General features: G+C 42.2%; 1 protein-coding gene across 12 annotated transcripts; it reads right to left on the bottom strand.

Moving 5' to 3' along the window:
• Nucleotides 1-26,316: 26,316 nt before the first annotated feature.
• Nucleotides 26,317-121,568, bottom strand: SESTD1 (SEC14 and spectrin domain containing 1). Of its 12 annotated transcripts, none has more exons than XM_078393852.1 (20): nt 121,453-121,568; nt 110,451-110,528; nt 107,458-107,575; nt 97,193-97,273; nt 91,874-91,982; nt 86,120-86,210; nt 82,802-82,915; nt 69,778-69,891; nt 66,338-66,435; nt 58,494-58,549; nt 55,913-56,124; nt 47,508-47,630; nt 42,169-42,363; nt 39,237-39,351; nt 37,470-37,629; nt 31,085-31,166; nt 30,828-30,950; nt 29,637-29,828; nt 27,937-28,058; nt 26,317-27,054 (listed from the first exon to the last, which is right to left on the bottom strand). In XM_078393852.1, the coding sequence occupies exons 4-20, from the start codon at nt 97,245-97,247 to the stop codon at nt 26,925-26,927; spliced, it is 2,091 nt and encodes a 696-aa protein (XP_078249978.1). In that variant the 5' UTR covers nt 97,248-97,273; nt 107,458-107,575; nt 110,451-110,528; nt 121,453-121,568; the 3' UTR covers nt 26,317-26,924. The 12 variants fall into 12 exon arrangements, with proteins under 12 accessions (XP_078249978.1, XP_072836905.2, XP_072836913.2 ...); XM_072980804.2 differs by having other exon boundaries at nt 107,469-107,575; XM_072980812.2 differs by lacking the exon at nt 121,453-121,568 and adding an exon at nt 121,213-121,411.
• Between the last annotated feature and the right edge of the window lie 12,527 nt (nt 121,569-134,095).

The following is a 134,095-nucleotide window of genomic DNA, read 5'->3' as shown; positions in this document are numbered from 1 at the left end:
CTAGCGAAGTTAGCTGGCCTTCCACTGCGCACCTTATTGGAACTTAAAGGAGTTCCCAGAACTCTCAACGTTCTGAAGGTTGTTATTCCTGACGTTTCGCCAGTCTCTGCGGCTGGCATCTTCAGAGGACTGGAGTAGGAACTCTGTCCATGCTCTGTGCATGGACAGAGCATGGACAGAGTTCCTACTCCAGTCCTCTGAAGGTGCGGGCCACAGAGACTGGCAAAACGTCAGGAAGAACAACCTTCAGAACACGGCCAAAGAGCCTGAAAAAACCACAACAACCATTAGATCCCGGCCGTGAAAGCCTTCGCGAATACAAATTGTATTTCAGTTTGCTTTATTGGGATTAGAAACGGTGATGGGAAAGGACAAGAGCTAAATATATCCCAGCTTGGGTAAAGGTGATGGAGAGAAGAAAGCTTCCAGAAACCTGGCCGTTCCCCATGCAGGGCACCAAAAGCCAGCTGCCTGGTTCATTTTGCTACTGGGAGATCCAAACCGTTACATATCCTATGTACTTCTGCCTCCTGAGTAAGTGTGTGTATACTCAGACAAGAGCTCCCTTGAAGCCTGTGGGAGATACTCCCAAGTACGTGTGCAGGAGATCACAGCCTTAGCATGTCTCTTCTGGATCCGGTTGCAAGTGGGGTGCATGTGTACAAGTGTGTGTGTATTGGAACTACTCTTGTACAAATATGAACAAATTGTTAAAATAGTTCCATGTATCACCATGGAGCTTACCAAAATATTTTGAACTGATATAGAAAAAGAAACACAGAGTACATAGAAGTTAAAATAATAATAATCATATTTTTTATCCTGTGGAATAATAGATGACTAAGCTGTTAAAAAACCAAAGACACCTGCTTTGAAGTAAGCAGCCTCTGCAGGACTTGCTTAGGCTGCTGGAAAATGTGAGAGCAAAATTATGGAAGGGAGCATGAGCCATTTGGCAGCTTAAAAAATGAAGCCGGGGGGGGGGGGGGGACAGGGAGAGGGAAGGAGACCGAAAGGGGATTTCAGTAGTAACTGCGCCGATGTTGAATCTCACAGTGGACTTTCACTGGCTTTAACAGTTTGCATTTTTGCAATTATTGGTGTGGCTGCTGCCCCATGAAAGGGCTGCACTGACAATGTATGAGCCCCTGAGCCCAGTGCTGGAAAGAACTACTGTCAGTATGTAAACCATGTCAAAAAGGCAATTCAAAGAGGAACCCTGAGCTGCCAAGGAGGGCTGCTAAAGCACCGTTGGATAGTGGAGATCTTGGCCTCTCTGGGATGGACCTAGATCTTTAAAACAGGGGGAGGCAAAAATGGTACCTAGATGGATACTGTATCAGGCTGTTGAGCTCAATAGTACAGCGGAGTCTCGACCTACAAATAGCCCCACTTATGGACTTTTCAACATATGGACAGCTCCAGCCGCAAAATTTTGGATTGACTTGCGGCTGGAGCTTTGACGTACAGACCGAAAAAGGGCGGGAAATTCAAACTGGTTGGTGGCGAAGAGGCTGCTTCTTTAGCTCCTTCACCCCAATGGTTTGGAAAACGGAGGCTCAGCCTCCCAGGCTTCCAGCGCCATCCTGCCGATCTGGTGTGGGACAAAAAGGGGGGGGGACCAGCTTCAAGAAGGGTCTGTTCCCGAAACCATCATTGGGTGCAGCGCTTCGGAAGAAGCCACGCGGTGGGGGAGAAAGGCCGGATTGGCTCCTGCCTTTCTCCCCTGCCGCCGGGCTTCGCAAAGCCTGGCGGCGGGGGAGAAAGGTGGCGCGGGAGGCCAGGCCCAGTGGCAGAGGCCAGGCCCAGCAGTGGCAGCTAGAGCCCTGGCCCGGCAGCGGGGCGTTAGAGTCTGGGAGGCCTCCTGGCAGTGGTGGTTGTGGCGGTGCAGGTAAGGTGCTGCTTTTTGCTTTTTTTAAAAGTTTTTTTTGGTCTTTTGCAGGGTGGAATTGGGCTGGTGGGGTTGTGTTTGTGTTTGTTTGTTTTTTTTTTTGCAGCCCCAGGGGCCTGCAGTGTTCTATTTTTATTTTTATTTGGGCGGGTATTTTTTTTCTTGGGCTGGAACGGATTAATGGGTTTTCAATGCATTCCTATGGGGAATGCATTTTCGACCTATGGACTTTTCGACCTACGGACACTTTTCCAATACGGATTAAGTGCGTAGGTCGAGACTCCATTGTAAAAGTTAATTCTCATGGCCTACATGTAGTCTGTTATTTATTTATTTATTATTTATTTATTTATTCAATTTATATGCCGCCCAAACTACCCAGAGGTCTCTGGGCGGCTTACAATAATTAAAATTCAATACAGCAAAAGATAAAATAATTAAAATACAATTAAAATACAATTAAAATTGCCATCAGACCCACAGCTAATATTATTTCAGTTAAAAGCCTTCTGGAACAGGAAGGTTTTGACCTGGCGCCGAAATGTCATCAGCGTCGGCGCCAGACGAATCTCAGTCGGGAGGGCATTCCATAGTCTGGGGGCAGCTGCCGAAAAGGCCCTTTGTCTACAAGCCGTCCCTCTTACCTCCTTAAGGGACGGCTCTTTCAAAAGGGCCCCCTGGCTAGATCTTAACTGCCGGGTAGGTTCATATGGAAGGAGGCGGTCCTTCAGGTATTCAGGGCCCAAGCCGTTTAGGGCTTTATATGTCAAAACAAGCACTTTGAATTGGGCCCGGGCAGCAACTGGTAGCCAATGTAACTTATACAGAATCGGCTTGATATGTTCCGTGGCAGCTGCACCAATCACCAGCCGCGCAGCTCGATTCTGGACCAGTTGCAATCGCCGGACCGTCTTCAAAGGCAGCCCCACGTAAAGCGCATTGCAGTAATCTATGCGGGATGTTACCAGTGCATGTGTGACTGTCATGAGACTCCGCTCGTCCAGGTAGGGCCGTAGCTGGTATAATTTCCGCAGCTGAAGGAAGGCGCCCCTGGCCACCGAGTCCACCTGGGCTTCCAGTGTTAGACTGGGGTCCAGGAGCACCCCCAAGCTGCGGACCCTGTCCCTTAGGGGGAGTGTAACCCCATTCAGGGCAGGGAAATGGCCCTCCAGCCTGTCCGGCGAAGCACCCACTAACAGCACTTCCGTCTTGTCTGGATTGAGTTTCAATTTATTAACCCTCATCCAGTCCATTATCAGGTCCAGACACGAGTTCAGCACAGAAACTGCCTCACCTGGATTGGTGGAAAACGAGAGGTAGAGCTGAGTATCGTCAGCATATTGCTGACTCCTCAGCCCAAACCTCCTGATGACCTCTCCCAGCGGTTTCATGTAGATGTTGAACAGCATGGGGGACAGTATTGAGCCCTGAGGAACCCCATGACATAAATGCCATGGGGCAGAGCAACTGTCCCCCAGCACCACCCTCTGGACACGGTCAGCCAGGAAGGAGCGGAACCACTGTAAAACAGTGCCCCCAACTCCCAACCCAGCCAGCCTATCCAGAAGGACACCATGGTCGATGGTGTCGAAAGCCGCTGAGAGGTCCAGGAGTATCAACAGGGTCACACTCCCCCTGTCTCTCTCCCGGCAAAGGTCATCGTACAGGGCGACCAAGGCAGTCTCTGTACCAAAACCCGGCCTGAAACCCGATTGAAATGGATCCAGAAAATCCGTTTCATCCAGCAGCGCCTGGAGTTGCCCAGCCACAACCCGCTCCAACACCTTGCCCAAATAAGGGAGGTTCGCCACTGGTCGGTAGTTGACCACCAGCCTTGGGTCCAGGTTAGGCTTTTTAAGGAGTGGTCGAATCACCGCCTCTTTCAAGGCGGTAGGGACCACTCCCTCTCTCAGAGAGGCATTCACGGCCTCCTGGACCCAGGTGCGAACCCCCCTGGCTGATCTTCCAATTAGCCAGGATGGGCAAGGGTCGAGCGGAGTGGTGGTAGAACGGACAGATCCAAGCACCCTGTCCACATCATCAGGTCTCAACAATTGAAACTCATCCATTAATACTGGACCTAAGCACGGCGCACTGGACACATCCTCTGATTCTGCAGTAACTGTGGAGTCCAACCCACTGCGAATCTGAGCGATTTTTCCCTCAAAATGTATGGCAAACTCATCACAGCGAGCTGATGAGCAGTCCGGGACCTCCACCGGATTTCCCGGTTGAAGAAGATCCCGGACCACCCGAAACAGCTCTGCTGGACGACATTCTGAGGAAGCAATACGGCTGGAGAAATATTGCCGTTTCGCCAGCCGTATTGCCACGATTGTTGCTGTTCCTTTAAGCTGATCCTTAGAAGGGTTCAATAATTAAATATGATGAGCCTGAATGAGTTCCAGATGAGGCCAGATGAACTGCATTAAAGAGTATTCAAGGAACTAGTTGAGGAGCTTTCAGAACTGCTGTCTATTATTTTCTTGAAATCATGGGAAATGGGTGAAGTGAGGCCTTTGCAGATGATTTGCTTATAGTATTTGAAAACCCCAAGGAATCAATAGAAGCTCTAACAGTGGAATTTGAACATCAAAAAAACCAAGATCATGGTCACTGGCCCCATCACCTCCTGGCAAATAGAAGGGGAAGATAGGGAGGCAGTGACAGATTTTATTTTCTTGGACTCCATGATTACTGTAGATGGTGACAGCAGCCACGAAATTAAAAGGCGCCTGCTTCTTGGGATGAAAGTGATTACAAACCTAAAGAGCATCTTAAAAAGCAGAGACATCACCTTGCCAACAAAGGTCCACATAGTCAAAGTTATGGCTCTTCCAGTAGCAATGTATGGAAGTGAGAGCTGGACCATAAAAAAGGCTGACAGCCAAAGAATTGCTGCTTTTGAATTGTAGTGCTGGAGGAGACTCTTGAGAGTCCCCTGGACTGCAAGAACAAACTTATCCATTCTGAAGGAAATCAACCCTGGGTGCTCACTGGAAGGACAGATCTTGAAGCTGAGGCTCCAATACTTTGGCCACCTCACGAGAAGAGAAGACTCCCTGGAAAAGACCCTGATGCTGGTAAAGTGTGAAGACAAGAGGAGAAGGGGACGACGGAGGACGAGATGGTTGGACAGTGTCACTGAAGCGACCAACATGAATTTGACCAAACTCCTGGAGGCAGTGGAAGACAGGAGGGCCTGGCATGTTTTGGTCCATGGGATCATGAAGAGTCGGACACAGACTTAATAACTAAACAACCAAAATGGTGGAATTAAAAGAATTTGGTGAAATGGCAGGGTTAAAAATAAACCACAAGAAAACAAAAATTATGACTAAAAACATTCAAAAACAGGAGATTGATGAACTATTACAAATTACAAACTTCCAGGAAGGAAGGAAAGTAAACTACTTGGGCATATTTTTTTACAAATAAAACAAGTACCCTGTTTCCCCAAAAATAAGACAGGGTCTTATATTATTTTTTTGCTCCAAAATGCATTAGGGCTTATTTTCAAGGGATGTTTTATTTTTGTAATGTACAACCATCTACAATAATTCAAATACAATCATGTCATCTTCTGGTTGCTGCACAATGGTGGAGGATGGAGTTTCACTTAACTAGGGCTTATTTTTGGAGTTGTATTATGAACATCCTGAAAAATCATACTAGGGCTTATTTTCAGGTTAGGTCTTATTTTAGGGGAAACAGAGTGCTCTTCTGAAAGATAATTATTTGAAACTGATAGAGGAAATTAAGAAAGACCTTTCTAGCTGGACAAATTTACAATTGTCAATGATGGGCAGAATTGCTACAATCAAAATGAATATTCTACCAAAACTCATATTTCTATTTCAAACAATTCTGATTGTTTTAAAAAGAAAGGTTACTTACCTGTAACGATGGTTCTTCAAGTGGTCATTCTGTGAATTCACACAAAGGGTTAATACCAGCGCCAGCGTTGGGCCTCTCGGAACGTTTTCTAGCTGCAAGAGAAAAGTAACAATGTTTAGGACTACCCCTACTGCGCACGCCCAGCCTAACCGTCCCTCAGTTCCATTTGTCCGCCATAGGCCCTCGAGTCAGAGAGATGCCAGTGACAGACAGACAGAGGGGAGGCCGGGCGGGATTGTGTGAATTCACAGAATGACCACTTGAAGAACCATCGTTACAGGTAAGTAACCTTTCTTTCTTCATCGTGGTCTTCTGTGAATGCACACAAAGGGTGATTAGCACGCTTACTAACCGGATGGTGGGCTGTCACTGAAGAGCCGATGCTAGCACTGCCCTCCCGAATTTGGTCTCCTCTTTTGCCCTCACGTCCAATCTGTAGTGGGTTATGAAGGTAGAGGCATTAGACCACGTAGCGGACCGGCAGATGTCGGGCAGGTCGACGCCACGAAGTAAGGCAGTGGAGGAGGCAACAGCCCGGGTGGAATGGGCTTTAAGTCCCTGTGGAGGATCTCTGTGGTTGAGCTCGTAGGCAAGGGCGATGGTAGACACGAGCCACCGAGAGAGCGTGGACGGCGAGGCCGGGCAACCCTTCTTAGGGCCAAAGTGGCAAAGGAAGAGTCTGTTGGCCAGGCGAAAGTCTTTGGTCCTGGATACGTAAAAAGCTAAGGACCGTCGAACATCGAGCATGTGGAGCATGCGTTCAACATCAGTCGTCGGAGACGGAAACAAAGTCGGCAGAATAAGTGGCTGGTTGACGTGGAAGTCGGAGACCACCTTAGGAAGAAAGGAGACGTCCAGGTAAAGCATAACCTTGTCCTTAAAGAACTGAAGAAAAGGTTGGTCATGGCGGAGAGCTGCCAACTCGCTAGCTCGACGAGCAGAGGTGATAGCCACTAGGAATAGCGTTTTTAAAGAGAGCATTTTGAGGTCACAGGTAGCCATAGGTTCAAATGGGGGTCTGGATAGGGCATGCAGAACCAAATGGAGGGACCACTGAGGGAGTGGAGGACGAACGGGAGGTCGGAGGTTAGAGAGACCCCTCAAAAACATCCTGACGGTAGGATGGGAGAAAAAGCGGGATGAGGGAGAAGCTCTGGGCTGAAAGAAGACAACCGCAGCCAGGTACACCTTGATAGTAGAGATAGACAGGTGGAAATCAAACAGGTAACGGAGATACTGCAGAAGTGTGGAAAGAGACACAGGTGAGGAGGTGAGATCCCTCTGCTGGGTAAATTTCAGAAAGCTGTTCCATTTGTAGGCATACAAGCGAGACGTGGAGGGTTTGATGGCATTGGTCAAGACCTCCTGAATTTCTGGACGATCCTCCACGCCGTCAGATGGAGCGTGTCGAGGTCGGGGTGAAGGACTTTGCCTGCTTCCTGGGTCAGTAGGTCTGGCCACATTGGAAGGGTTACTGAGTCCACAGCCATGCTGACTAGAGTGGGAAACCACACTTGGCGAGGCCAAAAGGGTGCGATGAAGATGGCCGGAGTCATCGAGCGTCGGAGTTTGATCAAGGATCTCTGTATTAACGGGATCGGTGGAAACATGTACAAGAGACCCTGGTTCCATGGAATCATGAATGCGTCGCCGAGCGAGTGGTGACCGAGACCTGCCCGGGAGGCATAGCGGGAGCATTTTGCGTTGTGAGGGGATGCGAACACGTCCAGCACTGGGGTCCCCCACTGGTTGCAAAGGTCCTGGAAGACCAGAGGGTTCAACTCCCATTCGTGAGTCTGATAGTGAAGCCTGCTCAGAGTGTCGGCAAGTGTGTTGTCCTCCGTGGTTACATGGATGGCCACCGGGTAGATATGATGACGGTAACACCATTCCCAAAGGAGGATGGAGAGATACAGGAGTGAATGAGAGCGGGTTCCTCCCTGCTTGTTGACATAGTGCATTGTGGTAGTGTTGTCCGTCACTAGCTGAACTCCGCGGCCGCGGAGGAGAGGGAGGAAGGACTTGAAGGCCTTGATAACCGCCAGCAGTTCCAGGTAATTGATGTGGAACATGGCTTCTTGAGGCGTCCAGAGGGCGTGAATGGTGCGGCGCCCGCAGTGCGCCCCCCAGCCGGACGGACTGGCGTCCGTTGTAACTTGAACGGTGAGACGGAGTGGACGAAAGGGCCGGCCAACCGTGAGATGGGGTGTGTACATCCACCACTGGAGTTGTCTGGTGAGCTCCGGGGTGACACGAAGGCGTTTCCTTTGACTGTCGATCATGGGGTCGAAAAGGGTGAGAAACCAAGATTGGAGCGACCGGAGTTTGAGGCGAGCGTGCGCTAGCGCCGGCGTCGTAGAAGACATCAGGCCGAGGAGGTGCTGGGCATGGTGGGCTGTCACCCGAGCACCGGGGAAAAATTTCCTGATGGCTCGTCGAATCTTGTGTATTCTTTCCGGGGGAAGAAAGACTCGACCCTTTACAGCGTCCAAGCAGACCCCTATGTATTGAACTGTCTTGGAGGGAATGAGCCGGGATTTCTGATTGTTGACAGTGAGACCGAGATTGGAAAGAAGATACAGAATGAATCTTGTGTCTTTCAGGGATTGCCTTCTCGAGGTGGAGACTACGAGCCAATCGTCCAGGTAAGGGTAAACGTGAATGCCCCTGAGACGAAGGTAAGCCGCCACCGGAGCCATAACCTTGGTGAAGGTCCGGGGAGCTGTGGACAGACCGAATGGCAGGGCCTGGAATTCGTAGACCGTGTCCTGAAAGATGAACCGAAGGAACCTGCGGTGGTCGGGGTGAATAGTGACGTGAAAGTATGCGTCCTTTAGATCTATAAGGACGAACCAGTTGCTCTTTTTCAGCAAGTGCATGATGGACTCTAAGGTAAGCATCCGAAACCGTCTGGGTCGCAGGTAAGTATTGAGGAGTCTTAGATCGAGGATGGGTCTTATGCCTCCTCCGCTTTTTGAGACGGCGAAGTAGCGGGAGTAAAACCCGCATTGTACGTCGTGAGGTGGTACTGTAGAGATGGCCTCTTTTTCTAAGAGAGATGATATTTCTTCCTCTAGCGAGGAGTCGAAGGGAGAATGAGTAATGAAACCCAGCGGAGGAGATCTTATAAACTCCAGCTGGTAACCGTGCTGAATAATTTTTAGAGCCCAAGTGTCGTTTGTGATGACAGACCAGTTGTGAAGAAACGGTTGAAGGCGGGTGGTAGGTGGTGAGTGGGTGAAAACGGGGGGCCGAAAGTCAAAGATACTGTTTTTGTTTTCTGCCAGGTGGCTTAAAAGGTTGGCGGCGATGGGGCGGACGAGGGCGGTATCCCTGATAGCCCTGGACAGAAGAAGAGGACTGGCCAGAGCGCTGCTGAGGAAGGTGTTTGTAAGGACGGTATTGTTGGGAAGATTGATACTGTCCATAAGATTTACGCCATTGAGGGCGTCGCTGTCTAGATTGAGTCTGAACAGAATAAGACTTAGCAGTTCTCTTAGCCTTATGAAGGTCCTCCAAATGGGAGTCGGTCTTTTCGTTGAACAGCCCGGTAGCGTCGAAGGCGAGGCTTTCAACTTTTGATTTGACGTCCTCCATTATGTCCGCAGAACGGAGCCAAGCATGGCGCCGGATAGAGATGGCAGACATGAGGACTCTGGCAGAGATTTCTGCTGCATGTCTGATGGAAAGACGTTCATACTTGGATACCGTCTGAGCTTCCTCATATGAGTTAAGAAAAGCTTGCCTGGTGTCTTCAGGTATCATTTTCAACCCAGGCAAAAGTTTGAGCCACAATTGTTTGTGATAAGCTCCCAAAACAGTTTGATAATTTATGACTCGAAGTAGCAAGGTGACAAGGGAGTAGATTTTCCTGCCGATGAGTTCCAGCTTTTTACCCTCCTTGTCGACTGGAGTAACATGAGCTTTGGCCGAAGGCCTTGAACAGCTTGTTTCAACAATGAGTGAGTTTGGAATGGGATGCTTGAGCAGAAAATGAGTATCGGCCCCATGAATCTTGTAGAAGTGTTCTGTGCGACGAGGGACATTAGGTGTAGCCGCAGGCTGAGCCCAGAATTCCTTGATGGCCTCCATAACTACAGGCACAAAGGCTATACTGGGGGGAGCGGTACTGTCTCGTTTTATGTCTCCAAAGAACAAGTCCTCTCCTGGAGGGGAAGGGAGATTCAAGTCCAATTTAAGCGTCTTGGCAAGCCTGGACATCATCTGAGAGTAAGAAGAAAAATCCTCAGATGGAGAAGGAGCGTGAGTATCGCCAGTATCGGAAAGCACCAGATCACCCGGAGGTAAATCATGCGGTGGTAAGGGTGGGGGTGGCTCCTGATCGGAGTCAGAAGACCGCTCCGTGGACACCTCATCTGGATCAGAGGAGAAGACGTCCCTCTTCTTCCTTGGAGGGGGCTTCTCGACGTCGACCTGCGTTGTCGGGGGTCGAACGGGGACCACGGTCGGTGCCGAGGTGGGAGGGGCCGGTTGCGGTGGAGGGGCAACCGGTACCGGAAGAGGGTGGTCTTTGGCTCGAATGGCCCGGCGTCGGCGTCGAGGTCGGGTCGACTCCGAAGAAGAAGAGACATATATGTACCGGATCTTTTTGCGGTACCGGTCTCGAGAGGCGGATGTCGACGACGAAGGAGGAGACCGCGAACGGCCGCGTCGACGTCGATGGTGCTTACGACGCTTAGGGCGGTCGGAATCCGCCGAACGGGAAGAAGAGGACCGACGTCGGTGCTTGGTACGACGTCGATGAGAATGGTGCTTCTTCTTAGAGCGTTTACGCTTAGAGGATTTCGAGTCCGAGCGATCGCTAGAGTCGGACTGAGTGGAAGCTCGATGCCTCTTCTTCGATCGTTTCTGTCGAGGAGACTTCGACCTCGAGCGGCCGGAGGACGGGGACCGACTCGGGGAGCCATGCTTCTCCGTGCGAGAACGTTTGCCTCGAGGAGATTTAGACCTCGAGCGCACAGGTGATCGAGGTATCTTCTCTCGAGGAGATCTCGAGTCCGAGTGTACGGACGAGATCGACACGGGAGGCGACCCCTGGCCCGCAGGAAAAGGGCTATGTGGGGCAGAAGCGAGGCCAGTAGTGACGGCGACTAACTGGCTCGGCGTCGGGGAAGACCTTCCCGAAGGCGGTATCACTTCAGTACGTCGAGCAGGAGGAGGTGCGGGTGCCTCGGCCGAGGCCCCGAAGCGCCTCGACAACTCCTCAAGAACTGGCGATGGGATGGAACCCGAGCTCGGAGAAAGTGGAATAGATGTCATTTTAAGCTGGGCGGCCGCCTTAGCTTTGGACGATTTCGACGGCTTAGCTTTCGGAGCCGGAGGCTCGGGTGAAGCAGGAGCGGCCGATTTCGACGACGCGGATTTCTTCGACATTTTGGAAACTTTGGAGACGACTGAGTGAACAGGAGCTGCTCGAGAAGTGGAAGCCATTTCCCCCTCAGAGGGCGCCGTGGAAGACAACGTTGACTCCCACAGATGAAGTTTAAGGCGCTGTTGGCGAGCCTTGAGAGCGGCCTTAGTGAAGGCTTTGCAGTGTGGGCAAGCTTTGGGATTGTGCGACTCGCCCAAACAATACAGGCAAGTATCGTGGCCGTCTTGATGGGGGATTTTGCGGTCGCACACCACACACCTGCTGAACGGCCCTGAAGGGGACATAGGGTAGTAAGGAAACCGAAACGACAAGTCCAAGGATAAGGCAGAGCAGTCCAAACACAGTCCGAGTAAGCCAGAATATACACCGGGTCGTCAAGTTGAAGGGAAAAAGCGCTAGGGTAGTCCGTGAGCGAAGCAAAGGTCAAAGCCAAAAATCAGATAGATCGCAATAACGCAGCAATAAACGCAGCTAAGACGAGAGGCTCCAAACCGCTAGGCGGAAAAATGGAACTGAGGGACGGTTAGGCTGGGCGTGCGCAGTAGGGGTAGTCCTAAACATTGTTACTTTTCTCTTGCAGCTAGAAAACGTTCCGAGAGGCCCAACGCTGGCGCTGGTATTAACCCTTTGTGTGCATTCACAGAAGACCACGATGAAGAACAAATAATATTCAAGGAGCCTGAAAAATGCATTTCCAAATTCATCCGGCAGGGGAAGAAACCCAGTATTAAAATCGAGCACTTTCAAGACCTAAAAATAAGAGGAGGAATGGGGCTCCCGAATTGGCTTCTCTACTATAGGGCATCTGCATTGGTATGGATTAAGGAGTGGATAACATTGGAAAATACGAGGCTCTTGAAATTAGAAGGATATGATTTGAAATGGAGCTGGCATGCATTCTTAGGGTATAACAGGACTGATTTAAAACAATTTAACAACCATATATTAAGGAAGGCACTTCTGTCAATGTTGAATAAAGTGAAAAACCAAATGTATATCAAAATACCACACTGGGTGATGCCAATTGAAGCATTTGCTCTACCACATCTGAGAGAAAACAAGAAAACAGTAAGATATAGTGAGGTTTTAAATCTTGATGGTTCTATCAAAACTCAACAAGAGTCAGTAGATCAAGGCATCGAAATGGATTGGTAGGCAAATTCTACACTTGGGGAGAAAAACAAATGAAATGTTACAAGATAGGGGATAATTGGTTCAGTTGTACTATGAGCGACAAGGATCTTGGAATAGTTGTAGGTCACAAGCTGAATATGAGCCAACAGAGTGATGTGACTGCAAAAAGGGAAATTGCTATTTTAGGCTGCAGTAACAGAGGTATAGTCTCCAAATCCCATGAAGTACTAGTTGCCCTCTGTTCGCCACTGGTTAGACCTTATCTTCAGTACTGTGTCCATTTCTGGACAGATGAGGACAAACTGGAGCAAGTTCAGAGGACGACAACAAGAATTATCAGAGGACTGAAAACCAAGCTCTATGAGGACATACTGGAAGAACTGGGCCTGCTTAGCCTTGAGAAAAGAAGACTGAGGGGAAATAGAATAGCACTCTTCAAATACTTGAAAAATAGTCATACAGAGGAGGGGCAGGATCTGTCCTCGGTCATCCCAGAGTGCAGGAGACGTAACTATGGGCTCAAGTTACAAGAAGCCATATTTTGGATGAATATCAGGAGAAAGCTTCTTACTTGTAGAAAGCAGTACAACAATGGAACCAAATACCTTGAGAGGTGATGAGCGTTCAATCTCTGGAGACATTCATGATGGAAATTGGACAATCATCTCTCAGATCTGCTGTGATTTGGATCTCTGCATTGAGCAGTGGGTTGGTCTCGGTGGCCTTATAGGCAACTTCCAACTCCATTATCCTGATTTTACAATATTTTTTCACCTTAACCACAAGAATCACTCAGCATGGATGGAAAAAAATAGTACTGTATAAGTGTGTAGTATGGTTCATTTTATTTACCAAAGTAAGTAAGTTAATAATAAAATAAAAAATGAGCAAAGCACATCTCTCATACACATTGATTTTGTTACATTTATTATTGAGGTACTATAAATAATTTCTACAAGCAGTTATTTTTTTTAAATCAAGGAAAAAGCTTTTAAACAATCATTTAATGCACAGACATATGCCATGCCAGCATGGATCACACATTCACACACATGCACACATATACACTCTATGCAAAATATTAATGGCATTAAGTGGGGACAGAGCCACATTCCTTAATGGATGGAAATCTGTTGCTGGACCAGATTGTTAGAATCCTATATTTAGGATAAAGAGAGAGAGACAGACAGGTTCCATGGCTGCCATTTGTAACAGGATGATTCTTTACAGACATTAATTTCACAAATAGTTGGTCTTTTTAGAGAGATGACTGCTTACCATTAATGGCAGCAACCCACAAGTTGTTTTTCAAGCCTTGCTCTCTGAAAAACAGGACTTTCTTTTTCTCTGGAGACGTTTAGGACTAAAAATGGGAACTTCATCCAAGTACCTGGCAGTGGACTGTGAACTTTTCCCTTGGACCGCAAATCCCAACAATTCACTAATTTTAAATACAAAACAATATATTTCTTATATTTAAAGCCTGGCATTCCAAACTAGTTTTAATTCTTAAAATGAAAATCTTAGAAGTGCAAGGATGTATTCAGTTCTCGACTCTGGCTCATGGGCCCATAATTTCTTGGCTTCCAAGCAAACTTCCTTCCTTTCTTCCTGTCAAAGGCACACACGCCTTCCTGGCTTCAAGCCTTGTGTGAGATTTTGAATCAATCTCACTCCCTCCATCTCCTCTTTTTTTCCGCATGACTCTATCACTGCTTCCTTCCCCTGGCCTTTGACTTTTCAGCTACTGCTTCTCCATCCCAGTTCTTGTCATCAAGCTCTCTACCACTGTTGTCTACTTCCTGACCAGCCCTGACTTACCTCAGGACCATCACACACCCTATATTCACTAGGTCTTTGTTTTATCAACCTTCCAGCCCATTTGCCTTGTTTTCCTTCTGCCTCTCTCATCTTCCTACTCTGTCCGTAATTTCCATTTTCCAGATCACTGCCAACTTCATTGTCTTTGCCTTCTAAAACGAATATCCTATATTAAAAGTCATCAAAAGTATATCCGGAAACTCTGGCAAGGGCTTTACCCTTTTTCTCTAGACTGGTATTATTTTGATCACTCTAACAGAGGACACAAAGCATAAATTTGCCACTTTATACTTTTTTATCGATTTGCATTAATAAACCATACAGATTCTAGCTTGCAATACCTTAATTATTTTGCCTACAATAGATTGCTTATAACTATTCAGGTTTATGACACAAGAATTCCTCAAACCAATGCCCATTAGGGTTTGAAACCTGTTGCTGTCTTGTACAAATGAAAGTTGTAGGACTGCGAGGTTATAGAATACAGCTTAAGCAACTCTTGCTCTCTGTCTCAAATATACTACTTCATAAGGACAAGCAAACATTGCGATTTGAAGGACACTCCTCATGATTTTACTTCAGCGTTGAACTGAGCTCAACCAATTCGTTGTTGCAGTCTCGCCCTCAATAAATATATGGCTGCCTGAGAGTCAGGAGGCACCTCATGTTTTTCTGCTAGCTAAGAACTGGTTCCTAAAGGCTCGTGGCATGTAATCCCACCTCCCTGGAGATGCCTGTTTATCAAGCAAAAGGTTCGCATTTCTTTCTTCAGAAGTGGACTCTTCTTATTTTCACTTCTTATGCCTTCTTGTACCATGCATATGGCTCCTCTCCACTGTCGAGGGTTTAGGCCCTTGAAATATTTGCTTCCTTATCTCTCCACTCCAGGCTATATATTAACTTCTGCGTCAAGCCAGAAACTATTTTGTTTTCTTACTAAATTTTTTTAAATCACTGAAGCTTGTTTAAATGCCGGCTGTCTCTTATTTAGGATTCTTCTCATTTGGATTTTCTCTGAGGTAATCAAGAATGGACGTGAACCAATGATATGGAGAGGGAAGAAATAAATTACATTATGATACTTCAAGATGGTGGGCTTTGGAAAAAGGAGATAAACTAATTTACACTTCCTGTCCTTGGCAAACCACATAAAATAGTTTGGGTTCTCATACTCATTGCTAGGTTTCAGAGACTTGATTTGTAAGCCACTCTTCTAGTTGGGACAGTGGTGGGAAACTTGGAGTGTTTCAGATGTGGTTAGACTCCAGTGTCCATCACCCCCACTAATAGTGGTAAGTGGACTGTGATTATGGGATTTGTTGTCTGTAGCAAACAGCCCTGCCCTCACCTGCCCGTCACAGCTGAACAGTGGAGTAGGAGCCAATGAGAAGACGGAAGGTGGGGCCAAGGGGGGAGGGGGCTGGATATAAAGGCTGGTGTATGGAGTATGAAGGGAGATTCTGGTAGTGAGAGACAGTGTGAAACTTAAAAGTGAACTAAGAGTGAGTTAGAGATCTGTAAGAACTCTGAATGGAACAGAGTGTTAGTAGGAGTTTAAAGTCAAAGTAGAACTGATTCAAATACAAGTGATTAGCAACCTGTGATTTATAATACTATTATTAATCTTCCCTGAGCTAATAAATAAGTTAAGTTTTAAAAGCACACTTGTCTTCTTGATTAAATGGTATTGGAGCAGCAATACCTGGTGGCAGCGAAGAAAGAAGAGCGAGAACCTCGTGAAGACCTGAGGGAATAGGGGTTTCAGAGGGGATCGCCACATTGTCCATAACAGGTTCCCTCTTCCTGCTCTATCTAGACATATTTTTTCCAAACTACCTATTAAGAGAAGACTGGCATGGATTACATGGGCCCAGATTACAGTCCTATGCAGGATGATAAATGAAAATGTACTTGCCTCCGAGACCTGCTGCATAGTGCCCATTTTATCTCCAGCATCACTGATATAGCATGTTTAACCAAGAAATATACGCATAATTGATTCAATGAAGGTAGCCATGCCCTTGGGTTTGCAAGAGCTGAACAGGGCTGTTGAGGATAGGACTTTTCAGAAGTCACTCGTTTAAAAGGTTGCCATAAATCAGGAGTGACTTGATGGCACATTATTAACAACAATCATGCCACTCTGAATCTAGAGCTGGGCTTTATGAAAATGGAGGCCAGGGTGTGGGTTTGTTGTTGTTTAGTCGTTTAATCGTGTCTGACTAAGTAATTGCAATTTGTAACAATTGTGTGACTAATTATTAGTAATTGTTCCAAAACCCTGTACCCCGCTTTTGATTCTTCTGCAGGCCACCACTGGAAACAGGAACAATCCCAAGACATGGGGACGGCACTAGATCCATGAGAGGGTGCCGAGGGGCTGCTCTCCTCCACACCCACCAAAACTGATCGATTTCATCATGCTTACAGGGGATTCCTCCCAATCTACCACTGAACCACTCATGGATTCAAAAGAACCCATGGCAACTCTGACATAGTGCCATTGTGTTATGCAAACATGGATCAAGGCAGTCCAACTACAGTGGTGCCTTGCATAGCAAATGCTTCGCTATGCGATGAAACCGCACAACGAGGGGTCCCAGGCCATCGCTGGAGCGTTCGCTCAGCGATGGCCCCTATGGGCTTTTTTCGCTATGCGATGATTGCGCGGACGCGATCAAAGCATAGCGAACAGCTGATCGGCGGTTCCAAAATGGCCGCCGCTAAAACAAAATGGCGGCCGCTGTTTTGCCTCGCTAACGAGGCATCCAAAATGGCCGCCGCAATGGAGGAAACTCGCAGAACGGTGAGTTTTAAGTCCATAGGAACGTATTAAATCAGTTTTAATACGTTCCTATGGGCTTTTTTATTTCACTTAACGATGGATCGGAACGGATTAACCTCGCTAAGCAAGGCACCACTGTATTGTTTTGAACCATTGTTTTGTAACAATAGTTACACTTAGAACAAGACTTTGTGGAAGTAATTCAGATGTGCAGTGTTTTTCCTGACTTTGGGACTTCACTTGTTTTTATTACTGAAACCCCAGACCATTTCACGTTTTATTTGTTTGTGCTAGATTAATTGCATTACATCTGTCGTCTCTGTGTCCACTGCAAGAGGACTGAAAATGAAAGCAAATGGGTGTTCTGTTAAGAGTTCCAAAATCTACAAATGTCGCAGTTTGGCACTCCTTGCCTGTAGCTCCTCCTTTACTTCAGAGGAGGATCTCTTGCATTTTTCACATTTCCTACACATTACCAAGCTAAGCAAGGAAAAAGCTCTCGCAAATCTGCTCATGCTTGTGTGTGTGGATGCATTCATGTAGGCTTCAGATAACAAAGATAATTAATTTGTATTTGAAATGCAACGGTTAATATACTGCCCTATTTTGCCCAGAGAGGAACAAGGCTGGAGCGCAATCCATGCATGCTTGGAGAGTCAGCCCTGATACTGGGAGTATGTTGTCACTGATCCAGTATTTATAACTCTTGCCAAGACACAGAGAATATGAAATCAACAAACTCAAGGTGGTGACAACGTTGCTTCTTGCTAAGAGCAAGAAAGCAGCAGTTGTAAAACTTGAGCTTTAGATTGTTCATTTCTGTCTTTATTAGGTTTTTTTAAAAGATGTTGTAGCTGAAAAAGGAATATGAATAAAGGGCAATATGGCTTTAAAAAAGCATAACACGTCTGTTTTAATTCCCACAGTGACAGAAGGGCTTCTTTTCTAATGCTTTACTCTGACTTGGAATTAAAATGACTCTGGTCTAGATCACAAATGTTGGCCAGATTGCTAAAAAAAAGTCACTCCACGCATGTTTTCGGAGCCAGAACTTAGATTTGCAAATGTTCAAACTTTCTGTTGTCCTTGATTATTAGGGCTGTCTTACACACTTTTTACAGGCTTCTCCATGGCTAATGTAGCTGCACAGGAACATGCTTTCTTGGTGTACAAAACCCGGTGGTATTATAGGCCACGTAAATAGTTTTAAGAGGACAGTTAGCACCCTCTTACTGACGAGTCAGCCTATGGCACTCAGCGGCGTTTGCGTCCTGATCATGAACACAGCAGTAAGTCTCTCATTGGCAAAAGAGGCTGTCCAAAGCAGCAGCTTAGCAACGTGGATTCCAAACCACCAGTATACTCAGGAATAGGGAAGGAGGCTGCAAGGCTTCTTGGTTTATTTTTGTATGTTATTTATTTTTACACACATTTCCAGACACTGTAGCTCTCCACTCCAAGAAGCTAAGTCCACTGACTGATATATATATATTTCAAGCCAAGGTTGTCTGTCTGTAGAGGATAAGATGCATTTCCACTTTGTGTCATGAGATATTGTGGAAAAGTCCTTATATTGTTTGAGAGAGAGAGAGAGAGAGAGAAAGAGATAGTATCATTTGAAAATGTGTATTTATGGAGGGAAAGCATGATCCAGTTCCCTGGGCTGCTGCATGTTTGCCTGTGGCAGGAGTCTTCACATTAGTACTTTGTTATACTGGAAAGAACAATTCTGAATAACATAAGCTGGTGCAAAATGTTTTTCTCTGCCAAATTTCTCATGTGGATATGAAACAGAAGATCGGGACTTCTCAAGTGTATTTTTTTGCTGGCTGACAGAAGTCTATATGACATCTATATAAATGATGTTGTGGATTATGTTTTATGCCTGCTTGAGAATCTTCCTAAGGTGACCGGGTGCTGAATATATTGTAGGTGGGAAAGAAATTCATGGAACATGTTGGTAAACGGATAATTGTGCTTGTCACTTTCTAAATGACAATGAAGTCAAGCTGACACAACTTCCTGTCTAGCTATCCCTTTCATAGCCTTTCTCTCCCTCCAACATCTTCAGGAAGTGTCAACAAGAGACAGATTTAATTAATTTATTACTCTAATGTATCTATTGCTTTTCTGCCCAGCAGGTTTTCTAAAACAATGAACAATGGCGAGGTTGACATTATGTGTATTTTTCAGAACAGGTTAAAATATTTTTCAGTGTTTTAAAATGTTATTTAACAGCCACTTTTCAAATAAGCTTTGAAGACATGTTAGAACAGTACAGTTTTAGCCACATGCTAGAAGGTCATTTGGGATGAGATAAACGGATTAAAAATTAAATATATTAGCCATCCTTCCACATTTGATGAGGAAAATGTGGCCCTTTTGGATATTTGACAGGTTGTATATTAAGACCTTTGAAAATTCAGCCTTCTGAGCACATGTGCTTTCTCATTCTGCAGCAGGGAGCCATCCAGGAATGGATTAATCCCATCATCCTCCAGAAAAGGCAAACATGGAAATGCTTGATCACGTTTGTTCCCCTGTAGCTCTTCCCAGTTTTCTTTCCCCTGACCTGCCCAGGACAGGCTCCTTTGCTCGCTCTCTCATCTTAAACTCTTTTTTTTTATTTTCCATACTTTTCCATATTCTTTTCCTCTACTTACCTCACACATCCATTACATTACATTAGGCATCCTTCAGTCTCGAAAGACTATGATGTCGTGCTCTGTATGGAGGACTTGGAACAGCGTCTAGTGTGGCTGAAGAGGCCAATTCGAGAGTGGCAATCTCTTCCACACTGAAGACAAATCCAATCTGTCCCCTGTCCAGCTCCCTGGTTTTGCTGCTTTTGTGACTTTCTCTTTGCCTCGGCCTGCTGGACAAGGGTCTCTTCAAATTGGGAGAGGCCGTGAAGCACTGCCTGCCTCCAGGCTGAATGGTCAGTGCAGGGAAATCGTCCCAGAGGGAGACCACAGCTGCGATACAAGGATATCTGCAAGCGGGATCTGAAGGCCTTAGGAATAGACCTCAACAGATGGGAAACCCTCACACATCCACATCCACACAAAAACCCACACAAAACCCAGAACAACAACAAAAGAAGGGAGGAAGGAGATAAATGCTAGCAGATACTATCCTTTTATAGAGGTTGTTAATCAAACTGTATAGGTTGTGGCAAATCCTTTGCCTATGTGGGATTTGCTCAGCTTTGCAGCCAGAGCAGTCTCAGTAGCTACAGGAGGAAGGTCTGTGTGGCTAAAGCATTGGAGATCAAATTGGGATGTAGTTCCTTATGATGGAAAATGTCTCTTCAGGGAGGATGCCATTAAGAATGCCTTTCTGGAGACTGAGGGTGAAAAGAAGGCTATGCCTACTGACTATAAGAACGATCAGTGATGACCCCGTTGAGCCTCCCTTTAATTTCATTTCTCCAGAGTATTTTCCAGGCTCAGGGAATTTAATAGCCATCCTCTCTCGTCCAGATCTAGATTCCAGTCCAGCTACCAGCCATGACCTCAGAATCCATTCTGAACCAATCATTCAGTTTCCTCCTGCAAGGGACCAAAATAAAACTACGGACATTTGGCCACCTGCTTCTCTATCACTGGAAGGATATACGTTCTGCCTTCTTCTGTTCCAGGATTGGTTGGCCACAGCTCAGTGGGTGCTCCAAACTGAGAGGGCTATCTCATGGAGTTCACACAGACCTTCAGGAGCAAGTTCCCGTCATCACCAGTCTAGAACCAGGTAGCTGTTTCCCTAGTAATCAAACATCTCAAGACTGGAGCTGTGGAACCTTTCTTGAGTTCATAGGAGTATACATCCTCTTTGTGGTCCAGAAGAAAGACAAATCTCTTTGGCCAATCCTGGATCTCAGGATTGTCAACACATTTGAATAGGAGGTCCAGGGTGGAAACAATTCAGATTATCTTGCTGTCCCTTCACCCTGGAGATTTCCTCATCAGTAAATTGTACAGAAGTACTGTATACCTTGGTGTACCTATTTGGCCTTGCCACAGGCAACTCTCTTGTTTTGCTGTGGGCAACTGCCACTTTTAGTTCAAAGCCATACAGTTTGGACTAGCATCTGCCCCTTTTTCCTCATCTGTTAATCATTGCCAGTAAAAAAGCATGTAATTCTTTAGTCTTCTCCACCCCTTCAATGCTCCCTTTTGCACAGGGGGTCCCTCTAAAGATACCCAGATTATCACTTTGACTACAGATGCCAGTCTCACAGGATGGGGTGCCCACTGCTTAGTCAAAGGACTTGATCAATGGGAGAAGTTGCAGGCAGTATAAATTGGCTGGAGTTGTCGCCTAGCTAACAACCCCAATGTTTGATAGAATACATTCCACCCAGGACTCACAGCTTTGTGGCCAAAAACTTTCCTGATAGACTGTGAAGACCCTGATCAAAACTGCCCTTCACACAATGGTGATGCATCTCTTCCCTTGGATGGAATCACATCTCTTGTCCACTTCAGTGCATCACACACAGGGGACACTGGATGTTGCTGCCAACTACCTAAGTTGCTGCCAACTACAGTAAGAACCAGGAGTATCGAGTCTGGACTCAAGAGAATTCTGTCAAATTCAGAGCTGATTTGGGTTTTCCTAGATACACCTGTTTGCTTTCCACAAAATGCTAAGGTACCCCGGTTCTTCTCCTGCTTCAGAACAGCAAAAGCAGAGGACTAGGATGCCTAGATTGTTCATCCTGCAGGAGAAAGCCCAGGGATTTCCAGTCTTTTTCTTCAAGGCCCATTACATTACCTCAGCCCACAGTGGTTTAGGTTGGCTTCTTGGCAACTGAGGAGCAGAGATTCTTGAGTGTGAGCTATTTGGACAAATTTATATCTATGTTTTTAGCTTTGCCCTATCTGTCTTTGCTACAACTCTGTGAAGTAACCTGGCAGGCTTTCCCCAGATGGTGTCATAGTAAACACATGGATCATTCTAAGGCTGGCATTCAAGAATGCTTGGAGTGCCTTCAGACATCCTTTGATTCAGGCCTATGTTCCAGTACCCTTTGTAGGCAAGCCTCTTTTCTTAGTTCTCACATGTATCCATTCACTCAACATCTATAAAAAATTTCTTAGAGCAGTGTCCACTATCACCCTACCAGTAATTCACAGACTCCCTTCCTGAAAGCACCATGTTGCACTCAGTGTTCCCACCGAAGCCCCCCTTCAGGCCACTTTCATCATTTCTCTTCAGAACCTATCCCTTAAGGTGGTCTTCCTAACAGCCTTCAGCATGTATCGTGTCTGAGCTCTGCCCTTTTTTCTCTCAGCACACACCTTTGTACCTTCACCCCATACTCTTCATTTCTGCATGTCTAGCACTTTAAAGCCAAGATACGGCTTTACCCCCCCTCTCTCTCCCCCAACTCTACTCATCCTTTAGAAAAGAGATGACACAATCTAGATGGGGACTTGAAGATTTTAATTAAACAGATGGCCTTGATCAGGAAATACAAGTCCCTCCTTGTCTCATTTCTACTAGCCTCACTAGGCAAGAACACATCTTTTGTCACACCTGGGGTGAATTAAAGTGGTGTTGGTTTTTTTTTGGGGGGGAGGGGGTAAATGGCATTTCATACATCTCAACCTCTGAACCTGTGTTACATCTATCAGGAGGAGGTAAGCAGCTGCCCTTCTGGAGAAAATCCAAAGGATTGGCAACGTGGACCTTCCACATTTACAAGGTATTATAAAATAGAAAAGGATACCTCAGCTGTCCTTTCTGTTGGTTGGGAGTTCAGCAGTCGATAGTTTTGATTTGATACCCAGTCACTTTCCTCTCCCATTTGATTAGATTCTGGGACTTGGGCTTACTTTCCATTAAGGCCAGTTCTGCTTTGTAGAGGAAACATCTAGACCCTCCCAACCAGTGACCGACACCCTCCTCACTCCTTTGGGCATAGACGCATAACGAATGGCAACCCAACGTCCCATTTTTATTTATTTATTTATTAGATTTTTACCCCGCTGACTTCCCAGATCTCTGAGCTAGCAAGGGGACACTCGGGTTTGTGTTATGTAGCAGCCATGTTCCACACAGTTTCTCTAGTTATGATGTGTAGCCATTTCCTTTGGGTCAGGGAATAGTCTATGGGAAGAATCTGGCCTTGGCAACAGTACAAAAATAAGTTCCGCTTCTGGTACAAAGACAAAAGAAAGATACTTCCTTCCCAGCTCCAGGAGATATTGGATGTACGTGGATACATGCTGTTGACACCAAACGTATGGCATAGCTAGCAATCTGCAGCTGAAGCTAGAGCAGCAAGGATGTAGGGAGCCAAAGTTGCCCTCTGCTGCCCTTCTTCCAGAGATTCTCCTGAAGAGCGTATTGTACTCTCTTCAGCACAACAAATGTAACTACCGTAATCGCTTGTGTGCCTCTTATGGCATGACTGGGGAGGAAGGAGAATTAAAATGTGTAATATTTAATAAAATATACATCCCGGATGAAGCCAATAGCTTAACTAAATGGGAGAGTTCATCATCAGTAATCTCCTCTGTCTTTGAGCCACTGTAATGATCTGTTGATTAACATTGACTAAAAACAAACCCAAAACGTTCAGACAGAAGTCTTCCCTGTACAGGTTGAGTTTCCACTCTGTACAGTACTTTCCACTAAATACCACTGGATTGTTTTCGCTATTTAGCTCTGAAATGTCTCTTTCTCTTATCTCCTGGAGGAAAGAATCAAACGAGAACGCTGTCAGAAGTTTGAGTGCTGGACAAACTACATTGTGGTTGTTTTTGTTGTTGTTGTGTTTCACTCCTATTGCTCTGGGTGTATAGAATCTGGGCTCCTCAACTGGCGTTCCCATGTTGTTGGACAAATGCCCCCAAATTTCCAGCCACCACGACCAATGGATATGGATTCTAAGAACTGAAGTCCAGTATGTTCAAACCCAGATTTAAGGACCGCTGCTGTAGGAAACAGTTCTTCTTTTAATCAGCAGAGATAATTTCCACCCTCTATTTTACTTCATAGAAGTTCACTTTTTTCCTTTCACTCTGGGTACCCAGGCTTTTGGGTGAAACAACTTGACTGGCTGCTTGCAGTTTGTTCTACCTTATGCGCCAGACCACCCACTTATCTTTTTACTGTAGCCCTTATTTGCAATTGCATAAACGTGCTATAAAAAGTAAATGAAATGCAGTGGTTTATTACATTTATTCATGTATTTTGGTATATAGTTTTATTGCCAAATAGTATTGAGATTATGTCTGCTAAGACTTTTATTCAAAATTATTACATATTTATCTTTTATATTAAATGTAAGCAGCTTAATTTGAGTCATTTTTTAAAAAAACATACAAGAAAAATGTTACTGAAAAATATCTTTTCTTATATGTTTATAAACAAAACAACCAGAGAGCAGTAAAATGATATGTTTCCCCATTAATACACACAATTAGAGTAAAATAGTCAAAGCTCCACAGCCATTACTGCATATATTACATGCTGTTTTCTTTGCTTTACTGTTTCAGAGGTATGTTGAAACTGCTTCCACCAATCTCCTCTAAAACAGATCAACCCTTTATGGCTGGGGTCAAAGCAAACACTAATCACGGACCAAGGCAATGCCTATCTTAACGCTCAAGAGATGTAAGGCATCCCAATGTGTCTCATGCGCTGTTCTGGCCCAACATCTTGCACAAAGCAGTACTGGAGGAAAGCAGAAGCAGCACAGCGACTTTCATCTTTGCCAGAGGATCTTTTCTTGCAAAAGACTAAGATGGGACTTACTTGAAGCCCAGTTTCAGGTGAAAGATGGTATGTACAGTACATCAGCAATACTGAGATAGTGCTCCCCTAAGGAGGTTTCCTTCCAGCATTCCTACACACAAAAATATACTCGTGTCTCTTACTCAAGCAGTGGTCTGACAGTTCTAGCATCCCCTTCCAGAAAAGAGGCTCTTGTCTTCGTATCACGAGCATGAAGAGCATTTCTTGCTGAGGACATTCTCCCAGCTCCACCATGTTGAGAGAACATGACAATTTGACTGCTGAGGCCACTGAACGTTTAATGTTCCTGCTTCCAGTGCCACTGCATTCTGTTGCCAAAGTCAGCTACTTCAAGCAAAGGAAGGAGAGAGGGAGCAGTGGCTTCATCGGAGTGAACACGGCTCTAAGCCACCCGCTTGAAGCAGGCTAGAGTCTTTTGCAAAGAACTGTGAGCTACAGCCAATGAAACCTGGACAGAATAACTTGAGATGCAGGATATGTGTCCTTTCAGTGTTTGGAACTAACTGGAACATTTGTGCAGCTATGCCACTCTTCCTTCCTCTTCCCAGCCTCTCCTGTAAGAACTAATTATGCAAAATAGGCAAACATATTTTAGCTACATAATATGGGGGATACTTTTCAGCACCAACTGATTACTAATGCAGCTTGTAGTCTGGAATACTTGCTAAGAACATTTCAACACTGGTATTTGAGCGCCTCTTTTTGGTGTCCATTTCTTATCCCAAGTAGGGAAAACAAGCAACAGGAGAAGCTGAATTGTGCATTGTAAAATGATTAACCGTAGCAGATTCGAAATGCTTCCCCCCCCCCTCCAATCCCCAAATCAGACTCTGACGCTTTTGGTAAACCTTCCCTGATCCCTTCAGCGATAGAAGGAAAACACTCTGAACATCTGCTGTATTGGATCAGGTAAAGGATAAAGGGCACCCAACTCTCTGGGATGTTAGCTCCTAAAATACTGCCTGCCTAGGAATTTTTAAATAGAAAGAAAATGACCATGCAGACATCATTTATGAATACAAAACGGTTTTTATTTGGCCTTGCAGATTGGAAGAATAAACACATTCTACAAACCATTTTACACTTATGCCCTAAATGAATAATCTTTCTTTGACAATGTGTAGCATTTTTCAGCTCTGCAAACAATAGAAAACTGCCTATTTAACTTGAGTTCGTTCAGCCACAGCTACATAACGAATACAATCTATGCCTTAAATGTATTCCTGTCTTAAAAGGAAAGGGATGGGAAAAAACCCACCAAGGCTGCCTCATTCTTTCTTCACAGCCTACACTGCTTCCTTGTATCGTCTTTTCCCATTCCTTCTTATGAAATTTATATCTCCTTCACCAGCATCTACAGCTAGAAGTAGGCAGAAAATATGTGTATAGTTTAATGGACTTCTTATGAAGCAAGTTGAACATGGTCGTGTTCTTTTGGTTCTTCCTTCCCCCCGTTCACCAAATTTTGGTTGGCCCCTTTTGTTGGTATCTGTGCGCTCCTTTCACATCACAGGAGACACACACGGAGGGGGAAAGTTGTTCAAAGCTGGAAGGCAACTGAAAGAGCAGCCCTTCCCACTTTTACTGATATTCTGAAAATAGACCAGGAAACACATGCTAGCACAAATGTCAGATTTTTAAAAGATGGATTTTATTAAGCACAAAACAGCCGTCAATACATTATCCATACAAATGGGAAAAGAACTCAACTATAATGAAATTCAAAGATTTGATGGGTGGGATGTATATTGGCACAATAAAAAGGACAATTTAAAAGGTAGAACAAATTAAATGTATAGGGTCACCACTGTCTATACAACAGATAGCTTGCCTAAAGGCTTTTTTTTTTTAAAGGGAGAGAGAGAGAGAGACTACATCATCTGAAGAGTAAAGAGAAGTACTATTTTGTGTGGAACCTACACTTCTTAGCACCATTCAAAGCTGGCGTCAGTCGCTTAGACAAAGAAGCACCTGACAGGTTGGGTAAAGCTTCAGAGCAAGGATTCAGTGCAACGTTTTCAGTTCCTTTTAATAATATTTGAAATCTATGGTTTCATAGCATGTTAAACAATTATGGCTTGATAGATGCTGTTAAGATGTAAAATTAGGTTTACTTCAAGAAATATTAGGTTTTATAAGAGCTGTGTAAATGCATTTTAATGTATCATGGCAGGCGTAGGATGCAGATGACATGCTGAGTTACAAATGGGCATTTTTATGAGCTGGCAGGTAAGAGACTATTAGCTCTCTGTTGTACAGACGTCTGGTTGTCTCAGCTGCTGTTTTTTCAGACAAACTAGCTTTAACTTCTCTCTAATGTGTTCAGCTGTAGAAGCCATATCACTTGGGCTCCCAAAGTACTGCTCAGTACTAGAAACAAACAAGGGAAAAACAAAGAACAGCTGAAACAAAGAAAGCAATAAGAAGAAATAATGCACTTTTTTTGGCCACAGTTCATGTACCAAAATGTAAATCAACATACAGTTGGTTTTCAACTATCTGGCCGGCTCAATTTGGGATCATTTTGGATGATTTCACCCACTTGTATATGCAAAGGTACATGATGATGCCAGATCTCACAACTTTGCTCGTGTGTCCTGACTGTTGACTTTTTAGCTCGTTCTAATTCATACTAAGGTGAATTGTTGGGGAGCTTAAATTTCACTTCAAATGAACAATAAACATCACATTCCTTTATTTAATTCTGCAGTATATAGAAACTGGGCTTTCAAAGGCAAGGGAAGAGATAATGACAAACTGGGGTTGTTGTAAGAAAGAGAAGATACAGCATATATGGAGCTGTGGTTCTCTTACTGCTTTTTGGGGAATGTGCACATCTGGGTTTTCTGCCTGCACAAAGCCCCTCTCAGGATGTTCTAAAGTGAGAACACCCTCCTCTGTGTGCATGGCTGAGGTGATTGAGGGCAGAGTTTTACATAAATCTAGAACATTATGAGAGTGGCTCCATGCTGGTGCAAGACCCATATGTGGGTTGGAGATCACGAAGAAGAAAATGTAGAACCCATTTTCCATCTTTCGCTCTGCACGGTAGCGCAAGCTGGCAGCAGATGAGATGCAGCAGTAGATCTGCTACTTTGCTCCTACCGATCTCACATGGGATGGCTGTCTCACTGCACTTTCCCATCAAAAACTTATATGTCAAAGTATACAACAGTGTTATTACTTACATTTAGCTAGTACAACACACTGAAGAAGTTTAGAATCATCATAATGTAAAGTCAAGCTACATACCCATCAGGATAAATTATAGGCACTGTTAATCTATCCAGAAGTGATTTTCCAATAGACTCAATCTCATCAAATTGTTCCTCATCATTTATAGATTCAGGCTGATCCGGGCATTCCTGCAAAACCTGCAACACAGATGTATTAAGACAAAGGCACTAGGTAAGTCAAGTTCTAGAGTTTCTCTAAACAGAACAGGATCCCTTCATAGTCTAATTATCTTAATTTTATCTCTAGCTTTTGTTATACACTAAAGTAAGGCTCTGAGATACAAGCAGAGGATGGTGGTGGGTGAGATATTGCAATTGTGAAAATCTGATGTTACATGGAATCAAATGGCTGCAGGGGGATAGAATGAACACCCTTTTATAAGATACAGAATTATAACCAGAATTCATACGCATGTTGAGTCATTTCAGTTGATCCGCGTGGAACTGGAGTTTGGTAAGATCCAAATCTATGAAGTAGCTTCCTATCTACAGAGCATGGCTAAAGTTACCCATTTTCCTTTAACTCTCACCTGTTTCATGCAAAATACTTTAGATATTGCCTTTAAATTCACTCACAGTTCCTAAGGATGGGCAAATGCAGCTAATAAACAATGCTATCTTTACGCCCAAATTAAAAAAACATGGTTATGTACAGAGACAGTCTTAGTAGCCACTTCTGTGAAGGAAATCTGCCAAAGTCCAAACATCACTTTTAGAAATGCTCGGCAGTTTAGGTCAGGTTTTGGAGATCGAGATATTCTGTAAGGTTAATGGACATGAGAAGGCTGTCGGGCCAATCGAAGAATAAACAGATGTAAATGTCGACATATAACTCAGTTCATTTTCAGTAAATGAAATCAAAGCATGGGTTGAACCTAAAGGTATTCAATGAACTTCTGCAAAGGTGTATTTTGACTTCTGCCATTTGGTGTCTTTCACACAAAAGCCAGGACGGTCAACTGCCGAGAAATCCATGAGCTCCTGGCTCACACATGAGATTGTTGTCGTCTATAACAATGTCTCCCTACCTTGGATCCCCAGGTGTTCTTGGACTACAGCTCCCAGAAGCCTTCACCACTTGTTCTGCTGGCCAGGATTTCTAGGAGTTGCAGTCCAAAAACATCTGGGGACCCAAGATTGGGAACCACTGCTGTAGAAGGATACTACAACATGGTTTAACAAAGCTGCTGACCACCATGATATTATTTGTGGACTACCCTTTCTAGACGATACAGTTCCAGGCTGCACTGGGAGATGACTGAACGTTCTTTCCTATACAGACTGTAGTCACAAAGCAAACTGGATGTCCCAGAAGATTCTACTACAGGGAAAAATTTTAAAACAGACACAAGAGAAAACATTCAGTCCTTTGTGCCTCCACCTACAGACTTATGCGGTACTGTGTGGGAACCATTTTTGTGTGAGAAAGTGGGGTACATGAAGGGAAAAGACACAACAATTAACACTGTGAATTCACAAAGCTCTGACTATAATCACAACGACTTCAATACAGGTTTTATTCCCATCAGTGCTCACCCATTAAGTGCTTAAAATCTGAGCAACAGTCATATAGCATGAAGCAATGTGCTTATATTTGGCTCAAACCAGAAAGCTGAATCTTTGAAAAAGTAAAGAATACTCAGTTTACAGGGATTGATTTTTAAAGCATGTCTAAAAATTTATAAAAGGTTAATAGTACAATTGAGAGCAACTAACTTTTTCAGCACTTGAGTGGAATGCTACAGCCATTTCCAACCTAGTTATTCTCTCTTCTGAAGTTATCGTGAACTGCTTCCACACTCTGTTCAGCTTCGGAAGAGTGTCTCCTGAGGACCTGGAAGTGCATCTCAGAGACTGACACAGAACGACAGTAGCCTGCAGTAACTGTCTCCCGTAATCATAAGTACTCTATAAAAAACAAAACAAAAAAAATAGATGTAAAAATCTGAATTTCAGAACACACAGTGACACATTTAAAAGAAGTGAAATATCTAAAATGGAAATCGCAAAACATTACTGAACTTATTTAAGCTATTTGTATCCCAGACTTGACTCTAAAACTTGTTCAAACAGTGTAATACTTTCTTCACTTCTTCCTTTTGCTCTGCTCAAATGTCTGGTCTGTTATCCGAGCATAAACACTGGTCAAAGCAGCTCCTAATAAAATACACCAGGTTTACTTGAATTCATTAACTTGTTCATTCTTGCCTAGCTCCCAAATACCTAGCACATGTATGAAACACAGAGGCCTCAAGGAATTTGGGGGGGGGGGGGGGGAATCTCTATTTCTTCCTTCTCCAGGTCTTTTGCCATTTATGAAAAACTAGAGTGGGGAGGGATCAGAGAAATCTCAAGGGGCTCCTCCAGAGCATCACAGTAGCAAGGCTTGGAAGTTGCTCCTCCTCCAGAATCCAAAGAAAAAAACAGAGGAGCCTCTCCTTTTCCTCTCTGAAAAGGCCACCAGATGTGGATAAAGGTAGGGATTAGTAGCAGCCATAGATAATGAATGCCTAATAAGTCATGCCAAGGTTTCCAGACCTTCTGACAACTTACAGAAAAGGCAGAGCAACTGTCAAGGCTACTTTGTTGCAATTGTCATTATTACTGTTACAGCAATATCTCCCTTTCCTTCTCTGAATTCAATGCCCTGCACAAGATTCTCCTCCACATGATATCTATAAAGATTTACAGGAATTCATGCATTCCAAAATCAATCCTATAACTGCTTTAAACAAGACTGTGGTTGTCCTCAAAGATATGTTCTAACAGAATAATCTTGCTAGATCTACTTGTGATTTCTGGTCATTGGTAAAGAACCGTTAGGGTTAATTTTAGATGTAGTCTTAACCAGCAGGATTCTTGTGATCAATCTAACCAATTTAAGAAGGAAAGTCATCCATTGTATACCTGTGCTACATCAACAAATTTCCGATGCTTCTCCAACAGAATTTTGGTTTCTTGTGCATCATCTCCCAATCGGATGTGAGTTTTCAGTAGTGCATCTAACAATTCACTTAACCATTCTACAGCCTAAAGGGAAGAGTAGAAATGACAGAAAATACCTTTAAACCAGCACCATCAGTCTGGCCTAAATGTGTTGAATATTCTTTGAATCTATATTTCCACAATGTCCTATAGCAGGTTTACAATCTATTCAAACTCACCTGAGCAGCATCTTCTTCACATTTAAATAACTGAACCATCTGAAGCATCTTTAGTCGTCTCACATCTACCATGTCCTCACATCTGTGGAAACCAGAAGAGTATGCAAACCAATCATGAAGGTGATTGGGAAACATTTATATCAAGTAGCACTGTGCACACACATCTTTGCGTGTTGGCAAAGTTTGATTAGAATATCACTACAGCATGAAAACAACAACCACAGAAATACTTGCCTATAATTTGATAAACACCATCATATCAACATTTTTTAATCAACAATACAGTAGTTACTCAAGATAGTACAATGAGTGTCAATTTCCTTACAATTCTTCAGATCGAATATACTGTATTTATATGGCATCTATATACAGTACAAACATTCTTCTTCTATCATTCCAACTTAGCTTTATTGTGGTTTCTGGCAATATACGGAACTCAGGCTGGAAAAGGCTGTTTTGGCTGAAATCCTATTGGGAAGGTTCTGCCTGAGCACCGGGAATAACATCCCTGTCAGGAAGACTGTTGTTGATTAAATACCTCCTTTTTTTAAAAAAAGAGAGGTTTCCTACCTGTAACCATGGTTCTTTGAGTGGTCCTCTGCGAATCCACACAAATGGGTTGTTCTGCGCCTGCGCAGGACATCTCGGAAGTTTCTAGAGCTTAAAGACATGTGATTAGTAGGATGTTCCCCTGTGGAGCGCATGCTCCACCTGCCCAAGGTCCTCTCAGTTCCCAAAGTCCGCCGCTGTCAAAAAGGTTAGATAAAGACAATGAAGTGATGCACAGGGGGAGGATGGGTGGGATGGACGGATTCACAGAGGACCACTTGAAGAACTATGGTTACAGGTAGGTAACCTCTCTTTCTTCTTTGTGGCCTCTGTGAATGCACACAAATGGGTGACTAACAAGCTCACTTACCAGTTGGTGGGTCGTCACTGAAGAAAGGATGTCAATATAGCTCTCCCAATCCGGGCATCATTCTTTGCTCGAACATCCAGCCTGTAGTTTGAGATGAAGGTGGATGGATTGGACCATGTGCTGGCCGACAGATGTTGGAAATGTCCACGCCGCACTGAAATGTGGTGGAGGTAGCCATCGCTCGTGTGAAGTGGGCCTTAATGGTGTCAGGAGGCTTTTTCCCTGCAAGCTCATGAGCCAGGGAAATGGCTTGAACTATCCATCGAGACAAGGTCTGCAATGATGCTGGACAGTCTTTATGAGGTCCATGAAAACAAATGAAGAGGCGTGGAGATGCCCTGAAAGTTTTTGTTCTGTCAATGTAGAATGCAAGAGTGTGACGAACGTCCAAAGTGTGGAGCATGCACTCAAGATCAGAAGTCGGTGAAGGGAGGAGAGACAATAAGATGATAGATTGGTACAAATGAAATTCAGATACTACTTTAGGGAGGAATAAGACATCTGGATAAAGTGTGACTTTGTGAGGATGGAATTGTATGTATGGAGAGTCAGATCTGAGAACAGAGAGCTCACCTGCTCTACGAGCTGATGTGATGGCTACCAGGAAAAGTCTTCAATGAAAGAATTTGAAGTTAGTGGAAGCCATGGGTTCAAATGGTGGTTTGATGAGAGCATTAGGAACAGTTTGGAGAGACCACTGAGGAGTGGAGGTCACTGTGGAGGGCGAATATTGTGAAGTGCTTTTAAAAATCAAGGTTGGATGAGAGAAAAACTGGCTGGTTCTGCATCTGGTAGTTGATAAGCTGGGTGATTGAGGTGATCCTGAAAAGGATAAAAACTGATCCCACAGCTACAAATACTCAACTATCCAAACAAACTGCACCAGAGCACAGAGTTCTGACTCCTGTCCTCTGAAGATGCCGGCCACAGAGACTGCCGAAATGTTAGGAAGAGCAACCTTTAGAATACGGCAAAAGAGCCCAAAAAAACCCACAACAACCACCAGATCCCGGTTGTGAAAGCCTTCGAGAATACGATGAGGGAATATGGTAATTCCCAGTATACGAACATATGCTGCAATTGGTGCTGGGCACTTCGTAAAGGTTCTTGGTGCCATGGATAAACTGGGAGTGAACAGAATTGGTAGGCAACGCCAATGAAATGGAAGTGAATATATTTGTGATGTTTCAAATGCATGGAGATGTGGAAGTAGGCACCCTTGAGGTCGATGAGAACAAACCAGTCTCCCTGTGAAAGGAGGGGAATCACAGTGTCCAATGTAATCATTCCAAATCATTTGGGCTGGATGAATTTATTTAGGTGTCTAAGGTCAAGACTAGGATGGAGTCCTCCGTCTTTCTTGGGTACTGTAAAATAACATGAGTAGAAACCGTTGTGAAGGTCCTCTGTTGGGACAGGAATGAAAGCATGTTTGCATAGAAGAAGGGAAACTTCTTCTTTCAGGGCTGAAGAGTAGGAGGTTATTTAATTGGACCGAGAGGGGCATATGGTGGAACTCTATCTATGTAATAGCCATGTTCGACTATAGATAGGACCCAACGGTCCTTGGTGATATGAGTCCAAAATTGGGGAAAAGGGTATAGATGAGTTTGGGTGAATGTTGGATTTATAGAGGCCAAACTTAGAAAATCATGGGTATTGCTTACCCCTCTTTTGATTGCGCCGAAAGCGTTGATGACGTTGATGTTGGGCTTGAGCTTGAAAGGGTAGAGAGGGGGAAGTAGTCTGATCTGCAAATGGTCGTTCAGTCATCAGAGATTTGTAAGGCTTGTGTTGCTGCTGATATGGTTGATAAGGCTGCTGGACAAATTGTTGTCTGCGCCACTGAGGTCTTTGGAATCGATAAGGTTGTTGAGTTGAATAGGAGCAAGCAGTTTTCCTGATTTTATGCAAATTATCCATGAGCTCATCTGTCTTTTGGTTGAAAAGGCCAGTGCCATCAAATGGTAAATCTTTGATTCAAGATCTGCTATCATCATACCTGCAAATCTGAGCCAAGCATGGCATCAAAGAACAATTGATGTGGCCATGGCTTTGGAAGCAGCATCAACAGTGTGTCGGGATGTGATTCTTTGTTGTTCAGTAAGCATAGAAACTTCGGTATGGATGTTAAGAGCTTCTGTTTTATATGCTTCAAGGACCATCTGAAGAACAGGGAGAACTTTATTCCATAACAGACAATGGTATGTGCCCATTGCAGCTTGATAATTTGCTATTCTCATCAGGAAAGAGGTGAGGGAGTAGAGTCATCTCCCAAGAATGTCTAGCTTTCGACCTTCCCTGTTTGTCAGGGCGACAGATGATTTGTTCTGAGCCCTGGATTGGTTTGACTCCACAATACCAGAATTGGGAGTAGGGTGCTTTGTCAGGAAGGATGTATCGGTACCATGTGTTTTATTTATTTATTTATTTATTATTTATTTTATTTATTTAATTTATACCCCGCCTATCTGGTCGGTGAGGACCACTCTAGAATGATTTTCCATTCTCCTTGAATTTTGTAGGGATGAGGGAGGCTTGTCCCAGGACTCCTTGACCAAATCTAACATTGCGGGGATGAAGGCGAGGCTAAGCAGGATGTTTTATCCTGATTTATATCATCGAAGACCAAATCTTGCTTGGGTGGTGATGGTTCTTCGACGTTGAGTTAATTTGGCCATCCTCATAACAAGTTGGGAACAGGAGATGAAATCCTCTAATGGAGAAGGAGGGTGGTTGTCAGCAATGTCCGATCCAGGGGTAGGTATATGTTAGATGGAGATTCTTGAGAGATACTGAAGTGAAAATCTTGGATCTATTGAAAATGAAGTGGAGGGAGAGGCTGGTTGGTGAGGTTGCGATCCGCCTGGATCAGAGGGAAGAGGTGGTGGCCTCTTGTAAGTAGTGGTGACTTGAACTGAGGGTCGATGGTGTTGCGAGGCTGACAGAGGTATGGGCTCATATCGAGACTGTTTAGATGTAGAATGTTCTGGTAAGGTGTCATGATGTTTACAAGATGGTTTTGAGGAAACGGTTTGTTCAGGAGGCGGAGTGTGTGAAGGTTTATGTTGTCCGTGTCGAGGTGGAGACAGAGATGCCAAAGGAGAATGTCGTGCTTGTTACAGTATTGCGTAATGCACCCTCTCAGGCTTGTCGTAGGGGACATGTTCTGGTATGTCCTCTTTGATATATGTGTCATAGGATGGATAATATGGAACCGCATAATCGCCTTGTGATACCGAGCTTGCTAGTGGTATCGAGGGAGTTTGTAATGGTAACAAGGTGGCTCCTGATAATAGATGACCTCTCCATATGGAGGATGATAAGCTAGGGAGAGGTGTCTCCACTCAGATGTGTGTTTTCTAGGAGATCATCAGGGAGAATCAGAATCAGAAAGTAGTATCGGTATTGCCCATCCTGATGATGCAGGACTAGAATGGGCAGAGGCCTGGCTGGAGTGATCATCAGCCTTAGAAAGGCCAATAGTGGGAGCAGGGCTACCCGCTGATATGGAAGCCTGCACAGGAGGTATAGAGCGACAATCTCTCAGTAAACGAGAATCATGAGTGTCCCTGGATGATTCTTCCAAGATTGGAGAAGGAGGTGACGGAGGAGGTTGCTCCACGCGGGTCTTGGAGAGATTTGTTTAGAATTTTTTTGGGGGGGGTTGCTCTTTTCCTTTCTTGTTTTAGGAGAGCTTTGGGAAGCAGAGGCTTTTGGCATCGATACTGACTTCAGTCTCAATGTCAATTTGGATTGCTCCCTTTGCCCTGGTGATAGTGTCATCAGGCTCGCCATCGACTTAGATGGTTCGGAGCATGGAACCGGTGATGAGGTACGTTCCATCGATGTGGATGGAGGGTGAAGAGATTTCTCCCAGAGATGAGATCTAAGTCTCTGAAGCCAAAGTTTCAAGGCTGTTTTAGCAAGCCTCTTGCACGCAGAACAAGATTGTGTCTGGTGCTCTTCACCCAAACAGAAGAGTGAACGTGTCCGTCCAATTGCGGGATATTATTAGTGCAGAGCACACACTGCATGAATGGCCCTGGAGAGGCCATAAAAGGCGGGAAAGGAAGGAGAAAAATGGGAGAGGGGGGATAGGTTGGGGAGTAAAGGCGCGAACAAAAAGGACTAAAACTCAAGGGTAAAAGAAAAATAACTTACGGGAGAACATCAAATGAAATGGAAAGGTAAATGTGAAGAAAGGTGAGGTACAGAGTACCGATTTGAAGGAGGTTGCTTTAGCGGTCCGAGATAGGTCTAACCTAAGCGGCAGCTAAAAGAAACTGAGAGGACCTTGGGCGGGCAGAGCATGCACTCCACAAGGGAATGTCCTACTAATCAAATATCTTTAAGCTCTAGAAACTTCTGAGACGTCCTGCACAGGGGCAGAACAACCTATTTGTGTGCATTCACAGAGGCCACGAAGAAGAACAAGGTGCTCCACTCTACTGTGGGTAAACTGGTCATACCCAGAAATTTTTTTAAAAAATGGTAATCAGCTGACAATAATGTCATTCCCACTGTGCAGGCAAAGCTGTGTAACAATATTTTTAGCCTCTAAATTATAGCCGTCTAAAGGGGAAGTAAGATGGGACAGCACAGTGCCCCCAGAGAAGGAAATGAAAGGATGTTCCTCTCTACATAAGAAAGCCCAACTAATTGGAGCTTGTTCTCCTTGGCTGAGATGGAAATGTGCTCCCTTCTGCTGGTAGGAGCCAACTGAGATATGCATCTGGTTTTCCCTTAATCTTTGTAACAGGAGAGAGGGATTTACTATGGAAACTTTCAAAGTAATTCTCTCATATAAAAGTCCTAAGGCTTTCAGGTTTTCCCTCATGGTCTTCTCATGACACTTAAGTACAGCGTGTCTTGGTTAACAACGAATATGCATAGCAACGTGTTATTTGCGATCGCAAAAGCGACCGCATTGCGATGTTCCTAATGGCCAAAAATTGCTTTGCGATGATCGGTAAGCGTTTCGCATACCGATTTTCGCATAGCGAAGTTTTTTTAACAGCTGATCGACAGTTCAAAAATGGCCGCCGGGTAAAGAAAATGGCCACCCGCACTGTTTTCGCCCCCTTTCCTCGCTTACCGGGGAGCGAAAATGGCGGCCGTATGGAGGATTTTCACAGAACTGTGAGTTTTTTGCCCACAGGAACACATTAAACATGTTTTAATGCGTTCCTATGAGCTTTTTTTGCCCCGCATAGCGACAAATCCACATAGCGACGATTTTTTCGGAAAGGATTATCGTCGCTATGCGGGGCACCACTGTAATTATCTTTACAATGGTATATACATACTATTCATGAAGAAATACAGGTAGCTACTTTATCTTTGATTAATGAATCTACTTTTAGATCAAGTCTAAACCTTTGGTCCCTTATTCAATAGTATTACATGTTATCCTATCTGCACATAATGCACATATATATGGACTGAATGCAACACAGATATTACCTTTGTTTCCTTAGCTGCATATCATCCATCACTCCCTGGATGTGATCAACGTTCTCTTTGTTTTCAGTCGTTACATCTTTTCCATAAGCCCAAGATGCCTGGTTAGATATTTGATCAAGAAGACTTTGACCTTTTTCACGCAAACCTTGCAGACCTAAGTCTAAGGTACAATAAACCAAACTCTTCATTTCATATAACTAGTATATACTTCCCCAACATAGTAAATGTGAAGAAATGACACAGCACTGTCGTTTCATAAATTATTTCGGTCCAGTTCTCTTTTTCAGCTATGCATGAATTAATTGCAACATTTAAATTTATTATTACTTTACTTAACAGACTGGAACTCTGAATTAAATCTTTAAAAATCCTACAAGAGTTGACAATTTCAATATATAAATAGGCAAATACTTATTGGCTTCATCGGGGTATACAAAATCTCTAGATCTAGAATAGCTACCATTTCCTAAAAGAAACAAGTATCCCTTGCCCAAAATCATAAGCCATAGCTCAGTTGCACAGCTTATACAATACATACCAGAAGTCCTAGGTTTAATCCTTGATATCACAAATTGAAGGGAGATAGCTGGGGTAGGGGAGAATTTTGCCTGAGGTTGTGAAGAATGGCTTCCTGTCAGTAGCCCGTCAGTAGCCAAGGAAAACTAACCTACTGTCTGAATCAATATCAAACAGCTTCCTTTGTTCAATTTACTGGATGTCCTGCCAGCACCTAAAAATAATCTATAGAAGTTGATGCTGCAAATTTCTTCGTTAAAATTTGCTTACTGCTTATATAGCTCTAGTGTACCTTCAACTGTGATTTTCGAAGGAAGGGATTTGTCAAAATTTTAATTAAAGCCTTCTGGGCAATGGCTTAAATCTTCACATGGGGCCTACAGCCATAATATAAGCGCCAAGGTGGCCAAAGATAATTTCTTTGAGCATTAATTGCTCATAAGCTCCCACTCCTGTGTTTTACTGGCCTCGCTCCTGGGATTAGGTCAATTCTTTGCCCTACCTCCAAAATCCACTTTGAGGATGAACACTGTAGGGCAAAGCCTGTGTGTGCACAACTCTACAGGTTCTGGAATACTGATCAATCAGTTTCTAAATTCCCATATCAAGTTCTATGAAACCCCAAGGCTTGTCTACATACCCTCCCCATATTGTGCTGCATTTTCAGTATATAAAAGGTATTTCAAATGTTTTCAGTAAAAGGGAAGAACAGGGAGATATCATCTGTGCAAAGTCCTGCAGAAAATGCAGATGCTTGGCTACACAGGTTATCCTCTCTAGGTACAATTGAGCAGGATTTCTGAGGTGGGAATCCAGTTTTCCATGGGCCAATTTTTAGGTCCCCAGGTCTCTCCTACACCCCTTTCCTCCATGGCGAAGAAAAGTTCCTGAGGAGGAAGAAATGGCAATTTCCTCTCCTGGAATACATCCAGGGATGGGAATTTCTTAGTAAAACAAAGACATGGAGTCCTCATAAGCAATGTCTCCTCTGATGCCAGAGGGTTTACAAGACCAGGAGTTGACTTGTGACTTATTTATTTATGCATTTATTTGCATCTGGCATGAAAAACTGGCTCCCAGACTTTTGGTACCTCCTGACCTCAACCTGGAAAGATTTAACAAATTGTGGCCAGAGAAGATACTATATGCATTACAAAGCACAGAGAAAAAGAATCTGTGGGAGAAAATTGGTTATTTCCAAGACATTCACCATAAGCATCCATTTTGGCATTTAAACAACAGTTGGCTTACCAACACTTTTTAACTTCTCTTCAAGTAGCTTTAATGTCTGCTGAATTGATGCTCCATCCGCTGGTGCAACATCAACACATAACATCCCTAATAAACCATCTAGTTGCTGAGATAACTGGGAAAAAAAGTGACAATCAAAATGCATCATATTACTAAACATAGTAATCTTTGACACTGGTACTCACTGATTGATTGATTGATTGATTGATTGATTGATTGATTGATTGATTGATTGATTGATTGATTGGATTGGATTGGATTGGATTGGATTGGATTGGATTGGATTGGATTGGATTTCTATCCCGCCCACCTAGAGCAAAGGTCTACTCTGGGCGGTTTACAAATTTAAAAACAATAAAACAAAAAAAAACATATATTATAGATCCAAGGTGGTCATTAAGACATATTAAGATATGGCAGGAGGGAAAGCCTGCCCAAATAGCCAGGTGTTAAGTCTGTTCCTGAAACCACCCAGAGAGTGAGCTTCCCTCTGAGTTGATCTATATGAACAGCAGTACGGTCAGCTATTAAAAGAGATCTCTAAAGAGAAATAAAGGTTAGAGGTTCCTAGGTCTGAGCAATGAAGTCCAGCTTTGGTATTCCTCATTCAACAGCCGCAGTAATGCAAACAGTGGCCTGCAAATCCCAATTAGAAGCACTTCCCCTTGGTCTCCAAGGACGGAGATGAGGAGTCCCCAAAATACTGGGTGGATACATTCTGTGTAGACATGAATCGTGGCCAGAAAGGACACCATAGATGTGGTATTCCTTCCCTCAGGGAGGTGTGGTTGGCCCCTTCCCTCCTTTCCTTCTACTGGCAGGTGAAAACATAGTTCTTTAGGGAGGCTTTTAGGGAGCCAGGAGGCAACTGAAATGAGCGTATTTTAAAATTTGTAATTTTTAAAACAATCTTTTACATTTTAATTAATTTGTTTTAAATAATTGTGGATTTCAAATTTTTGACACGACCTTGGATCCCAACTAGAAGAGAAAGGCAGGATAAAAATCAAATCAAATCAATTGATCAATCAATAAAATTATAAACAGCTCCAGGTTCTGAAAGATGTTGTTTAGCTCCTGGAGAAATATGGGGAACGGCCTCCTATTAAATATTTTCTCTTTGGAATGGGCAAAATGCTTTCTGAGACAAGCCTTTGGTCACTCAAGAGGTGTAGCATGAATAAAGTTGCACAGGACAGCATTAGAGAGTGATGATTCCCATATATGCTGTAGTGTGAATAGAAGCAATGATGAAACACAAGAGACATTTCTGCCCTGAGACCATGTACATTTTAAACACTCAGTCAACTCATCAGTAATGAAAAATGGTACTGCCCAGTATTCTGTTGGTTACCCAGGTGTGGTGCAGTGAATAGAGGGAGGAACTAGGGCTCATTGGTTCTAATCTCTGCTCAGCCATCAGAACTCACCGGGGGTGGTGATGGAACTGGGAAAACCACTCCTTAAATATCTCACTTACCTTGAAAGCCCTCTTAGGGTCGCTGTAAGTCAGTTCCAACTTGTTCAGTTCCTTCCGGCACAGAACAAGTATTTTGTTCTATCGAAAAGGTTATTGACATTATAGTATCATTCAACACTTGAAACCTTTTGGGCAAGAGGCCAGTTCTCAAGGAGGAAAATTGCCTCAAATACTGAAAACTGGGAAATGTGGGTATAAGAGGCAAGAACCTTCAGGCAAGAACAGAGACATATATCCATTGTGTACATTCAGCAATCTGGTCCTAACGTTTCCTAATGGGTGCTGCTCAGTGCTTTCTTTGAAGAAGGGCTGGGCAAAGTGCAGCCTCTCATGACATTCTGGAACTGCACATCCCATCAGCTCTAACCAGCATATCCAATGATGAGGAACTCTGGGGAAAGCGGTCTGACATCTGTGCTTTCCCTACACCAGTCTTGCTCGGCTAAATGACAAGAATAATCATGTGCTGTGGAATCAATTCTGACTTGTGATGGCCCTTTCTTTCCAAGGTTTTCTAGCTATACAGTAGTCAAATGTTTTTTACCGTTCACTTCCTCTGGGGTACCCTGGGATCATGCAGTCTGCCCAAGGCTACACAGGCAGGCTTTATTATAGTGGTGCCTCGCTTAATGAGTGCTTTGTTTAACGATGAATTCGCTTAGCGATGACTTCTTCGGAGCGATCTTGCGCTCCGTTTAATGATGTTCCCTATGGGCGATTTTCGCATAGCAATGTTTGGGACCATGCTTTGCATAGCGATGACAGTTTGGGTCCCCCTGTTTCGCTTAGCGATGGTTTTGACAGCCTCAGGTTGGCTGTTTTTTAAATGTTTAAAAATGTTTAGAATGCTTGAAATCATAAGTGCACTTAATAAACCCTTTATTAAACTAATTTGACTTTGTTCTGAATCTTTTTTAATTTGTTGTTGAATTTTCCCCCCCATTGAGATGCACTGAATAGGTTTCAATGCATTTCAATTGGGGAACCGCGTTTCGCTTAGCGATGTTTCCTATGACAATTTCTGCTTAAGGACGGCAATTCGTTCCTATTGGAACAGATTATCCAGTTTTCAATGCATTTCAATGGGAAACCGCGTTTTGCTTAGCGATGTTTTCCTATAGCGATGATTTTTTTTGAACCAATTAAAATCGTTAAGCAAGGCACCACTGTATTATTATTTTAATTTTAGGATGCGCAGTGAGGAATCAAAATCCCTACCTGTGACTTGGCAGAAGGATACCCAAATCACTGAGTTATTGCAAGCCTTCTTTTCAGGCTACACATTCAAATCTGCAGAAATGTTAAGTTCATATGCATATGTAGACACAGGGTTTGTTGTGCTTCCTGCCCCCTCCCTTTGACTGGCATTTTGGGGCTTTGTTTATCTCTAGCTGAGCTGCTGGACCATATACAAAACTAATGACGAAGTAACGTTGTACATATTTTCCTTACATCTTGGGCCACTCCATGGAACTCCAGCGCTGCTTGTAAGAGGTTCTGCCTGAACTCCAACTGACTGGCTTGGCGGTAACAGACATCGCTCAACTGCTGTTGCAAAGCTTTCAGTTCGACAAGGTCTTCCTCGTCCCCAGCATTCAGCAAAGCTGCAATCTGCTGGTTAAGTTCCACATATACTGCAAACCACTCCTGCAAAATCATCACAGCAAAAGAAAGCAAATCCAGATTATTAATAATTTGGTCCATGTTATTTTGAAGAAACACACAATAATATTTGACTAGCTAGGCTTACTGAACTACGATGAAACCTTCCCTATGGGCTTGATGAAGAGATTAAATACCACAGCCAATAGTAAACCAGTCTTTATGAGTCTCAAAACCAACCCCTCAAACAGCACTGCTACTTCAACACAATTTTTTTTCAGTCAATCGGAAAACCAAGAAGCAATTTTCACCAATTTTCTCCCCCTTTCACCAATTTATCACAGATGTTTAATTCAGGTTATACTCTTATCTGGCTTATAGTCTACACACTCAACTGACACTCTTATCTCCTTTCTGGCTTAACAAATTATTTATTACTCAGATGTATATATTTAAAAAGGTAAAGGTTCCCCTTGACATTTTTAGTCCAGTCGTGTCCGACTCTAGGGGGCGGTGCTCATCCCGTTTTTCTGTATATATTTAATGAACTGCAAAATGCAGTCAACTGATAATATATATTCCTTATTTGGGTTCTTGATCACATCATCCCAACACTTTTTGGTTACATTAAATACAACTATCAGACTATTCCATGCACTATCCTGAGTTTCACAAAATTTCAGCTGCCCTTTTCTTCAGTGGTATGCTACCGAGTTCTTTTATTAGTTCCTTATTTATAGAGTTCTTCTATAGTGCAAGATGCTGCCTATTATTATTAACCACATTCAGCTCAATTTGGTGTTGCAAAGGAGAGCAAGAGAAAATTCATACACTCCAAAATCAGGTTGTTAAGTAGATGGGCAAATGCCCTCAGTTGTCCTCTATGGCCACTGTAACATTTGATACGAATTTTGTATGCCAAAGCCATTTAGAAGCTACATAGCATGCCAACTTCCTACCTCGCGTGAGCTTAGTGAATGTACAGAATATGGCATAGAACTTTGAAGCTCCTTTGCAAGGTGGAAGCCAAGCTCCCAGAACCTACCACTGCTGAGTTAACACTTTAATAAATGGATCTGTGTTGCTAACCCATCTTAGGGTTACAATTTGATGGGCCAGGCAAGGGTAGATTTAGAAAGTTTCTCTGTCAGATAAATCAATTTAAATATTTGCTTTTTCTCATATGCACTTCTCTGTGTCCCTCCATTTGTAGTTATTACCTGTGCCCATGAGAAGAGGCCACCTCTGGAGATGGCACACGGACGGCACTATCCCTGGAGTTGTCCACTAAGCTCCCTATGCAGCATTTAACTGAGCAAGTACACTTATATTTCATAGGATTTTAATGTCCACTCTTAGGTTGTAATTTCAACCCTATCCAATGGCTGTGTGTTTGTATTAAGTTTTATTATGTGTTTTAAAAGGCACGTGGTGGCGCTGCGGGCAAAACCGCAGAAGCCTGTGCTGCAAGGTCAGAAGACCAAGCAGTCATAAGATCGAATCCACGCGACGGAGTGAGCTCCCGTCGCTTGTCCCAGCTCCCGCCAACCTAGCGGTTCGAAAGCATGCAAATGCAAGTAGATAAATAGGGACCACTTCGGTGGGAAGGTAACAGCGTTCAATGTCTAAGTCGCACTGGCCATGTGACCACGGAAGATTGTCTTTGGACAAACGCTGGCTCTATGGCTTGGAAACGGGGATGAGCACTGTCCCCTAAAGTCGAACACGACTGGACAAAAATTGTCAAGGGGAACCTTTACCTTTACCTTATGTGTTTTAACTACATACAACTAGTAATTTGACTCATTGTTTCTTTAAACAGCTGTGACCATTCTGAAGAAATAATATAACAGCATAACACTAAGAAGCTGATGTGTCTTAGCTTCCCTTTCCAACTGAGTAGCATCATTTCCCTGTTTCCTTATGACTTGTGTACTTGGTTAGTCTACCGTCTACTCTAGTCTTTCAAGTCCTATTCCAGTGATATCTCTTGGAGAAAGATCTGCCTTGTAGATGGTTACCTACCACACTATGACCCTACCCATTTACTGAAATTCCTAGACAGCATGAAATAGCCACATCAACTTTTAAAATGGGAATCATGACTCAGGTCTTTAAGAACGGGGCAACACTTGGCGAAAGCATGGGAAGTGACTCACTGTAAAATGAATATTTAAGCAACTTGCAGTGCCAGTGGAATAATTTGCCTGCAATAAAGTCTGGATCCTTTTTAGTAAGCACAGTTAAAACTAATTAGCTTGCAAATCAATGAGACAGCAGATTAAAGAAACACTTGAGTTATTTAAAAAGCTTTTATGTATATAAGGCAGTAACTCCTAATTGCTGCCTTCTACAGCCTTGGTGTCAATTTCTCAAATTCTGATGCAAGAGACAGATTGACTGATAGTCTCTTAATGCTTTATTTACTAAGGAAATCTTTCCAAAGGATTAAAAATTCATGAGATCCCAGAGGCCCTTAGTGGTGGTTCCCTTAATGCTGTTCTGAATTCATAATGTGAAAAAGGTGGTGGCTCAGACCTCTGGAGGGACGGGCTGTATTATCATGTCGCTCTTTGGAGATGTATAAATCTAAATTGTTGTCTCTTGCCTCTACTGTACTTCCCTGCCAAAATGGCTCATTCTGCTAAACTCTAGTTTGGAATAAAATGACTTACACCAGTGATAGATCACTGAAGAAGCTTCTCAGATGTACTTGATAAACTAATAAGGAGACTGTTTAATTAACAATAGTAAAAAAAAACAAAAAAAAACAGAACTACTACTAAATGCATCCTAAGGGCTACTGTGTGGTGATGATGGCAGCAGTAGTGGGAAACCACTAGCGAGAAAACATGAACAGAATTAATCTGTGTGTTCCAGAATGCATTTGTGAACTATGTATCTGACATTTACAACAGATTGCAAGAATTTATTATGCAGCATGTAGTAAAACCAGAAGCAGTGAGTCGCCAAGGAAATATGGAAGCAACTGCTATTCACTTTGTCACATGCTGTCAAGAGAGGAGTAGTTCAAAGGCTAGCCTTTCCAATGTAATTTGAGCGCCTAATCAAGATTTTTATGCTTCAATTAAAAGCTGAAAATCAATAAACAGAAGAAAGGATTTTAAGAATGAAAGCCATGTAAACTTTGATTGGACACTAAATATCACTAACTAGTACAAACAGTTCTTATACGTCAGGATTGTAAACAAAACAAATGATACAAATATCAATGTCAACAGAAGCAATCATAGGGGAAACATTTCATGCTGAAGCAAAACAAAGCTATTCAAAAACCCATTGGTTTTTATAATGGTTTTTGATTAGACAATTTTGACAGGGCTGGAATGAGGGGGAAATAGATACTTAATTGGCATTTTCGGAGTTGTCATCTTTCTACAAGGAGAAAGGTGGAATAGAAATCAAATCAAATAAATAAATGTTCCACTGCTCTTTTATAGCTTTATTTTGCTGTTTTATATTTCAGGTATTTTCATGATATTCAATGGTCAAAATCCTGTTGCAAGCTCACGAAGCTTTGATGCAATACGCCTTCTATTTATTAATGTCTGGCATCTACTTTTATAGCTGCCTGGAACAAAGGAACAGAAAGAGTCATGTGTTGAAACTGGATCAGTGTTAGTTAACTGGCTTCCCTTTGTTAGCACTCATCTAATTTCAACTAGATGTGGGTTGTTTGTATTTGCCTGTCAATACGAAGCATCTGGCACAGGTGGCCGGTCTGATTACCACTGATTCCCACAACCTGCTGGACCACTTACTCTGCAGTGCGCGCGTCGGCGACGTCTCCTTTGCCTCAATTACAGCAGTAGCCCAGCTGCTACAGCCCCGCCTCCCTACTTGCCCAGCCACTCTATGGCTGAAGCAGGGAGACTCATTGTCCCGCCCTTTTGCTGGAGTGGCTGGGCGAGCAGGGAGGCGTGGCTGCAGAAACCAGGCTACTGCCACAATTGGGAGATGATGCCAGCCAGGCAGGCCACATGCTAAGTGGTCTGTCAGGTTGTGGTAGTGGGTGCGAATCAGGCCAGCCACCTGTGCTGGCCGGCGCTGCATTTGTAGACAAACATGAAGCCCTCATGTCTAGTCTCAATGTATGCCTCTCCCTTTCAGCATATCCAGTTACCAGTAAAAAAATTAATGGCAGGCTCCAACCTGATAGTCCAACTGCTGTTAATCAAGTCCTTGGTGACATAAGTCACATTGTTTAGAGTCTCAGCCAGTCAAATATGTCACTGTGGTGATGCAAGTTAACTTATGGCCATGCTGAACTGCAATGCTAACGTTTGAGAGAATCATGGGAACTCTTCAGGATAATGGTTAGCCTCGTGGTGCAGTGGCTAAACTGCAGTACCGTAGTCAAAAACTCTCCTCACAACCTGTGTTCCATCAGCAGGTAGCTGCTTCAAGACTGACTCAACCTACCATTCTTCTGAGGTTGCTGAATTGAATAGTCAGCTCACAGAGGGAGGAGCGAAGTGTAGCCTGTATAACTGAAGTGTAAACCACCCAGAGAGAGCTTTAAGTACTATAGGGCAGTATATAGGTAGCACACTTTTTTTTTGTTACATGGCCAAACCAATAAGAGAAGAATCCTACCATGGATTTATACTGATCTAAAAATAATGGCATAAACTGCACTTGTAAATTGTCACTAATTAAGAAGCTACTGTTCACATTCTAGTCACACTGTTCATTCCGAGTCACATCTCAAACGATGCTGTTCAATGCACAGTAACGCCAATATATTTTATGTAAGATGTTTTATCTTTTAAGAAACAGGTATGCTTTTGCCAATCACAAACTAACCTATGATCCAAATTTATGCATTTTATTAATTGAGAAAGACAGCCATTACACTGTGTTCCCAGAAAAGACTACACATGAACTCCCAAGTCACCCTTCTTATTCTCTGTTTTCACTGGCCTGCACTGGGAGTACAATCACTCTTTCAAACTTCAGCACACTCCCATGACATTAGAATTTAATTAACAATCATTGATTTCACCAACAGTTACTAAGCTGTCACAGAACAATAGGTGCAATGTGTTACAACTCATTAATCACTGTCTAAAATTCACTACAAAAAATGTCACCGAAAAATGTTGCACATAATTAATTACATATAAGAACAATCATGCAGTAACTTCCTTGAGAAAATGAGAACTCACACTATGTTGACTTTCAATCTCCTCATGTTTTTGCTGTAAAGCCTGTGAGGCTCTAATTGAATCACCGATTCCCCACTGGGTTCTAAGTTGCTCTGATCCAGGTCCTTCAAGCCAGTTCACTACCTGTTAAAAACAACAACCACAGCAGCATTATCACCACGGTGTACAATTAAAGCAGCAGAATCTAAGATGATTTTAAAGGACCATTAAATTTGCCATCGAGTATTTATTAATTCAAGGGAAGGACTGTGTGTCTTTGAAAGAATCAATGCAGTTTTGGAAGGGGAATGGGGCATCATAATTGGAATGCTAATGCAACATTTCTTCCAATGGTTCTGGTGGAGAGGGGGGGCAGTGATGTGTAATTGATCAGTTTAAGTCGTTCTTTGAGTTTTTATATATATTTATTATTTTTATATTTTTACTGAATTCATTCTTCAATAAAATTTAAATTTTTTTTAAAAAAAAGACTATTAAAATTTCTCTTCCAGAAAAAGTACCAGCAATGGTGGCCTTTCTGCTCAGTATAGAGGCATAGCAGAGAGAGATGCAAAGCTAATCACGCATTTCCCAATGCTTTTGCTGAGACAAATGTGAAATCCCACATTTCTTCATTATGTCTTCTTCATACACCTTAATAATGTGTCATTTCAGAAATAAAGACTGTGCTCACATTTACCAACTGTCAGTTCAGACCTATATTAGTAGATGAAATGAAAAATTTCCTTCTTCAGAGGAAAAGCAGGTAGAGGTATTTTAGTTCCTAGCAAAACCTAAACTTTGTCGATTTGCAGAATCACAGTTACTTTGTCTGGGAATAAATTTTGCAACATTTGATAGTTTTTCCATACACATTGCTATTTCACAGGTTATTATACTATTTAAATAGTATTATATACGTGCTATTTAACTTCAGTTTTTACAGTAAAGCAAGCAAGACTAGGATGAACAGCTGTAGGAAAAGATTGCTCTATGGGGCCTTCTTGTTCAGCTTACCTGCATAACAGACAATGAGAGCTAGCAACTTCCCGCAAAGTGGGGTATAAAGAGTCCAAGAGGGATAAAAGGACCACAAAGAAACAGAACATTTGAATATGTACAGAAAAAAAAGAGAGAGAGAGATAAAGATCAAAACTGCTTTTCCAAGAACACCTACGAACTGGCACATGTGAAGTAGTCATTCTGACTCCTCTCCCCTGCACCCACCTACTTCCCCTGACCGCTGCCATTTCATTCACTGCACTTACACATCGTACACAATCACCACTGGAGGGGGAAGATACTGTTATGAATGAGAAAACGCCAGCAAATCTCGTTACTGACACAATATTACTGCCTAAGGTAGGAATGAACAACTTTGCCCCTTCCAGGTGTTTCTGACCTACAGTTTCATGTCAGCACTGGCAAAGGACCAAATATGAGAAATTATATGAACTGTGGGCCAAAAACATTCAGAGTAGCGCTTTCTAGCCTTGGGTAATCCAGGTGTTCTTGGACTGCAACTCCCAAAAATCCTGGCCAGCAAATCTGATGGAAAAGGCTTCTGGGAGTTTTAGTCCACAAACACCTGAGTTACCCAAGGTCAGGAGGCATTGATCTAGCCTGGCATTTGCTCACCAGAGCCTAACCATGCAATACAGTGGACCCTTGACTTACAGACGGCTTGACTTACAGACTTTTTGAGTTACAGACTTCTCTGGCCGCAAAATTTAGGTTTGACTTGCAGCCTGAGAATTGACTTACAGACCAGAAAAAAACCAAAATGGAACAAAAACGGCCTGTTACGGGATTAATCGGTTTTCAATGCACTGTAGGTCAATGGAGACTTGACTTACAGACTTTTTGACTTGAGAGCCGCCTTCCAATACGGATTAAGTTCTCAAGTCAAGACCCCACTGTAGTAGTGCCTGGGCTGCTTACGTCCGGTTCATGATATGCAAGTGCTATATCACTACATACACCAGGGCAGATCCAAGAGACTGATGAATTCAGGCAACAGTGAGAGTGATTTCCTACTTCTTATATAGTTAAAGATGGGAGGGTAGAATACACGTTACATGCATGTTGGAGAGGGCCTAAAATTTCTTGTGAAGCACACAAAGGCATGGATCTATACATTAGTTGTGACTTCCTCTCCTACTGAAAATCTGCATTAATAATTCAGAGTTGATACAAGGGTGGAAGCACTTGTAAGTCATGCTGGATTATGGTTCTGTGAAGGGGACGGCAGTCTCCGTTGGGGCCCGGGGCCATTTCCCAGCTTTTCTGGAGTCTGAGGCCACACTCCAGAAGGGACAGGGCTATAGGGAATGGGTCTGGCATAGGCTGAGATGCTGGGGTTTTGTCAATTGGGGAAAAAACGGCATTTAACGGAAAAATCAGCCTCATACCCTCTACTGGCCAAAAAAAAAAAAAAAAAAAAAGTCTGGAGGTATGATATATCAGGGTACTGGGGGCTTCATGACATGGAAAAATTGTTCCCTAAGAGTACAAGATTATTTTCAGAGCAAACCTTTTTTCATTTTAGTGTATGTGATGCTGGGGGTGGGGGGGCTCTCCAGTTATGCTGCAATGATGCCCCTGCAGGGCATTTTGCCTATTACTCATTTTGATGCAACAGGCACAAGCAAGAGTGGATCCCAGCGCCTAGGTTTCCAAAAATCCCTTCTTTTCCTCCCACATAGCCAGAGAGGATGAGTAGGAATTTGGAAGTTTTTCACACCCATCCACTCGTGACAAGTGCTGTTAATTAAACTCTCATGTTGCTGCAACCAGAAGATACGGTGAAAACCAAATATAGCTGGTTTCAACAAGGAATTGTGATCTGAAATTGCTTGGTTCAAAATATACAAGAATTAATGTTGAACCAATTGTTTGTAGCTCCAAACAGACAAGAAAATTGCTTACTGTCTTTCTCTACAACACCCTTTTATTCAGATTCCAATATTTATCACCAAGAAAGTGTATACTCTTGATATACATATGTGGAGAGCTAAATTAATGATACACATCTCTCATGGATCTATTAGAGTTAACCTGGCGGCCGCTACCCTGAATATTTAAATTATCTTGAGCAGGTAACTTCTAAATGGATTACTAAATAATAAAAAAACACCAAATGGTTCCTTTTATGGCTTGCAAAGAGTTCAGTTCATTTACTATGTGGCTTCAGTAACAGGGAGAGAGCAAATGGATGACAATTTCTAATCAGAATGATGCAAATTGAGCTTGATGCCCCAGTAAACAAGTCTATTTAAATGCATTAATGATGGCAGTTTGCCAAAACTGGGTTATAAACTTCATTTCTATCAACCCATCTTTGCTCTGAGCATTTGAATACTTGAGCTATCATAGTAAGAAATCCAATATTTTGTTTATATTGACATCACGCAATAGCCAATTCATTCAATTTTCATATTTTAACCTGTGGTGAAGGACTGTGCTCTACAGAAGATGTGTTTGCTATTTTATTTAACTACATCCAAAATACTAGAAAGCAGAAGCATTTGCTTTAGTATCTTTTCCAAGACAATGTCTGCAAAAAAAACCCCAAATACTACAGATTTCTAAAACTCTAGGACCGTTCTTGACCTTTAGGTAAATTCATTTCAAGTGCGTCTCTTCCACCCCCACCCCCACCCCCACTTTATTACTCACTGTATGAACAGACCATACTGCAAACACTGGATTTTAATCATAGGATATACTAACCCATTTATATATCTGTCAGTAAAATAAACTGTTATTTGTGTTCTATGTACCATAAATAGCTTCAGAACACACACACACACACACACACACACACACACACACACACAGAGAGAGAGAGAGAGAGAGAGAGAGAGAGAGAGAGAGAGAGAGCGCATTTAAGAATGCAACAACAGCCTTTATTTTTTGGGCCACGAGAACTTCTATTTAAAACATCTGTAGCCTTCATGGATTGCTGCCTTGTCGTGGCGAAGAGGCTTGAGTAATTCAGAGAAGCTATGGGCTATGCCGTGCAGGGACATTCAAGATGGACAGGTCCTAGTGGAGAGTTCTAACAAAACGCAATCCACCTAGAGCAGGAACTGGCAAGCCATTCCAGTATCTTTGCCAAGAAAACCCCATGAATAGAAACAAAAGGCTAAAAGATATGATGCTGGAAGATGAGCCCCTCAGGTCAGAAGGTGTCCAACATGCTACTGAGGAAGAGTGAAGGAGCTAATGAAGTGGTTGGGTCAAACCCAAAAGGACGCTCAGCTGTGGGTGTGCCTGGAAGTGAAAGGAAAGTCCAATGCTGCAAAGAAAAATGCTGAATAGGAATTTGGAATATAAGATCTATGAACCTTGGTAAGCTGGAGGTGGCCAAACAGGAGAGGGCAAGAATAAACATTGACATCCTGGGCGTCAGTGAACTAAAATGGACGGGAATGGGCAAATTCAATTCAGCCTATTATCATATCTACTACTGTGGGCAAGAATCCCACAGAAGGAATGGAGTAGCCCTCATAGTCAACAAAAGAGTGGGAAAAGCTGTACTGGGATACAATCTCAAAAATGATACAATGATTTCAATATGAATCCAAGGCAGACCTTTCAATATCACCGTCATCCAAGTTTATGCACCAACCACCGATACTGAAGTGGCTAAAATTGACCAATTCTATGAAGACTTACAACACCTTCTAGAACTGACACCAAAGAAAGATGTTCTTCTCATTATAGGGGACTGGAATGCTAAAGTAGAGAATCAAGAGATAAAAGGAGCAACAGGTAAGTTTGGCCTTGGAGTTCAAAACGAAGCAGGGCAAAGGCTAATAGAGTTTTGCCAAGAAAACGAGCTGGTCACCACAAACACTCTTTTCCAACAACACAAGAAGCAACTCTACACATGGACATCACCAGATGGGCAATATTGAAATCAGAATGATTATATTCTCTGCAGCCAAAGATGGAGAAGCTCTACACAGTCAGCAAAAGCAAGACCTGCAGCTGATTGTGGCTCTAAAGCTTCTTATAGCAAAACTCAAGCTTAAACTGAAGAAAGTAGAAAAAACCACTGGGCTAGTCAGGTATAATCTAAACCAAATCCCTTATGAATACACAGTGGAAGTGAAGAATAGATTTAAGGAACTAGATTTGGTGGACAGAGTGCCTGAAGAACTATGGATGGAGGCCCGTAACATTGTACAGGAAGCAGCAACAAAAACCATCCCAAAGAAAAGGAAATGCAAAAAAGCAAAGTGGCTGTCCAATGAGGCCTTAAAAATAGCAGAGAAGAGAAGGGAAAGAAAATGCAAGGGAGATAGGGAAAGTTACAGAAAATGGAATGCAGACTTCCAAAGAATAGCAAGGAGAGACAAGAGGGCCTTCTTAAATGAACAGTGCAAAGAAATAGGAGAAAATAATAGAAAGGTAAAAACCACAGATCTGTTCAAGAAAATTGGAGATATTATGCCAGCAAATTTGGAAAACTCAGCAGTAGCAAGAGGATCGGAAAAAATCAGTCTACGTCCCAATCCCAAAGAAGGGCAGCGCCAAAGAATACTCGAAATACTGTACAATTACACTCATTTCCCACGCTAGCAAGGTTATGCTCAAAATCCTACCAGAGAGTATGTGGACCAAGAACTCCCAGAAGTACAAGCTGGATTTTGAAGAGGCAGAGGAACTAGAGACCAAATTGCTAATATGTGCTGGATTACAGAGAAAGCCAGAGAGTTCCAGAAAAACATTTACCTCTGCTTCATTGACCATGCAAAAGCCTTTGACTGTGTGGACCACAGCAAACTATGGCAAGTTCTTAAAGAAATGGGAGTGCCTGACCACCTTATCCATCTCTTGAGAAATCCCTATGTGGGAGAGGAAGCAACAGTTAGGAATGGGATATGGAACAACTGATTGGATCAAAATTGGGAAAGGAGTACGACAAGGCTGTATATTGTTCCCCGGCTTATTTAACTTATATGCAGAATACATCATGCGAAAGGCTGGACTGGAGGAATCCCAAACCAGAATTAAGATTGCTGGAAGAAATATCAACAACCTCAGATATGCAGATGATACCACTCTGATGGCAGAAAGTGAGGAGGAATTAAAGAACCTCTTAATGAGGGTGAAAGAGAGCACAAGTGGTCTGAAGCTCAACATCGAAAACACTAACATCATGAACACTGGTCCCATCACCTCCTGGCAAATAGAAGGGGAAGTTATGGAAGGCAGTGACAGATTTTACTTTCCTGGGTGCCATGATCACTGCAGATGGTGACAGCAGCCACAAAATTAAAAGACACCTGCTTCTTGGGATGAAAGTGATGACAAACCTAGACAGCATCTTAAAAAGCAGAGGCATCACCTTGCCGGCAAAAGTCCGCATAGTCAAAGCTATGGTTTTCCAGTAGCGATGTACGGAAGCAAGAACTGGACAATAAAGAAGGCTGACCGCCAAAGAATTGATCCTTTTGAACTGTGGTGCTGGAGGAGACTCCTGGAGTCCCCTGGATTGCAAGGAGAACAAACCTATCCATTTTGAAGGAAATCAACCTTGAGTGCTCACTGGAAGGACAGATCCTGAAGCTGAGGCTCCAGTACTTTGGCCATCTCATGAGAAAAGAAGACTCCCTGGAGAAGACCCTCATGTTGGCAAAGTGTGAGGGCAAGAGGAGAAGGGGACGACAGAGGATGGGATGGTTGGACAGTGTCATCGAAGCTATCAACATGAATTTGACCAAAGTCCGGGAGGCAGTGGAAGACAGGAGGGCCTGGCGGGCTCTGGTCCATGGGGTCACAAAGAGTCGGACATGACTTAACGACTAAACAACAACAAGCCTACTTTAACACACACAGTGGGTCCTCGACTTACGAACGGCCCTAGTTACGAACATTTCGGGTTACGAACCCGATCTCATTGCAAGTAGTAACCCTACTTGCGAATGGAAATCGGGTTATGAACCCAAAAGGCTGGGAGAAAGGGCAGGAAATTCGAATTTCCTGCCCTTTCTTCCTTCCTTTGGAACTTTCAAAAGGCTTCCTCCGACATTGGAGCAAGCCTTCTGAAACCTCCGAAGCCAAAAGGGCAGGGAGAAAGCAAGCCGGAAAAGCAAGCCAGCCGGCCAGGGAGAAATTAGCTCCCTCCTTTCACCCGATGCTGAGTCCTCTTCGCGCTGGGCTGAGCTCAGCCGGCGTGAAGGGGACTCAGCATCGGGTGAAAAGAGGGAACTGATTTCTCCCCAGCAGCCTGGATTGCTTCCGAAGCCACCCATCACGGCGGCGGGGACCCCCAGGGAGGTCTCCCAGGGCTTACACGCCACCATGGGAGACCTTCCTGGGGGTCCTCGCTGCCGTGATTGGTGCCTTCAGAGGTTTCAAAGGGCTTTCCCCGACATTGAAGGAAGCCCTTTTAAAGCTCCAAAGGCAGCGGAGCACTGGGAGGCTAGAGCTGGCCAGGAGCCTGGCCGCTCGCCCCCAGCCGTGCGGAGGCATCGGCACACTGGGCGGCTAGAGCAGGCTGGGCGCCAGGCCGCTCGCCCCCGGCCACGTGGAGCGCCGTGAGGCTTCGGACTGATAAGTCCTTTTAAAAAAAAACTGTTTTGTGTGTGTTTTGGAGGGTGGGTTTGGACTGGGGGGGTTATGTTTCTCTCTGTGTGTGTGTGTGTTTTGCAGTCCCAACGTGGGACTTGCTCTTTTTATTTTTATTTTTGTACATGTATTTTTTTGAAATGCTGGAACAGATTAATTCCGTTCCCATGCATTTCAATGGGAAATGGTAGGTCGACTTACGAATTTTCCGAGGTACGAACGTCCTCCCAGAACGGATTAAGTTCGTAAGTCGAGGGCCCACTGTAATCCAACAGAAGCAGATTATTATTATTAAGTACTTTGATAACATACGTACTTGGAAGCAATTGAACACTTTTAAAAGTGTTCAAGTGGCAATTGCTGGGTGCCACTTGAACACTTTAAAAAGTGGTTCACATGGTACCCCAAACACACATAGGAAGGATATTGCCATCTAGTATTTCAGGTGAAAATAAACTGCAGAGTAAAATAACACAGTAAATGACACCTGGCAGCTTAGAGGGTCAAGAGAGACAAGGGTATAAATTCCATCTCATAGTACAGTTGATGGAGAATCACCATAAAGAATGTATGATGACCAGTCATTCTCTCTCTTTCTTTCAGATTGTTCAGTCTTTCCAACAAAGATCTTATAAGGTGAGGTATCATTTTGCTGACAGTGAATTCTGCTGGACTGTCAGCTCTCTGACAGAAATGTTCAGTAACCAGAGTCAGCTGATGGACACATCATGGGGGAAACACCACTGCTGGAAAAACACTGTTCATGGTGAACGTGAGGTAATCTTCTAGGCCAGGCTATTTTATTGCCTATAAGCGAAATAAACTCAGTGGAGTTTGTCACCTACCTGCATTACCTTCTGCTGAATCTCCTCAAGCTGAGTGCGCTTGCTCCGTTGTCTGCATACTTCTTGATACCGTGTATACTGTTCTCTGAGTGAATCTAACAACTTCATAACCTGGGGCTGAGCAAGCAGTTCATCATCCATCGGCGACCACGAGACCCCTCCATCTGAACCATTAAAGCGGCGTTGTTGCAATTCAGATAAAAGCTCATGACCTTAACATTACAAAGAAATAATCTTATGAATAAAATACACAAAGTCAGTTAAAAATGAGCCAAAGCTGCGAAGGTAAATTTGGAAGACTTCCTGCCAAAATAGATCTGATTTAAATCAAGCTGAAAGATTTGATTTAAAAACATGGATTCCCTACCAAACTGCATTCTTGCTTCTAGTAACCCTAATATATGTGATCTCCTTGCCCAGATTCACTCCTTCTTCAATAATCCTTTATTCATTAATAGTTCTAGTACCTGAAAGTCTTTTTAGAAAAAGAGATACAGGTTTGATTTTATCTATTCAAAATTGCAGAGAGTAAAAACTAGAGTTGCCTCTCTAAAAGAATTGGCATAATTCAAGGTAACTATCAAAAGTATTGCTGGGCATTCTAAAAAGCTTTTCAAGTATTTCAACACTGTATCTTGTTGAGGACAAAAGCGCCAGGAAAAACTTCAGTCAGAGGTGGAAGACATGGCTAATCAAGTCAGTTGACAAGAATGAAGAGATGGAGACACAAACCCTATCTGAGAACTTCACATTATCCTGACAATATTTACTAGACCCAGTACAAAAAGAGACAGAAATATCCATCTAAATCAGTGGTTCCCAACCTTGGGTAACTCTGGTGTTCTTGGACTGCAACTCTCAGAAGCAGTGCTGGTTTGGGGTGCTGGGAGTTGTGGTCCAAGAACAATTGGGTCAGGAACCAATGATCTAAGTAACATACGCAGAGGTCTACAACACCTTATGAAATGGGACCCTAATTCAGAAACTGTTTAAAAATTGTTTTGAAAAATATTATGTCAGATACACGGATGCATCTTAGCACAGTCAATCACAATCAGTGGGGGGGTGAGTCAACTCCTCCATAAGTTACACTGATTCAAATGTGTCTGTGAATTACTATGCTAAAGTAGGTTAAAGAGTTTAACAGCAGAATTTAGGCCAGTATCTCATAATAAAGAACCAAAATTTATAACGTTTGTTCCATAATGAGATCTCTGAGGCATAACACATTTTAAATTAAAATCATTATCATACGGGGCTCTCCTTAAAAGAAAAGGCATTTTAACAATTTTCTTTTTAAAAAATCTGATATATTTTTTTTTTTTTAAAAAAGAAAATTTAATTCTAACATCCATTTTTATCCACTCTGTTTGTTGCTGAAGAATAAAAATGACATGCGGCTTCTTTGTATTGATGACATGAGTCTCTTCCACTTTCCATACAAATCTAATCTGGGGCTGCAAAGATGGCACGATACAGAATCTTGGAGGGAATGAGGAAGCTGTTCATCATTAGTGGTAATAAAAAAAAAGCCTGTGTATTAGAACAATCACACTGAAGACAGCACTCCAAATCATAGCAGTAACGGTTTTATTGATTGTTATTTTTATGTGCTGTCTAGTTCCTTCCAACTTATAGTAACCCTATTAATAGGGATTAATGGATTAGTTCTATACATTAAAACATTAATATATCATTTGTTGTTATCTTTTCCCATGAGTGGAAACATCCTCTCTCTGGTGAAAGTCACAAGGGCTAGGATTGAATGTACTGGTGGTTGCTCAGATCTGATGTCCAGTAATATGTCCATATTCTTGACTCAGAACACCCAATGTATCTGGACCAGTCAGTATTAAGACATCTTTCCTGTTGGAACTGTGCTCACTGGGGAGTCTAATTTGTGACATATGAGCAATGTTAATCTTCAATTGATCTTGAAAATGTTTTAGTGTGCTGTCAAGAGTACAGATAATTCTCTTTCTGGGTCAGACTGTTAATGTGTCCCTCACACCTAAAAAAGGTTCCATGGGCTGGCACAGTGCAGACACAGGTGTAAGGTGAGAGGGAAAATGCTTTCACATCTCTAGTGCCACAAAATTGGTTTCACAAGGGGTTCTGCTCTGTGTTTGATAAGACACTCCACTGTCTTCCCCTACCTGCATTCTACTTTTCATTCCACTTTAGTCTTAAATAAACAGATCTCCAAGACTATGGCCCCATTATCCTTCCAACTCCTCATTTATAAAAGAGCTTGAATTCTTAATTGCCTTCTTGGCATTCTCAGGTGCTGATTAGCAATTTCAGCAAAATGGTCCATTATTTCTCTACAGCTGCTATTCCCAGAAACACGAGAAGGCAGAACAGTGATGAACAGAAAAATGATAACTTAACGTGAGATGTAATACATTTTAGATGCATTATTGTATTATAATTGATTGATTGATTTACTATGAGGATTTTAGTTAACTGATAGCTCTAGGAATAAGCTATTACCATTATGTCCACATTCATAACAATTCATAAAAAATAAATCAAAGGAACAGTAATGATGCCATAGTGCACCAATTTCAGCCCACCATACCTGTCTGTAGAACAGTCTCAGGATCGACAGATGGCATAAAATTTAAGTCAATAGACCTTGAAACAAAAGTAAATCACTGTTAATTACTTGTAAATCAAAAAAGAATTTCAATCCTTGGATAGGAGGAGAAAGCAAAGAACACCTGAATTTCACGATCCTCCCCCCCCCCGATATTACAAAGCCTAAATATATTTGTATTAAAATAAGGGTTTCACTTTTGACCTTGTCCAAAGAATTTTTATTAAATCTCAAGAACCCTGGGACATTTGAGATTTTGAGGTGATAATCCTGTCCATACCCATTATTTTTCAAATACAAGAGATCAATAAGCCTTGAAAAACATTTACAGTGGTGCCTCGCATTATGATGTTAATTCGTTCCAGCAAAATTGCTGTAGAACGAAAACATCGTAAAGCGATTTTAAAAAGCCCATAGAAACACATTAAAACCCGATTAATGCGCTCCTATGGGCTTGAAACTCACAGTCCAGGGAAGATCCTCCATAGCACGGCCATTTTCGCTGCCTGTGCAGTGAGGAATTTGTCCCAGAAAACAGCCAGCGGCCATTTTTTTTACCTGGCGGCCATTTTGAAACCGCCGATTAGCTGTGCAAAAATCTTCGTTTTGCGATAATCGGTTAGCAAAGCAGGTAACCGATCATCGCAAAGCGAAAAAACCCCATAGGAAACATCGTTTTGTGATCGCTTTTGCGATCGCAAAAACTTCTTCGTTATGCTTGTGACAAACCCAGACCTACTGGGATCTATCACACAGTTACTAAGCTGCCACCAACCATTCCCTATAATAAGTCACACAGACCAGGGATGGATTTTTAAACAATTAAAAGAATAAGGTTTATTTTAAATACAAACAGGGTAAATAAAACAATCAGGTGAATAAAATAAAGTAACGTGGCTTATTCTCACACACACAAGCATACAGTTTGGTTCACCTAGAACCTTTAACTTAAAGCACAGACCCTGAACCCATCAGTTCTGGCTAACCCACAGACACCTGAACTTATCAGGTTGGTACTCTGACACACAGTAGTACCCTGTCAGACACCCAGACTCCCACAACAGCTTCTTCTTCCCCAGCTGCTGCTTCGTCCCAACCCAGTGTCTCACAGTCTGTCTCAGCATCTCCTCTTCACCACACAGGCATCACATATTTATACAGTACAGCCCCTCCTCCTGATGTCCCGCCTTCCACTCCCCATAGGATGGAACTTTCCCTCCAAACCCATGACAGACAGGTAACATCAGTGCTGTTATGTAACACCTCCCCTCTTTATAAGTTGTTTTGTAGGGGGAAAGCTAAGGTGCTTTTCACCAAAAAACAACCTGTATAAAACATACAACAACAGTTACACATACCCTATAATACTTACATATACTTACACTCCAAGTTAAACATAGCAAATAGGCATTTCAAACATTTACCATATGCGTTACATCAATTTTACCTTTATTAATACAAACCAATTTAAAACCAGGTACATTTTAACTTTTTGTCTTCATTATATACATATAGTCCATGTTCTTTCGCCGTCTTCAGTCTTCAGGTCTTCTTGATAAGGCGTCAGCAACACAGTTCACTGACCCTCTGACCACCTTCACTTCAAAGTCATAGTCCTGTAAGTTCAAAGCCCACCTCATAAGTTTGCTATTGTGGGTTTTCATAGTCTTTAACCATTGCAATGGTGAATGGTCAGTACACAGAACAAAATGTCTTCCCCAGATGTAAGGCTTGGCCTTCTGGATCGCGTAGACTATGGCCAAACACTCCTTCTCCACGGTTGCCAAATGTCTCTCACCTTTTTGAAGTTTCCTACTCAGGTAGGACACTGGATGCTGGTCACCCTTCTCATCCTCCTGGCACAGAACTGCTCCTACCCCGCTGTTAGACGCATCGGTGTAGATGATGAACTCCCGGTCGAAGTCTGGAGCACGCAGGACAGGATAGTTGATTAACGCCTCCTTCAACCTCTGGAACGCCGCCTCACAGTCGCTGGTCCACGGGATGCGGTCATCAGCCTTCTTCCTCGTCAGATCGGTCAGCGGAGCCGCAATCTCGCTAAACCTCGGGATGAACTTTCTGTAGTAGCCCACCAACCCAAGAAATGATTTGACTTTTCTCTTGGTGGTGGGTCTAGGCCAATCTCGAACAGCTTCTATTTTGGCCTCCAGGGGTTTTATCATTCCTCCCCCTACCATGTGACCCAAGTATTTTATTTCTGGGCTACCCAGCTGACACTTGCTGGCCTTTACTGTTAGCCCTGCTGCACTTAACCTCTGCAGCACTAACTCCAGGTGTATCAGGTGATCTTCCCAGGTATTACTGAAGATCCCTATGTCGTCAATGTAGGCCACTGTAAAGTCACTGAGCCCTGCCAAGGTCTGGTCCATCAGCCTTTGGAATGTGGCTGGTGCATTTCTGAGACCAAAGCTCAGGACTCGAAACTCATAGAGACCAAAAGGGCTGCAAAAGGCAGTCTTTTCTTGATCCCTGGGATCAATTCTTAATTGCCAATATCCCTTTACCAGGTCCAATGATGAGATGAACCGACAACCCCCTATGGTTTCAATCAGGTTGTCTAGCCTGGGCATTGGGTAGGCATCAGGAGTGGTTACACGGTTTAACTTCCTGTAATCAACACAAAACCTAATGCTCCCATCAGGCTTGTCCACAAGGACTATTGGAGAGGACCAAGGACTAGAAGAGGGGACGATTATGTTCTCCCTCAGCATCTCGTCCAGCTCCTTCCGCACCTTGTCCCTATAGGGTCCCGTTACTCGGTATGGGGATACTGCCTGCGGGGGTGCATCCCCTGTTTGGATCCGATGCATCACTCCCTTCACTATCCCCGGCTTGTTGGAAAACACCTGCTGATATTTACTAAGCAGCATTTTTAGTTCTTGCTGCTGGTCTTGGGTGAGTGCAGGACTGATCTTTACCTCCTCTGGGTTGTATTTTACTTCCCCTCTACCCTCCCAGAAGGGTAATTCAGCTTCCTCACTCTCAGCTGCTTTTATAGCAAATAGAACCCTCTGTTCCCCTCTGTAGTAGGGTTTTAGGGCATTCACATGAACCACCCTCCTTGCTTGGTTCTCCTCCTGCTCTATAAGGTAGTTCAGGTCTGACATCTTGGAAATGACCCTATATGGTCCTGCCCATTTGAGCTGCAGTTTATTCTCTCTGCAGGGCCTAAGCCAAAGCACTTCCTCCCCCGGGTCAAAGTGCCTCTCTCTAGCTTTGCGGTCATACCATGTTTTCTGTTTGACCTTCTGCGCTTGCAGGTTTTCTGCTGCCAGCTCTAGATTTCGCTTTAGGTCATTCATCAAGGTGTCTATGTAAGTCACAACGTCTTGTGGGTCATCCTGGGTGATCTGCTCCCAATTTTGTTTGATCAAATCAAGGGGCCCTTTCACCCGTCTCCCAAATAGAAGTTCAAATGGACTAAACCCGGTACTGGCTTGTGGCACTGATCGATAAGCAAACAAAAGGGATTGCAGCTTCTGGTCCCAATTGTTTGGATTCTCTGCCAAGTAAGCCCTAATCATGCGCATTAGAGTCCCATTGAACTTCTCAGTTAACCCATTGCTTTCAGGATGATAAGCAGTGGTTTCCTTGTGCTTAATTCCACAGATCTGCCATAAGCGTTTCATGAGCTTTGATGTGAACGATGCGCCCAAATCTGTGATTATCTCTGAGGCAAATCCCATCCTGGACATATACCCCACCAAAGCATCGGCCACTGTGTTAGTTTCAATGTTAGTCAGGGGTATGGCTTCAGGATACCTTGTGGCATGGTCCACAATTGTTAGGATGAACCTGTTCCCCCTCTTTGTGGCCTTGGGCAAAGGTCCCACAATATCCACCCCTATGCATTTAAACGGAGTGTCAATCACAGGCAAAGGGCACAACTTTGCTTTGGTCCTATCGCGGTTATTCCCCTGCCTTTGACACACATCACATTGTTTACAGAACTCCCTGATCTGCTTCCCTATGTCAGGCCAGTAGAAATTCTGTGTGATTCTCTGCTGTGTCTTGTTGACCCCTAAGTGTGCAGCAAACATGTCAGAGTGCCCCCTTTGTAAGATCATGGGGCGATACTTTTCAGGTACCACCAGCTGACTTCTGATCCCATCTCCCCCTTTTGAGATATTCCTCAGGGTTTCTCTATATAAAATCCCCTTTTTCTCCAGAAATCTCACTGGGGTCTCAGGTGTTAGCTGGGCGTCAGTCACCTGTTCAAGACACTTTTGGAGAGTGGCGTCTGCCTTTTGCTCCTGTCCAAATCTGCTGTCTGTGGTTAAGGTTTCCACCACAGCTTCTGAACTTCCCCCACCTGCTTCCGTCTCTGGCTCATCATTACCCCCCTGAACTGTCCCTGTGGTGGCTTGTGAGCGTGTAATCACTAGCACCCGTTTCACATGTTCAGCCAGGTCATTTCCCACGAGCACGGCTGCTGGCAGAGTCGATGAAATCGCTATCCGCCAATCTCCCCTCCAGCCTTGAAAGTTGACAGGTACCTCTGCTACTGGCAGAGAGATTATCTGCCCCTCAATCCCTGCCACCTTCATGCTCTCATTTGGGATTATAAACTCCCTAGGAATAATATCTGGATGGCACAGGGTTACCTGGGAACAAGTGTCCCGCAGCCCCCTATACTGACGGTCAAGTATTCCTACGTCCACCCCGGCTGTCTCAAACAACTGAGAATCTGTTTTTACCAGCAAGCAGCGCTTTACCTCCCCAAGAGGACCATTTTCCTCAGCCTGATCAGCATAGGTAGCTGTTCCAGACTGAGTAGTCATGGCAACAGGCTCCCTCTGTGACAATGAGCTTTGCTCTTTCTGGACACAGAACACAGCTTTTGGCTTGGTCCCACTAGAATTCTGAGGCACCATTCCTTTTAGCTGCTTCAATTTCTCACATTCTGAGATCAGATGACCCTTTCCCTGACAGAAATAGCATTTTCTAGGGTATTTGGATTCTCTCTCCTCTGGTTTCGGTTTTCCCTCCAAATTCTGAGGGCTTGGTTTCATGCCTGAGGGCTTCCCTTCACCATGGGCCCCTCCCCCTTGCTGGCTTTTCCCTGGTCCCTGAGAGTACTTGCTGTAGGTTTCTTTGGGTTTACCTACAGATTTCCCCTCACCCAAGGGCTTTCTTATTTGGGAGATAAAATCTGCGATTTCTGCGGCTGCTGCCACAGATTTCGGTTTCCTTTCCCTCACCTGGAATTTCAATTCCCCATGCAGAACTGAATAGAACTGTTCCAGGGCTATCAAGTCTTTAAGCTGTTCATAGGTCTCTGTCCCCTCCTGCGATAGCCATTTCTCAAGCAGCCTCACCAATTGGGCCCCCACTTGGGTAAAAGTCTGTTCTGGTTTTTTAGTGAGGGACCTGAATCTTTGTCTCAGCTGCTCTGCATTTATCCCATGTCTGGCAAACACCAGTTTTTTAAACTCTGCAAAATCTTTCATCCGTTCCTCAGGCATCTCGGCATAAACCTCAGCCAGGCTACCACTGATTAAAGATCGCATGATGGTCATCTTCTCAGTTTCCCTCACTGAGAAGTCCACAAACGCTCTTTCCACTAAGGAAAAGAACACCTCAGGACAATCTCCCTTGTGGTACACAGGGAATTTCTTCAGGTCAGCTTTAGACAACTGGCCTCCCTCAGAATCCCTATTGTTATTATTGTTCTGGTTCATCATTTCCAGTTTTCTTAATTCAAACGCCATTCTTTCTTTTTCCAGAGCAATTTTCTCTCTCTCTAATCTTTCTTCTTTTTCCAATTGCCTCATCCTCAGTTCATGCTGTTGGGCTATGAGCAATTTTCTGAGTTCTGGGTCCTGCTCTCCTGTGCTGTCACCTTGCACTGAGCCAAATTCATCCTCAGAACCTTGGTCAATCTGGGGGTCTTTCACTTCACTCATGTCTGCTACTTGGCTTCGAGTCAAGGGCATAACCCCCCCCTCAGAACAGGCTGCTTTAAAAAGTCAAGCCTCAGAATAAAACGACCACTTTTTTTCCTTTTTGCCTCAGAACCAGCTCTCCCCAGAGATTGCTGCTGTTCTTCAGCACTTAAATTGCAACAGTATCGAGTCAGAGCCTACCCCCCTCTGCTGGGCCTCTCAGCTGGCAAGCTAGCTCACTGTTGCTACGCAGATTTGCCTCAGCTTTTTCCCGCCAAAACTAGGCTGCCTCAGAGCACCTTAATCTAAGTCTCCCCAGTTGGCACGTTCTTCTACTAGCGCACCTCCCCGTGAGGTACACCTAGAAGATTACCTACGCGCCTCAGACTGTCCCTGACTAGACCCCCCTTGCTCTGGGCACACTTGCCAAGGCTTTGCTGGACCGCTGGACAACTGGACCAGTCGTATCCCACACGCTGGACACCAATCAATGTGACAAACCCAGACCTACTGGGATCTATCACACAGTTACTAAGCTGCCACCAACCATTCCCTATAATAAGTCACACAGACCAGGGATGGATTTTTAAACAATTAAAAGAATAAGGTTTATTTTAAATACAAACAGGGTAAATAAAACAATCAGGTGAATAAAATAAAGTAACGTGGCTTATTCTCACACACACAAGCATACAGTTTGGTTCACCTAGAACCTTTAACTTAAAGCACAGACCCTGAACCCATCAGTTCTGGCTAACCCACAGACACCTGAACTTATCAGGTTGGTACTCTGACACACAGTAGTACCCTGTCAGACACCCAGACTCCCACAACAGCTTCTTCTTCCCCAGCTGCTGCTTCGTCCCAACCCAGTGTCTCACAGTCTGTCTCAGCATCTCCTCTTCACCACACAGGCATCACATATTTATACAGTACAGCCCCTCCTCCTGATGTCCCGCCTTCCACTCCCCATAGGATGGAACTTTCCCTCCAAACCCATGACAGACAGGTAACATCAGTGCTGTTATGTAACAATGCTATTTCTTCGTTAAACAAAGTGCTCGTCTTGCGAGGCACCACTGTATTAATATGCACACAGCTTCCGTAGCTCTGTCAGACAAATATATCATCAGTTCAATTATCTTCTATGAGCTCAGCAACAAATACAGTCTTTGCAAGTACTGTACACTGAAAATGCATCATGATACACAAAAAAGGTTGGGGTTCAAGATGAAAAGGCTGGGGGGGGTGTTTCTCTCTCTTTCCTTTTGCCAGGTTATGCTTTAATTTCAATAGCATGCATGATACTGAAAAAGCAAGTGGTACTGCCACTCAGAATATGAAAATCTCATCCTGTGCTGACGACATGAAATGTGACTTTATACAGAAGTCTTGAAAGATGAAAGAACCTGAATACCACAACTATGAACTCTTAGGGACAACTGAACCCAAAGATTGGAAAATTATTTTGTAAAAATTATTAATGTAAGACATCTTGACTTTACTCCAACCCACTCTCCCACCCAGTATCCTGAGCTATGGTAAGATGATATAGTGCTTCAGCATGCCATTGTATTCATTCTTCTTTTCAAGCTTTCCCTGTAATAAAGAACTACTTGTAAATGTTGACATTTTGGAATATAAGAAAGAATAGATAAATGGATACCAATGCACCAGAGCCAACAGCTGCAGAAAACCATTCTACCAGCAATTAAGCTATAAGGAGACACACAGAAACAGAGAGAGAGAGAGAGAGAGAGAGAGTAGTTCAACTTTCTAAGCAAAATAATCTCCCTCCCCAGCATCTTCCCACAGCACTGCTCTTGAAAAACAGCTGTGTTTTCTTCTGTGAACTCCAGCTTATAGTTAACAGGATATAATTGTTGATCAATTAAGGAGGGAAATGAGAAAATACATTACCTTTCCTTTTCCTGTTGGTTTCCTTTATCACTACCACTGTTGATTAAGGCAAGCTCATCCAGTAAGGATGTAGATTCTTTTGTAAACTTTTCAAATGCCTAGATGAAATATTTATGGTTAGTGTGACGGAGACTGATTCTTGCACTCAAGTGAAAGACTGAGTCCACTGTCCTCTCTGTTTATCCCTGGCATTACAAAATAACCTAAAACATTTCATTCATTAAAGGTGGCAAGTAAAGCCATGTATAAACACATCTGGATATCAGTAAAGGTAAAGGTTCCCCTTGACAGTTTTTGTCCAGTCGTGTTCGACTCTAGGGGGCGGTGCTCATCCCCGTTTCCAAGCCATAGAGCTAGCGTTTTCTCCGAAGACAATCTTCCGTGGTCACATGGCCAGTGCGACTTAGACACGGAACACTGTTACCTTCCCACCGAGGTGGTTCCTATTTATCTACTTGCATTTGCATGCTTTCGAACCGCTAGGTTGGCGGGAGCTGGGACAAGCAATGGGCGCTCACTCCGTCACGTGGATTCGATCTTACGACTGCTTGGTCTTCTGACCCTGCAGCACAGGCTTCTGCGGTTTAGCCCGCAGCGCCACCACGTCCCTAGCCGGATACCAGGGAAAGTTGTAATTTTTCAGAATTGCAAGGAAAACAAATGACACCTTATTGGCATATATGTAATCATTTATTTCCTATCATAGGCCTGCTAAATGATACAAAGACTAAACAGACACTCACATACACTTGTGCAGGAAGGGGACTCAGATTAGTCAACATGCATTACTTGTTGGGCATTCATTTAAGCAACACCCTGCAATCATAAACCCTGACTGCTAAAAATGACTGGTGTTCTTAAATGAAAATGTTAAATAATAAATCTTAAGAAGGTCTGTAAAGTCTGTTGATGTTTTAACTTTCATCTCGGTGGCACCATTCTTGAAACTAAATGAATATTCAAATTGCAGTGATCTCAGAGACCCCATACAGTGGGGTCTTGACTTGAGAACTTAATCCATATTGGAAGGCGGTTCTCAAGTCAAAAAGTCTGTAAGTCAAGTCTCCATTGACCTACAGTGCATTGAAAACCGATTAATCCCGTAACAGGCCGTTTTTGTTCCATTTTGGTTTTTTTCTGGTCTGTAAATCAAATCTCAGTCTGCAAGTCAAACCTAAATTTTGCAGCCATTGAAGTCTGTAACTCAAAAAGTCTGTAAGTCAAGCCGTCTGTAAGTCAAGGGTCCACTGTAAAATGATCTATATAAAATACCAGTCACTGTTTTATTTTCTAACACACGTAAAGAAAAGTCAGTGCCAGGAATGTGCACATTGGTATTACCATGTTTCCCTGAAAATAAGACATGGTCTTATATTAATTTTTGCTCCAAAAAAAGCAGTAGGGCTGATTTTCAGGGGATGTTTTATTTTTTCATGTACAACAATCTACGTTTATTCAAATACAGCCATGTCATCTTCTTCTGGTTGCTGCACAATGGTGGAGGGCAGGGTTTCACTTAACTAGGGCTTATTTTTGGGGTAGTGCTTATATTATGAGCATCCTGAAAAATCATACTAGGGATTATTTTCAGGTTAGGTCTTATTTTCAGGGAAACAGGGTAGTTAAAATACAATGCCAAAGTACAACAATCTTCTGACTTGTACTAGATGGTATGGCAAAGTTAAGGATCTCTCATCAAACTAATGGGGACGTGGTCCTACTGAAGAACACCAAAGCATACTACAGTGGTGCCCCGTATAGCGAGGTTAATCCGTTCCGGATTAACCTTCGCTATGTGAAAACATCGCTGTACGGGGCAGGAAAAGCCTATTGGAACGCATTAAACTTAGTTTAATGCGTTCCAATAGGCGCCCAAACTTACCCCTCCAGCGATGTTTTCGCGGTCCGGCGGCCATTTTGGAGCCGCCAATCAGCTGATCGGCAGCTCGAAAATGGCCGCCGGATGACCCGAAATGGCCCCCGTCAGTGTTTTCGCACCCTCCCCTTGCTTACCGAGGTCGCAAAAACGCTGCGGGGGGGCATTTCGGGTCGTCCGCAGCCATTTTAATGGCCGCGGATGACCCGAAATGGCCCCCCGCAGCGTTTTCGCAACCTCGGTAAGCAAGGGGAGGGCGCGAAAACACTGACGGGGGCCATTTCGGGTCATCCGGTGGCCCAATCGTCGCAAAGCGAGTGCGGCGACTGGGGCAGCTCCGTATAGCGATCCCCAAAAAGGGATCGCTATACGGATTCTTCGTTGTACGGTGCGATCGTTAAGCGAGCCACCACTGTATCTCTGGTTGCAAACAAAGAACAAGTGAACAATAAAAATCTGGAGTTTACTTTTCAGCCACTTATATAAATCTTTACAATGGAAATAATACAGTGAAAGTATGAGTGTTAATATTTTATGGTTGTCTACCAATATTTGCTTTAGTGTACTCTCTGAGTCAAACGCAAACTGTTAAATGACTTAGCAATTTGCCATTGACATACACAATGTATGATTATGGTTGAATAGCTGTGCATACACTAAATTCATATTTTATTTATGTCTTTTCATTTATCCATTAAAGTAATGTCTCCTTATTAGTTAGATGTCCTCCACTCAATTTGTAGTCCAAAAAGATTTATGCCAACATTATCAATTACCATATTTTTCGCTCCATAAGAGACACCTCTCCATAAGACACACCAAATTTTTAGGAGAAGAAAACAGGAAAAAATAATCTGCTTTCTTCTCCTAAAAACTTGGTGAGCCTTATGGAGAGATACGTCTTATGGAACACAAACTAGGACCCTTTGGAGGCTCAGCCAGCCCCCCCCAGAGGCCAGAGGGGGCAAAATTGCCACCTTCAGGGACTCTTCTGAGGCTTCCCAAGCCTCAAAAGAGTCCCAGAAGGTGGCAATTTCACCCCCACTAGCCCCGTGGGGGGTGGGGGGAGCATTGCAAGGGTCCTGGAAAGCTCACTCGGACCCTTTGCCACACACCCCCACCCCTCCACGGGTGTTGATCTCTGCTTCTTACGCAGTAAAAAACACACATGTATTGTTGCCACATTAGTTTTAAGTTACTTCCCAGTTTAAAATATATATTTTAAAAAATTAAACGCAAGAAAATCCCCCAGAATGAATGTGCAAAAGCAAGAATGGAAAAGGGCCTGGACAGACAAGTGAATAACCTCTAACTTGCAACAACCAATAAACAAACAAACATATAATCTCTGTGGCTATAAACTTTAAAAGCATCCATAACAAAAGTCAGGCTAGTATCAAGGATACCATCTCCAAAACTCTGGCCTGACTTTAATCAAATGATGCCCCATTTTACCTTTAACTGATATTATGCAAGAGCCATATCTGTTAACTTCATGCCAACTTCCACCTCCCAGGAAAAAAGCTATGGAAAGACTAAGGAAAAAAATGGCATTAAAACTAACCAGCCTTTTGTTAAGCCAGTCCATATGATCGTAGGCAAGGCTCCCTCCAAAATCTTCTGTCAATTGGCATGGTTCTATATATCGTGTAAGCTTGTTGGCAGATACTAAAATAACCTGCATGAACAAAGAACATGTTAAGGAGGACTACAAAACTAAGCATTCTACTAAACTTTTAATCACAAACCAAATTTTAAGATGTATAACTCCCTTCTTTTACAGTTAATAGTTTTTCTTGGACTGGAGCACTAATGCCCCATAAAAGTGTCAATTGCAAGTAGTATTCAGATTTCTCCCCATAAGGGAAAATAACTGCTATGGCAATTAGCACTCTGTTGTCATGAGTTCTTCAGGGGGGAAAGAAACAAAGAAACATATTTGTTTCCAATACAGTGATGAATAAGTGACCTGATGGTCTGGACAATGTTACAGATTCAATGGGCTCAGCAGTGATGACAAGCAGCCGACAATCATGTTTACGGAAAAGTAAAACCCACTACACTATGTGTTTACAACTCAGCTTGTAGATAAGAATGACAGATTCACAGTACACATCAGCAAGAGGAGAAAGTGATTTGCAGGAGGGAAATGGGAGGTGCTTAGTCGGCATGCTTTACCTTTCTATTTAACTAACTTTGGAGTTCCTTCATTTGCCAAATTCCAAACATCACTAGCTTTAAAAACAAAGGTCATTAATACCTTTATTAGGCCACTTATAATATTAGAAAGAAGCAAACTTTCTAGGCATTGCAGAGTTTGATGCAGTGTGTGATAGAAACAGATGTTGTACTATCAAGAGCCAAGTGAAAGAAATGTCCTAAGATGGAGGCTGCAAACTTGCAGAATCGGCTCATGGTATCAGGTTTAATTTTTTATTATTTATTTAAAATATTTTGCCCCGTCTTTCTCCTTAAAAAGGACCCAAGGCGGCTTACATCACTAAAATACAATATTTAAAGCTAAGGACAATAAGTATACAAATATTAAAAAGGAACAAACACCACTCTGAGAAATGGTAAACATAAGTAGTACTAAAGACCCAGTCAGAGCAGTAATGCATAATAATCCATCTAAAAACCACACTCATGTAGCCAGACACTGAGGGAAAGCTTGCACAGAAAAGTCCTTTGTCTGCTTGCGGAAGGACAGCAAGAATGAGGCCAGTCTAGCCTCCTGTGGGAAGGAGTTCCCAAGTCTCACTCAATACAGGATAATAGTTTTTCCCTACCTTTATTTGCTATTCCAAACATCTGCATGGAACATGAGGACGGGATGCAGTTACAAGGGACAGGAAGGGGATGAGAAAAATAGTTAAGCACCCAGTCACCAGTTTTCACATATGTAATGCCCCTTGAAACAATAGCCAAGGCCTTCAAGATGTAAGTTGATCATGCAATGTTTTAGTTCTAGCCTTAGTGCTACCCTCCTTCTACACTTTAAGATACTGCAATATCTAAAATGTGGATTTTATTTAAATCATGATTTTTTTTTTTAAAAAAAGGATTTCTTTATTATTTAAATAATTTTAAAAAATTATATCATGATTTAAACCAGGGGTGTCAAACTCAAATTCATCGGGGGCCGCATCAGCAGTTTGGTCCCCATCAAAGGGCCGGTTGTATCTGTACTGATGGCCTTGCAAGGACCCCATCCGACTTGGTGGGAAAAGAAAGGAAGAGAAAGTGTGTGTGTGTGTGTGTGTGTGTGTGTGTGTGTGTGTGTGTGTGTGTGTGTGTAGGAAGAGAAAGTGCCTGTGTGTGTGTGTGTGTGAGAAAGAGAGATACAGGAAGAGAACGTGTGTGTGTGTGTGTGTGTGTGTGTGTGTGTGTGTGTGTGTGTGTGTGTGTGTGTGTGTGTGTGTGTGTGTGTGTGTGTGTGTGAAGGAAGAGAAAGTGCCGGGGTCTCTCTCTGTGTGTGTGTGTGTGTGTTTCTGTGTGTGAGAGAGATACAGGAAGGAAGAGAACGTGTGTGTGTGTGTGTTTGTGTTTGTGTGTGTGTGTGAAGGAAGAGAAAGTGCCTCTGTGTGTGTGTGTGTGTGAGAGAGATACAGGAAGAGAACGTGTGTGTGTGTGTGTGTGTGTGTGTGTGTGTGTGTAGGAAGAGAAAGTGCCGGGGTCTCTCTGTGTGTGTGTGTATGTGTTTCTGTGTGTGAGAGAGATACAGGAAGGAAGAGAACGTGTGTGTGTGTGTGTGTGTGTGTGTGTGTGTGTGTGTGTGTTTGTGTGTGTGAAGGAAGAGAAAGTGCCGGGTTCTGTGTGTGTGAGAGAGAAAGAGAGAGAGAGAGACAGAGAGAGAGACAGAAAGGAAGAGAATGCGTATGTGTGTGTGAAGGAAGGGAAAGTGCCGGGGTCTCTGTGTGTGTGTGTGTGTGTGTGTGTGTGTGTGAGTGAGAGAGAGAGAGAGAGAGAGAGAGAGAGAGAGAGAGAGAGAGAGAGAGAGAGTTATTTAGTATATGCAACTCTGCTTGGATCTCGCAAAAAAACTGCATTCTTCGGTCCTTTCAAATCCTCAGGCATTCCAATCGAGCAAGAGAGAGAACGGAACGTCAGGGAAGAGAAGGGAAGGGAAGCGAGCAACCAGCCAGCCCTCCCGCCCTCCTCTCCGCGGCTGGGTCGAACGGCCGCCTCCGACGTTACCCAACCGGGCCGGCGCATCGCTCCGCGTTCCCTCTTCTCTCCATCTTCTCAGGGCCGTGCTGACCGCTGCCTCCCGCGTCCCCCCAGCATCTCCTCCCTCCGCCTCAGAGCCCGGCCAGGAACTCCCACCGCTCCCCTTCCCTTCCCCTCGGGGGCGACAGAGGCGGCGCGGAGCCCCCTCCTCGCGCGGCCTTGGGAGCGGCTCTCGCCTCAGGCCGAGAGCGAGCGAGGAACAGGCATGGGAGGGAGGGAGGGGGAGCGGGGGGCGGAGGGAGAGGAAAGGAGTGACAGCGCCACAGCCAATCGGAAGGAGGACGTAGCCTTGTTAACTTGAGCCATTTTTTCAATGAATTTACTCCATGCAGGCACGGAGTAAATTCATTGAAAAAAAAGGGGGGGAGGCTGCAAGGCTGGCGGCGGCTCCGCGGGCCATCAGTCGAGGTCTGGCGGGCCGGATTTGGCCCGCGGGCCTTGCTTTTGACACCTGTGATTTAAATCAATTTGATTTTTTTAAAAAATCATTGATTTTTTCCACCCTGGTATCTAGTAGTTCACCATTTGCAATATATTGCCCAACTTTGTGATCTGTTGGTTCTTAGTTACTGTTATGCGTATTTCTGGCTTACGGCAACCTGACTAGGGTTTCTGAAGTACAGAACCTACTCAAGGAGTGGCTTTACCACTGCTGCCCCCCAACCCCCGTACGTTTTTATGCCTGAAAGGAGATTTGAACCTAGACCTCCTGAGTCCTAGTTTGATACTACCCACACTGGCCAATCTGGAATGCTGGTACCTTAATATATGAATGTGAAACTGTTTTTTAAAAGAAATACTCATTAGCAAAAAAAAAAAAAATGCCACTGTTATTTGTTTAGTTTCTAGAGAAGAGACAAACACATTCCTTTCTCTCCCCTCTTACTCATCTCTACCAGACTGCAAGGCTCTTAAAGAATCCTAGATTTTAGAAATGCAGGAGATTTGTTCTCTCCATTCCTTTATACCATGCAAAACCTGTCAAAACTCACTCTAGCCCAAAGTAATGGTCTCGACTCCTGCAGGAAAAATATTTACACAAGGGTACACATGAAGCTGAATGGATACACCATGTGCTCATTGTGCTTGACCTGCAGATTAAACAATTAAGAGCTTTTTCAAACTGATTCTCCTGCCAAGCACTTACTGTATCTTGAAACACTGGCATTGGGAAAACATGTATGGCATCTTAGATTCCAAGTGGAGCACATGACTGTTTCATAAAGTTCAGCCACTGCCAAGCAAAATATATTTGCTTAGTCTTTCACTGTTTGCACAGTTTCCATTTTAGCTAACTCTTCTAGAAGAATAAGAAAATGTAATTTCTACAACAGAGGGTTCTGTGACAACCACCAATAAGCACACTTAATGTAGAGAGCCTTTTTAGAAAATGTAGCTTAAGCTTGAGGACAGCAACTGATTTACCCATTTTATCTTGTGCAATAATGGTTGATGCATATTAACAGCTTCACTAATAGATACGTTCATTCCCCAGTTGCATGATACTTCTGGCAGCATACACCAATTGGCAATTAAGCACTTGCAAATAATATGCGACCTTTTTAGTAGAACAGTAAATAGCAGATCGTATAACAAAAAAAATGTCCTGTTTAACAGGTAACACGTTAAACACATCTCAGATGCATAAAATTTTGCCTGACTATCAGAGGTGCTACTTTCAGGCTTACAGCACTCCATGTAGCCTGGGGGTTTATTTCTTCAAAGTGCCTTCAGAGCAATTTTCACTTCACTTTCAAAAATGGCCGGATTCCTCTTCAAATGAACCTGTCATTTGAAATATGTTGTTGAAGGAGAGTTTTGCAGATTCCCTGTACCACCAAAAAGATAAACACCTGGGTCCTACATCAAATCAAGCCTGAAGTTTTTGGGCACATCATGAAGAGAGAATGGAAAAGGCAATAATGCTAGGAAAACCTGAAGAAAACAAGAGAGGACGAAGCTCAAACAGGAGACAGATTTACTATATAAAGGAAGCCACAGCTTTGAGTTTGCAGGAGATGAGAGGGCTACTGATGACAGGACATTCTGGAGGTCACTCATTCTTAGGAGCACCATAAGTCACAGGCAATTTAATGGCACATAACAACAAATTATTCCTTATTATATGTTAAGCCTTATATGTATATAAACAACACTTAGCATTATCAAGCAAACTATGGTTACAAAAGAGATTCAGTAGGATGAAATAACTAGTTTATGTATCTAGTAAGACATGGGAATTTTGATTTTAAAATTTGATTTTAAAACTGGAAGTGCTGACCCTGCTTTTGAATATGATTACGTGTTTAAACATGCATGTTTAACACTGGGATGATTCAAGTGACATAATAAGCACTGAATTACAACAATTTTCACAACTCTAGACCTTAACAAGACACAGAATTTAAAAAATTAATTAAATGTACTAATGCTCACAGGCCAAACAGGTGCTTCTTCAAAACAGTTTCGAATGTAATTACCAAAAACTTTTCTTCAAAATGCAACAACAATCTGTATTTCAAATTGTGAGGAGTACGGATCTTGTCATCCCTGACAAAACTGTCCACTTCATGTTCAGGTGTCAGGGAGAAGCACACAGAGCTGGCAGAAACACCTGTGCAAGAGTAAGGAAAAAGACACCTGGGGCAAAGTGAGGGTGCAGGTGGGGTGGGCCCTCATGGAAGAACCTCATTGGGCGAGGGCTTGTGAAGAGAACTCAGACCCCAGAGAAAGGCAAAAGATGGCTTGGCGAATAGTATCAGGGATGTGAGGCACCACTGGGGGCAGGATACCTCGGAGTCCTTAGTTTGTGGGTTTAATACAGTTTCCAAAAGCAATTACATTTCTTAAAGAGCATCTCTGCTTCTCTCTGTCCATGGAACTCATGAGAAAATGTCTTTTTCAAGCCCCACTTCCCTCTAAAGGGGTGGCAGCGCCCATGTGAATACTAACTTCAAACTGTGTTTCAACTTCACTCGAACTAACTCAACACTCATGTTTCGGTGTGTAATACTACTCTGGTGAAGTGGGAGGGAGGATGCAGCTGTCATTAAACATATTTCGGACACATGTCAGTGGGTAGCATATACTGTTTTGGATTTTTAAAATAATGTTTCCCATATTGCTCAAGCACACTGCCTAGGGCAGTAAAAGCTATGGTTCCGTTCCAACACAGTGTTTTTTTATCTACTTCTCAAACATTCTTCTCTAGCTGCACGAATCACCAAAATTGTATCAGTTTCTCTCCTTGCCAAGGGGGAACCATTTAGACCAAACTGGGTGGGGTTTTTTTTGCCCCTCATGTGAATTTAGACTCCATTTCCATGAGAGGCAAACACGCTTTGGTTTCTGTTTTAATACAAAGTAAATATGTACTTTTTAATTACCAATAATGTATTTACAATATCATATGTCCAGTTTTTATATTGATTTTCAAATCAAACCTTAAAATAAGATGCAAACACTTCGGTACAAATGACTTAATTTGGCAGAGTAGGATGCAGCATCAATTTATAGTGAAAAGATTAAACTTCCTTAGAGAATACAGAGCTGGACAGATGGTACCAAGGATGAAATAGCTTCAATAATTTATGCCTGATGTCTCTTATTTCCCTTTGGCTCCCTAAGCTCAGCTCTATGGTGCTATTCATGGTTAGCAAGAACGGTAGTGACAGAACAGAATCCTGCTCTAATCGGTTCCCCCATATCATCTCAGACACCTACTATTTTGCTACAGTGAAAGTAGCACAGCTTTTTGCCCATGAAAAGGATGAAAATGTCATGAAATTACAACACTTGACAATGTAATTACTGTATTATCTACACCAGTATCATATAAGCAAATGTTCAGTTCCTTCACCAATATTAACAAGATCCAATCTCTTCCCCAACCTAAAATACCAGAATAAGAGGAGAGTTCTCTCCCTGCTACCACTCCTTGGTGCCTTCTATTCTCTCCCTTGAGTCCAGAAAGTGCCAGCCAGGCAGAACATGCCCTGGCAACAAAAATGACACAAAAAAGGAAAGCTCCTCCCAAAATAAAACCAAAGAGGGAGAACATCTCTAAAGAAATCAGGTGAAAATAACCTAAAAATTACTTTCAAGTAGATATGCTTGAAATGGAAAAACAAAATCCCACACAAATCAAGACACAAAGGCAAAAAGGACAGAATCTTGGGCAATTTAAGACTAAGAGTTAAAGAAAGGTTACATGAAATACAAAACATTAAAAAAAATGATCACAAAACATTCAAGTACCCCTCTCTTGCTAATATGAATCATTCATGTTTTAAAGACTCTTGAACACAAAAATAACAACAGAGTCTCTTTCATGTTTTCAGTCTTTCAGTAAAAAACAAAAGGGTCATCCCTAGTGCAATATTCATTATACAGCTATGAATATCTGAGAACACTAAACACTGTTGCTTTTAATAATTAGTGTAATGATTGCCAAATAATTCTGCATATTTGATTTCATTCCAAATTTTTAATCCAACTGTCAGAAGTAATACTTTTCTTCCAATTGGTGCTTGACATAAACAGAATTTTTAAATAACTGTAATAAATGTGAATATGTAAATGTTTGCATTGTTGTCCATTTCTCTTTGGAATTGCTGAAATGCAGCTTCTTTCTATACCATTATGATAACATGAGAATTATGGGTTCTTGAGAATGGAGCTCTTTCTATAGCTTCTTCCACACTGCCACCAACCCTTTAAATCTAGATTAAAGTTAGTTAGCATGGAAAGAAGCTGCAGGATGGGCTCCATCTCCATGGTCCAAAGCTTCACAGATTATTTACCAATACAGAAAGAGGGGCTGCTGTTTCAGCTTCTCCATGGATGGGAGTATTGTCATTATTCAAATTAAGGTTGTAATGGCAACTTTTCAAATCTCTCCAGGATTTTTCAAGTTTAATGCCTCTGATCAGTTTGACAGTGTAACACACAAGAATTCTGAAAGCCATCGTTTCCAGGTTCACAGTGTTAAAGGAGTAGTCCAAGTGCCTGCAACTTAAATTCTTAAGTCTTTCATTCGCAGAGAAATCTTCCAAATGATTCATTTTTTGCTCTTAATGTTGCATTACACGTTCCACCAGACCTTTTGCAATACTATTAGAAAATATTTGTTTACCTTTGCTATCTAAAGCAAGGATTATTAGAAGATTCTAATAACAAGGGTTGTTAGAATAGAGTGTGTGTTCCTAGAAACATACTAAAACATCTGTATCACTCATTTAACAACTACTTAAGACTCTGTATCGAACTTTAAATTATGGGCTATCAGCAATAATGGCTGTCTGCATGCAAGGCAGGTGCTTGATCCTCAAGAATGCCCAGTATCTACTACAATATTTCTTAATGTATCCCATAGTATCTGAAAGGGTCCCACAACCCACAAATCAGTTGAGGAAAGTTGAAGGCTGTCATGGGTGGTGGTGAATCTGAAAAATCAGGTGCCTCATCCTGTACAAGTGAAAGCACTTTCCACTTGTGCAACATCACCATTCAATGCAAAGCTCCATGTTCCAGGGCTTCCAGGAAAGATGGATAGTCTTAATTAATACGATGGAGCCTTTTATTGGAAATTAAAAATGACTGACTAATATGTAAAATGCAGGAACATATTCTAGTTGTTCAGCAAAGTCATATGGCATTTCACACTTTTTTATTCTCCAAACAAAGAAAAAGACAGATCAATTTATCTATTTTTATCATTTCTTAAACTTTTAAGATGTTCATGTCTCTTGCTTCCAAATCTAAATCTTTTAAAACTCATTCGACCATATTCATGAGACTGGAAATAGGTCAGAGTTCCATTCACAGAGTTTTCATATTCAAAGAACTAATTTGACAGTTTTATATTTATATTCAGATAAAAATTTAAAAATAATATTAAAAAACCCTACATGGAAATGTATCAGAAGGATCTGGAGGCAATTATGAATCAAACCTTGAAGAAAAGAAGCCTTTCAATTCTCCACGGTCACGGACTGCTCCATTTTCTTTTAGTTACTTAGACAATTTCTAGAGATAAAGCAGTATCTTTACAAGATCTCTTAAGATCTGTCTTCCCAACTCTATGAGAGAAGAAAGAACTGTCAATCGAATAGACTATCTGAGCTAGGACAACTCATTTTCAATAGAAATAACCTGGGAATGTGTAAAGTAACAAGAAAGTACCAATCAATGTATGCCAGGTTCTTCTCCATTAACATTTTTATTATGGTACAATGTTAATTGTACAAATAATATAAATACTGTAAATAATCAATCAATTATGAGGAAGATTAGCTTGAGAGAGTATCCCTAGCCCATGGTATCCAATGAGTGTCATACTTGAAAAGGTATCTGAACCCAGGTTTCCAGAGTCCTACATGTTAATAACTGCACCACACTGGTATATCTCTTTATTTTTCACTATACAGTATAACCAGGCTCTGAATCTAAAGAAACAGAGGAGTGTACATGCTGGGGGGGGGGGGGATATTTTCCGCTCAGGTTTTGCTTTAAAAATCCAGTAATGTGATACATTACATTATACTAGGATTCTCAGGGTACTGCTTGAAAACACCAAGCAATAATCTGCTGGGGGATTGTTGATATATTTTGGATCCCTAAGCAATATATTAATGACAGCCATCACCCCAGGAACACTGATCAAAAATGTCCTCCTAGCTCAAAGAAGAAATAACCCTGTAAACTCATTGAGAATCTGAGGGGAAATGAATAGGAATCCCTAAGCACACAAATCTTCGCACAATCTCTTTATATAGGTTGCAATTTGGATGAGAGCACAAGGCACAACCAGGAGCTACTCTTCCAGCAGTACTTTCTGTTCAACCACAGCTAAACCATGTCACTCAATTAAAATGGTCATTGACTCTGGCAAAACAGTCCTATCAGAGGGGCCAAAGTCTGTGTCAGGGAGGCAACCCAAAGCTGAACCTGGCCAGTTTCACATTGGCAATCACAGAGGGCAGCCTTTTCCCTCTGCCAATTTCTCCTTGTTTTCTTGTTTGTTTCCATTTGTTTCAGTAGAAAGAAAAACGGACACTTTGGTTCTAAGACTGGCATACTTCTCCCCGCTTTTGGACGCCGGGGGTGGGGTGGGGTGGGGGCAGGGCGGGACACAACGGGAGAATGAGGGGCTTTAGGTCTCCACAGACCCAAGGCCTCCTCTGGGTCACATCCAACATCCCACAAAGACCTCTTTCCCCATCTATGATCACAGCCCTGCTTTGAGCATTTTTTCACTCTCCAGGGCAGCCCACAGCATCTAGCAACCTTCTAGTTACCTCCAGCCAGGCAAAAGATTCTGTAATTCATTTTCTGTCGCACAAAGAGCAGTTGAGGCATTTCTGCACTGGCAGAACACAAAATGCACCACTTCAGTGTGCTTACCCACAAAAACAGAATAGTAGTCCACTTTTTCTTGAGATGCAGAGACAAGTTTTCATATTTTTATTCATTAAAAACATCCTCTGTGGTCTCAGATATCTCACATGCTGGTTATTTAAGATCTAAATATTTGTCAAATTACCATTTAAAAATTAGTTTCCTGTACCATTTTCAACTGATCACAGTATAATTCAATTGCTGAAACCAACACAATTAACTTTTAGTGCAGTAATTCTGTATAATGTAAGCTTACGGGGATTCATGTTCTTAACTTTAGCTATGGCAGCAGAAATTACCCACATGGCCAAAGCAACATTCTAATTAAATGCTCTAATTTGAATATAATTAAATACATTTTAAAATTAAATGACTGATATTGAAACTGTCCACTTTCCCACCTCAAAATGCTAGTATCTGGATATTACCCAAGCAGCCTCATTTGTACATCACATGTTTACTTTAGGCATTCTGTTAATTTGCCTGGAAAGATGTCGGCATCAGCTTTCAGCAAGAGCACTGACCAGTTATGTGGGTAAAATTCTTCCAAAGCTTAAAGTTTCCAATGTCTACAATTATTCCAGGTTCTAATGTGACACGGGAGAACATGTTACTGAGACAGCTGTGATAGGGGCAGCAATGAAGTTACTGCTCAGCATTTAGTTGAAAACGATTAAAGAATTGTTTTGATCATAATCAAATTATCAGTATAGGCATCTGAATATCTTCATCAACTTAAGGTGAGGACTGGAAGTTTTACAATTAGGATTAGAAATGGGCACGAACCACTAGTTTGGCAGTTTGCACAGTTTGCTTCCCAGCCAAACAGATTATCTGTGGTTTGGCGCCCCAGCTACTCCAGTAGGTGCCCACAGCGGCAGTGCCTGGAGGAGGAAGAGCAGGGCACTGCCACCGAGTGAGTACCTGCTGGAAGGGATGGAGCACTGAACCACAGATCAGTTGTCTGACTCGAAAACAAACCATGCCTAACTGCTGAACCAGTGCCCACCTTTACCTGGGACACATATTGAACAGAGTTCTTCTGTTCCTACACAGTCCCATCACCGAGTGCGTCAGCACTCTTTATACCTAATGAAATGTGATCACACAGAGATTTGGTGGCAATTGAACAGGTATAGCCATGAAGAAAGTTTCATAAAAAATGTGTTGATTGGCCTCTGCTTGTTTTTCCATAAGCAGCCTGCAATTAATACAATCACAAGACCAAGTCTAGTTTATACTATTGTCCAGTTTGCCTAACATTTAAATACATTCTAATACAGTATTTGTATACAGATTTAGCTGAGCTTCTTGTCTTGTGTGCCCAGGCTGATAAAGCAACCTCCTCTTTGTTTTTCTCTCTAAATTCTCAGTATACAGGTACTTCAGATGTTTGCTGAAACTTTTACTAGTTCCTTGCTTCAGTTCACTTAGCATGTTATCACACTTGGCTGAGGCTGTATACTACGTTTAATATTGACTTCCTATTTTAGACTCCTCAAAGAGTTCGATCTATACAGTGCAGTAGTAATCCACTCAACAATACTGCAAGGTACTGCGACACATTATTCTTGTACTTTTAGACAAAAGGATTGGGCTGAATGAGAATGACTTGCCTAATACCCACTAGCTGATGGCACAGAAGAAATCTGAGCTGAAGATACAGTATTTGATGCTCTCACATGGTTAGCTATTACACCTAAAGTATCTCCCAAGATACACAATTCAAATCAGCCAAATAACTTGCAATATTGTTTTAAATGGAGGAAGTCTAAAAACCTTACGAAGAATACTTCCTCTCATTCAAATTTCACAGCAAGAGAGATAAAATATGTCAAGCAGCTCCTAGAGCTATAGATGATGCCAATCTAGTCATTTCCAGTTCAACACAAGCATTAATATGTAATCACTATTTTAGTGTCAAAACAGAGAGAGACAAACACAGACTTCACAGGTGACCCTATTTTAAACAGAATTATTACATTACCACTATATATGGTAGCACACAAATGCCAGCAGATAAGCAATGGCAAAAGGGGAGGAAAGGCGGGGACATAAAGAGATCTAAAGTGGCTGAATGAGAGATTCCTGACAACATAGTTCCCATGGCTACAATAACTGGGAGGTGAATGAATGGAAGAGCCATATTGAAAATTCAGAGTGCTCATAACATTTGTAAATAACAAGATGTGTGCGTTAAATTCAGCGCAGCAATGCATTATCTTTCAAATGGATGCTACAGCCTAACACGGAAAAAGAAGAATATTCCACACATTTAGAAATAAGGAAAAAAGGGTCAGACTAAGGATTTTACAGGCCTAAGAGACACAATCACAAACTATGTTACTGCTGTTGGGCAGGGTCTGCCTACATAATGGGAACAATGTCATTCACAGGGGCAGGCTGCTATGGATTAAAAGCTTCCTTTTGTGATTTCAGGCACATAGTTTCATTGCATTGTATAGGAGCTGTGTACATCCTGAAATTGCAAAAGAAGCAGCAGAAATCTGCCCCAACCAACAAAATCCTTCCCATTGAGTAGGCACAGAAGCACAATAGGATTTCTGCCAACATTTGCTTTGTAGATCAGCTTTATGAAACTTAACTACAACATTCAGGTCTAACATTGTTCAGGCTGTCCCCATCTTTGCTGTCCTTCGGCAAGCAGATGAAGACCCTTCTCTTCAGGCAGGCTGTCCTTTAAATGAATGGTTAACCAAGGGGATTTTTTAAAAAGGGATCATTTTATTCTGTGTTTTATTTGTCTTTTTAATATTATTCTTATTATGAATTTAATACAATATCTGTTTAATGCTTTTTAAATATAGCAATCATTTATTACTTAGCTTTTAACTTTGCTTCTTTTAAACCAGTTAGCGGCCTTGGATTCTTTAGAAGAAAAGCAGCATATAAATGTGTTAAATAAATAACTAAACACTTTAAAAAAAAGATTCACTTACCTCAAAGCCAAGTCTATCTTTCTCTTTCCAAAAGCAAAAATGTGTAACCTTCTTGTCCCAAAATTCATCTGGCTTTACTACACAGACAAGTGATACCTCAGCTGGAACAACATTCTAGGAAGATTACAAGATACACAATTAGAATTCTCACTTTACTGCTGTAAATTTTTCTATTTATCCCGTAAATGGCTAAAAATCATGATGGTATACTCCTCCTTCTGGTACATAAAATATACACTAACACATTAGTGCTTATACATTTTTCTTGCAATAGGCAGCATGCAGTGATTTGCAATATTACTTTTACTATTTCAATAGCAATAGCAAGTCAGGAATTCATCAGCTAGTTTCTCTGGGCACAACCTACAGGCAACTACAAACTATGATGGCAGTGAATGCTTACAAGAGAGAGGAACACTGTGCAAAATGAAGCATTAAGCAACAGCTTCTGGTAAGTCGTAATCTTAAAAATGCAATTTTGAGAGGTATGCTATTAACACAATTCTAAACAATCTACTCAGGAATAATCCCCAATGAGTTCAACTAGACTTATTTTCACATAGTTAATGGCATATGCTTATGGTCTGAATAACCTCAATATCTGAGGATAATGTGTCTCTTATGAGATAAAGCTGGCTGAATAACTCCGTTTAAGGTATTTGACTGCAGAGCCAGAGGTTCGAAGTTCAATTTCCCCACTATTTCTCCTGAGAGACTGGGCAGGCAACACAGTCCCAGGGTGCCCTCAGAAGAAGGGAATGGCGAACCACTTCTGAGTACTCTCTAACTAGAAAATGCTGAAAAGAGTTTTCTTGCTGATTTAATATTATTTGATTTTAGAAGTCCCAACTCTAAAACACACACTATTTTGGTTCATTGAAATAAACTATATTCTTTATATTGCTCAGATTTTAATTTCCACTCTTCTAACAAACAAAAACTGCCTTCCTTCACAACTGAGACCACTTCAGAGTTGCTTTTTGTTCACAGTTGTATCCCCTTGCGGTCAAGTTGCTTTTCATGTCTTGCCTCTTTCTCTGAACACACACATAACATATTAAATAGACAGACAGCAAGAACAAACTGCTGATTATTCAATGACTCTGACATCCTGCAAAAGAGCATTCATATGGACCCACGAAGAGGCAGAGCAGTTATGTCTTGTCGCTTGACAAAAAAAATTGGTTTGGGGTCAAAATGTCAAACCTCATTAAGCCAACATCTGTTGAACATTTTCATAAAACCAAGAGAAAAAAGGGCTTCTGATTTCACTCTCCTTAGAAACAGCAGCATTAAAAGAGAGGGCAGCTTGCTAAATTAAAATAAGGAATAAGCAATTCTAGTTTTCTAGTGCAGCCATATCTCCCATTTCTGTTTTCTCAGGGTTAGGTAGTCAAGGCCTTGCTTCCCCAACAATGGTTTCTAAGTACCTGCCTTTTTTTAAATATATATAGTGTATATGTATGAAACTCATATAGTGGCCTTACTTTTTATTTATTTGTTAAAAGTATTTTTATACTGCCCTTCAAGCTGGCACATCCAGAAGGTACACAAGAAATCCAAAACCCAAAATTAGTTGTAGCTAGAGAAAGAAACTGCAAAAATATATTTCAAAATGAAGGAATTACATCAGGCTGAATCCAGCTGCTAGTCACAAGTAGAACTGATATAGTGAATTTATGGGATCTATGTACAAATTGACTTACTAAATGAAGTCCCCCTGATCTGAGGGTCTACTGCAACTGGGACTAAAAACTGAATTTAGTGCATTAACTATATCTCATTTGGCTGTCCCCTGCCACACGTTGGCTGCTGAATGTTTTATTTGCATGTTAGTGTGTTTTAATTTTGTACAGTATGTCATTAAAGGTTTCTGTCTGTCTGTCCATATCTGATCTTATAAAAATGTTGGGGGGGGGGAATCAGCCCTATTACTTCTTTAGTTTATGCCATTAGAGACTATTATTTAAGAGTGCCAGAAATGTGTATGAACTACATCTTTGCTGTAGGAGAAAATGAAAATGTCTTGATGAACATCTTTACACATTCATCTCTGGCCATCACTGTTTATTTGTTTGTTTGTTTATACGCTGCCCATACTACCCAAAGGTCTCTGGTTCTGCGGGAAAGGACCATTTCAAGATAAGAAAGGTTATCATAAACATCTCATCAGCCTTCTTGACATTACACAATCCTAGAAGTGCTGGATCAATCCTAGAAGTGCTGGATCATTCTATGCACTCGATTCCTAGAAGTGAGCTTTTATAGTTCCAAGACACTTTTATCAGCTTGATTTTCTACAGAAACTTTTATGTGAGGATCAAAGATTAGACTATCTTTGATCTACTGTTCTCTACCAAGCATTACTGTACCTGTTCAAGCATGCAAGATACACACTAAACTTTAAGAAAAGTAATGACTAAACCAAATGTGGGCAACCTGTGCTGACCTTGATGCTGTTATACTACAACTCCCATCAGACCTTTCCACAACACCCAATGACAAAGGCTTATGGGAGCTATAGTCCAACATCTGGAGAACGACATATTGCCCACCCCTGAACTTAAAATACTAATTACAGAAAATAAATTTTTCTTTAAGAGCATCCTACAGCTACAATGACTCTGTTTGGATGCTATGAATACGTTTACATGCTCAAGTCATAGCAAGACTTTGGCTCACATAAGCCTTTCTTCATTTACCCAATGACTGCACGGGCAGAAGAAATCTAAAGCTTCTGTCTGCAATTTCTAATGAACTAGGTTCCCAATCTGCCTCACTCCAATAACTCTGTGGATGTTTGTGGTCAAGTCAATTTTGATTTATGGCAACCCTTTCCAGAGTGTTCTAGGCAGAGAGCACTGGGAAGTGATTTTCCATTCCCTTCTTCTGGGACTGCTCTGGGATAGTGCAGTTTGTCCAAGGCTACACAGGTTGGTTCTTTTCTCAGGAGGCACAGTGGGGAATCAAACTCCCAACCTTTGGCTTCATATCAGATACCTAACTCACTGGGTCTATCCAGCTTGTTCACATACTACTGTATAATTTATCCTATTTTGACAAAACGGGATAGTGAATTGCTGCACGGTGCAAAAGAAAATCACTCACTGCCTCTCCTTGCATGTGAAGGAAAGAGTGCTCAGGCATGTTTCTCACTACGGTTCATACAAAAAAACAAACCCCAGATTGTACTTGCTAAAGCTATCATAATTTAAAACATGATAATGAGCATGACTGATTTCCCAGGAAATAAAAGTGTCTATAATACAGATTAAACGCAACAGAACTTTTTTAAAATATGAATTCATAAACAATTACCTGTAGCATTAACACAACAGTCTTGACAACATTCCATTGAGATTTTCTTCCATCCACTATAACAGTAAATCCTCTTGCTTTACACTTTTCACTATCAAATGGGAAAAGGAAAAGAAAAAAGTGTATGTATTTAAAACATGAAGCATAACCTAAGTATTTCAATATCTCATCACTTATAGACTTGATTAAGCTATGTCTAATGTAAGCCAGAGAGTTCCAGAAAAACATCTACTTCTGCTTCATTGACTATGCAAAAGCCTTTGACTGTGTGGACCACAGCAAACTATGGCAAGTCCGTAAAGAAATGGGAGTGCCTGATCACCTTATCTACCTCCTGAGAAACCTATATGTGGGACAGGAAGCAACACTTAGAACTGGATATGGAAACACTGGTTCAAAATTGGGAAAGGAGTACGACAAGGTTGTATATTGTCCCCCTGCTTATTTAACTTATATGCAGAATACATCATGCGAAAGGCCGGACTGGAGGAATCCCAAGCCGGAATTAAGATTGCCGGAAGAAATATCAACAACCTCCGAGATGCAGATGCTACCACTCTGATGGCAGAAAGTGAGAAGGAATTAAGGAACCTTGTAATGAGGGTGAAAGAGGAGAGTGCAAAAAACAGTCGGAAGCTCAACATGAAAAAAACTAAGATCATGAACACTGGTCCCATCAGCTCCTGGGAAATAGAAGGGGAAGATATGGAGGCAGTGACAGATTTCACTTTCTTGGACTCCATGATCACTGCAGATGGTGACAGCAGCCATGAAATTAAAAGACACCTGCTTCTTGGGAGGAAAGTGATAACAAACCTAGACAGCATCTTAAAAAGCAGAGACATCACCTTGCCGACAAAAGTCCGAATAGTCAAAGCTATGGTTTTCCCTGTAGTCATGTATGGAAGTGAGAGCTGGACCATAAAGAAAGCTGACCACCAAAGAATTGATGCTTTTGAATTGTGGTGTTGGAGGAAGCTCCTGAGAGTCCCCTGGACTGCAAGGAGAACAAACCTATCAATTCTAAAGGAAATCAACCCTGAGTGCTCACTGGGAGCACAGATCCTGAAGCTGAGGCTCCAATACTTTGGCCATCTCATAAGAGAAGACTCCTTGGAAAAGACCTTGATGTTAGGAAAGTGTGACGGCAAGAGGAGAAGGGGACGACAGAGGATGAGATGGTTGGACAGTGTCATCAAAGCGACCAACATGAATTTAACCCAACTCCGGGAGGCAGTGGAACACAGGAGGGCTTGGCGTGCTCTGGTCCATGGGGAATAAACGACAACAAATGGTTGTATAATGGCATTTCCCCTCTGCCCCCACATACTTCCAAGACCACATTCTCTTATGCCAATGTAGGTCTTGTAGGAGTACCTAAGTGGGCTTCCAAGGCATATCCTGTGGGGATGTTCTGAGTGACTGACAACATCATCTGCAATCCTACCTTCCCCTTCCCAGCACTTGGAACAGGGGTAAATTACCCCAAATGGGGTAAAAGTGAAAATCCTGGGGGTAATGAGCAGAGTGCTACCCCCCAACCTCTCTCCCACCCCCACTCTGCAACCAAAACTCTCCCTGTTACTTCCTGGTTGCAGCGGGCACTTGTAAATCCTCCCTTAGTTCAGAGATCGGAGATAAGCTCCTTGATTGGTTGCAGCTGTGGATTAGCCCAGGCAATCAATCAATCAATCAATCCAGGGCTTCTGAATGACTGCTTCCTCCAGAAATAACTGCAAAGAAGCAGCAGGAGGGAAAGGATCAAGGAGCAAGCAAGGGAAGGAGGGAAGAAAGGTGTGAGAGACCGAGGACTTCATCAAGCTTTAAATGGAGGGAGAAAATGGAGGGAGGGAGGAAATGGAGGCAGGGCAGGTGGATGGATGGATGTGTGTGTGTGTGAGGGAAAGAGAGAGTGAGACTGACTCAAAACTATGAAAAAGAACAGGCAAGAAAAAGAGAAACCTTGAATTAAGGTGGGGGGAGGTGGCTTTTAAGGTGCTGTCTAGGTTTATCATTGCTTTCCTTCCAAGAAGCTGACATCTTTGAATTCCGCGACTACTGTCACCCTCTGCAGTGATCATGGAGCACAAGAAGGTAAAATCTGTCACTGCCTCCATATCTTCCCCTTCTGTTTGCCAGGAGGTGATGGGCCCAGTGGCCATGATCTTAGTTTTTTTGATGTTGAGCTTCAGACCATTTTTTTGCACTCTCCTCTTTCACCCTCATTAAGAGGTTGTTTAAGTCCTCCTCACCACATGGCCTGGGGGTGGGGCCTAGGGGGTGGGACTTTCTGCTTTAAAATAGTGTATTCCAGGACCGCGCACCGTTCTCAAATTCTATCTCTGACCTTAATATGGTAAATAGGAAAGCCAATTAGATTTTCATAAGCCTGGGAGGCAGGAAAGTCTTAAGGGTCAGATCATACTTCCACACTATTAAAGAGCAGGCTGGGTAGGTGGGGCTCGTCAGCCATGAAAGGCAGCCCATCTAGGAGAAGAAAAACTACGACTTCAAACCTCCACTGCCTTGTGGCTATATCCACTCATGGAAAAGGCTTCAGGATTTAACCTAGAGGCAAAATCCGGAGCTGGAGTACCGAAGGCAGCTTGTGTCGTTCTGCCAACTCCTGCGACATTGCTGGAACCAGTTGTATTGGCTTTTGCCTTTCCATTGGACCATTTCAGCAATGTGGAGAGGGGGGATCTGCTGCTTGGGTAACAGCCTATCCTCCATATTACCTTACCCAGGCTTCATGCTCTGGAGAGGACATTCCTCGATTCAGAGCATATCACCATAGATTCTCGAGACTGAAGGATGCCTATGCTAAATGCTCCTCACTTTCTGCCATGCTTTTGCGTAGTCAATGAAGCAGATGTTTTTCTGGAACTCTCTGGCTTACTCCATAATCCAGCACATGTTAGCAATTTGGTTTCTAGTTTCTCTGCCCCTTCGGAATCCAGCTTGTACTTCTGGAGGTTCTCGGTCCACATACTGCTGAAGCCTACCTTGGAGGATTTTGAGTATAACCTTGCTAGAGGGGGAAATGAGTGCAATTGTATGGTAGTTGGAGCATTCTTTGGCACTGCCCTTCTTTAGGAATGGGATGTAGACTGATCTTTCCCAATCCTCTGGCCACTGCTGAATTTTTCCATGATGATGATTTAAAAAATGGCGCAATAGTTCTTTGATTTTGTGCTGTGGTACCAGGGTGGGTGACATGGCCTTTAGCCTGGTTTGTTCCTTTTTGCACACCACACATAGAATGATTACAGTGGTAGGGAAAGCCCCCTCCCCAATTCTGCGTTGGCTGTCTCTAGCAAGCATCTCATTGCTAGCACCACTCTGGTAGCCACTGATGATGATTAAATCATCTGCGAGCTAGCAAAAATTTAATGCAACTTGCTAGGCAGGATGGACACCTTACTGCTCCCTATACCACACCATGGCTGGAGTGCAATGTGTTCCAGCAAAAATAGTGCACATCTTTATCAAATTTGGTGCATCCTGCTAGTTCGGTATACAGCCTGTGTAGATTCAATAATACTTTTAATTCAAATAATGTATGATTTCCTTCCTTTCGAATCAAGGGGGTAATGTCGGCGTATATACATTTTGGGGGGAGGGGGGTAAAAGGTAAAAAAGTTCCTTGACCCCTGATGTAAAGGATCAGGATTCTTTAACAGACTCTCAGACCTTGCTGCTTCAGAACATAACTGCTCACTTCGGTTCTTCTTTTGACCTGATGTCACATTCAGTTTATCCACTACCGTAGTGATCAAGCATAAGTACCATGCTGGGACTGAGCCTCAATCCCTTCTAGCACTCTTGGGATTAGGGTCCAGTCCTAGCACATGAGCACTGTTGTGTTTATGCTACTGCTGCTATGCAGTCATGTGATGACCCTTCCACAGCACTAGCAGTGGTATTAGAAGCAATGGTGATTTTTACAGAATACCAGAAGGGCTGTTTGAGCACCTATTTCAGCAATAAAAGTGCCTGGCAAGCAGTACACAACTTTCTACGACTGTTCCATCTGCCAGACAGTAATTCTTTGTTCAGTGGCAGCAGTACATATGTTGCTTCCTCTAAAGAAGTGGTTCCCATCCTTGGCTCACCAGATGTTTTTGAATTACAACTCCCAGAAATCCTGGCCAGCACAGCAAATTTTAGGCTTTTGGAAATTTTAGTTCTAGAACATCTGGGAAACCAAGATTTGGAACCACTGCTCTAAAGCAAGAAAAGGAATGCAAGATCTCTAAATCAGAGACATCCTACTAATGTTCATGTATGAAAGGCATAGCTTGATGTAACTAATTAACGAGTTGCTGGGTATATCTATCTTATACAATTGGGTATGTGACCAGGCACAAACATGACTGAGATACAGCCCAGCATCTTGTCAATTAGCCATGGCAATTTATGCAAACCTCTACATATGGCTACTGTTCCAGACAGTGTTGGACTGTAACTCCCACCATCCTTCACTATTAGTTTTGTAGGCTATGACCAACAAGAGCTGCCATCCAGTAACATCTAGAGGAGCATACATTCCCCAGCTCTGTTGTAAAACAAAACTACAAGGTTTAGATGTAAATATTAAAGAAAAATAAACCAGTATTATGTAAACTGGCAAGATTTTTCTCCTATGATTTTATGAAGGAATCAACAGGAAGAGTAGACAAAAAAATTAGTATTTGCGACAAAGCTTAAAGATGTCACAGACTTTCTTATTCAAAAGGGAGGGAAAACGTGCTTAAACCTAGAAAAAAAACCAACTTCTTTCTCTAGAGTCTCACATAGTCAATTTCATTCAAAGTCACTCTAAACAAATGTGAGGCATTCTGAATAGAGATGGATTCAATTTGCCAAACCACAAGAAAGTTTTTTTTAAAAAATAAAAACAAAACCTTATTACAAAATAGAGTTGGATTGACTCTCTAAAAAAAGTTGCAGGCTTGAATTTACAAGAGTTGAGAAAGGTTGTTGAGGACAGCACATTTTCGAGATTGCTCGTTCATAGGGTCACCATAAGTGGGAGATGACTTGACAGCCCACAACAACAACAACAACTGATTAGACTCTTCTTTCTAGCAAAATCAGGGTCTGTTAATATATGCATTGCTTAAAATCTGCTTTATACGTTGTTGTTTAAATAATAATAAGCATCTATAAATTTGGCAAGATAAGCATTCTTGTTGCCTCTTCTAGGCCCTTGGAAATAACATATCTGGATTTAAAATATTAAAGCACAATATTCGAGGACAGCATATCTACATCTGTATCTAAGAATTAAGAAGGAAGTGTGCTCAAGGACATGAAGCAAAGTGTGCTGATTGTATATACCACCCCACAGCACTTAAAGCATTATCTGGGCAATTTACAAATTAATTATGCAGGCTACACATTGCACCCCCTCGGCAAGCTGGGTACTCATTTTACCGACCTCGGAAGGATGGAAGGCTGAGTCAACCTTGAGCCGGCTACCTGGGATTTGAACCCCGGTTCGTGAGCACAGTTTCAGCTGCAGTACAGCAGTTTAACCACTATGCAACAAGACACCTTACACTCCTGAAGTGTTTCATTATTCTTTCTCAAAACTTTGCTAACAGTTTTTGTACTTAAGATGTGATTAATTTAATGCATCATATGCCCTTGTGCCATTTTTCACAAGGAAATTTGATTCTATATAATCCAGAAACATGTTGTGATAAAAAGACAATACAGAATGTTTTAGAATTACATTGACTGAGTCACCTTGGAATACTTAGCAAGTAGTCCAGCGTGACACTCAGCTCATCCATGTTCGTTTGTTCAAGGCATAATGGAATTGTTAGAATGAGGCCACTTCTTCGGTCCTTCCCACCTGTAAAAGATTAATAACAAGAATTCTGAGTTTTGCAGCTGCAGGGAAAAAGTGATTCACAACTACCCACTCATTATACTTGACACTAAAAGTAGTTTTTTTTTTTTAAAGTGCTGAACAATATGAGAAATAAACTTTTGGGTGATGTACCCTTTGGCTATGACATTATAGCCACAATACACAACAACATTATCACATGCCTCCAAATCAGGCTTAACTACAGTGAGAAATTTATTTAGTATTTTTAGATGTGCACTGACACACAACTTACATTTCTAAAAAATACCAGCCATCAAAAATAACCACACAAAACATTGCATTTAGGATGGTAGAGGTTTTGTCCTAGTGAGTAAGCATAGGCCCCATAGGCCCCATAGGCCCCATAGGCTCCATTCATTCATTCATTCATTCATTCATTCATTCATTCATTCGATAATCCCAAAATTCTTTAAAAATAAAAAACAGGCAGATTTCTGGGACTTTCACCCCCAAACAGACACCTACAGACTAGAACAGCTTCCTTTTTCTTTTCTTTTCTTTAAACACATTAGCATCTGGAAGCATAACTGGAGAAGAGAAATATCTGACTAGATATCTGTTAAACTACAAATCAGCAAAGGAATTTGACTGCAGCCTTGTGCCACACCATGTCCATGCTACAACGGCAGAAGACAGAGTCCCCCTCTGAAACTTCAAACCAGAGCTTACTCAGTTGGGTGCTCTTCTAATTTTTATTTCTATACTTCATATAATACTTTATACGCTACCCCTAAAACTATACCAAAAGTATTTAAAAGCAGCATTATGTATATTTAGAAAAACCTACATTTAGAGAAATGTACTTTCTCTAAATGTGTAAACATTTGTTAAGCTCTAAAGAAAAGTAGTGGAGAATAAATCCTATTTCTATTTTTATTAGAAATAAAACCTGACTTCGCTACAGGTTGAACACCACAGTCCATTAAGCAGGCTGCCTCCACAAACAATGAATATTGTATTTTGTGTCCTTTGAAGCAGCTGATTCGATAAGCATAAACTTACCATATTTTTCCATGTATAAGATACCCTCATGCATAAGACACCCCCCCACTTTTCTAATCCAAAATAAAGAAATCTTAACCTAGCTTTGAGTATTCAGCCTCTGGGTTCAGAATGCTCAGAGTCCCTGTTGCACCTAAGCACTGCCTACAAGCTCCACCTCCAATAAGGTGTGTTCCAATTGGTTTGTTCAGCATCAGCTGACGTCAGTTACATAAGGCTCGTGATTGGAGGAAGCTAAGCCTCCTGATTGGAGGCAGCCTGTTTGCAGAGTCATGGTATGGGCCATTTTGTTCTCTGCTCAGCTTACTTCGGTGTATAAGACAGCCCTCAATTTTTAGTCTAAAGATTTTAAACAAAAGTATCATCTTATACACAGAAAAATACAGTACCTATTTTGCTTCAAGAAAATGTTTTGCCAAGTCAACTAAAAGAAAACAAAGCTAGACGTCTGGTGGTATATAGGATTTTTGTCTTTAACCAAATTAATTACAAATTTTGAATGAACGTATGTGTTAGTTTTCTGCGTTTAAGAATCCCATGTGCATTGATCCTACCTAAAAAAAGCAGTATGTCTCTCCTCCTGAAAACATTACTAAGCCGCTCAGAAAGGGTCTGATCCCCCTTAGGCTTTAATAGACTTTCATCTTAGCTCTTTGGCAAAGTCATGTGGCAAATTGGACCAGTTAGTTTGCTGATGATGTTCTGTTCTACTTCTCTCCCATATTTTCAGAGATGGTGAAGAATGATACTGGACTGCCTTGGACAGTTGTTGAAATGACTTAAAAATATGAAGCACTATGAGCTCTATATAAAATATGCCAGTGAATGCTAAAAAAAAAAACTCCGAACACCACCACCAACATAGTTTGTCAAATGTAATTTATTAAAAACATCACTGGCTTTCAGTTCCCAAGCTTTAGTTCCAAAATCTTGTCTACCTCGCTTCTTCCAAAGCACAGGAATTCCATCTATAGTAAATAGCAGGTGGTGGAAGAGGAAACACCTTATGATTGTTCAAAAGAATAAGATCACGTTCATCCTTCAACTTCAAGGATTTAAGTGTATTTAAGATAAAAACAATTTCCTTCCTCTTATTGTACCTCCTGCAATCACAACTGTTTCCCTCTTTAATAGATGCTTGCTTGGATAACAAGTCTAGCTTTTGACATGTCCTTCTCACACGGTTTTCCTTCGTTTTCAGAAGGCATATGAAACCAAGTAAGTTTCATACAGAAGTATAAAAACTGAAGCATAACACTGCGTTAGGAAGGACTCTAACAAATCCATGAATCTGGATTTATTGTGCTATAAACCAGATTTTTTTTTTTACTAAAACGTTAAAACAGCTCTGTAAAAAAAGGCAAAAAAAGAGCAGTAGACTATGAATTTCAGATCCAGTTCATTAAAAATGAGTTGCATCCAACAGTATGAAGTATTTCTATTCATTCATGACAGGGGGCCTGATTATTGTTTCTCATCTCATTGCAGTCCTTCAACACTCCCATAAAGCTCCTTCAGATACTTGTGTAATTTTCTAGAACTTACTCTCACTCACTCACTCTGGGTTCCATCTCAGTTTCATTTCTTAATAATAAGCCCCATTTCCTCTTCAAATACCTCTTCACTCTTTATTCTATAAACCAATGGGGTGAGAAGGATTCTTCTGTATGTCCACATTTCATAGGACACTACAGAACATATTGCAGGGAGCTGCAACAGATAAGGGGGCACCTTGCAGAATGACTTTCCTTTCATGCAAACCTGCCATTGGACACAGGACACTGAAAACTCAAAAATAATATATGCCTTAAAGCAGTGGTACCCAACCTTGGGCCTCCAGATGTTCTTGGACTACAACTCTCAGAAGCTTTCACCACCACCTCTGCTGGCCAGGATTTCTGGGAGATGAAGTCCAAGAACATCTGGAGGCCCAAGGTTGGGGACCACTGCCTTAGAGCATAGGACATACCAGAATAATGGGATTTTTCCATGAAGAGTTGGACTGTTTCGTGAAAGACTTTCCAGTAGCAACGTGAATTTTGTGTTAATATGAATGAAAAAAACTCCACAAAACAAGTTTTAGTTTTTGTGTTCTATTGTTGATTGCCAAACGAAAGCATCTTAAACATAAATGATATATATTAAAATTAAAAAAACAATTAACCCATCTTAGTTTACAAAGTAAAATGATATTTACGCTGAACAATCAACTACACTGTTACCTACTGTAATTTTTTTCCTGTAAAAGTATGCTGCTAGGAAGTCTTGTTTTCATAAGTGGTGTGAGAGATTTTTGAACAACCAGTATAACATTGAATATGTAGCACTTTTGCAACCCTTAACAGGAAACAGTTACACAGTGACAAATTTCTCTAGTCCTAAATGAAACAATGCCAGTGGTGAATGCTTTTTATGTGGTGATGACTTAGCCATGAATCAATCAACTGTAAAGGATTCCTTTTCTAGTACTACAACCTAAGAAATGTTAAATATGGATCACATTCCATTCAATATCTAAGAATATATATAGGATTCTAAGGAAGAAAAGAAAAGAAAGCCCTTTGTGAGTGTTCAATACAAATCATTAGCAGCAAACAAAGCCTCCATTAAGAAACAAAACCTGCTCAACAGGGACATGGCTTCCTCATAACAAAAACAGTGCAAAATTTAGGCAGCCAGCCAACATTTCCAGGTCCAACATCAATTTCAGTAATACAAACTTTATTACCTGCTAACTAGAAACTCCCAGCTTTTAAAACCACAGCATCCAAACATCTGTCAAAACAAGGTGCCCAAATTGTTCAGCCTGATCAAAAGACCAGCATGGCCAGCATCTGGGTAAAAATGTAAGTTTGGGACCCCCTTTATGTTTTTCAGATTAATTACTTTAAAAACCAGGCAAAAGAGTATTGAATTGGCATTAAAGCAAAATATAATAAAACAAAACTTAGACAATCCAGAGGGAGAGAAATTAGACCTACTCAGGTCTAATTAATCTCTAAAGGTTCCCCTTGACATTTCGTACAGTCGTGTCTGACTCTAGGGCACGGTGCTCATCCCTGTCTCCAAGCCATAGAGCCAGCATTTGTCCGTAGACGGTTTCCATGGTCATGTGGCCAGCGGGACTAGACACAGAACACCCGTTACCTTCCTACCGTGGTGGTACCTATTTATCTACTTGCATTTACATGCTTTTGAATTGCCAGGTTGGCAGGAGCTGGGACAAAGCGACGGGAGCTCATTCCATCACGTGGATTTGATCTTACGACTGCTGGTCTTCTGACCTTGCAGCACAGAGGCTTCTGCAGTTTAACCCGCAGAATTAATTAATTAATTAATCTCTACAGAGAGACTAAAGGAAACACTGCCTTCTGTACGTATCCTAGTTCTCTGCATTTATAGAGCTAAATCTGAAGAAGATACCTGACTATCTTTGGAGTATCACAACCCCCTCTTTTTCAAGATTTTTGATCACATGAAGATGTTTCAATACACAACTCTCCCTTTAACACTGAGAAGGCAGCATGGATATACAACCACTAGGCTGCCATTCTTGCTTCCTTGCAGGGTTTACTTTTAGAATGCTCTAATAGCAGTACAGTGGTGCCTCGCATGGCAAACGCTTCGCTATGCGATGAAACCGCACAATGATGGGTCCCGGGCCATCGCTGGAGCGTTCGCTCAGCGATGGCCCCTATGGGCTTTTTTCGCTATGCGATGATCGTGCGGACGCGATCAAAGCATAGCAAACAGCTGATCGGCGGTTCCAAAATGGCCGCCGCCAAAACAAAATGGCGACCGCTGTTTTGCCTCGCTAACGAGGCATCCAAAATGGCCGCCGCAATGGAGAAAACTCGCAGAACGGTGAGTTTTAAGTCCATAGGAACGTATTAAATCAGTTTTAATGCGTTCCTATGGGCTTTTTTGTTTCACTTAACGATGGATTCGCTGAGCGAGGGTTAATCCGGAACGGATTAACCTCGCTAAGCGAGGCACCACTGTATAGGCTTCATGGGCACGCATAGCAACAAACTTGCTTTGCACTTCACTACGGATGAAGAGAGGCTGAAGAGGAAAAGAGTATGGGAGAAAGGAAACCGGACAACAGCTCAACAAATCAATTCTTTTAAAGAGAAGAAACTGAAGAATAAAAAGGACAGAAAACATACCTGAAAGGAAGGCCAACTTTTTCTTCAGAATAGGCAGTATTACTGTAGCGTCCATCCTACCTTCTGTTACCTTTCAGAGTTCTGAAACACAATTAAGTAGCATCAGAAACCAGCTTTTGTGCTCCACAAAAAATGCTAAGGAATTCAATTGTGACAATTGTGTTTATGCTTGGTTTTTTTCTTCTTGACAGGAGCTCAGAATATGTAACAATAAGGGAGTAACTATGATAACATTTGTAGTCCATCTCCTAAAACCACTCACAAATCCAAATAATATTTCAAAATATTATTTCCTTTCAAATATATTTCCAAGTATTTTTTCCTCTTCCAAGTATTTTTTGAAGCAGTTTAATCACTGCCATTTTTTCAATAAAATAAGATGTATGTTTATCATTTCTGCATTTCCCTAGTCCATCCAAAGTCTGGGGGCTTTTTTGTTGAGAACTTCAATCACTCTACCCTGTTTCCCCGAAAATAAGACCTAACCTGAAAATAAGACCTAGTATGATTTTTCATGATGCTTGCAATATAAGCCCTACCCCCAAAATAAGCCCCAGTTAAGTGAAACCCCGCCCTCCACCATTGTTCAGCACTGTACAGCAACCAGAAGATGATGGCATGACTGTATTATATTTGAATAAATGTAGATTGTTGCACATGAAAACAATAAAACATCCCCTGAAAATAAGCCCTAATGTGTTTTCTGGAGCAAAAATTAATATAAGACCATGTCTTATTTTCAGGAAAACACTGTATTTTTACAATAAACAAATAGGACCAGGTATATTAAATATATTAAAATTAAAAGAACATTTCAAAATACTGTACTACTTAGCTCAAGCTTGCAAACTTAGTCAACAAAGTTTCTTTTTGACAGTGTTTTAGCAACCGACACGATAAAATTTGATTTCATAGGTTACCCAATAAATCACACTGGTAAACTTAATCTTCTACTTTGCTATTCTGGGACACAGTAAAAGGAAATCACTTCCTTCTATTTCTATTTCTGCTTTTCCACCCTAACAGTATTTACAAGCCTGTATGCCACATCTCACTCTTAACATCCAATCCCTCATAGATGGATGGCCAATAGGGGTAGCAAACAGACATAATTGAGCCTTCCTTAACCTGGTGTCTTCTCAGCATTTTGGATTATAATTCCTTGTATTATTCACGACTAGCTAGGCTGATTTAATCCAAATGTTTTTTTATCCAAAGTTATAATCGTAGATATCTAGGAACACTAGGTTGGGAAAGACTGCCATAATTAGTATGCACTATATGACACATACTCCTTAAATAGCTCTTATTTTTTTTCATTTTGAGGTTTGGTATTTAAGAAAAATGTCTTGAAAAGAAGCATTTTCCTACCACTCCTCCCCATTATTCAATTAATACACAGACCAATTTTATCACACTTCCCACAATGGCTTTTCTCCCCTTCTCTGGTGTGTACATGTCTAAACAACAACAAGAGTGAAGTTCCTGGGGGCTTTTAAGTGATGCTCACCATACGGGAAAATACTTAAAAATTCTGCTTGTAACACTGGCATTTATATCGGACAGTAAACCTCAATTTAAACAGAAAAATGAAGCTCTTTGCTGTGCTTATTTGTTGCAAAAGTCTATAATTCAGACATATGTGTAAGATATTTTCATGCCCAAATAGGTCTGTGATGGAACAGATTTGTTTTGAACTAGTCGCAATCCAGCCAAGTTACACTCTACTAAACCCCACAGACCTAGATGAGGAAAACTGCTTCATTTTGCCATTGCCTCTCCCACTTCCTTCTTAAACTGTAGTGGTCAAATTCAACTTCTGGACAGAACATCAACAAGACATGTTGTGGCGGAAATCTCTACAGTATCTCCAGGTGTCCTCCAACTGCTGTAGTTCTATATAGCATTTTTTCCTGAGTGCTTCTGTTTGGCAAGCTGGAATCCTGTTCCACTGTGCAGTTGCCAAGATGATGTCTATTCACAAAAGGGGTCCCTATTGCCAATCCATAATGTGTCCACAGGTGCTTAGGACTAAGTGTGCTAACCACCATAGCCACCATCATCTTAGAATGGAAGGGAACCTGTTGATCACTAAATCCAGCCTCTGTCAAGGAGGCACAGGGGGAACTGAACTCCACTATGCATTAACATTTTGTAGTTACATTTTGTCAAATCACTTCTGACTTATCAAAACTCTAAGTTTGAATGACCTTCAAAATGCCCTAACCTGAACAGCCCAGATTAGGTCCTGTAAACTCAAGGCAGTACCTTCCTTTACAGAGTCAAAATGAATACAGTACTGGACAGACACTGGAGAAATATTAAAAGTTACAAACTTCTAGTTTTGAAAATTCAACAGATGTACAAATCTGTAAATTTTACTGGCTGTAGAAGGCATTTTGTAAACATAAAAAAAATACTGAAATCCACAGGCTGTTTTTCCTATCAAGGAAAAATACATCCTTTCTTTATAGAAATAACAAGTGTAAATTCAATATTAAAAAAGCTTCCTGCCATGTCTGACTTCAGATTACTAGACATTTTTGTGCATCATACTTTTCCCATCTCAAAAAACATATTTATCAGTCACTGGCACCTTTTCTTAAATGCTCCTCAGGTAAGGGTAATATATTAATTTGTCACCAACAGCATTATCTGTTCCAGAAGACAGATTCATACTATTTTGACTGCCAGAAGGTTTAATAAAAAAAAAAATACTGCATTACAAAAGCTGAGACTCTTTAATCTTTGGCCTAAAAGGGGGATATTTCTAACATCTCATTTTATTTAATTATTCAAATAAACATGTTTATTTCTCCATTACTTAGTAAAAATAAATAACACTTGTCAAAAACCCAACCCAATTTTCCAACGGGCTAAGACTTTTAAGATTTCAAAACAGCTATGCTATAAATTAATCACAGTAGTGCTAGACACAGCTGGATATCCTAGTTCAAATCAAAACAAACAAAAAAATTCACTGGATGACCTTGAGCCAGGAGAAAGAGTAGAGGAGAAGAGATACATCCAGACCAACTTTTTTCCTGATGTGCTAAATTACCAACCTTGTTGTTTTTTTAAGTAATATTTTCTGTGGAAAAAACATTGTCACAAGAGGTTTTCCACTTCAAAACACTGCTAATAAAGAACCTAATACTGGAAACATATGTGACAAGTTGTTGGGCAATGATATTCTGCCCATAAATACTTACTGATTTCCCTAGTGTCAGAACTCAGTCATTTCAGATGTTTTACAATATTAAATACTTCTTCACAATCAAATAATTTGTACACTTTAGAAAGAAGCAATCAAGTACAACAGGTGCAGAATACTAAATGCAGAAATTGAGTAGACTGGAAATGGTAGGAAAAGTCAAGATTTTTTTTAAAAAATTCAGGACAGTGATTATAGGACATAAATATGCCATGAACTTTTCCATAATGTAATGAATTAAAACATGGTGCCAAATTAAGTACCTTTCTCGTATTCTAAGTGTTAAACATCACATGATTATACTGCTTCTTGTCTCTGGTAAGGCTGAACTAAGAATCTGAACAAAAATGACATCTTAATGCTCCTAAAATATGCTTCTAGTTCTAGCTTCTTAATAACTCCCCAAAATTGGTCTTACTTTTGAATTTCAAGTGACTTTCCACTCAAATAAGATAAAGAGAATGTTTTGAACACCACCCTTGAAAAGCCTCTGTACTCAACAGGTCAAGACCAAACCCCAAATTGAACAGCATCTCCATCAGAGGTTCTGTTTTGGGCGACAACAACCAGACACAGTGAACTATGCAGAGCATATCCTTTATCCACACACATGAATTCAGGCGTAATCTAGTAGAACTTAAAAACAGCAATCCCTCATCCCAATTAATACATCTGACATGAAAACAAACATGAAAACAAACAATTGGACAAAAGAAAATTTCTCACTGAACATCACCATTGGACTAGGAACATTTCAGGAGAATGCCCTTTATATCACTAATGACGATCAATTAAGAGAAAACTGCAGTACTAATTCATGCAAGTCAGATATTCAATTCTAAAAGAATCTATGGACTATTAGTTAAACATAGCAGAGGTCTTAACAAAGTGAAGGAAACCAGTGGGAACAAAACACATAAGTAGTTAAATGAATGCCTAGTGGAATATATGTTTCTATCTGGATCCCTGAACAGGAGACCACTTTGACTATGACAGGATACTTTTTAAAAAAATCTCAGCCATATTCCTTTGGTTTGTTTCATACTCTCTCTCTATTATAACATGCTCCTCCTATACATAAAGCCATAAAAACGCTCAGAAGTAGACAAAAGGTTCAGGAACATTATAGTTCTTGTCTCACTATTCCTTAAAAAAACTATTCAAAATAAATTATTGTTTACTAACATAGTTTAAAGAGGAAAATGCAACATGCAACTGTTTATTACTCTAATTCATATCCTGTCTTTCTGTTTTTTAAAAAATTGTATATTTGGGAACAAACATTATTGCAGACTGAAGACTGTACTGCATAAAAAGATGCTGCTGACTCTATGATGGCTTGTGCAAGCCACAGTCACTGGAGATCAACTCTACCTCTATTGAGATACATTTGAGAAATCCCGTGGCAAGCCATACAAATCATGCCTCTTCTTCACAGCACAGGTGCATTAAAAACACTCAAGAATACATTTTCTCTATGTATCTGTCACATTTATATCTTGCTTGTTTCTCCAACAAACCAAGGCAACATATATGGCCCTGAGTCCTCACAACAATACTGTGAAGTAGGTCAGTCCAAGTGAATGAAGGTTTACACATATCCAAGGAGATCAGAACAGGATTTTACCCTCATGGGATGCTTGTAAATTAGGTTAAGCTGAGACATAAGGACTCTCCTGCTGAACCCTTGTATAACTGTTCAATGACTATGATGCAATAGTTTATTCCCAAGCACTTAGCTGCCAATAAATGAACATGTGGTAATTTTATTGATATGGATTATTTAAAAAACATTTTAAGAATAGCTTATATTTGCATTTTTTGCCTGGCGGGCTAGTCCTGCAGCAGATTGAAGGGTGAAACAGCTTAAAGTTACCCCCTACCAAGTTCTACTTTTTACTGAAGAAAGACTACTTGGATTCTAGCCCATCTTCATAAAACACAAAAATTGCCAAACAGCTGTTTTCAAAGAATTTTATCCCCATGTATTTTTCAAAGTTTGAATAGTTTTATCCCAACTTAATTGCTTTGCTCAAGCTTAAGTATATTTTATAATCCCTCCTCAAGAAGCTATTCGGTAAAATGAATGTGAAACTTAAGAAGATTTACTTATCCTACCGAGAAAGTAATCTGGATGTCTACTAAAAATAAACAAGCAAAAATAGACATCAGTTTGGGATTCTTAAATTTGGATGAAGAAACATGTAAAACATCTTGCCTACATAGATTCAATGCAAAAGACACATGCCTGCAAGAAAGTCCAACCATGCAGAGACCTAAACATAGGCAAATGTAATAAGCTTAACATCTTCTAGAACAGTGAAGCACTATTCTCTTTACTTCCCAAAGAGCAAAAAAGCCAAAACACATTAATTTCACTGGGACAAAATGAACTGCAGTCCCTACTGAACTTATGGAACTTGAAAGTATTGGCTTACGTATTAAACAACGGATTCAATGGGTCTACTCCAGTTGGGACTAGCAACTGGATTTAGACCGTTTCATTATGCCTTTGTATCTCCATCCAAAGGGAAAAATAACATGTATAGTGAATTTCTTTAAACAAAACTTGTTCTGCCACTTGGATAAGTTGTAGTTACTGTTAACTCACCTGCAAAAAGGAAACTCATTCTACTGCTTATTACGAATGTGTTTCTTATATTATTCTAGCCACCTCTGCAGGTTTCTATCAAAGTTCCCACCTCTGGAATGAAGGTTCCCTCTACGGTGCACACCTGCACATGCACAACTCTGCCCTTCTCCACACAGGGCTACTCTTCCTCCTCCGTGCACCCACAGTGATCATTTTCAGACCCTTTAGTTCTGGTTGCGGCCAAACCCCACACAGGGGTGGGGGTGGCATGCATGTGAGAGGCAAAGCCCCACCCAGCGGGGCTGAAAATTAAAGGGAACATTGTCTGGAGCCCAAAGGGGGTCACAGACATTCCCTTCAAAAAAGGTTATCTCTGTTGCCACCCTTCTTTTCTCTTTTGCTCTTCCTTGAAACCCAAAACACTTTAATCTCTTCCACTTTGGTTTAAATTGAAACCAAAGCCACATGATTTCTTCAACAAATTAAAAACAGTTGGAGTAGCTTCCTCATGTTCTGTGTAGGGCCCTAAACCTATATAACACTTGAATGTGCAGAGCCATAAACATTTTACTCCTGCAATTTACACTACTCTGCTCTAGATCAGAACTCCTTCCTCTGCACCCTAAAATGGTGTATATATATCTAAAGTCCTCCTGCATCCGTCATCGCCAGTGTTTCCTGGGAGCTTTTCCAAAAGCATTTACCGGTACCTTGTTGGGGGAAACCTCAGAGCTTAAGTCTCAGTTTTAAAAAGCAAAAGGGAAAAAGTGGTTTGCATTTTGAGAAAAAAAAAAAAGAGGAAGGAAGGACGGAATCAAAGATCATTTTCCAGCAGATGTGGAGAGACCTGCAACAAACAACTTGAGAATTCCTTGCTCACACTGCAAAAGAAATAAATTTTAAAGAATCTCTATTAAAAAAAAACAAGTAATGTTTCTGGTTGCTACTGCCAAAAGGACCTAACTACTTTTTAATGTGTTACCTGTAACTTTTTATTTCTGAACTAAGGTGAAGCAACATAAATCACTAATAAAGCCATTGTACTAACTACTGCTTCAGTCTTCTTCAAAACCATATGGATAACACAGACTAATAAATTACAAAGAAAAAATTAAGAGCAAGATGAATTTGAAGTGAATAGAGGGAATGAAGTACCATAAAAGTAACACACTGCCAGAAAAGGCAACAATAACAAAAATATTTGATTGTCTGAAACCCTATGAATGATTCATCTTTGCCATACATGTACATGAAGCAACATAAATCACTAATAAAGCCATTGTACTAACTACTGCTTCAGTCTTCTTCAAAACCATATGGATAATACAGACTAATAAATTACAAAGAAAAAATTAAGAGCAAGACGAATTTGAAGTGAATAGAGGGAATGAAGTACCATAAAAGTAACACACTGCCAGAAAAGGCAACAATAACAAAAATATTTGATTGTCTGAAACCCTATGAAAACAAAACAAAGAAAAATAACATTTTCCCAACCCCTAAAAACATACAAGAACTCTTTTACCTGCAGATGCAAATAGGTAGACTGACTAGAATCCGGACCTTCTTGCAGTATCAAACTGCTGAAATGCTCTTTGGTTAGCATAGTAAATTGCAACTAGAGCAAGCCCACAGGTTCAGCGGGGATTTAGTGAGTCAGCTCCTCTGTGAGTGCCTCTAAGTCAATGGACGCATTCTGTTTCTGACTTACTTCACAAAGCAACAGGATTTCAACCTTTATTTCAGAATAAGAACACTTTCTACAATCCACTTGTTTTGAAACTCAAGCCATGTACACATTTTTTTGCATAAACAAACAGTATACTTGCACTGAAATTACTGTGCATTCTAAAAAGACAATCCTAAACAGCCCAATCCACTCAGAAAGTCTATAACAGCACACAACTTGTGCCTTCTCCAAGATCAATGTGCAGCCCTTTTGCCTGACCCAATATGCTGATGATCAGAAAGTAGCAGCACAGATACAGCAATCAGAACCCTAAATATCAGAAGCAGCTTGATGAATCAGAATGAAATTCTTGTACTCCAATATTCTACATCAGACACACACTGGCCAACCAAAACTCTCAATAGAGATGTACAGAAAGGGTGTCCCTTGGAAAAGGGAAAACAAATCAGAATGCCGAATAAGAAAAAACAGTAATTTTTTTAAAAAAAAACTCACTTAGATTTTACCCTTTCAGTGTTCATACATTATCCAAATTAGCTAACCACAAATAAAAACAATCAGAATACATCATAAAATGGGGAAAAATGTAAACATATACAGTAATATTTAATAAAATATCATTAAATATATTAAACAGATGGTCACTGCCCTTTTGCCATACAAGAGTGGCAATGTCTAAGTCTAGACAACTACATTTTGATACACATTATCACATTTCTTCATGTAAATAATTCAAGAGCATATATTTTAGTATCCTAAAGGAACTTCTGTATTTTTAAGATTCTTCTTGAGGACAGATTTTTAATACATAAATCAAAACACACGTGCAAAAATCCTTTTTGAACAGCACAGTTACATTTATTAATCATAAATGGACAGACTGATCTAGTTAATTCTAAAGGTTTTCCTCTTAAAAACATTCAACAAATGCAGTAGCATCTTGAAATATTTGTCTTATTCTATGAGCATCTTCCTTTTAAACTACTTTTAGCTTAAGGTTGATTTAAATGTCTGTTATTATTTTCACACTATAAGTTGGGTCCTAAACTTTCTGTTTTATTAACAGAACCTTATGTTCATAAATGTGGTTAAAAAGCAGTCTTTCCATGAGCACATGAACCCACTACATTAGTAGAACTTGTCTGTCCTTAACAAGCAAAACGTCAGGATCTAAGCCAATACAATTAGATGAGAAAAGTAAGGTAGCTCCTGGCATATTAATTTCAACTTTATACATTATTACTCCAACTGACAACCCTGCCTACTGAAATCCATTTTGTAAGATTAGGCATCCTTCAGTCTTGGGAGACTATGGTCACGCGCTCTGAACAGAGGACTTGGAACAGTGTCTAGTGTGGCTGAGAAGGCCAATTTGAGAGTGACAATTCCTTAAGGCGGGCATTAACTACCTAGTGAGGTGCAATGACCTCTCCCACCGTCGGAAGTAGCAGTTCCATTTTGTAAATGGAACCAGAAATCCACTTATGAGTATCAGGTTACATATATAACCTTCCCTCGTTTCCTGAGAATCTTTTTTATGTCACTGGGCACTCATCCAATTTACATACAAAAATTGTCTTTTTAAAAGTCACTACAGACTCTGTTCTTGTCTACATTGTTCAACATGCCTGTCCATGTGTGCGCGCACATGCACACACACACACTCTATGTCTGAATGAACATGTATGGCAAAGATGAATCAACATGTACTGTATAACACTGTGCCACAGGTAAATCTAAAGTAGTCTCATTCAGCTGACAGCTGAAGTATTAACTGACAAACTGTTTAATCAACAGAACATTTGATATACATATATTCATATGTAAACTGTGCTTTTTGGGTTGTTTTAAGGATAACTCTGTTTTTAATACGGTTTGTTATGACCTTGTTTTAATGCTTTATTTACCAAACTGGGGAGCTAGTTAATGAAGAAATGCATATATCTAATAAACATTTTAAAACAAAAGGTGAATAAAATTGTTTCAACAGTCTGCTGAAATTCCACACAATTCCAAATTAGAAAGATGTTCCACAGTATACTATGCCTATCTCTCCAAAAATTACACTGTAGGATAATGAGGTGGTTAATATACCGTATTTTTCGCACCATAAGACACACTTTTTTCCTACAAAACAGGGGGTTGGAAAGTCTGTGCGTCTTATGGAGAGAAGAAAACAAATTATATTTTCCTGTTTTCTTCTCCTAAAAAATTGGTGCGTCTTATGGAAAGGTGCGTCTTATGGAGCGAAAAGTAAATGCAGTGCAATCTTCTTCTAAATTCAATTGGTATAATGTTTCAGTACAGTCTCATATAAATAATAATCACACCTTGTGGATTATTGGCAATTTCCCTTATAAACTAACTTTGGCCTTTCACAAAATGAAATTTATTTCACAGCCTCTCAGAAAGGCTAGCAATTCACCTGATATCAAGTATTGGCCTCAGCTCTTTATGGAAACATATTTTGATTTTATATCTCAATGAGCTCTTCAAAATCATATTTATACTAAGACTCTGATATTATTTCATAAGAGACTATGTATTCAAAAACTGTAACTCAATGAACACCTCCTTTGAATGCAAAATATCCCGATTTCATTTCCATTTAAATAGAGCTTCCACAGATGACGTATTAAGTCTTTGCAGAGGCACTGTCAGTCAGTGAAGACAATAGAGGGGTACATGCACTAACCCTGTCAGTATCTTTAAGTTCAGATAGCAACTGTTCCACACTGTTTGTCCCAAGCAATACGATGGCTACTCACTTCTATCATACCTTCATCTCTTTTTATCTTAAGCACTATAATTTCTCTCTCTCTCTGGATTTACGGGTAAGTATCCCAAACTTCAATGTTTCTGAACCGTAGCTGCTCATCTTCTCACCTAAAAGAGAAGACAATATCCCATTTTCATCTCTCATTAAAAAAAAAACTCATACTACTCTCCCCAAGCTACTTACTCTAGGTTTCCTATATCTGTTAGTATTTAACCTAAATCAGTCATATTCAAGTATTCTATCATCAGAAATTCATTTTGCATATTGAACTGCCCTGCAAGAAACACATGAGTGTCTACCACCAGCAAACTGGATAAAAGTTAGTGGCCAGAAACCCACTAAGATTAAGGTAAGATTTGTGCCATGGCTAATGCATCCACGGGGTGTCTGTGGGTGTGTATGTGTTCAGAGGTGGCACCTCTGTGCCCCGGGGCTGGCCTGACCCACTCTTGCAGATGTAATGATGAGATGGCAAGGTTCACCTTGGTTGCGCAACTGAGCACATGACCAAGTGAAATATATATTGCCATCCTGTCCCTTAGTTAAGGAAGTTCTGCAAACCTTACAGGAACATCACTAGAATTCTGGCCAATGATTTCAAAAAATAAAACAGATCCTTTAAAAATTGAATCATCATCATCATCATCATCATCTGGCTGTTATTTAAATCTGCTTTTTTATTTTAATCTCTTTTTTATTTTTAAGGAGCAGATCAATACCAAATTTGTCTTGCATAAAAAAGTATTGTTGTTACAATTAAATCTCATCACAAACGTTCTAAAGTCTGGGTATGTTCTAGGATAGTGACAGCGAACCTTTTTGGGCCCAAGTACCCAAACTTAAAAAAGAAACCCACTGGGCAGCGGGGACGGAGGGGGAATCCCGGGCACGGAGGTACTTCAAGACCCCACTCCAGATCCACCCCCAGCTGATCCAAATCCTCGCCTGCCGCCTATCGGGGCCCCAACACCATGGCTGCGGGGGGGGGGGGCAGTAGTGATCTGGCGACTCATGGCTCACGAACCTGCAGAGAGAGTTCTGCATGCCAGCTGTGACACACACGCCATAGGTTCGTCATCGCTGTTCTAGGATAAACAAGCATTCCAAACTAGACATGTCTGTCAGACCTCACTGTGAGAACTCTGAATGCGACACCATCGGCAATCCAACACTGTCCTACAGCTGCACTCTGCAGAAGCAGATTGATACTGGAGAGGAAGACATTTTTGGCTTCATTAAGAAACTCCTGGTAGAACTGCCAAAGCTAGAACCCCAGAGCTCCCTCAGACACAGTCTGGAAACTGCCAGCCTAAATTGCAAAGGAGTAGACAAACGTATAATCCATAGAACAAAACCTGTTCACCATGCTTAAGAGTCTTCGCAGCTATGTAGCAGCCATTTCTTGCATCTCCCACAAACTAGTAATCCCTGGAGCACTCAATGTGCTGAATATAGGCTATGTGCCTTAGAACTGTTATTATGCCTCTGTACTTTTTTTTAATGTACCTTACAACTGCTGGGAGAGGTCATCAGGAGGTTTGGGCTGAGGAGACAGTAATATGCTGATGACACTCAGCTCTACCTCTCTTTTTCTACTAATCCAGGTGAGGTGGTTTCTGTGCTGAACTCATGTCTGGACCTGATAATGGACTGGATGAGGGTTAATAAATTGAAACTCAATCCAGACAAGACGGAAGTGCTGTTAGTGGATGCTTTGCCAGACAGGCTGGAGGGCCGTTTCCCTGCCCTGAATGGGGATACACTCCCCCTAAGGGACAGGGTCCGCAGCTTGGGGGTGCCCCTTGATCCCAGTCTAACTCTGGAAGCCCAGGTGGACTCAGTGGCCAGGGGCGCCTTCCTTCAGCTGCGGAAATTGTACCAGCTACGGCCCTACCTGGACGAGCAGAGTCTCATGACAATTACACACACACTGGTAACATCTCGTATAGATTATTGCAATGCGCTCTATGTGGGGCTCCCTTTGAAGACAGTCCGGCGACTACAACTGGTCCAGAATCGAGCTGCGCGGCTGGTGAGTGGTGGGGCCACTAAGGGACATATCAAGCCAATTCTGATTAAATTACATTGGCTACCAGTTGCTGCCCAGGCCCAATTCAAAGTGCTTGTTTTGACACATAAAGCCCTAAACAGCTTGGGCCCTGGATACCTGAAGGGCCGCCTCCTTCCATATAAGCCTACCCGGCAGTTAAGATCTAGCCAGGGGGCCCATCCTGAAAGAGCCATTCCTCAAGGAGGTAAGAGGGATGGCTTGTAGACAAAGGGCCTTTTCGGCAGCTGCCCCCAGACTATGGAATGCCCTCCCGACTAATATTCGTCTGGCATCAACGCTGATGACATTTTGGCAGCAGGTCAAAACCTTCCTGTTCCAGAAGGCTTTTAATTGAAACAATATCAACTGTGGGTCCAGATAGCAATTTTAAGAGTATCTATTTTAATTGTATTGTTTTATCTTTTTATTGTATTTTTATTGTATTTTAATTGTTGTAATCCGCCCAGAGACCTTTGGGTAGAGTGGGCGGCATATAAGTTAAATAAATAAATAAATAAATAAATAAAGTAAGTAAGTAAGTAAGTAAGTAAGTAAGTAAGTAAGTAAGTAAGTAAGTAAGTAAGTAAGTAAGTAAGTCATGTGCACACTTACCTGGATGTAAGCCTCACCAAGATTTACCACTGATTAACCGTTCTGTCAATATTTAAAACATTTTCACAACTGTAACTAGATTTGGGCTAAAGTGGAGCTAGCCTACATATATTAAAGTGAAAGACTATGAAATTCAAATATTTTGTCATTTTGAGCTCATAACAAAGTTTGTGGCACTATTTAAAAACATGTCACATCACACCACACAAACACAGTTCTTGTTGTAGCACAACTGTGCCAGATACTTTGTATATATATCTACTCTCATGCCAATTCCATCCAGCAAAATAATGCTTCAGAAGCTCAGTGGTCTTACTTACTGGATCTGTCACAGTTGCCGGAAACATCAGGATTTCCTTGACAAAGCAGGCTTGATTGCAGACACAGCTTTTCAAGTCCTGTGGGTTTAAATTAGAATTTTATAACAATGTTTTCTTCTGGCACAATTCGTTTTCTTTTACCTGAGGACAGCTTTTTCAAACTTGAGACCTTCTAAGTACTGTATGTTTGGGCTACAACTACATAGTTCTCAGGCAGCATGGTAATCAACTATGCAGGCTGGAGATGATCAATGCTATAATCTAACACATCTACATTGGACCAGGTTGGAAAAGTCAGCCTCAAACCACAAACTGCATAATGAAGTAATCAGAGTATACATCTCTCCCATTATATAAACACTTGCACATTGTTGATTTGTGAGCTAGTTTAGGATGTATGGCTTGATGAACTCATTTGTTCATATTTTAAGACGCTGATTCCAGATTCTCATGAGAATATAGCAATTGGAAAGAAATAATGAAATCCATTGCTTGGGGAATACATTTACATAAGAAGTAAGTTGATGATTCTGAAAAATGGCAGGAGAAAAAACATTTATTTGAATAGGAAAAATTCTGAGAGAAGGGTGGCCGCTACTATAAAAAGAAAGCATTTACTGTCTGAAAAGAACTTGTGAAACATATATATGAATTGTTTGCGCTCCCAAGTTCATAAAAGCCCCAAAGCAAGGGAGCTCCATAAAGAGCTGTGTGCAGAGTCTGAAGCTTCATTTAGCCTTCCAGCTACTTCCAAACCAATCCTGATTTATAAATAAACCTGTCTTAATCTCAGAGAGAGAACAGCCTCACAAGAAAATAGAGGAATTTAACTTAACTAAGAACAGTATGGAACAGGACAGTCCAACATCTACAACATCTCTAATATATTGCTGACTAAAAATTAACAAATGACATGATATAGCCAAACTTTAAAGCCAAATAATAAATTTGTTTTTAAATGTAAGCTCTCATGGCCCCTTCACGGATTGCTGCCTTGTCATGGTGAAGGGGCTTGAGTAATTCAGAGAAGCTATGGGCTATGCTGTGCAGGGACACCCAAGATGGACAGGACATAGTGGAGAGTTCCGACTAAACACAATCCACCTGGAGCGAAAACTGGCAAGCCACTCCAGTATCTTTGCCAAGAAAACTCCATGGACAGAAACAAAAGGCTAAAAGATATGATGCTGGAAGATGAGCCCCTCAAGTTGGAAGGAGTCCAACAAGCTATTGAGGAAGAGAAGAGGACACATACAAGTAGCTCCAGAGCTAATGAAGTAGTTGAGCCAAAGCCAAATGGACACTCAGCTGTGGACGTGCCTGGAAGTAAAAGGAAAGTCCGATGCTGCAAAGAAAAATACTGCATAGAAACCTGGAATGTAAGATTGATGAACCTTGGGAAGCTGGATGTGGTCAAACAGGAGATGGCAAGAATAAACACTGACATCCTGGGCGTCAGTGAACTAAAATGGATGGGAATGGGCAAATTCAATTCAGCCTATTATCATATCTACTATTGTGGGCAAGAATCCCATGGAAGAAATGGAGTAGCCCTTATAGTCAACAAAAGAGTGGGAAAAGCTGTATTGGGATACAATCTCAAAAATGATAGAATGATTTCAATATGAATCCAAGGCAGACCTTTCAACATCACAGTCATTCAAGTTTATGCACCAACCACCAAAGCTGAGGAGAATGAAATCGAACAATTCTATGAAGATTTACAACACCTTCTAGAACTGACACCAAAGAAAGATGTTCTTCTCATTCTAGGGGACTGGAATGCTAAAGCAGGGAGTCAAGAGATAACAGGAATAACAGGTAAGTTTGGCCTTGAGTTCAAAATGAAGCAGGGCAAAAGCTAATAGAGTTTTGTCAAGAGAACAAGCTGGTCACCACAAACATTCTTTTCCAACAACACAAGAGGTGACTCTACACATGGACATCACCAGATGGGCAATACCAAAATCAGATCGATTATATTCTCTGCAGCCAAAGATGGAGAAGCTCTATACAGTCAGCAAAAACAAGACCTGGAGCTGACTGTGGCTCTGATCATCAGCTTCTCATAGCAAAATTCAAGCTTAAACTGAAGAGAATAGGAAAAACCACTGGGCTAGTCAGGTATAATCTAAACCATACCTGGGCAAAGTGCGGCCCGAGGGCCACATACAGCCTGCGAGCCGCTCTTGTCCAGCCTATGGACAATTTTTAACATCAAAACCATTTATAGCTTTTTGTCCAAAGTTGATCAGTTGTTTATCTTTAAGATACCGCAAAAAAACCTCTTTAATATTTGTGAAGATTAACAAATTTAAAATAAAAACAATGATAAAATCACTGTTTCATTTTATTTTTAATTAAAGTTGGTTCGGCCCCAAACACAGTTCAGATTTTTCATGTGCCCCCCATAGAAATTAATTGCCCACTCCTGATCTAAACCAAATCCCTTATGAATACACAGTGGAAGTGAAGAACAGATTTAAGGAATTAGATTTGGTGGACAGAGTGCCTGAAAAACTATGGTTGGAGGCTTGTAACATTATACAGGAGGCAGTAACAAAAACCATCCCAAAGAAAAGGAAAGGCAAGAAAGCAAATTGGCTGTCCAACGAGGCCTTAGAAATAGCAGAGAAGAGAAGGGAAACAAAATTCAAGGGAGATAGAGAAAGTTACAGAAAACTGAATGCAGACTTCCAAAGAATAGCAAGGAGAGACAAGAGGGCCATGAACAGTGCAAAGATATAGATAAAAATAATAGAAAGGTAAAAACCAGAGATCTGTTCAAGAAAATTGGAGATATTACAGGAACATTTTGTGCAAATATGGACGTGATATAGGACAAAAATGGTAGTGACCTAAGAGAAGCAGAAAACATCAAGAAAAGGTGCTAAGAATACAGAGAGGAATTATACCAGAAAGATCTGGATGTCCTCCCGGACATCCCAGATAGGGTGCCTGCTGACCTTGAGCCAGATATCCTGGAGTCTGAAGTCAAGCGGGCCTTAGAAAGCATGGTTAACAACAAGACCAGTGGAGGTGATGGCATTCCAGTCAAAGTATTCAAAATCTTAAAAGATGACACTGTTAAGGTGCTACACTCAATATGTCAGCAAGTTTGGAAAACTCAGCAGTGGCCAAAGGATTAGAAAAGATCAGTCTACATCCCAATCCCAAAGAAGGGCAGTGCCAAAGAATGTTCCAACTACCGTATAATTGTACTCATTTTACACGCTAGCAAGGTTATGCTCAAAATCCTCCAAGGTAGGCTTCATCAGTATGTGGACCGAGAACTCCCAGAAGTACAAGCTGGATTTCGAAGGGGCAGAGGAACTAACAAACTGCTAACATGTGCTGGATTATGGAAAAAGCCAGAAAAACATCTACTTCTGCTCCATTGACTACGCAAAAGCTTTGACTGTGTGGACCACAGCAAATTATGGCAAGCCCTTAAAGAAATGGGAGTGCCTGACCACCTTATCTACCTCCTGAGAAATCTCTATGTGGGACAGGAAGCAACAGTTAGAACTGGATATGGAAGAACTGACTGGTTCAAACTTGGGAAAGGAGTACAACAAGGCTGTATATTGTCTCCCTGCTTATTTAACTTACAGTGGTGCCTCGCATTACGATGTTAATTAGTTCCAGCGAAATCGCTGCAGAACGAAAACATCGCAATGCGATTTTAAAAAGCCCACTTAAACGCATTTAAACCAGATGAATGCGTTCCTAGGGGCTTGAAACTCGCCGTCCAGAGAAGATCCTCCATAGCGCGACCATTTTTGCTACCTGTGCAGCGAAGAATCCGTGCGAAAACACAGTGGGGAGGCCATTTTGAAACCGCGATCAGCTGTTAAAAAATCACCGCTTTGCGATGATCGGTTGCCGAAGCAGGGAACCAATCATCGCAAAGCAAAATTCCCCCATAGGGAACATCATTTTGCGATCGCAGAAAAATCAATGTCAAGCGATTTCATCGTCAAACGGAGCGCCCGTCTTGCAGGGCGCCACTGTATATGCAGAATACAGCATGCGAAAGGCTGGACTGGATGAATCCCAAACCGGAACTAAGATTGTCGGAAGAAATATCAACAACCTCAGATATGCAGATGATACCACTCTGATGGCAGAAAGTGAGGAGGAACTAAAGAACCTCTTAATAAGGGTGAAAGAGGAGAGCGCAAAAAATGGTCTGAAGCTCAATATAAAAAAAAACTAAGATCAGGGCCACTGGTCCCATCACCTCCTGGCAAATAGAAGGGGAAGATATGGAGGTGGTGACAGATTTTACTTACCTGGGCTCTATGATCACTGCAGCTGGGGATAGCAGCCCTGAAATTAAAAGACTCCTTTTTCTTGGGAGGAAAGCAATGACAAACCTCAACAGCATCTTAAAAAGCAGAGACATCACCTTCCCAACAAAGGTCCACATAGTCAAAACTATGGTTTTTCCAGGGAGCGATGTATGGAAGTGAGAACTGGACCATTAAGAAGGCTGACCACCAAAGAATTGATGCCTTCAAATTGTGGTGTAGGAGGAGACTCTTGAGAGTCCCCTGGACTGGAAAGAGAACAAACCTATCCATTCTGAAGGAAATCAAACCTGAGTGCTCAATTGAAGGACAGATCCTAAAGCTGAGGCTTCAATACTTTGGCCATCTCGTGAGAAGACTCACTGAAAAAGACCCTGATGTTGGGAAAGTGTGAAGTCAAGATGAGAAGGGGATGACAGAGGACAAGATGGTTGGACAGTGTCATCAAAGCTGTCAACATGAATTTGACCAAACTCTGGGAGGCAGTGGAAGATTGGAGAGCCTGGCGTGCTCTGGTCCATGGGGTCACAAAGAGTTGGGGAGGACTTAATGACTAAACAACAACAACAAGCTCTCATGGATCAGAATCCGCTTCCTCAGATGCAGGGGCAACACTGTCATTTGCTCCCCCTCCCACTTTTGTCAAGAGGCTGAGACATACTAACATAGCTACACCTTTACTAATTCTCAACACAGTTCAACCTATAGGGCTGTCAGTCTTGTGATTTCCATGGAATACAGCTGGTCTCACAAAGTAGTGCACAGCCAGATCCAAGGTGGGCATACGGAAGTGTTGAAATCCTGTTCAAGTTGTTGTAACAAAATTAGACCAGATGTCTGCTGGGCCTTACAGCCAGGCACTCAGCAATCAATTGCAGTATTCATACTCCAGCTCCACAGTTCACATTACTGCTGCATAACTGGTCAAGGATGTAGTGTGACATGCCTGCAGAAGTCTTTGGCGGACATTACTTCCACCCTGCTGCAACCTCTTCTACCAGCTGCACAACCTTGATGTACACAGGTATAGTTACGCTACAGTATTTCATTCTTAAAACTGGTTTCAGACAATATGTTCCATAACAACATACAGAAAAGTGAAGGATAAATGTGGGGAGAGTTTGAGGTAAACTTTAAAGTGGAAACGATAGAAATAATTCAGTAAGGAGAAATCAAAATGTTTTTAATAGTATGTATGAAACTCTGTGAGTTGTAGAACATGGCTAAAAGTGGCAGGGGTTTAATTTGCCACTGTGCCTCCAGGAGAAGAGCAGCCTATGTAGCCTTAAGCAACCTGCACAAACCTAGACTGCCAATAGAAGGAAATGGTAAATGATTTTTGAGTACCCAGTATCTAGAAAATATTAGCAAGAGTCGCTGTAAGTTTACATCACTTTAACAGCATCAAATTGTTGTGGTGGTGGTTAGTATTAACTCAAAATGTTGAACATGTTTAAAGAAGTTAAATGTCACCCTACTGATCATCTTAACAAAATATGGAACATGTCCCAAGGATCATCCTGCAATCTAAAGATACAGAGACTGACCAACGGAATAGAAATCTTTTAAAAGGAATCCTGCGATGTTTTCCCAGAAAAGATCAACTTCCCCAAGGTTGGATGAAGAGGATGACCTTTCTTGTTTTAGTCCAACATCTTTTATTTCCAACAACTGTAACAAATTGACATCAGGTTCCAATAACCCTCTTCCTTCAGAGGTTTCTTTCCCAACTTGCCAAACACAATGGAGCTTGTTCCATATCTACCTTAGTCCATCCCGTTGTTCTTGGGGGGGGGGTGTTGACACGCCTATTCCCAGTCCTATGGGTTGTAGGGGTAGCCGACCCATCCCTCAGACAACTCCCATACATTTATGGCCAGTGTCCAGCACTGTTTGGGTGGGAATCTGTTCATGCCATGAGATGTCCCAGGGTACATACAACATCCCTGGTTTCTCTGGTTTTGGATCTCATTTTTCCTCCATTCTTCCTTCCTTTTTTCTTTCTCTGCTGTTTCCCTCCAGTAAGGTGGTTTGCATGGGGTTTGTTCTGCTGCTTCTTTGGGGACATATAGTTGTACCCACTCCCCTGTCCATGGGTCCTGACTATGTATGTCCATCTCTGGACAACTCTTCCTTCTCTATCACTAAGGGTAAAGGTAAAGGTTCCCCTTGACATTTTTAGTCCAGTCGTGTCCGACTTTAGGGGGCGGTGCTCATCCCGTTTTCAAGCCGTAGAGCCAGCGCTTGTCCGAAGACAGTTTCCATTGTCACGTGGCCAGCATGACTAGGGAACGCTGTTTTACCTTCCCACCGAGGTGGTCCCTATTTATCTACTTGCATTTACATGCTTTCGAACTGCTAGGCTGGCGAGGAGCTGGGACAAAGCGACGGGAGCTCACTCCATCGCATGGATTCGATCTTACGACTGCTCGTCTTCTGACCCTGCAGCACAGGCTTCTGCGGTTTAGCCCCCAGCGCCACCACGTCTCTTTCTCTATCACTACTTTCCCCCAATATCCTTTTTTCCTCACTAGCTACTTCTTCTTCTCCTCCCTCCCTCTGAGCTCTCTTTTACAGTCTCCTCCTCTCCTGCCAGGACTGCCTCTCCCACAGGCTGCTGTTCACTTCCTGGGCATTTCAATTCATCACCCTTTCCTTCCTTCCACTACTTGAGGTTAAGGTTGGATTGTTTCAGTCTTTCTTAAGGATGGGGGGGACAGCACATTGACAAGGACAAAATGTTTCCTTGTCCCTTAGCTCACAGACCCATTGGGGGACCAAGCCAGTTAGTTTAACATCTGTTCCAGATAAACAGGTGGAAAATGTTACAAAAGATAAAATTATTCTGATCACGGTAGGATAAGACCTGTTGAAAAAAATAATCAACAAGGCTTCTCCCAAAGGTAAAACCCTGTGCCAGTAACTTTTATAAGAGAGTCAAGAAATACATGGATGATATAATCCAGTACATATTTTTATGGTGAACTTTTTAAAGCCTTTTGGCAAAGTCTTTCACCAAAATCTCATGAACAAGCTTACCAGTGATGAGAAAGAAGAAGCAGTTCTCTTAACATACAGTAGGTAGGTAACAGATTAAAGAATAGAAAGCAAGGAATAGGAATGAATGGTCAGTTCCCGCTAAGAATGGGTGTAACCTTTGGTATAATCAGAGGACTTGTACTGAGATAGATGCTTTTTAATTCCATAAGCAACCTATACTGGGACTTTATCTGGAATTAGACTTGAGCAAGGAGGCAACAAGTTTGCGCTGACACCAAATTATTTAGGGTGGTTAAAACAAAACGAAGTGGCCATACACTTCAGAATTATTAATCCAAACTGGGGGAACTGGCATCAAAAAGGCAAATAAGATGCAAGCAAGTGCACAATAGAAGGGGGGGGGAATCCCAACTTCCTGTATCTATTCATGGTGTATCTGCTGAGGATGTGTGAGCTGGCAAATGATCAGAAAAGAGGTACTGGGTGGACACAACTCAATGAGTATGTCAACCCAACATATATCTGCTGGAAAAAGGCACATTTCAGGTTGGAAACTATTAGAAAAAGCAACTGCCAGCATCCTAATGTCCCCATACAAATCTATGATGTGATCACACATGGAATAAAGCCTACAACTCTGGCCTCGACATCTATAACTGCAATTAAAACCATTAACACGCTGGAGAAATTTCTATTTGAGAAAAGGCATATTTTCCCATATAAAAGGAAGCTAAAATGTTTGGGGCTCTTTTTCCCTTAGAACAAAATGAGAAAAGGGACCATAAAAGAGAAATATAAAATTGTGTAGAGAAAATGGGTGGGGAGAACCAGAGATCTAATAATGCTGAACACTAGGAGATTCATGACAAGTAAAAAAGAAATACTTCAGACATTCAGGAGTTAAGGTATGGTGTTTGCAAACCCAGAGATAGGGATGCTCTGCCAACTTGCAGGGACTTAAAAGACAATTGTAAAAATTCATGGAAAGCATAAAGTTATCAACAACTAACTACTGTATTATGGCTGTATTTCATTTTTGCTATTAAAAGCAACAGGCCTCTTTAAACCAGTTGTTAGGGAACACAAGCACTAGGATGCTACTGAGTTCATGTCCTGCTACAGGCTTCCCTTTCTTTGCCCAGCCATTACTTATCAGAATACTGGATTAGCCGTGCAGTACAGCTCCTCTTAAATTCATTCTAGAATAGATACAACTATTTTTCCTTTTTACATATTTCACAGTGTATAGTTTGAGGAGGTTTACCAGCAAATGGTAAATAGGGGGAAGCAGTAAAATATCCTTCTGGAAGGCCTGGAGAAACACAAATTATTGCATCATTCCAAACCTTGCTCAGAGAGAATCCCCACCACCCCGTGTCAGTTCTCTATCCAAATGCCAAAGTCTTCTGCTGCTAACTTTTGGCAGCCTACAACTGTTTTCTTCCCCATGTCATTTGCCATTCCCTGCTTACTCATGCCCTCCCTCTTTTTCTCTCCCTGTTCCTTTGTTGAGGGCTTGTAACTAGACTTGTCAGAAGAAAAGCAACTTGAGGTAGACAATATTATTTGTTCCTGGTCGCTCAGCAGAAAAGAGTCATCTTGCTACCCATGACTCTTTTATGAAAAAGCAACAAATGAAAGCATAGCTGCAAATATCAGTCCACAAAAATCAAAGAGGAAATGTTTTGTTTGAAAGAACTATTCCGAGTTATGCGCAAATTTCTACAAAAGCATTTCCTACCCATCTTGACACATAAGGTGGCCATCATCAGTACATAATTTATGTGAGATTCTGACCCAACTAGATATCAAGGTTCACCAAGCGATACCTCCACAGAGGGAATGGAATCATCATTTTGCATTATGCACTTCATTTTTTCCCCAGTTAATACTTAGACCTACGCATACTGCCACGTGCGGGGTAAGTGTTTTAAAAAGGAATGAAGTTCATATTATTAAGATTAGGCCCTCAAAACTTTCAGTTTTAAATTGCGGCCTCCTTTCTCCCTCCAATGAATCAATTTCAGAGAAGGTCATATCTTATGCCAACTAAAAAAATTAATGTTACTATAATATTAAAAGTTCACCAGGATGATTGATGGAAGAAAAAGGATGTTACCCTCAAGAGCATAGACTCTGGTTTCACCTTAGAAAACATCATGGAGAAGGGAAGTGGAGAAGGAAATCAATGTTCTCTCTATCACAGCAGAATGCTCAGGTCTCTGCAAAGCCACCATTTTTATGTTAGCAAATAACTGTGATGATCCATTGCATTTCCTTATTAGAGTAAGGAGGCACATAGATATCCTTTAACTAAGATTACAGAACTATTTTCTGATGTTAATCATTTGTCCTGGAGAGATTCCAGACCTTTTTTCTTTTAAAAGCTCTTTCCCCTCTCTTTCCACCCCCTCCCAGTTTTTCGTGAAATGCAAAAGCTTTCAACCTGCTTTAAATCATGCAGATTTTCACAGGCAAGCACCTAACCATTACAGAAAATGGTGCAGGACTGTGAGAAGAAAGGAAAGCAACGAAACAGTAAAAACTATGGATATGCCCACAACCCAACAGGATATGGCAACCACAATATGGAGATCATCACTGTGCTGAATCAACCGAGGGCCCTAGGGAGTCATGCATTTCTTTCACAAAGCCAAAGGATCTGATGATACCGACGTCCTGACTACACAGTAAATTGCAAGATGGCCAGAGAGCAGAGCCCCGGGGCAATATTTTTAGGATCAGTAACAAGTCACAATGCCGGTTCATGAGAACCCATCTCCATCCATCTCCTGTTAAGGATGCCGGCTGCTGTCTTTTCACAGAAAAGGCACCTCCTTTTCCTTCACATCCCAATGACTCCGGGTTAAGAAAAACCAGAATGAAAGCCTAGATAAACACAGCGCAGGATTACACAGTAAAATCTCATTTTTAAAAAGTCCCAAGAAAGGAAAACGCTTCTTTGGAAGCCAAGGACGGCTCCCTCTCCCCAACTCACCCGCTTGCTTGCATTCAGTCCTGGGGTTTGGGGAAGGGGCAACACAAAGGGAAGGGGGGGAAAAGGGGGGGAAGGAGGGAGAGCAAAGGAAGGGAAGGGAAGGGGGGGGGAAGCGGGGCTGCGGAAGATACTACCCTGTGCACGCCTGGGAAGAAGGCCACGCGAGTTAGGAGGAGGAGGAGGAGGAGGAACCTGTTGCTCCGATCGCCACCCGGCCAAGCAGAGAGGAGCCAAGTGGGGCGAAGCCCAAAGACCCGCGCTCCACACACGGGTTCCAACAGCACGTCTGAAGGGCAAGGAGGCAAGGCTTGCAAAGGGGGAGGCGGGGCAACCCGCGAGGAAATCATCGGTTGGCATCAATAAGGCAGAGAGGCCCTGCAATACACACACACACACACACACACACACACACACACCCTTTCCCACCCGCAACACGACCCAGGTTTTTTACCTCCACCGTCCCGGGAAGGAGGAGAAGCGGCCCGCCACCTTCCCCAGCGAGCTTCCGTCTCAGGGAAAGGGGAGGGAAGGGATAAAAACCCAAGCAGAGAGAAGGGGGAAAGGGGAGGTGGGTAGGAGGGAGGGAAAGGGCGGGCTTGAAGGCCGCCCCGGCCGGCCTGCTCAGCTCCTTCCCTTCCTCCGCCCCCCCCTGCCCAGAAGAAGGGCCCGGCCGAGCGGGGCGGAGACTCACCTGAAGGAGGAGGAGGAGGAGGAGGCCGGAGGCAGCAGCAGCCCCGGCCGCCGCCGGGCCGCCATGGAGCCCAAAAGGCGGGACGAGAAGGGAGAGAAAGCGCCGCGGCTCGGAAGGCGGGCCCGGATGGAGGAGGTGGCAGCCGCCGGGAGAGAGGGAGGGACGGAGGGAAGCAAGCGGCGGGCAGCTGCTGTTGTCGTTGTCGTCCTTCGCCCACCGCCGGACAAAAGCGGGAGCTATGAGGTGGGCGGGTGGGTGGCCGCCATCCTCTCTCTCTCTCTCTCAGCTCGTCCACCCCGCTGAGGAGCTGGCGGCTGCTTCCCAGCAGGGAGCCCCAGGCGGGTCAGGAGAGGCGGTGACACGCGTGCCGCTCTCGCTCGGGCCCACGGACGCGCGCCTCTTTTGACTCGGGTCGGCAGGAGCTTGGAGGACGAGGAGGCGGCGGCGGCGGCGGCCCTGGCCCTCTTTCCGCCAGTAAGGCTAGACTGTGGGGGTACCGAGGGTTGCCTCGGCGAGAGGACAGCCGGGCTCGATCCTTCCGCGTGCCTGGGTTGGAGGCGCTTGCACCAGGGCAGCCTTTGGACTGAGGGCCCGACCCGCTAAAGCCGCAACACTCCACAGCCCGCTCCAAAAACTCTTCCTGGCCTTCTGATGTCTGCCACATTTTAATCTCAGTTAAAGGCTTTTTCCTTTCCAGAATCTGGAGGGCCATCATTCGGGCAACCTTGTCCTCTCGGGGGGGGGGGGGGGGACTTGAAGCATGCAGGGAGGTTGGCAGGTCTTTGAGTCCGAGTCCTTGTGACCAAGTCCCGAGTCCTAAGTTTAGGGCGGTATTAAAATCAAGCTCTCTCCCCTCCATCCCAGAAAAAAAGGGAGAGGGTGGGCGAGTAGTGAATCACAATTCGAGTCCGAGTCATTAAGGAAAAAAAAACGAATCCACTCGAGTCCTCGGAAGTCCGATTTGGCAACAAGTCCCATGACTCAATTCCCCATCCCTAGAAATATGTACAGTATAAATATACCTACTTGTCCCACCCATGTGTTCTCCAGATACGAACTACAAAGCCCTTCATCCACCACCAGCAGTGCCATGGACATGGAAGGGTCAGGGCAGGAACAGGTGTTATACATCACCAGTAATTAGAAGAGGACACTTCTTAAGTGGCTGTTGTGGGTTTTTCGGGCTTTTTGGCCATGTTTTCCTGATGTTTTGCTAGTCTCTTTACATACACACAAGTCAGTGGAAATCCTTTATATACACACAGGAAGATTGGTCGATTGGAATGCATTAAAATCTATTTAATGCATTCCAATTGGGGAAAAATCACTGTTCTGTGAAAATTATCAATAGAAGACATCCTCTTGCAAAACACAGTTCCCCCATACCATATTTGGAAAACACAATCCCTTCAACTGCACTGCCTTTGGAAATTCAATGGGTCTCCCAGGGTCTTCCCTCTCTTTGAAAGAGGATGAAAAAAATCAAGCAGCCCCCTGGCTCTTGATAACAGTGACTCTTTTTGCCCCAATCCTTTACCATAGGGGAGAAAAAGAGAAAGAATGCAATATAAGACATTGCTAAGACTTGCTGTTTACAATAAATCCTGATTAGAGAAAAGAAAATGAATCTAGAAAAACCAAGAAAGTAAGTGCAACTTCCTATTAACACAAATTATGTACTGTAGTTGCATTTCCCACATTTAGAGAAATCACAAGAATCAGCAGCACACTTGAAGTACAGTGGATAATTCTCCCACCAGGAAAACCACTTTTATTACATTGTATTTCCCTTGCAAGGTATGAGTTGGAATGGCCCTTGCACCTCATACCCCCTTCTGTCCCTTGACCTCCCAAGGCATGGTGACTCCCTGGCTGCCCCTCCTACTCATTACAGGGCTGCACAGCCCCAGTTCTGCCAGAGGCCAAGAATGAGCTCCACAGTGTTTTGGGGTGCCCTGCAGGATCCCCATCAGGGGCTAGGTGTTCCTCCCACAATCCTCTAGTGCACAGGTATTAGCATATGCTGATATATTCTGTTAGCATAACATATTAGCATATGCTAATACCTGTGCACTAGAGGATTGTGGGAGGAACACCTAGCCCCTGATGGGGGTCCTGCAGGGCACCCCAAAACACTGAGGAGCTCTCCTGGCCTGTGGTAGGACTGGGGCTGTGCAGCCCTGTACTAAGTGGGAGGTACAGCCAGGGGGTCACCATGACTTGGGGTATCAGGGGACAGAAGGGGGTATGAGGTGCAAGGGCCATTCTAGCTCATATCTTGCAATGGAAATACCATGATCATAAAAGTGGTTTTCTCAAGGTATGGTTCATCCATCATATTTTGGGTATGTCTGTGATGCCTGTGATTTTCCTAGGTGTGGAGAATTCAACTGCATAGTTTGTGCCAATGAGTGATTGCATTTATAATTTTCCTATTTTTTCTTCATATTATCTTTGTTCTTTGGTTCCTTATTGGTTTTTCCATTCTCTACCACTTAAATTTGCACCTATAGTCCTATTGGCAAAGTTTTATAAGATGGTTTCCCCCACCCATTGAAATATATTAATTACATAAGACCTACTTTTTTATCTCAAAAGACTGAGAGAGAAAGTGTATGCTGCTGGCTTTACAAGGTCTGCCTTTGGGAAAAATAGCAGCGTACTTTCTCCCCCACAGGTTTTATTTGTTTAATTTATATGCCCCAGGTCTCTATGTAATTAATCTGTTCCAATGTGGGGAAAAACCATCTTGGGAAAGGCAAGGATCCAAACATCGTGGGGGGAAAACCATTTTGGGAAAGGCAAGGATCCATTTTGGGAAAGGCAAGGATCCAAACATCATCGGGTGAAAATTGCCCATAGGAACAATCATAGTCTAGCGAGGCACCACTGTATATTGTGGTCTGTAGGGGCTGAAGTTCCAGGATTCAGTCTGAAGTCTGCTTCCTCAGACAAGAAAAACTGAATATTAGATGACATTTTAAAGCAAGTGCATACATATTCTGAAAACATTACTCTTCTAGGCATAATAAAAAGCACACTGTGCTACCTGCTTGAGATATTAGATATGCAAATAAAGAGGTAGTATGGCTCAACTGCTGGTTATAAAACACTGCAACATAATTTGCCAAAAGAGGATTGAAGCACTTACAAATACATAAACAGTCTTTTCCTCTTAAGGATGTACTGCTTCTAGATACAGAATTACCATCTTGCCTCATAAGACCCTAACTACCTCAATGCTACAAGACTTTAGGTCAAATTATGGGCTGTTGGGATGTTTGTTTCTTGCCTTCATTCAACACATTTGGAGAAATTCAGCTTTGGGAAAGCTATGCTACGCCACCTTGGCCAAAACATGTCAAGCTTCACTGTTTTCTTCCCAGAAAACATCAGTCATCACACACCTTGGTTTGCAGAAAGTGTAGTTAATTTTGTTTGCTAAAAATATGGCCATTGACATACTACAAAGCTGCCTTGCTTATTATAGAAGACATAAAACATGGATATTAGCAGAGCCTGGAAGTAATTCAAATTATTTGTAACCTTCCCCCAATGATAAAAATTAATATTGAATCACATTACAAACTTATGTAGTGAAGGATAACTTCGTTTCTTTTAAAGCAAAGCTATGGTTTTCAGTTATTTTGATAGCTGTGGTGATATGGTTTCACTAAAGGGAAGAGGATCATATGGTTTATGATTTTGTGCCTAGAATTGTCACCTTATGCTCTATTGTAGGTACTGAGATTGTGAGGAGGTGAACAGAAGAGAATGTTTTTTGTGGCTCTGGTTAGCAGGAAAGCCAATTAGAATTGCATACACCTGGGAGGCAGGAAAGTTTTAAAGGTCGGATCATACTTCTGCACTATTAGAGAGCAGGCCGGGTAGGTGGGGCTCGTCAGCCATGAAAGGCAGCCCATCTAGGAGAAGGAAAACTCTGATTTCAAACCTCCACTCCCCTGTGGCTATATCCACTCATGAAAATGGCTTCAGGAGTTAACCTAGAGCAAAATCCGGAGCTGGAGTCCTGAAGGCAGCTGGTGTCGTTCTGCCAACTCCTGCGACGTTGCTGGAACCAGTTGTATTGGCTTTTGACTTTCCATTGGATCATTTCAGCAATGTGGAGAGGGGGGATCTGCTGCTTGGGTAACAGCCTATCCTCCATATTACTTTACCCAGGCTTCATGCTCTGGAGAGGACACTCCTCGATTCAGAGCACGTTACCATAGTCTCTCGAGACTGAAGGATGCCTATGCTATGCTCTGGGTTAGCAGTTTCAGACTTTTTAAAAGTACCTTAAAAGAAATTACAGTGGTGCCCCGTATAGCGAGGTTAATCCGTTCCGGATTAACCTTCGCTATACGAAAACATCGCTGTGCGGGGCAGGAAAACCTATTGGAACGCATTAAACTTAGTTTAATGCGTTCCAATAAGTGTGTAAACTTACCCCCTCCAGCGATGTTTTCGCTCCGGTGGCCATTTTGGAGCCGCCGATCAGCTGATCGGTGGCTCCAAAATGGCCGCGAATGGCCCGAAATGCCCCCCCGCAGCGTTTTCGCGACCTCCGTAAGCAAGGGGAGGGCGCGAAAACGCTGATAGGGGCCATTTTGGGTCATGCGGCGGCCATTTTGGAGCCGCCGATCAGCTGTTCAGCAGCTCCAAAATGGCCGCCGGAGCCCCAATCGTCGCAAAGCGAGTGCGGCGATTGGGGCTGATCCGTATAGCGATCCCCAAAAAGGGATCGCTATACGGATTTTTCGTTAAACAGTGCACTCGTTAAGCGAGGCACCACTGTAGTTACTTTTGATAAAGGGGAACATAATGAGTTTTTACTAATTTAACTATAACAACAACAAAGTATGCTGTTTATATACCACCCCATAACACTTCAAGCACTCTCTGGGCAGTTTACAAGTTAATTATAGAGGCGACACATTGGCCCCCACCCCCAGCAAGCTGGGTACTCATTTTATCAACTTTAGAAGGATAGAAGTCTGAGTCAACCTTGAGCTGGTTACCTGGGATTTAACCCTGGGTTGTGAGTACAGTTTTGGCTTAATCACTGCGCCACGAGGCTCTTTACTTTGGGAACAACAACAAAGAAATGTATGGATCATTGACACTGCAATTCCAGGGGATGCCAGGGATGAAAATAAAGAATTGGAAAAATTAACAAAATACAGAAATCTAGCAATTGAAACATCTCACTTCTGGATGAAACACACTTCAGTGGTTCCCATTGTCATTGGGGCTTTGGGAACATTACCATGGAATTTCACACAGTGCTATAAGCAGTTGCAGATTTCAGAATAACATCGTCAGAGCTACAAAAAAAGGGCAATATTAGGATCAGCATATGTACTGCACCAATATTTAACAGATACTTAGTTTTTGCTTAAAACATTTATTTGTTGTATAATACCAGTCAATGTTTTTATAATTTTGATTGACAGTGCCTGGTGTTTTTGAATAATAATAATCACACGATGTCAAGTTAATTCCAATTTATGGTGGCCCTCCTCAGGGGTTTCTAGTATAGCTCCAATTTTGTTTATCTAAAATATTTATATCTTACTTTTTGACCGAAACGCCCAAGGTGGTGAATTGTAATCAAAACTCAAGCAAGCCAAACTAGACATGAGCCAGAGAGAGCTGGTGCCATACCAGACTAGGAATAGGGAAACCTACAGGAAGCTTTTCCTGGACTTTTCCAGGCTTTTATTTTACAAAGGTTATAGTGGAGATAAAACGGGAGTGCGTGTAAATATTACCTGCTTCTGCATTTGCGAAAATTATCGTTGTGAGCTCCTTGAACAAAAAGTGGATATTCATTTATTTATTTGTTTGTTAGTTAGATTTTTAACCCGCCCTCCCCCTAGACAGTGTCTACTTGGGGCGGCTTACATGGATAAAAACACAACAATATGAATTGCATAAAATCATCAAAGACATAGTTAAAACAATTAATTCCAAACAACATATTACCAAGATGGCATGATTCAAGGAAGAAAAATATGGAGTATGAAACAGTAATACAACAATGTGTGAAAGAAACAAAAAGAGACAACAGCATTAAAAAGGTGCAAGAAGAGAGTTATTCAAGGCAACAAGTCTAGCAAAATAGTCTTCATCAGATACTGAAACACTGACAAAAGTGTTCCAACAGGTTTCCCAGTGCGGCCAGTGCCCTGAGTCTGAGTGCCACATAATCCTACTGTGGGGGAAGAGCGCAAGCTTCTAGTCATATGTCATAACTAAATCCAGATATGGTTCTGTTGTACTGTACAACAAGGGTTACTGCCCATTTTTCGATGGGGCAGCCCTTCTTTTGAAGAAGGAAGTTCATATTTTGGAAGTGTTTCTTGAGCTAGCTCTGCTACTAGGTGACCAGAATGGCAGCCACAGTCAGGAGCACCCTTGCAGAACCTCTTGCACAAGGCAAAACTGGCACCTAGGGTGGCCCATGTCTGGTCACATTAGTGGTTAAAGTACTCTAACACCCATTTCCAAGAAGAAAAGCAGAGCTAGCTGTGTTGCCCTCCCCTCCCCCAAATTCCCAAACCCATGCTCAGGATCACCTATATTAGGCCTACCAAAAAAGGGCACAAAATTTATATGAAGCAAAGAAAACGCTATGCAAGCTTTCTGCAACACAATCTCTAAGGTTGTGTTCTGGAAAGCACATACAATATTTTGTGTGCTTTTGTTCCCTTTGTTGTTTTTGTTCTTGGGGTGGGGAAAGCCATGTTAGTCCGTTGCAACAAAAACAAGAAAGAACCTTATGGCACCTTAAAGACTAATTGAGTTCATTAGGTTTAACCTGACTGGCCTTCACTCCAGAAAATCTTGAGCAAAATAAAACTTGTTGATCCTTATGGCAGCATGATAGATTTTCATAATGCACATGAAGGTCTTTGAAAGTGTTCAGAAACTTCAGTTGGCACTAAATGCTACTATTGCCAGCTAGGTGCTCACTTTTCAGAACATTATTCCAATTTTGAGTGCTCTTTGTTGGCCTCTAGTCTACAGTATTCTCAGGTATAATTCAAAGTTCTCCTGTTCCCCTTTATAGCCTTAAAAGAGCTTGAAATGAGGATATTTAAAGATGCCTTTCTCCCACATGTTCCTGTCCCACCCACTGAGGTCATCTTCCGAGACCCTGCTCTGGACCGTACCTGCACTGGAAATGTGGTTAAGTGGGCATCTGGGACAGGGCCTCTTTGCCTCTTTCTCCACAGCATTCTATTTATTGCTTTGTAAACTTCCTCCTCTGAGGTCTGCGTGTACTTTAGAACCAATGAGGGCAACACATGTCTTGCTGGCTGTGTATATATATCCCTTCACAAATGGAAGCAGCTTAGGCAGAATGGGGGTGGGGGATTTTTGGCTCTTTCAAGTGTTCCTTTTTAATGTGTGAAATGCTTCTCATACGCCTGCCAGACCATCCGTTCAACAAAAGTTCAGCTGTCCAATGCAGTGCACTTGGCTATTCCAGACAAAGAGCATATCATTCTGCTTCTTCTCAGAAACAATGTTTTGTGAACCTGTGTCTGAACCATTCACACTGAGTGTATGAGCTCAGATGACCAGCTGTTTATGCATGCAAAGCAATATTCCTAATGCACTCAACTGACCATGTTGAGAAAAAGTGGCTTCTAGTCCATTTTTCCTCCTTGTTTGGTAGCTTATTATGTGCAGAACTGTGCACGTGTGTGTAAATATGAGAGATGAAAAATGTTTTTTGGACTACAACTCCCAGGAAAACATTAGGTCATATGAACTTCTACCTCCATTCCTCTGATGTGAGGAATGGTACGTTCGCCCAGACAGAAATCCGTCAGCTCAGGACATAGTGGTGATTTTATGTGGTTCTGCACGGGGGGTGGTTTTTGTAGCCATCCACTCTGCCACATTCATTAACCACTCCTTTTGTTGAAATAAGGCTTTTCCTATCTTCTGAGGTGCTAACGGACGAGTTTTCACCTGCCCCCGATTTGATGTTTCAGCTTTGATATACCAAGAGAGTGACATACCTTCAGGACACTAATACTTACAAAGCTTGTGAGAGCCAAAGATAAATCATTCTCATTGGGAAGGATTGCTCTGTGGACTAACTTCCAAAGGCGATTAAATTAATCCACAGTTTAATCACCTTTAGGATATTCTCTAAGACCTTCCTCTGTTTTAAAGCTTTGCCACCAGTTAAATTGATGTTTACAGGAACATCTCTGCAAGACATCCTAAAATATTTCCAAACATAGAAAAGCAAGCATTCATCTTTCTGTTTTGTCAGTCTCAAGATGTAAATAACTATTGAGTAGTTAATGAATGGGCATAATATGAAATTCAGCAGCTTTATTAAAAAAGGCAAGGCATTTAATCATGCTTGATTCTACGCACTATCTGAACCATATATCATCATTAATGTAGATAATGTCTATTAGGCCTCAATTCAATTTTCACACACCTGAGAGAAGGTTCCTCTGAACTCAGAGGGACTGGTATCTGAATAGACATGTATAGGGTTGCCATCATTTTTGGAAAATCAACAACACTATAAATTATTCGCTTCCTGCTTGGTAATGGTGAAATCAGATCAGCTCATTTAAAATTTGGAAGACTGTTGTATTTTCTAAGTTAGATCTTAAGGTCCCTTTGGAAGAAAAATGACAAAATTCTAAGTAGACAGGGCATGATACAGTAATACAAATATCCTTGTTAAAATATTGAAAAAAAGTGACTATATTCTGTTGCTGCTTTAAAACAACAACTCAACATTCCTACTGTTCTCAAATGGAACATAATCAGTGGTTACCATGTAAAGGATTTCAGCCTGACAATGCAATCTATCCCTGTTTTTATTTTAATTTTTTTTTTCAGAAAGAAATCTAGGTGAGTTAGGTCAGATGTACTCTTAGGGAAACGTGACCTCAGAGGAACTTGTGGTCTCTGCCATTGAGTCACATCCGATTAAGATGACCCCCAATAGATTTTTCAAGGTAGGCGGTATAAAGAGATAAAAAGCGGTGTGGTACTTGTATGCAATCCAAAGGGAAATGAGAGTTTGATACCTTTATTAAACCACTAAAAATTTCCGAAAACAGTCGCATTCAATCCATACAAGTGTGTGGTGCAGAAAGAATATAATGGTTCCAAAAATCATTGCCCCATGTGCAGGCCTGGCTTCTCAGCTCAAAGTACATTTCAAAATGGGGAATGCAGTCTCAAGTCAGAGGTGCACAGTAGTTTTAAGATCATACCTTCCGTGGATGTGAATGGGAAGAGCTCTCCCAGTCCTCTTAAGACACAAAGTGTGGTGCCAGTCATTCAGCCTTCTCCCCCTCCCATGCTTACAAAGAGTAATGACAGAAGTGCACAAAATAGACCTAACAACCATCAAATGGCTTCCTCACTTCAGGGGTCAAAAGAGGATACAACTGTTTTTTGAACATGCAGTGATTCCACTCATGTTATTTAAAATGAAAACCTTTTAAGCCAAGTTTCATATTACACCTATTAGAGCTTTCTCAGACACATTTTATATATCCCTGCTTCAGAGAAACTCAATACAACGAGATCCTAGTACCAGCAGCCGGGAAACTTAAGTCAGAAACTAAGTCAGAAGTCCGGAAAAGCAACCTTATGCCCTCACAGCTCTGTCAACTCCACAACCAAGGGGTCAAGCACTCAAACTCAAGAAAAGGTCCCTTCAGGAGACTGCCCTCACTCAGTCTGAAGCTCCACCCTCTAATAAGGAGGCCTTAGCTTCCCTTGCTGAATTCAGTACCAACTGGGAGGAAACCAAAATCAGCTTGGCCTCTCTGCAAATATCAGCTGAATCCTTGAGAGACCACACTGTGATGCCACTCATTCTTACCCCACCCAACCAGGAAACCCATTTTCAAGCTTCTAGGATAATGGGCCAACAGAAGCGATCAAATATCTCTACACAGTGGATGGACTGTCAACCAATGGACCCGATGCTCCTAGACCCAGAAGACCCCCAAGGACAACTCAACCACCAGGCATACACCGAAATCACCCATTAAATCTAATGTGAAAATAACCCCTACTGCTCCTGCATTCATAAGATCTAGTCCTATTATTAATCAAATTCCAAGGGATCTGCAGTTACAGCTTGAAACTGAAGATGAAGCTTTATCGAAATAAACTCTGGACAGCTTCATCTCTCTCCCATGGGAAAATCAGGTACTGATACTTAAAAAGATAGAGACGGTAAGGCAGGAGCTTGCAAAACTCCTTGAAACTCGCTGTCCCAATATTACAATTCAGGCTGAAGTACATCCAGAACCAACACCCCCCCCCCCGCCGATGCTACAACCCTTTTATGACAGAAGTTCCTCAACCTACAGAATGGTTCCAACTCCCAGTGCTCACTTTCAGTTCTATCATGGAACATTGCTGGATGGCAAAATACTGTAAGTTGGCGGACCAGGAGTTAGGGAAAATTATTTCAATGTTTCATATCCTTTGTTTGCAGGAAATCTGGCTAACTGATATCACTCCCCTGGTGTTACATGGGTATACTCCATTTCTGCTCTTTGCTCTTAAACCATCTAGGAAAGGGAGAGCAAGAGGAGGTTTAGCTATTTTAGTCTCCGCCAAATTGGACGTGGAGCTGGAAGTCATATACAGGTCTGAAAGCAATTTTATTCTGCCATTATTGGTAAGGGGAAGATGGAGACATGGGATGGAGGCACTAATATGCACCCATGCCTACTGTCCACCTGACAAATCAGAAAATCTTAGCTCCTTCTGGACTGAATTGGAAGAGGCCATAAACCGTTGTGAGTTCCTGCACCCGAAAACAGCTATAGTCTTGTGTGGCAACTTTAATGTCAGAGTTGGCTCTGACCTAACTGAGACTCTAATTGATTCAGACCTAGAGTGCAATGAACTCTTCCTATCTGACTAGATTTCTTTGGATAAAGTCCTCAAAAAGCAAGGTAGGCAGCTAGTCGAGACTATTTGTTTGTTTGTTTGGTTGTTTTATTTTATTTTATTTGTATCCCACCTATCTGGACCACCGAACCACTCTAGGCGGCTTATAATTAATTTGCCTTCATGGCAGTTCTTGGGATGACTCAAAGGGATTTTTCACCTTGCTTAACAGTTGGGCAGGGAGTGTCATTGATTATATCTTTTGTTCCCCTGGGTTGGTATCCCAAGAGACAAAATATAATAGATTGACCCGATAGTGACTACCTCCCCATCTGTTGTCATGTTCCCGGGGGTTACAATAGCCGAAGTCCGATAAACCAGTCCAAGGTCAGAGATACCAAGAATGCAAACCAGAGTTCCGAAACAAACTTACAGAGTGCAGCCCAAAGTCAAAGTCCAGGGTCAGATACACAGTCAGAGTCCAGAGTTCAGAGTACGTAGTCCAGGGCCAAAGTCCAAAGTTCAATACCAGCACAGGTCCAGGGTCAAGGTCCAGAGTTCAGGAACAAGAGACGTGGATGCCAGCCAAGATGTTGACTCCTTGCTTCCATGAAGTTTCTGGCTTCGCTGAAGCTTGTTTTATCCTAAAGCAGCTCCTTGAGCTGTTGGAAAGCTCTCTGTTCTGCTAGTACTCAGGGCTAGGTGAACGCAGGTCCCTGTGGAAAGCTTTAGAGTGATCCTCTGCTTTTCTTGTCCTAAGTCTTTCCCGAAGCCTGTCTGCTGTGGAGGGAGAACCTGGAGGCTGCTCAGCTGTTTCCGATCTCTCCACATTCTCCTCAGCCACAGTTAACCCTTCTGGGTCCAGATCTTCGGAAGCACTCATGACATCTGTCTCCCCATTCCCTTGACAACTCCACAGTTGCCCCTGCCACTGGCTGATTGGGCAGAGAGAACTATGGTTGTAGGGAAACACTTAAAATGGTCCCCCTTGTCGACCAAACAATTCGGGAACAGCTAAACAACCCACATCTGCTGAGTGTACATAGGGATATCTTAATTGGACATAGGGATCCAATAGGGGGTGCCAATTACATCAGTTCTATCTTAAGAGCTCTATTAATCAAAAAGCCAAGGAACCTCCCTCGGCCCCTCATAGAGGAGGGTGGTATGATCAAGAAAGTAGATTAGCTAAAAGGCATCTAGGTCATCTAACAAGGAAGATGAGGAATCCAAAATTCAAATTTGGAGATGCTGGCTCGTTACCGCTCAAAATATAAGGAACTCCTAAAACAAAACAAAAAAAACCCACGTGCATTTATGTCAGCTCAGTGGGAGGAACTAGGGCAGGCTATGCTGGAAAGGAAAGAGAGAAAATTCTGGTGTATGGTTTCAACCACGGATATACAGTGGTGCCTCGACTTAAGAACATCCCTAGTTGTGAAAGTTTAGAGATAAGAAAAGCTCCGTTCGCAAAATATTGCTTCGACTTGAGTGCCCGTCACTTGTCCCAGCTCCCACCAACCTAGCAGTTCGAAAGCATGCAAATGCAAGTAGATAAATAGGGACCACCTCGGTGGGAAGGTAACAGCGTTCCGTGTCTAAGTCGCACTGGCCATGTGACCACGGAAGATTGTCTTCGGACAAAACGCTGGCTCTATGGCTTGGAAACGGGGATGAGCACCGCCCCCTAGAGTCGAACACGACTGGACAAAAATTGTCAAGGGAAACCTTTACCATC

Source organism: Pogona vitticeps, chromosome 1, assembly GCF_051106095.1.
Source record: "Pogona vitticeps strain Pit_001003342236 chromosome 1, PviZW2.1, whole genome shotgun sequence".
Lineage (NCBI taxonomy): Eukaryota > Metazoa > Chordata > Lepidosauria > Squamata > Agamidae > Pogona > Pogona vitticeps.
The sequence above is the reverse complement of the archived record's forward strand: the minus strand, read 5'-3'. Positions and strand labels throughout refer to the sequence as shown.

Excerpts from the sequence above, each read along its gene's own strand:
- SESTD1 (XM_078393852.1), bottom strand. The coding sequence starts at position 97,247 with ATGGACGCTACAGTAATACTGCCTATTCTGAAGAAAAAGTTGGCCTTC. Across the intron at positions 58,550-66,337 it reads AACCAACAGGAAAAGGAAAG|GTCTATTGACTTAAATTTTA; the intron begins GTAATGTATTTT and ends TTTTGTTTCAAG. Across the intron at positions 42,364-47,507 it reads AGATTGAAAGTCAACATAGT|GAGTGGTTTGCAGTATATGT; the intron begins GTGAGTTCTCAT and ends ATGATTTTGCAG.